General features: G+C 51.8%; 4 protein-coding genes across 9 annotated transcripts in view; all 4 read left to right on the top strand.

Annotated features, from left to right (window-relative positions):
* Positions 1–17,615, top strand: part of TBCEL (tubulin folding cofactor E like) — a 20,576-nt gene extending 2,961 nt beyond the window's left edge. The window contains exons 1-8 of one of the 2 annotated variants that reach the window (XM_068172209.1): positions 964–985; positions 1,235–1,384; positions 3,535–3,674; positions 5,612–5,793; positions 6,789–7,045; positions 8,627–8,753; positions 9,268–9,384; positions 13,448–17,615. In XM_068172209.1, coding sequence (XP_068028310.1) covers positions 1,252–1,384; positions 3,535–3,674; positions 5,612–5,793; positions 6,789–7,045; positions 8,627–8,753; positions 9,268–9,384; positions 13,448–13,766 — 1,275 coding nt within the window. In that variant the 5' untranslated portion in view covers positions 964–985; positions 1,235–1,251 and the 3' untranslated portion in view covers positions 13,767–17,615. Of the gene's footprint in view, positions 1–963; positions 986–1,234; positions 1,385–3,534; positions 3,675–5,611; positions 5,794–6,788; positions 7,046–8,626; positions 8,754–9,267; positions 9,385–13,447 lie in introns of those variants that run through there. The other variant, XM_068172210.1, reaches the window with a different exon arrangement.
* A 145-nt stretch (positions 17,616–17,760) lies between these two features.
* TECTA (tectorin alpha) lies at positions 17,761–43,509 on the top strand. 4 transcript variants are annotated; one of them, XM_068172206.1, is made up of 24 exons: positions 17,761–19,907; positions 21,176–21,240; positions 22,870–23,003; positions 24,262–24,549; positions 27,992–28,129; positions 28,718–28,883; positions 30,645–31,057; positions 31,325–31,895; positions 32,391–32,983; positions 33,369–33,942; positions 34,628–35,238; positions 35,537–36,098; positions 37,000–37,199; positions 37,995–38,378; positions 38,607–38,893; positions 38,991–39,271; positions 39,395–39,505; positions 39,842–40,044; positions 40,357–40,520; positions 40,635–40,883; positions 41,349–41,511; positions 41,805–41,892; positions 42,007–42,123; positions 42,698–43,509. In XM_068172206.1, the coding sequence occupies exons 2-24, from the start codon at positions 21,177–21,179 to the stop codon at positions 42,796–42,798; spliced, it is 6,462 nt and encodes a 2,153-aa protein (XP_068028307.1). In that variant the 5' UTR covers positions 17,761–19,907; position 21,176; the 3' UTR covers positions 42,799–43,509. The 4 variants fall into 4 exon arrangements, 3 of the variants coding, with proteins under 3 accessions (XP_068028307.1, XP_068028309.1, XP_068028308.1); XM_068172207.1 differs by lacking the exon at positions 17,761–19,907 and having other exon boundaries at positions 20,658–21,240; XR_010993600.1 differs by lacking the exons at positions 40,357–40,520; positions 40,635–40,883; positions 41,349–41,511; ... (1 more) ...; positions 42,007–42,123; positions 42,698–43,509 and having other exon boundaries at positions 39,398–39,505; positions 39,842–39,872.
* Positions 43,510–47,366: 3,857 nt separating this feature from the next.
* SC5D (sterol-C5-desaturase) lies at positions 47,367–50,401 on the top strand. Its single transcript, XM_068171891.1, has 5 exons — positions 47,367–47,480; positions 48,069–48,286; positions 48,880–49,012; positions 49,438–49,538; positions 49,790–50,401. Exons 2-5 carry the CDS (start codon positions 48,077–48,079, stop codon positions 50,252–50,254), a joined length of 909 nt encoding a protein of 302 aa, XP_068027992.1. The 5' UTR covers positions 47,367–47,480; positions 48,069–48,076; the 3' UTR covers positions 50,255–50,401.
* A 4,683-nt stretch (positions 50,402–55,084) lies between these two features.
* Positions 55,085–104,918, top strand: SORL1 (sortilin related receptor 1). Of its 2 annotated transcripts, none has more exons than XM_068172255.1 (48): positions 55,085–55,448; positions 64,214–64,330; positions 64,635–64,760; positions 65,025–65,186; positions 65,926–65,993; positions 66,263–66,443; positions 68,290–68,391; positions 69,110–69,279; positions 69,435–69,627; positions 69,850–69,967; positions 70,450–70,523; positions 72,093–72,181; positions 72,297–72,475; positions 73,440–73,626; positions 74,616–74,744; positions 74,972–75,057; positions 76,622–76,794; positions 76,967–77,098; positions 77,228–77,319; positions 77,948–78,194; positions 78,624–78,762; positions 79,784–79,957; positions 80,114–80,227; positions 81,686–81,808; positions 82,197–82,316; positions 84,523–84,645; positions 84,856–84,963; positions 85,386–85,517; positions 85,729–85,860; positions 86,494–86,628; positions 86,916–87,071; positions 88,718–88,867; positions 89,233–89,361; positions 90,814–90,940; positions 91,464–91,633; positions 92,037–92,149; positions 92,439–92,543; positions 93,918–93,990; positions 95,155–95,237; positions 95,488–95,584; positions 96,171–96,355; positions 97,180–97,299; positions 97,382–97,546; positions 98,321–98,495; positions 98,919–99,025; positions 99,904–100,096; positions 100,201–100,413; positions 101,178–104,918. In XM_068172255.1, the coding sequence occupies exons 1-48, from the start codon at positions 55,218–55,220 to the stop codon at positions 101,243–101,245; spliced, it is 6,585 nt and encodes a 2,194-aa protein (XP_068028356.1). In that variant the 5' UTR covers positions 55,085–55,217; the 3' UTR covers positions 101,246–104,918. The 2 variants fall into 2 exon arrangements, with proteins under 2 accessions (XP_068028356.1, XP_068028355.1); XM_068172254.1 differs by having other exon boundaries at positions 84,520–84,645.
* Positions 104,919–139,541: the final 34,623 nt, after the last annotated feature.

The following is a 139,541-nucleotide window of genomic DNA, read 5'->3' as shown; positions in this document are numbered from 1 at the left end:
TGGTTGGTGGGTTTTAGGTAGTCTGGTCATGAAGAAGCGAAGTGGAACTTGTTAAGCAGGTGATTCTCAGCAAAGGGAGCCTAAGTGAAATCACTTCTGTTTAGAATTTTATATCTAGCTCTATATATTCTTGTCTGTAACAAGTCTAAGGGAAAGAAACGGGCAGAAACTTTAATTCAAGATTAGCAACATGGTTTGCAATGGATGTGTGGCCCTAGTCTGTGGTTTAAAAATGTAATTTTGCAGTAATTAGTGGAAAAGCTGCCCTATGACTAATTGTGCACTGTAGGAAACCTGCACTGGTTCCTGCACGTTCAGGATTGTGATGCTGTGCCCATGATGGGTAGCAGGACCAGGAGACCTCTGGAAACAACAGTCTCTTCATTCATGAACCAAGCTCTGCTCCTGTGCTACAAACACATCAAATGCCAGGTTCAGAGCATGCACAGGAAAACAGGGCAGAGAGAGAGGCTGAGTCCCACCTGGGCAGGGCAGAGCCCCGGCCATGGAGGGGTCCTGCTGCCAAAACCACTCCCAGCTGGCTGTCAGTATCTCTCCAGGCAGCTCAGCTGCCTGTGATGGGGCAAGGCCTCCTTCCTGTGCTGTTCTGTGCCATGCCCAGATATGAAGGGCACAGTTATTATCTCCCAGATACATTAGGCAGCTGCAGAATGGAGCTGGCAGAAATTGCCTTTCGGCGTGGCCAAACGGTGTTTGGTGACACAGCAGAAAGGGGAAGTTGGCAAACAGCTGTTGGAGCAATCTCCTGCTCACAAACAGCTCTTTGCTCCTTCCCCTCCTGGCTGCCCTGGAAATGTGTTTGAGAATAGCTGTGGATTTCTCACGGTCCTCGTGGGAGGGGCAGAAGTGACAAGTCCAGAAGTGACAAGTCCAGAAGTGACAAGTCCAGAAGTGACACGTCCAGAAGTGACAAGTGCAGAAGTCACCTTTTGCAGCCTGGAATTGTCCTGGAGGAGCACGTGGGGTAAGGAGGTCTTGAACTTGGCCTGTAATGCTGTGTCTGTACAGCACCAAACCCTCTGGCTTTGGGTTCTCTGCAAGTAATGTTTTACTTGAATCTTGAGTTTGAAATAGGACCCGTCGATGGTCTGGAGCTCAGAAATAAAACCTGTGACCCATCTGCTTGCTTTCCCTGTGTCCTCAAGCACCACTATTAGAAGTGAATATAACTTGCTGACTGCTCATATGCTCTATTTTTCTCTTCTTTAACCAGAAGTCCAAGAAGGGAGCATGGACCAGCCCAGTGGAAGGAGTTTCATGCAAGTTCTGTGTGAGAAATACAGCCCTGAGAACTTCCCCTACCGCCGTGGGCCTGGCATGGGGGTGCACGTCCCAGCAACTCCACAGGGCTCACCTATGAAAGGTAAATTCTGATCTTTCTGAGCACCTGGGAGGTGCTGGGAGGAATCAGCTGAAAGAGGAATCACCTTGAATTGCCCAGAAAAAGATCCATCACAACGTGGTGTTTTACTGGAGAGTTGAGAGGCTGGAATCCGACAAAGGTAGAAAGTGACTGGACTGGTTGCTGTAAAAATCCAAATTTCTCTACAGCATCCCAGAATCAGCAGAATAGAATAGAATAGAATAGAATAGAATAATTTGGGTTGGAAGGGACCTTCAAGATCACCAGGTGAGTGGAAGATGGACCTAAGGCCCTGTGCAGTCTGTGTTTTGAGGGTGCAGCAGTACTTGGAGCTTTCCTTCAGGCCACTGATTCTATTTTATTATTGGCTGCAGCAGCAGGTGTTTTGGTAGAGGTGGCTTAAAAATACATAAAATATCTAAATTTGAGGCTGGCTCCCATGCCACCAGCTTGCTTTGAAGCCTGTAGGGACAGGAGCTCAGTGTACACAGGAGGGGACATATTTCAGGCAGAGGGATGAGTTGTTGAATCTCTGCTTTTGTGACAAGTGCCTCAGTTGAACTTGCAGTGTGTTTTGTCTTCTCAAGGCACCAAATGCTTTGTGACCCAGTGGAGAATTCCCCTCTCCTGTGCTCCTGATCTTGCTGCCTTGAGGGAATTTAGCCAGATGTGTGTCTGAAGCTCTGTGCTGCTCGTGGATGTCCTTGAGCCTCCCAGACTGCAGAATCCGTGTCACCATCTCCTCTGAGTTAGATCCATGTGACACCTTTTAGTCTTCCCTCACGCTCTGACGTTGGCATTTAATTCTTGGTTTGTACGGGTGGGTCTGAGATTCACATGGATCCCATCAGAGCTGCCCTTTCTTTGTGTCACACATCCTGCCCATCATGATCTGTAGGAGTAATCCAAACTTCCATCAGGTCAATTCGTGTCATAACCAGCCCCAAAGGGGAGAATAGCCATGGAAATCAGCTGGATGAAGTTTCCAATAACTGGGTTTGACAGAGGAGAAAAAAGGGCCTGAGTTCAGCTGAGGATGCAAAATGAACAAGAACAGAAAATGGCCTGATGGAATGTTCAGTCAGTGCCCTGTCTGCAGGTAAATTTACCTCTCTCCTGCTCACCTGAGCTGAAAAGAGGCCACAACTTCAAACATGACTGAGACATGACTTACAAACACTGCATTAGTAATTCCCAAAGTGCCACACTATCCTTTAAAGAAACCAAACACTTCTGAGCCAGAAATCTTGGAAACCCAGATGACTCCAGGTAATTGTTTGCTGCTAGAATCCCTTTGTAGTTGTGCAGCTGTCAAGTGTTCAGGAGAAAAGGGGCCACCCATTTAGGAAAGAGCTTGTGGTTAGATTTTAATGGATTTTCCTGCTCCAGAGAGGTGGGAAAGCCATGTTGTACATGAAGGAGTGTAGGACTGATGGCTTGCCTTGCCTCAGCGTGGATTTCTTGTTGAGGAAATTGTTTCCTCTTACAAACCCCCAGCTTTTTGTCATGGTTTAGCCTTAGCACAGCAGGCTGTGATTGAGGTCCAAGTCCTTAGTTGTAGCTTTGAATACATTTACCTGTCTGAGGAGGGGCTGGAGCAAAACCACAACAGAAGTGGAAAGGCAGAGCAGTGACCTGAGTTTTTGAATGAATACTGAATGCTCTACACCAAAGCTTGGGAAGGGAAAGCTCAGAAAGGAAATGTTTAAATACCTCCTAAGAAATGTTTAAATACCTCCTGGCTGTTACTAGGCCCAAGTGTGCTCAGGGCAAGAGGATAAGGGAGTCTGACCGTGCAGCTGGCACCCCACTAGTCCTGTGTGCTATCTGCAGCAGCAGCTGCCTGGGGAAGAGCAGAAGTTGTGGCAAGCACTGATAGGAGACAGGCCATAAATGACAAAGGACAGGCCTGAAATACACAGAAATACACGGAAGAACTGAAGAGCACTGATAGGAGTGGTACTTCATGTTTACAACCAAGGCTTCAGGACGGTGTCAGTTACAAAATCCATGTTTAACCTGAAATCGGTGTAAATTCTGACATTACTGGTGCATTTCTCTTGCTGGCTGCAACATCCACGTTTGGGGCTGGGTTCTGTAACTCCAAGGCAGTGCTGAGCAGAGGCAGCTTCTCTTTTTCCCTGTGCCAGACCGCCTGAACCTGCCCAGTGTGCTGGTGCTCAACAGCTGTGGCATCACCTGTGCCGGGGACGAGAACGAGATCGCCGCCTTCTGCGCCCACGTCTTTGAGCTCGACCTCTCTGACAACAAACTGGAAGACTGGCACGAGGTAAAATGGTGATGGGCACCTCACTGGGTACCTTTCACAGCTGTTACTGACTGCAAATGCATTGCATCGATGAGAGTTCCATTTCTGTGGCTTCTTTCTCATCTCTGAAGGTGATGTTTATTTACTTTGACAGCAACTGAGCAATACATGTGATGAAATTAATCCAGTGTGGCACTTCACTCCTGTACCTTATGACTTACAGTCTTGGCCCGTGGGTGGAAAAATCTGTATTTTTATTTTATTTCATCATGCAAAGCGCTGAAACTGGCATTTGTAACACAAGAAGTTAACGAGCAGTTTAGTTTTTAACAGACTGGCAGTTGATTCCCAGCTTTGCCACTGTGATGGTAGGCAAGGTATTTATTCCCTCTCCACATTTGTTGCCTTATCTGCAGAACAGATTTAATAATATTTACCACAAAGAGTACTTCTGCAGCTTCATTAATTAATGCTGAATGCTATTGTAAAATCCTTTGAAGTGCTTGGGTGAAATAATGCTCAATAAATGCAATGTAACAGGAGCGAAACAATCTCAATCCATTCAAGTGTCATTAACTTCCTCACTGGATTATGCTGTCCTTTTATGTTAGTGTTTATTGTTGGAAATATATGGAAAAAACCAGGCTATCATGGGCTTTTGTGCCATCAGATTGTCATGTCTTTAAGCAGGGAGGGAATGCAGTGTTTGCAGTCTCCCAGCTCGGTGGGGCTGAGCTCATATCTGGTCATACACTGGTCACTCACAAGCTGCACATCTCACACCCTGCTCTGTGTTCAGTCTCTGCAGGCTGCCCTGGAACTGAAAGGCTTCTGTGTGTGCTGGCCCCTTCCTCTGAGACAGGATTAAGTTTTCACAGCCCATCCACACCAGATAAATATCTCCCCACCCCTAAAACCCGCCCGTGCTGGGGTTTCCAGATCCCTAGGTAGCCTGTTCCCATGCTTAGCTAATAACTTCATAGGCCAAACTGTGTAATTTAAGTCTCCTGTGCTGCAATTTCAGCCAATTTCTGCCTGCCCTGTTCTCAGCAGGCAGGAGGAGCATCATCACTGTTCCTTATACAACAGCTTTTTATACCCACTAAGAAGAACTTTAATGCCTCCTTTCCTTATTATAGTATAATACTGAAAAAAAATACCCTTCTTCCAGTCATCCATCATAAGCCATTTTTTTTTCCTAAATCCTATGTTTTTGGTGGACTGATGTCATCCAATTTGCCTACTTAATTCCTGAGATGCAGCTCCTAAACCATGACATGACCTGAGAGGAGGCGTGGAGCGAGGCAGACTCGTTACACGCTTGAGTCGATGAGACAATCCCCCTTTGCCAACAGCTGGGCCATTTCTTGACCTCCCTGTGCCATGGTCTGCCCATCTCTGCCCATCCCAAAGCTTTGTGCAGTGGAGCTCTCCAGCCAGCTGTTCTCTGACTCACAATTGTTTTCTGCATTGATGTCCGCTGGTGTTGGAAGCTGCTTCCCACTCAGTTCCCCAGTCAAGGAGGGAATTGGAGATTGGCTGAGCTCTGTGGGGAGCAGTGGGAAGCTGCACAAGTGCTCAGTGTTGGCCATGGAGGCAGGAGAAGTGGCCAAGGCCCCCTGTGAGTGAGGGCTCCCTGGAACGTGCAGCTGCTCAGCCTTGGGGTTGAGGTGGATTTATGACCTCTCTCAAGGGACTGCCTTTCTCTTATCAAGCTGCTCCTAGAATGTAATTAAATGAACTCTTGAGGAGAATGAGCAATTAACCAATCCATCTAGATCAGGAATGGCTGGAGTATGAATTACAGGCAGATATCCCTTTGTTTTTCCCCATATCATTGCTTTGTGATGATTCCACAGGGCCCCTTTTAGGAGGTGGAATATTATTGCCAGAGGTCTGATTACTGCCTGATACACATTTCTTTCTCTCTATTTTTTTTTTCTTACCTCCCCACTTAGGTCAGTAAAATTGTGTCCAACGTCCCCCACTTGGAGTTTCTAAACCTGAGTTCCAACCCTCTCAGTTTGTCCGTTTTAGAGAGAAGTTGCGCTGGGTCTTTCGCTGGCGTCCGCAAACTTGTGCTCAACAACAGCAAAGCTTCCTGGGAAACAGTGCACACCATCCTGCAGGAATTACCAGAGTAAGCCTGGCAATCTGGGGCTTTACTGCACTCAGGTCAAGGCTGGGTTATGGGCTCATGTGGTGAGGGGTGAGGGGGTTGTGAGGATGCAAACATCAGTAGAGAAGAAGGGATGTTTTCCTTCGGGAGTTTGGGAACTCCAGGTGAGTGCCTCACATTGTCCTAAAAACCAAACTTGGGTGGTGCTGCAAAGCCCAGGCCTTCTCCTCCTCCAAACCTAAATACCAGAGATGGATAATGACCCCAAAAATGTAGGAGGGTCACACTTCCCTCTGAGTCACTGTGCAGTGAATGGTGCAGGGCATACCTGTGAAATGGGAGGTACCTCTGAGGGTCTGGCCACTTGTCAAGGAATACTTCATCCTGCTTTTCTGTGCTAAGGTGTTGATTTCTGTGGTTTAGTCACGGGCCACCTTGGCATTCTGCTCCCATGGGTGTCCTCAGTGGCTTCCTTTGGATGACAGATCCCTCTTTGTGTGGCTTTGTAAGCAGAGATGATGACAACAGAATGTCCTGCATGGCCAACTTACACTTCTCTGGGGTTGTGAGAGTTGTCTGAAAACTTAGTGGGACCAGTTGTTTCTTTAATGGGATGTGTTCTTTCTTTATTGGAATCTCTTCTTTTTAATGGGAATCTTTGGCAGTGATGTGGGGGAAAAAATCATCATCAGTGTTGTATCAAAACCCCATTTTAAATTAAGCTGAGAGCACTGGGAGCAGGTCCCAGTCACTGTTGGAGCTGGGTTGGTGGCTTGTTGGGCACAGAAGCAGAAGACAACCCCAACCAATCTGTTACACAATACTTGGAGAGAGTCAGGGAACACTTAAAAGGTTTTTTTAATCTCTGAAAGTATGGATGGGAGCAGCGATGTAATTGAAACACTCTGTGTGGAGTGCTCAAAGGCCTTCTCTGCACCGAGGTTCTCAGAGCTGTTACAGAAAATTGTGTTAAAATGACATAAAATTGATGACATGATCCCTTCTGCCCTGTGCAGCTTGGAGGAACTCTTCCTGTGCCTTAACGACTATGAAACAGTGTCTTGTTCTCCAGTTTGCTGTCAGTCTCTCAAGCTACTCCACATAACTGACAATAATCTTCAAGACTGGACTGAAATTCGAAAGTTGGGAATTATGTTTCCATCACTGGACACACTTATCCTGGCTAACAACAACCTCACCACCATTGAAGAGTCAGAAGATTCCCTGGCAAGGCTCTTCCCCAACCTAAGATCCATCAACTTGCACAAGTCAGGTGAGAGCCTGGAAGCTGGGATGGGTTTTGTTGTTTGATCAGAGTCTCTCCTCTGTAGAGATGACAAGCAGTGAACTTGCCTATCTGTGGGATTTTCCTGCTGCTTTGGGTAGTCAGTCATATCAAAAGATGAGTCAGAGCAGTGTGGACCAGTTAATCAAAAATGAGCAGGAAAGGTTTTTTATGTTGGTAGTTTCCCTCTGTTTCCCATCCTGCCTCAGGTACCTCCTGGCTGGGGAAGGATAAATAAATGTCTGGCAGTGGAGGGGATGAAAGAATCCCATTTTCCCTTTTTTCCCTGTTTTATCTTGGGTAAAATGAGGCCATGGGCAGGTATGCAGCATGGATCAAGTATCCCCAGCAGAATCTGTGCTCAGTCATTACAGCCTCACAAGTGATGCTGGCTGCTGCTTTTACACTCCAGCCCCAGAAAATTTTCAGCCAACGCTCCAGAAAGAGAATGAGCAGTTGGAATATTGGGAAGAGCACCCTGTGCTGGGAGAGAAGGAGCTGCAGGGCAGCTCGTGGGGGCTGTGATGTGTTTGTGTATGACACATACACCAGAAACTCATCTGCAGGAGTGCTTCATGCACCAGCAGCTTTTGTTCTTTACAGCTTTATATGCTGTGCAAGTGCTGCTGAAGTGTCAGGCAGGTAGTAGGGACTTTATTAACATGCCCTACAATGTAAGCATCAAGGAATCCCTGTAATAAAAGCTTAACTAGAGGAGGAAAAGCCTGTTAAGCTGCATTTGAAAGCACTGTCTCACCGAGGAACAAGTGCTCCTCTGGTAAGTAGTTTTGCAGTTTTGATGCCAGGTGCTTAAGAACTCTGGGCTCTGTGTTGCATTTTGATGTTTTGGGAGCTGAAAGTCAAATAGGAATCCCAAGGAGCTTGTTAAAACTTTTTGGGGGTTTTAGAGAAAGCTGCTGCACTCTGAAGTTCTGGCAGGCGAGGACTCCAAGATGAGTTGTGTTGATCTCACCACAGAATCACGGCTCTGCTGTGCTCAATCCTCAGCTTTGTTTTATTTTGCCCTCCCTGCTTGCTTTGTTATCCCAAATGTCAGGTCTTGAGGGGGCTGAAAACGAGTTAAAACCTTTTTCATTAAATGGCTGGATGGCTTCTGGGACTGTTTCACCATTGGGTTGTGAGCAGAAATGGGACCCAAGGTGGTTGTGTATGTGAGGTAAAGCCATTTTATGGCCGTTTAGTGATGCCTGGAATGAAAGAAGTGCTGGTGGCTTTAACACTCTGAAGGCAGCATCCCTTTATAGACACAACATCACTGATGCTGGTCAGTCCCCAGCAGTGAGGCCAAAGGCTGAGTGGTCCATAAAAAAGCCATGGAGAGCATCCTTATACACTTGGAAACAGCACAAGAGAATTTCAGCTCCTCTGTCTTGTAAGCAAATGTTGATTTTTTTTTTTTTCAGCAGCACATTGTGAGCAAAAAGCCAACTTCTCAAAGGAGCAGCAGTGACACTTTCCTGTCACATATGTTCTTCGCCTGTGTCCGATTGTCTTGGATCCATGATGTGTTTTCTGTGTTTGTTAACACAAACCTTTCCTCCTGAGCAGGTCTGCATTGCTGGGAAGACATTGACAAGTTAAATTCTTTCCCGAAGCTTGAGGAAGTGAAATTGCTGGGAATTCCTCTGCTGCAGTCTTACACCACCGAGGAACGCAGGAAGCTGCTAATAGCCAGGTCTGTTGGTTTGTTCTGCTCAGCAGAAACATGACAAGGCAAGGAAGGGGTGGGAGCAGGTAATCAGAGGAAGAGGCTGGCAAGAGATGAAGTTCTGTGTGAATGCAGAAAGATTGGAGCCTGATTTGTTGGGTGGGAGCAGCTCATCAGAGGAAGAGGTTGGTAGGAGATGAAGTTCTGTGTGAACGCAAAAAGATTGGAGCTTCTTTTGTGGAAAAGTCAGAGAAGTGAAAATGTTAGATCTGACTGCTCTGTTTCTCAGGGGATTTTGTGAGGCTCCTACAAATCTGTGCACGTGTGGTGCATATGTGTGGTGAAATGAAAATGCCTGATTTTGGGTGTTCTTGACAAATCACATGGAACTTTCCTGCTCTCTCAAAGGGATTGAGGCCTGAGCTTCCTGGCAGGAATTCTCATGCTGTTAAAGCTGAGGCATTTGGATGTGACTGCCTTGTTGGTGAGCCTGTCTGGGCTCCCCTCCTGGCTGACTGTGGCTCTTGGTGTGTGCCTGCAGGTTGCCATCCATCACCAAGCTCAACGGCAGCATCGTGGCTGATGGCGAGCGGGAGGACTCGGAGCGCTTCTTCATCCGCTATTACATGGAGTTCCCCGAGGAGGAGGTCCCCTTCAGGTAGGAATTCTCTGTCCTGCAGTGGAGAGCAGGGACAGAAGGGTGCTGACTGGCCAGGTGATGGGAAATATGTGCCAGCTGTTCCATGAAAATGACATCCCTCACCTTCCTCCAGCCTTGGCTCCTTCAGTCTGTTTGGGCTGAAATTGTTGTGTTCTTGTTGTCTGATGACTTGTGGGGTCACTCCTGAGTCAGATTTGGTCTTAAAAGTGCCTGTGTCAAGTGCCATTAAACAACAGGACTGTTCAGTTCATGACCTTCATTGTTTCCTGGCCTCTCCCACAGCTCCCTTCATAATCCACCTGTGTTTGGGAGTGCCCAAAGCCAGGACACATCATGCTCTCCACTGCCAGGCCAGGGCATCTAATCCTCTGGACCATCTGGTGTGTGGAATGTGGCTGGCAATGGGAAGCTATCCCCTCACTTTCAGGCCTGCAAATCACAAGTCTGACGGGTTTTCTTTGCCAAAAATGTACATCCAATGATCCGTTCATCTTGGTAAACTAATGAACTTGGACAGATGCTGTTCAGTCTGTATCTTTTTTTGTGCCAGCATCCACTTACTGCTTTTAATGGACTGAGGAGGGATCATGGAGCATCAGGCCACTGCCTTTACCTGCCCTCTGCCCTAAACCCTCGCGTGCTTTTGGACAGCAAAGCTTTATTGTCCTTTTTTTTACAGAAAAGGGGTAGGACAGGAGTGTGTGTGTGACTCTGAGGGCACAGACAGAGGTGGGGACACACTGAAGGTCACAGGTGTGGCCTGGCATGGATGACAGAGGTGCAAATGGCACCTGCTCAGTGTTTTCCTCTGCTTAACTCTCAGCTGAATTGCCTCTTGTTTTTCTAAAGCACTGGATATGTGACTTTCCAATCCAGTAAGGGGGTGGGAAGGCTGGAATGGGAAATGAGGGCATGGCATTTTGTCTGACTATTAATAGGGTCGGTGATTACAATATTTGTTAAAAGCATGCTGGGGTCAGTTCAGAGGCAGAGGGCACTCATGCAGTCAGGGAGACAAGACAGCTGGTCCTTTTTCTGAGGACAAGTCCTGACTTATAATTTTAGAGGGCCTTGAAGCGTAAAAATTGAAGGAAATATTGGAAGGGATAACAGCAGGGACAGAGGATGCAGGAGAGAGGAAGGGGAAGGGGAGACTGGGACTGTAAGCTCATGGTGCTGCTCCCAAAAGGGATTAATTTCCATAACATTTCATATTTCTTGTGTTTGGTGGTGACGGAATGTCAGTGATCCATATATTGCTGGGAAGGACACAGTGGGGTACAGCTTTAGGCACTCAGGATGCTTAGGACATGGGTTTTGGGAGCAGGCTGTGTGTTAGACATCACCACACACCACTGGGATTGGTTTGCAGGTAGGATCTCATGTAAAAGTTTACTGACATCTCACCCATCCTAGAAAACCAGGCTAATTTCGACCAACATGCCAGCTTTCTGCTAGAAAACTACCTCCCCCTCAGATTTCTTAGCCTTTAAACACTGGTACTGCCTTTTTCATGGTCAATGGCCTCTTTGTCCAAATCCCTTCATCTGTGCAGCATTTCCAAGAGACTTCTGCAGCTACCAGAGAGGGTTGTTCTGTCCTGGAGGGGCTGGGTGCCACTGCAGACTCTTTTCTAGTGAGGCTGCAAATGGCTGAGAGTGTCCCCAGTGCTGGGTTTCAGTTCCTGGACCCACAATCAGCAGCCCTTGTCCGAAGGGAGAGCTGGCATTCCTTGCAGAGGGATTTTGTGTCTGTTTGTTGCTAAAGCTTCCCCTTCCTCGCTCCCAAATCTGGTGTGGTGGCTCCAGAAGTGGTTTGCAATTAGAAACTAATCAAGACACACATGTTGTGCCTGGGGTCTGACATCTGCATTGCAGTGCTGCCTCGAGCAGAGGGAGAACAACTTGAGCAGGGAAAACTTCCCAGTGGGAGCAGCCCCCCTCCAGACTGGCAAGGTGCAGCCTGTGATAAGCTCTGTCACCAGAGCCCCCCTGCTTGCTGCATTGCTGTCTGCAGCTGGAAGGGATCAGGCAGGCAGGGAAATGGAAGGAACAATTTATCTCTGTGGATGTCGTGGCTACAGGGAGCGCCGGGTGCACAATCCAATATTGGCTGTCTTGTGGAGTGACGTCCTCGTGTCTGGGGGGTTTTAATGAGCCCTCTGCTTGTCTGTTTATCTGCAGAGTATCACAGACACTTTCAGCCAGGCTCAGGTCTTCAGCAGCCTCAGTGTCTGCCAGGCTGCAAGGAGTGATTAGAAAATCTCCAGGGTTCCTATTATTGGGGTCCAAAACATCCATGTACCAGTCTGCCTTGGTCCTGATTGATTTGAGGGCAGCCAGTCATTCACACTCCCCACTTCCTTTGCAGCTCACATACAAAGGAGGAAGGTGCAAAGCTCATTCTGCCCTTCCTCAACACAAGACAATTTCAGACAGCATTGCTTGACCCACTGCATATTTACAGCACATATTTGGATAATCATGGCTCCCTCATGGTGGTTCTCTCTCTCAGCTTGTCTGAAATTTGTCCCCCTCTTCATCCTCTCCCCACCATCAGCCTGGTTCACTTAGTGCATGAATCATGACAGTAATTGTGGCTGGCCCAGAAGTTGTTGCTGGTGTGCAGCAGCAGAGATGCTGAGAGTCAAAGGGATGTCCCAAAGGGGGCTGAGGAGTTGGAGCAGCAGGAGGTGGGTTCCTCTCTCCCTCTTTCCCATCGGATGTTGCTGTTGGCAAATCCTTCCAGAGAAAGAGAAGCCCTCCCCAGTGCTGACACGTTGGCTGGCATTTGCTCTGCCTGAGGGTGGGTTCAACGTGGGGAGTGTTGTTTTCTCTCAGCACTAATGGCTTTCCCAGATAAATGGGGCTGCTCCCACCACCCCGGTGCCTGTGAGAGCAGGGCACCCTCCCACCTTTGGATGCTCTGGTGGTGTCCGTGGGACTGGGGAAATCCTAGTGCCTTGTGGCCCTTACCTCAGTGGCCAGCACACAGAGGGGCTGCTGTTCTGCAGGAACATTCCTGCCTCCAGCAGGACTCCCTGGGGTCACGCAGCCTGCCAGCTCCCATCGCTGCTCCGGGGGCTGTGACACCGCGCCCATCGCATTCAGCTCCGCCTGGCATCGGGAACACAAAGCCCTTTCTGTGCCGGGGCTCTGAAACGTTACCTGTCCTCGGCAGCTCTCAGCCTTTGTCATCCCAGCCCCATTGTGTTTTGTGCTGCCTTTCCTCCTCTTTCCCAGCCAGGCAGGGAGATCCAGCCTGGCCCGACGGGAGCGGTACCAGGGGGGCGGAGGTGACACAGACTTTCCATTGCAGGGACCTTGGGAAGAGCACTCAGAGAACTTGGCTGCAAGGACAAGGTGACAAGTGGAGTGTGTGCCTCTGCTAGTAAAACTCCCATCTTGTTTTAGAACAGGTGTGAAGGATCAGCTGGCAAGAAGTGCCCTGTTTGTTATCAGCTCTCAGACTGTGCAGCAGCTCACCTTGTTTTGGTGATCTTGATGATCCTGTGCTCAGTGGAGTGTGACATTTGGGACCTAGCTGGCCTTTTGGAAAAGAGCAGGAATGTCTGATGATCAGTTAAGTCGTGAGGCCACAGATACTGGGAATCTAAACTGAAGGCCGTGTCCTTTCTGTGAGCACTGCCTTGTTTCTGGCACTCTTCAGTGAAGTGTTTTCACTGCAGCAGGAGGCGTAGAGTTGTGAGCACAGCGTCCTCTCTTTCTTCCAAATCCCACTGCAGCCACGGCTGGGATTTCTGAAACCGTAGGATCCCAAACTGTGTTGTCTGGAAGCTGTTTTGAGACCACTCAGCTTGAATATCTCAGGCTGGTGGTGACTTCACCTTCCTCAGCAAGACACTTCTCCCTAGTGGGACACTGAGCTCACGTCAGTGCCACGCTGCAGCCTGGGGACTGTGGGACAAAGTACTGGAGTCCTTGGGCTTTCTGGGGCTTTCAGCTGGAGTCAGGGTCAATGTTGTCTCATGTGGGGAACACTCAGACCTGGGAGATGTGCACTGGCTGTACCATAACTCTGGACTTGTTGAATTTTCCAGGTATCACGAGCTGGTCACCAAGTACGGGAAGCTGGAGCCCTTGGCAGTGGTGGATCTGCGGCCTCAGAGCAGCGCCAAGGTGGAGGTTCACTTCCAGGACAAGGTGGAGGAGATGTCCATCCGCCTCGACCAGACTGTGGCAGAGCTGAAGAAGCACTTAAAAACTGTGGTGCAGCTGTCAACAAGCAACATGCTGCTCTTCTACTTGGACCAGGAAGCTCCTTTTGGTCCCGAGGAGATGAAATACAGCTCGCGGGCGCTGCATTCCTACGGCATCCGGGATGGGGATAAAATTTACGTGGAGCCCAGAATGAAATAGCCTTTTTGCCCACACCCACACGCCCCCACACACCCACACACATGCATTGAGGAGTTTTTTGCAAGGTTTTTATTTCGGTTGGTTGGTTGAGGTTTGGTTGTGTTTCTGTAGCAGGTAATTTCTTAGCCCGGAGGAAGTGTCCTGATCTGAGAACCATGCCCACCATCCACTGCAGGTGACCTTGAGGTGACAGTTGACTTCAGGACGTGTGTTTCAGTGTGGGCAATACCTTGATGTTTCCTTTGATGCTCCGGTATACTCGTGATTTGGCATGAATGGTCAGTTGTTCAAGCTAAACAATGCCAGGGTCCATAAGGGAGGAGACAGCTCGGTGCAGAATTTGACCTGTTTTTTTCTTTTCCTAAATTTTTTGGTGTTTTGCTCCACCAGATCTCCCTTTGGCCTAGCTATCCAACTGTGGCTCGAGCTTGCTGTAGTATTTTCTTGCAGCTTGGTGCTGTCTCAACCTTTTGTTGTGCTCGAGTTCACAGGAAAGATCTCCATCAGTATTCTGCTTGATTCAGAGCTCAGGTACTTTAGTGCATCCACTTCACTCCACTGGTTTGCTTTCTGTGAGTGCACAACATGGGGGAAAGAAAAAGAACTTCCCAGAAACAAACTTTCTTTTCAAAGTGCACGCTCTACATCCACCTGATTTTGGGGGAAAAAAAGAGGTTTTGGCTGCTGTACCCATTTCACACGGTGCCTGCAGCCTGTGGGGATAAAGGGTGTGTTGGAAAGTGAATTTTGGGAGGTGGTGGATGAGCGCTGCATTGGAAGGGCTTTTAGAACAACAGGTCAACAAGGGGTTGAAGAGCAGCTTCCCCTGTTGTCCGTCCTGATGCTGAAGAGATCCTCCGTGCACTTCACCTTGTACCAGTGGGTGCTGCAAGTGGAATGGCTAAAATTCCTCTCCTGGGAGAGAGGAAGAGTCAAGTTGAAGTTTGTTGTTTGTTGCTGTTGCACCAGTTCAAACCTAGCACTTTCCCCGGGGCCCCTGGCCGGGGGTCCCTGCGTAGGGTCCGAACTCGGAGGATGTGTTGGCTCGGATCAGCCTCTGGAAGTGGAGGAACAAAGCAGCTGGACTCACGTTGGGTGTTCAGAGGTTTCACCCTCTCTCTCTCGGCTTCCCCCACGCGCCCCTCGTAGGCATCGCGTGCTGCTGCTTCACGTAGGCCCTGTTTTCTACTGCAGAGCAGATTCCCCTGCCTGGTCAGTGAAACCCTCCTTCCTTTTTCTCTCTCTTGTTTCGCTTTCCTGTGTCTTCCCCGCTCCAAGTTCAAGACTTTCCCAATTTCCTGGTTACAAGTAGCTGCTCAGCAGTTTTTGGAGCTGTGCAGCGAGGGCTCTAGTTACACATGAACTCCTGACCTTCATTTTGAAATGCTCCCTTTATCCCCACGTGCACTTTCTTTCCCAGGATGCTTTTTCCCACATCACTGAGCTCCTTTGGTATTCTTGGAGTTGTGTATTTCTCTTCACATTTTACCTGGATTGTGGGGTGGGATCATTGGGGAGGGGACGAAGTATTATTATCTCATAGTCTTCAGGTTTAGGATTTGGGGATTGTTCAGAGGGGATTAGTTCCTTATCCAAAGCAAGGGTTAAAACGGGAGGATTTAAAACAAGTTACTAATTAGTGCCTCATCCCCCTGCCAAAAATAGCAATTTCTTGGGGCCCCGTTGAGATGAGCGATAGGGAAGGGAGTGAGATTTTCCATAGGTAGCATAGATTTTCCATAGATCCGTGGTACCTGTAAACTAAACAGCAGGGAGATAGTGGCAGTATAACATAAAATGATGCTTTTATAAGCTAGAGCTTTACTGAAGATGTATTTTCATTTGGGCAGGGAAAATAATTTGCTGCCTGAGAGCAGAACCCTTAAGCCAACACTTCTGTATGATATATACATACCTACCAATAGGAAAAGTTGTGGTTAATAAGATATTTTGTTATAAAGCAAAGTTTTATGAAGATATGGTTGTTTAATATTAGAAGCCTATTTCAGCCCTTGACCTCCAGTGTAAGTAGGTTTTCCCTGAGTGGCTGCAGAGTCTGAGGCAAGCGACCTATGGGAATGCAAAAGTATCTCTGACCCAATTCTCCAGAGCAGTAATTGCCTCTGTGGGTGTATTTATGGCATTGCACCTGCTATTAGTGAGATGCTGTAACTCTTGACCAACTTCCTCAGCACAATTAAGTGTCTGGGTTTCAGAGAAGGGAATAAACAAAGGCCATTAAAAAGTGGAATGGGATGATAAAGAAGGGCCAAGTACATGCTTTTAAGTTTGTTTGCCCACTAAAAATTGGGCTGTCCATGGAGGGATGGGTGCTGTCACCAGCTCAGAACTGGCAGTAAATCCTGCTTTCATTTGTGACAGACCTGGTGGGAACTGGAAGATGGAAAAAGAGAACACAGAAGGTTAACAGGTGCTGGGGATTTGGTGCTGACACCCAAACCTCCTCCCCTGGTCCATTCAGGGTATGAAATCACTGCCCTGCCACTTCTCCAGGGGAAGGTTTTTCTCAAGGCATTCATTCACCTTGTGTGCAGATAGTGGGGTAGAAACCAAAAGTCTTGGTTGGCTTCCCAAGGAGAAGGACTCACCCCCAAAAGCCAGAGAGAGTTTTTGTGTGCAGATGATCAGCTGTGGGAAGTGGGACCGAAGAGCACACAGGGATGTGACAAAATACCCCAAATCACAATACCTTGTGGGGAAGGGTCTTGTGTGTGTGCCACAAGGAGAGAGGAGAAGGTTCTGAGTGGGAGAGGAGGTTTGGGTGCAGATGTGGAAGGAGGTTTGATTGAAACCTTTGCCATGTCAGCTGGGGCCATGTCCAGGCATTGCCAGCATGTGCCCTCTTCAGCTAAAGGTCCCTGGGTCTGTCACATCCGCTGAGAAAACAAAATAGATGTGCAAGCTTCCCTGGCGTGTGTGTCCTTCTGTCTGAGGGCGCTTTTGTTGTGTTGTTCCTGCTAGTTCATGCATCAAAGTCTGCCACGGGCAGCCTGGGCAGAGCACCTGCTCCACGAGGACTTGGGTGACAGCTGTATACCAAAGTGTCACACGGCTCCGTGTGCCGAGTTCGACGCTGTGCTGTGTGTTTTTGGAGATGTTCCTGTTCAATATCCGTGTTTTTGGCCAGATGTTCCAGGCAGCTCGCTGTTATGAATATGCACAGGGTGCTGGCTGTCCTCTGCTCCCTGGCTGGGATTTGTAACCTTATTTTTTGAGAGCTGCAGGCATGCTGGTGGCAGGTGTGACCCGTGGTGGCTTGGAGGACGTGCTGCTGGGGACAGGCTCCCCCTGTGCCCGCTCCTCCTCGGGTCTGGAACCCAACGGAGGCGCCGCGGCGGCTCTGCCTCCTCGCTTGTCAGTGAGATTCTGTAGGTTCTGTTTGTGTGCAAGATTTGAGAATGCAAACGAGGTGCTTAAAGCAGCCCAGAGGCTAAAATATGTATTCCTGGCAGCTGTGCCTCCCTCGTTTGGATGTGGCACTTTTTAGGCAGCAGAGAGACGCCTTCCCCAGAGCAACGTTAGAGGGGCTTCAGCCCTCTCGGGCCTTTGCCTCTGTGATTGCTTTTCTGCAGTTCCTGGAAACTCCAACTATAATTTAAACATGAAGATCTATTCTTGCTCCCTGTTCATGTTGCATCCATATGTAATTTCGAAGAAGAACTGTAAGTCCATCTGGTTTTTTATTCTGGTTTCTCTCCCAGGGGATATACCTCCCGCTCCCACAATTTGCCTTTGGTTTGCTCGCAGACTTTAGTGGTGGAATTCAGGCCAAAATAGGTCATTGGTTTGGATCAGTTCAATAAACTTATGTAAGTTTTTACACTAAAACCCCCAGTGTCCTGAGCTTTGCACTTCTGTGTCCCCTGAAGCAAAAAATGTTCCCTGTTGTCACCCCAAAGGTGTAAGTGAAAACTGCTGGGATTTTTTTTTTGTCCTGCTGATGGTTTTGTTGTCTGTCCATGAGCTTGGGCACAGCCACCTCACCTCTGCAAGGAGAGGGGAAGTCACTTCCAGGAGAGCTGGAAGATCTGTTCCTCCTCTGGACTGTATTTCCCCATGACTGGGACTCATCCCCACTTCCAGGTGAGGAATAAAGCTCAAGCCCACTCTCTCTCCTCAGAGGGACTGGCCTTGGGGTTAAAAGAAATTTCACCCTCATGGCCTGCACCAAATGACCTGGGGGAGGCAGGAGGAGAGAGATGCTCCTCTGGATGGGAAAGAGCTCCTGGGCAAATCCATTGCCAGGGCATCTTCCATGGGCTGTGCCAGCTCCTTGAGATGGGAATGAGACAAGGCACTGCCTGTGGCTGCTGTGCCAAGGTCAAGCAGCCACAGAAGCCCTTGTGGCACCTTTGAATGCTTGTTTTTCCTTGAGGTACGGCATGGGAGGAAGTTTTCTGCTAGAATTATCAAGAGGTGTTTGGTTGTTCAGCTGGGATGTGTTCAGCGCTGCATGATGGGAACATCCCTGCCAAAAGAAGAGAGGCTGGAAGACAAAATCTTCCCCAAAGAGTCAGCGAGACCTAATCAAACTTCATCAGTGTTCACTTGCCCAGGACAAACAGGACCAGAATATTAAACTGACAAAGGAGCAGAGGGAAACCTATTTTCACCAGTTTTCTCTCTGTTACAAAACAGAATGAGGAGAATCAATTGATTTTCCTGGAGCTGGTTGTGTTTAAAATGTATGGGAGGGAAGGGAAGAGCTGGGATACAGGCTGGAAGTAATCTGCCCCTGGAATATCAGTCAGTGCTGATATCCCCCTGCCCTCCTAAAATAGCTGTTGGCTTAGAAAAAGGTAAAAATAAATTTAAAAATGAAAGATTCCTGCTAGCCAGGCCATGCTTGGAGGATGGAAGGAAAGCAAATTCTGGGATTTGCTGTGGAGGCAGTGAGCTGCCTGGTGCCCTGATGTGCTAGGAGAGACTGCTGAGGTAAGAGACAGCTTTTTGAAGGAAACTTGCTGAACACACTGCCAGGAGCACCCAGGGGAAAAAAGTCAGGGTTTCTTGTTGGGCTGCTGGCATTCCTGTCTCCTCTCTGTTCCTGACAAAGGGCGGGGAGGACAAGAGGAATTAAGACCTCCTAGCAGGGAAAATAGGGAATAAAAGGCCCCCACCCCAAATGTCAGAGGGGAAAATCAGCCAAGCTCAGGCTGTTTTCCCACTGCTGGGGTCGGAGCAGTGCCTGTCTGACCTGAGCCTTGCTGCAGGATGAAAAATCAGCTCTAATGTAGCTCTGCAGGTGGATCCTTCACCCCTTGGCTGCTGTTCCAGCTCTCCCTCCCATCCAACATGGATATGAACCAACTCAAAGCAGTTGAAATCTTTTCTGGGGTACAGATTGGACTCAAATGTAGAGCTGTGGCCAGCCCAGGTGCCGGAGGCAGGGAAAATCCCTGTGGAAACTGCAGCTGTATGAGTGAAAATGATAATAATGCTCACAGCAGTCCCCCAGTGAAGCTCCCCACCAGCACCAGAGAGGGTGGAAATGGGAACAGCAAGGAAACCTTCTGTGGGCTGGACTGGGTGAGTTTTTCCTTTTCCACCTGTAAAAAAGCAGGACTTGGATGGCAAAGCAACTCCATGGAAACTTCAGGGCAGTGCCTTTGAACGGCGCTTTAAGCCTAGCACTGTTTAATGCTAATCCTGTAACTTTATATAGATGGGTGCTTTTTTTTCCCCCCTTTACACAAAGGAGGAAGGGGCTCAGTTCTTCTGAGGGTTGGGTTTTCTGTTCCCTGAGCAGCAGAGCTGCGAGCCCAGCTCTGTCTCTCTGGCATTTCCATCTGAATCCACCTGAAGGGGGTGAGCTTTTGGGGAAGAAAGAGGCTTCTCTCCCTCTCCAGGCCAGAATTTGATCTCCAGATTAGCCTGCTGGTTATCAACAGAGGAACAACAGTTGTGATTGCAACTCAACACTGCTCCAGCCCTGGAAGAGCACTGAGGAAAACGGAGTTTTCAATTGGGAGAGCAAAGGACTGAGCCATCGTTTCAGTCATCAGCAATAATTGGCATGGCAGGACGGGCATGCATTCTCCCTTGACATAGGATTTCGCCCTGCTCTACCAAGACTGGTCTAAAATTTCAGACCTGATTGCTCCTCTAGCCTACAAACAGGTTGGTAATTTTTTCTTTTTCCATACCTAAAAAATTGTATTTTTGGATGGGATGTGTTCAGTAGCGTGTTCTTTGCTGTCTGTCCTGCTTTGCTCTTACCCTCGCACTGCCAGTCCCCACCGGTCACTCTCTGCTGGCCTCTGCTAATGAGACTCTGATTTACAATCTATACAAAATTCTGCCACTCTCCTTTCACCTTACCAAGACAGGGAGTGTGCTAAAACTTTTCCTTGGTGGAATGAATTTTCCCCATGAAGAATGTGCTCACGTTGATGTGAGCAAAGAACTTTCCTTCCACTGTGTTCCAAACTCTCCGAGTAATGGGAATGATGTGGGATAAATGAAGGGATGTTCCCCCTGTAATCCTGTGCTCTGTGGCATTAGAAGCAGTTGGATCTGTAGATCCACATTTTCCATAAAAACAGATCCATGGGGAGAACACACAGAGACGCTGAGTTTTTAGGGAGACTTTTGAGGCTGGCAGGGTGGGGAGGCTGCTGTTGGCACCCAGGCTGTGCACACAGCTGGTGTGGGAAGCTCCCACGTCCCTTCCCAGCACTCTGGGAGAATCCCAGACCTTCTTGGGAGCTCTCCCTGAGCCCTGCCCGTGCGGAACAAGCGCAATCGATGGGCGAAGAAATCGAAGCAGGTGTTTTAGCAATATTTTCTATTGGATTAATAACGAGTAACAAATTGCATTAGGCACAGAAGGAATTAGAGCTGGCTCAGGATTTCGCTTTCATTTTGGATCTGCACTCTTTCTGTCTCTCATTGATTGCTGTACAAGGAGCTGCCCAGCTTGTGTAAATGTTTGTGCTCCTTCCACGCTCATCCAGCCCCCTGAGTGATGGTTGTGGTGGCAGCCGGGGCAGAGGATTAGCTGAAGTTGAAGCCCCTGGACCATGAGAGCTCATCACAGCTCTGCTGCCTGGAGCACAGCTGCTCCTCCTGGGATCAGCCAGGAGTGGCCATCCCTGCTCTAAGTGGACCAGGAATTAATTGCTCAGAAGAATATGGAGCACACGGAGAGCTGTGGCTGTTCACAGCTCCCAAACATGAAATTAGCTCTTCCAGGTGTTTCTGGGCTTCCTTTGGCAGTGATTTGCTGTCATCACCAGGCGTTTCAGGGCTGCCTGGCAGGTGAGGGACCTCACCTGAAGCTCTGAAACGTCCACGTGTCAGCAGCAGTCAGGCAGCTTCGGGAATCCCCTCAAGGATGAGTTTTCCTACCAATGTGATGCATGGCTGGGTTTGTCTCCTTCCTGTAGGATGAACAAGAGATCATTTCTGGGAGCCTGGGTGGCCCTTTTGGTGATAACAGCACAGCAGCGAGGTGAGTATCTCCCAGCAGGAAAATATTGCCCTGCTGGGCTGTGGCCAGAGACCCCAGAGGGCTTGGGAACCACCCCAGAGGGCTTGGGAAACACCCCCAGCTCCTTGGCTGGAGCAAGGACAAGAACCAGAGTGACCTGAGTGTGTCCCATGAGGAGGAAGGGACTGAGAATCCTGAGGTTGCTTGTGTTTATAATTTGTATGGCTGTGTGTGCACCTGGAGCACTCCAGAGGAAGCAGGAGTTTGGAAAATTTCTGTGTTAGGGCTGCTGAGCAGGTATGGTAGTGTGGCACTAGTAGAGCTAAAGAAGAATTGAGGGATGTCTGCTGAGCCTCCTGTTTAAAAAAATAATAAAATCCATGTCCTGTAGCTGTGCCTTGGCTGTGATAACTCATCAGGTGTGTAACAGCTGGGAAATTATTTATTTTACTGCCTGGCAGGAGGAATTTTTCTGTGGCCCTTTAGGTATGTCTGTGAAAACAGGGCTATGACTTGGATTCCATCAATGCCACCTCCCCTATGCCCAACAGGGCACTCAGGGCACACCAGTGTCTTAGGAAATCAGGATGCCCGTGGGTTAGGCCAGATTTCCCCTTATCTCCCTTTTCCCAGGGAAATTTGGAGCCTGGGAAGGGTCAATCAGTGACTCCTTAATGCTCAGCATGGAGCATCCTCAGAGCTGGGCATCAAGGAGAGCCCCTTGTGAGTCCATGGGAATACAAAGCAGCCTGGAGGCCCCCCAAGAGCTCAGGGTCCTGGAAATGAAAGCATGTCCTGAATCCAGGTGAACAGAGCCGGGATTGTTCCAAGCCTGGGGGCTCTGTCATCCCAGATTGAATGTCATGAGGTTTTCCTGCATCAAAGAGGGGACAAGGGGGAGGCAAACCCAGAAAAATCCCCGTTTGCTCTGTGAGGAGCTGACTGGAGGAGCAGGGCATGAAATGACAGCAGAAATCTGGCTGGGACAAGAAGGGAAGTGTGACCTGGAGCCTGAAGTGGCTGCTTGTGCCTCAAGCTGATGGATTTTAGGCTGGTAAAAAAGCAGCAGGCTGAAATGTGTCAAAACCATCTTCTGAAGTACTTTTGGGAGAGACAATTATGTTCACTGGCAGTGCCTTTTAGGAGGAAACTGAATTTTGCTGGGAATGTCAGAGCAGCCGTGACCCCTCAGGCTTGTCAGCCGGGCCAGGAGCCCTGGCAGGGGAGGAGCAGGCAGGAGGAAGGTGGACACTGCCAGGAACGTGGCTCTGGGGGGTGGAATTGGTGCTGCTTGCTCCCCTGAGCACCTCACCGCGTGGAACAGCCAGTCCTGCCCATCCTGCAGCAGGGCATGGACCTGCTGTCCTCCTGTGAAGCCAAAACTTTAGGGGGTTTGACTTGGTCACAGTCCCAGGGGAGGAAAAACTGCAGCTGTGGTGCAGCTTGTGGGCACTGCTGTGCCTCGACTAACCTGGATGATGCTTTTCCCCCTGAGCCTGCCCTCAAGCCAGTGCCACAGCCAGCAGCTCTGCCCTGGCTTCAAGCATCCCTTGGCTGCTGATGTTGGGGTTTGGTGCTGGTTTTTGTGGCCTCTCTGAAATCAGGACTGTCCTGACCCTGCCCTCAGGACTCTTCTCCCTGTCCTTCCAGCTCACACCATGGCAAGCCTGTATCCATACTGGCAGAACGACACCAAAACCCCCAAAGTCGATGATGGCAGCTCCCCTGAAATCAAGATCTCTGTGCCATTCATCTTTTTTGGAGCCCCGTACAGAAGCATTTATGTAAGTGGAGAAAGCAGACCTTCCCTTCATCCTTTTCCTTGCCATTATTGGCTGCATTTTAAACACGCTCTGCCTGTTATCAGGAATTGGAAGATTTATTAGCAGCTACCTGACAAGTTCTTAGATTTCATGAACTGATAGGTTTTATGATTAAGAAAGTCAAAGGTATATTTAATGGGATAATGTTCATAGGAAAGGAATCTAAAAGGCAATAAATTTTCTTTGTGGGTGATTAAATGGCACAGCAAAGTGAAGGGCTTGACACAAGGGACATTATTCCTGCTCCATGACAAGAAACAAGAACATGCAGGACCTGCAGGGGGGAAAAGGGGCAGCAGTTTTGTTGGGGGCCCAGACAAGGACAGGCTGCTGCTGCTCCCAGGTGATGGCACAGCAAAAGCCTGGCTAAGGAGACACCAGGGCTGGGCTGAGAGCGGTCACCTGAGCTCACCTAAACCTTAGACAGGGCCTAAGTCAGCGTGACTGTGCCACATCCCAAGTTTTGTGGTCCCTGTGGGATCAGAAGAGAGGCAAAGACTCATCCATTCTCCAGGTGGTGTTTGTGCACAGCAGCTCTGGGAAAGCAGAATCCCATTCCAAGCCTTTGTGTGGGTGGGGGATTCCAGCATCCAGGGCAGCAGTGCCGTTTGTGGTCTGTTCTGTGTAAAAATGTTGTTTTGGGGAGCATCTTCAGCAGACTCTGGGGAGGCTGAGGTGGCGCCTCCCTGCTCTTGGGGAGCCCCAGGATCTGTCACAGGTGACAAAGCCATAGGCAGTTTTTTTCCTGTGTCACCATCATCCACATCCCCCAGTGCTGCAGAGCTGCTCTCCAAAAGCTCAGCAATCCCAGGAGCCGTGCCTCAGCAGATTTGGGTGCCATCCAGCTCTGATGGGTGCCTCCCCTGTACAACCCTATTTTGAAGAATTTTCAGGGTTTTCGGGCTTCCTGCACCAAGTCTTGGCCACCATGGGTAGGATGAAACTGAATCATGCTCAGGCTGCTCACCCTCTGTCTGTGCATAAACCCAAACCCTCTCTCCCCACATTTCCTGTCAGATTTTCAGGATTTTGGGGCTTCCTGCACCAAGTCTTGGCCATCATGGGTAGGATGAAGCTGAATCATGCTCAGGCTTCTCACCCTCGGTCTTTGTATAAACCCAACCCCCCTGTGCCCACATTTCCTGCCAAACCAGCCTCTCTGTGCTGACTTATTCTGCTAAACCACCTTTGCTCAGACACCGTGGGGGTCTCCACACAGGTCAACAACAACGGCGTGATCTCCTTCAACGCCCTGGTCAGCCAGTTCACGCCCGAGGCCTTCCCGCTGACTGACGGCCGCGCCTTCGTGGCGCCCTTCTGGGCCGACGTGCACAACGGCATCCGCGGGGAGATCTACTACCGGGAGAGCACGGAGCCAGAGCTGCTCCGCAGGGCCTCCAGGGACATCCGCAGGCACTTCAGGGACATGGCCTCCTTCTCTGCCCTCTGGGTCTTCATCGTCACCTGGGAGGAGGTGACGTTCTACGGGGGAAGCAGCACGACGCCCGTAAGTGGCTTCTCGTGGGTGTGTTTTATGTCTTGGTGTAATGCTCAGCGCTTGTTTTTAGGAAAATAACAATCTATTTCCTTTATATGCAGCAAACAACAAAGGGGAATTCGCAAACAGCGTTATTAGACGATCTTGTCGTTCACAGATGACAGATGGAAACAGATAAATGTTTCATTGGCTGAGCAGGAAAAAGAGCTGAATTGCAATACTAAGTTCAAATGAATTTTCTTTGTAAGAGAGTGTTTCTTTAACACCCTTTTAAGAGTTTAAACCTATGGAAAATCTTAGGAATGGCTATTAAATTCAAAATTAAAATAAATACTGGGTTTATTTCTGATCACATCAGTTGGCCTGCCACAGTAACATTCTTCCTGCCTGTCCAACTGATTTAAGAGTAACAAGAAGCTGTAGGCTCCTCCCTCCTCGGATGAATCCCAGTATTAAATGTGACACTTTCAGCAAATGTTTCACCTTTTAAGTACTGTCCACGTAGTCCTCGAAGGGAAGTGTGGATATGTTAGGTAGGCTTGGCTAGAAATGGTCGATAGCTGTTCTTGCAATGAACATTGTGCCTGACAGGAAATTCTGATGCGTTTGACACTGGTACCCATACAGGGCATTCTTTGTCTGCTGTCTCTGTACTAATTTCTTGCTATTTGCCACAATTGGACACAAACTGTAAAATGTCTGGGATCTGTAAAAAATCTTAAATGGACAATACTCTGTAAAGAGGGGAGTATTTTATTTTAAGTCTTGTCCCCTCCAAAGAGGGGGATTTTGGGGATTGATGGAAGTGTTCTTCATCGTCCGTGTGTAAAATTGAGTGAGACACTTTGTGTTCCTGCTCCCCAGTTCTCTTCTGGGCAGAGGAGCACCACGGTCCTTACATTCTCTCCCCTGGGAGCCTGTAGGAGCCTCGCTCCCTGCTTTCAGATCTCCAGGGAAAGCATCTCCTCCTCAGTGTTTGAAGGATCTAAGCAAGGCTCTGACACCAATTAGGACTTTTTGGCTTGATCATAATGCATTTCTTGCATACAAATTCAGATGTTTCTGATGGCAGCTCCCTGCCTGCATGGGAGATTGATCACGCTGCTCAGAGTCACACTAATGACTTGGCCATGTCACATGGCCTTAAATGTGTGAGCTGTAACTCACAGGAGAGGGATGGCGGTGGGATGTTTGTCAGGGCATGGACAGCTTTCAAATATCTGGTGAATTTGTGAGCTGTGACTGCAGCTGATGTCGGGAGGTCCGTGCTGGACTGCTGGTAGGGGCTGTGCTGGAGCTTGGGGTGAAGAATCAGAGTGGTTTGGGTTGGAAAAGATCACCCCGTTCCACCCCCTGCCATGGGCAGGGACACCTTCCTCTAGACCAGGCTGCCCCAGCCCCTTCTTGAATAGCAAGTGAGGGATCCCAGCTTTCGTCTGGGTTGTTCAGCCTGTGTGCTGTGAGTGCCAAAACCCAGCTTCTCCTGTCTCGAGGAGCTGGCTCTGATAAACAGCTCAGCTCTTTTCCATTTGTTAAAGAAGCTTGAGATTTGATGCATATTTTTTGCCAGTCCTGGCAGCACTTGCAGAAAAGCCCCCACACACACACATATATATATATTTATATATATATATTTTTTTCAGACAGCAAGCAATATAGAGATCCGTGTATTGCCTGAAGAATTACATTTGCAACACAATGCAATTTATTTTGCTCTAGAGCAGCCTTCCTGCTCAGCAGCAGCCAGGGCTCGGGGTTGGCACGAGGAATAGCACCATGCAACTTAAGCAGGAATTTCATCGCAGTGCAGAAAAGCTGCAGAATATTTGGGAATGTGGCCTCAGGGACGCTGCAGTTGCTGCCTGGAGATGTCACCTGAGCAAATAGGATCATTTTCTGAGATTTGGACAGAGAGAATGCTCCATGGCCAGGAGCTCCAAAGAGGGGAATTTTGGGGGTTGATGGAGGTGTTCTTCATGAGGAGAGCCAGGTGTAAGATTCACCTCTTGCCACCCTCCCAGAAGCTCCTGAGCATGGAAAAGCTGTTGCGGCACCCTCCAAGTGGCACTGCCTTTACGTGTGACATGTTTGTGACCTCCCAGCACGGCCAAGGGCTTGGCAAAGGTGAGCAAGAGGAAACCAGGAGTAGCAGAAAGAATGCCAGGGAAAGGATGAGGAGTGGAAGTGGCTCTGCTTTACTCCCTGCCCTGCCTGCCCTGGTGTGAACTGTGCCATTTGCAGCTGCTGAGAGGCAGCTCTGCCCACACCTCTCCCTCTCTCTCCTGACAGCTCCCAGAGCTGCTTTGCCTCCGTGTTCCAGAGTTCTCCTGGCAGGGGCCTCGTTTCCTTGGAAGTGACATCCCCTGTGGCATGCAGGCAGCCCTGGGCTCCCCTCCGAGGCATCCTTAGAGCCAGTGGGTTTGCTCCAAGGGGATGGAACGTGGTGCCAAGTGACCCCCAGCCCTCCTCTTCCTCCAGCAGCCACCCACTTCTTGCAGTGCTCAGGGCTCCTGGCAGTATAAGCCCTGATGCGTCCCAGTGGGAAATGGTTGGATCCATGGGCTTTCCCAACCACCTGGAAATTGTTTCTGTGGCTGTGGCTTCCTCCCCAGTGTGCACTGCCCAGGTAGCCAGGCTAGAAGGGTTGCTCTGCATTAGTTAAAAGAGAGGCAGCCCACACTTGGTGCCCTGCTAAAATCCTGCTTGCTCAGAGGCAGGAGGAGCTGCTCTCAGGGCATGGTCCCAGGGCAGGGATGGGAAGGACAGGAAAATGCAGGGAACTGAGGGAAGTGACTGACTGAGCTCCCAGTGCTGAGCTCTGCTGCTGGATCTGCAGGGATGGAGGGGATATCTCAAGGGAAGGAGCTACTTCTGTCTTTCTGCACAGCCCTAAAAGAGAAGATGGGCTCTTCCCACCTGAATCCTGGCTGGAATGTGGATGGAGTTTGTGGGGGGGGGGGGGGATGCAGAGTCATCTCAAGTGAAAGGAAGAACAAGAGCAGAGGATTTAGCAGGTAGGGAGGGGATTTGGCAGCCAGCAAAGTGCAGGGCATACATGGCTGGCTTGGATGTAATCCACCTCAGCAGCGTTGTAGGATATGAATGTGGAAGGGAACCGGGAAAGATAATGCAGGAAGAAAGCTAAGACAGGGTAATGGGAGATAACAGATCGCAACCACCAAACCCTGCCCGCTGCTCCTTCCCCGTCAGCTTATTCTCGTGCTGCCATCTATTGGCGTTCCCTTGGATCAGAGATGGTCTTCACATGCTCCCAGCTGGAGGAAGGAGCAGAATGGGAGCTGCTGGAGCTGTGGCAGCAAGAACAAACGTATTTTGGGTCTCATTCCACTTCTGCTCATCACTGTGAGGCTCACCCAGGCCAGACACCGATGTGGCAAAAGGGCAGGAGAAAAGCCGTTCCACCTGTGAATGTGCCCGTGGTTTTCCACAGGTGAACACGTTCCAGGCTGTCCTGATCACAGACGGGGTGTCATCCTTTGCCTTGTTTAACTACCACGAAATCAGCTGGACCACGGGCACAGCCAGCGGAGGGGACCCCCTCACTGGGCTCGGCGGGGTGATGGCTCAGGTGAGGCTCTTGTCCCCGTATCACCATCCCTGATGAGCTCTTGGATGACTGCCTATGGCTTTTCCAAAGTATCCATGCTTGCTCACGCCACTGAGTCCCTTAGCATACCCAACTGCTTGCACTCAACTGCTGGGCACGGTGGCATAAGCACTCCAAAATTTGGTGCTGGCAGCAGTGCCACAGCCAGTCCCTCTGCCTGAGGAGGGGGACATTGCTGCATAAGGAATGCAGGAATCCGGCACCCCGACATTGCTTGCTCACTTTATCTCTCCCTACATTGCTCCCCCACTTTATTTATTTTGGCCACTCGGTTCACACACCCTTAGATCTAGATGTACATACATATGTATCTATACAAACATAAATCTCTGAATACACATCCCTTCTGCTTGTAGTGCCTGTTTAGCTTTTCATTCACATCCAGACTACCTGAAAACAGAAATTTAGACTACCTGAAAACAGAAATATTCAGAAAGAGCTGTTAAAACTAAAGAACATGTACTCAGAGGGAGCAGAGAAGTGAGGGAATGCAGCATGGCTTTCTCATTGCCAAGATGGGTGATGGAATTTGCTCTCTCTCTGGTTTAGGCTGGCTTCAATGGTGGAAATCTCACCAACTTTTTCAGCATCCCAGGCTCCAGAAGCCCAGACATTGTCAATATTGAGGAAACAACCAACGTAAATGTCCCTGGGCGCTGGGCTTTCAAAATAGATGGCAGAGAAATAGACCCGGCCAACGGCTGCAGCCTGAGAGGTAAGGGAGAAATGGCATTGCTTGTCCCCAAATTTTGGGGTGCAGTGTAGCAAAAGGTGATGCTGTTGGGGTGCTACATGATCTGTGCTTTTGCCAGGGCGTCCCCATGTGCTGCAGCTGCAGGGACAGAAGCACAAGAGAGGGTTCAGTCCTTGCACATCTCTGAGTTCCTGCAATAATTGGTGGCAACAGGAAAGACCCAGGGACAGCAATTTCCTCCTGCCCATAAATTAGGGAAGCTGATCTTGTGGTGCCATTTCCCTTGTTTGTACAGGAGGAACAGCAGGTTTTGCAGGCAGGACAAATGCCTTGTGTCTGCAGCAGTTACAGAGTCTGTGCCTGTCACTGACAGCACGGGGCCATAAAGGGATTCATCGATGCACACACAGGCTGCACAGGGGCTCTGCTGCTGAGAGATTATTGCATTTCCATTTGACAAATAAAACTGTCAGGAGCATCCACTGTGCTCCAGGAGTCTTTCCAGCTAGAGGGGATTGTCATTTGCTGACAGACACTGGAGACACGTGGCTTCTTTATGTCCTAGTTTAGGACCTCTCAAGGTCCATGAGATTCCATGGCTCTTGCAGCTCCAGCAGAGTTTTGGGTCCAGCTGCTCCAGCATTTTCCAGCTGCTGACCCCAGGAAGAAAAGCTGAACTTTGCAGAGAAGCTGGAAAGCAGTCTCAGCTCTGCAGGTGACAAGAGGAGTGCGAGTAGATCCTGCCACTGGATTTACATTTCATGGTGAATGGCTGATTGCCCTCCACGAGAGGAGGTGCAGCACGAGGTGTTGGATCCGAATGACATCCCTTTCCCAAATTCCCCACACCAGGGTGGTTGGAGCGTGGGCCTTGCCAAGAGGAGACATTTGTTGTGGGGAAGCAGAAAATAGCTTTTTTTTTTTTTTTTCTTTTTTTTTTTTGGTAGAAGGCAGGGAAGAGAACAAAAAGTTTAGGAGAGGTAAACTCAGGCAGAAGCCACGCGCCGGAGGAGTGTGAAAAATGGCCAGATGGAGGGGAGAGAAACTCTCAAGGGGACTTGCCACCCTTGTTCTCCAGCCTTCTTCCTGCCTCTCCTGTCTCTCACCAGCCAAACCCGCTCCCTCTCTGGGGCTGTGAGATCACTCAGCACCCTGCTGGGGCTCCTGTGTGGGGTGGAAGTTGCTTATCAACAGCTCTTTGGTGTAGTAACTACTACGAGCTCTTCCTGAATGGGAGTAAATTGCTCCTGGGGCTGCTGATGACAGAGTGACTTTTTGACCAGCAGAGTTATGTGAACAGGGGAACTGTGGAAGTGACAGCAAAGCTGGAGGATGGTGCAAGTGCAGCAAAAGTGCTGGAAACTGCCTCAAAATGGGGCTTTTCCTTTGGAAAACAGCACAAATGCCTCTTGTGCCCTGCAATACTGAAGAAGAACCAGCGTGGTGGGTGTCCAAAATGTGTGGAATAACCTTCAATTTTTCCAGCCTGCGTGTTGCAGCACTGACCCTGGATTTGTGATGGCACTCGCAGCATTCCAGGGACTCGTGGCGTGGGCAGGACTCAAAGAGGATGCACCACACATCAGAAATGAAACTTGGGGTTTGCTGAGCGGCTCTTGCTGGGAGTTTGCACAAAGAAAGCAGCCGAGAAGCCCGGCAGCAGGACACGGTGGTGGTGGTCTCCATCACAGGACCAGCAGACCCCCCCCAAGGGTGAACTCAGAGCGTGTTTCTGTTTCAAGAAGTGATGTAGCGTGGGTTTTTCCCTTTCTGTCTTTCTAGGACAGTTTCTCCGTCAAGGGGAGATCTTTTGGGACAACGCCAACTGCACCACCAAGTGCCGCTGCCTGGACTTCAACAATGAGATCCTCTGCCAGGACATGGCTTGTGGCCCCTTCGAGGCGTGTGAGACGAAGAACAAATTCTTCCAGTGCGTGCCGGTGGAGAGCAGCACCTGCGTGGTGTTCGGAGATCCACATTACCACACCTTCGACGGCTTCCTCTTTCACTTCCAGGGTTCCTGCTCCTACCTCCTCGCCAGGCAGTGCTGGCCAGGCTCCCAGCTGCCCTACTTCAACGTGGAGGCCAAGAATGAGAACCGAGGCGGCTCCTCCGTCTCCTGGCTGAGGGATATTTATGTGGAGGTCTACTCACACAAGATTGTTCTCCCCAAGGGCGGCTTTGGGAAGGCAAAGGTAAGAGCTCTGCTGGAAGGGGAGAACTTGCCAGGTCAGCTCCTCTGAGGTGGCAGCAGCCTGGAGAGTGTGGGATGGCACTTCTGGGCCGTGTGTGTCCTGGGGAATGGGCACGGGTGACACAAAGTGCCTGTAGCTTACCAATGGCTGTCCCTCTGCGCATGTCCCTCCCCCAAGACCCTACAACAGGGCTGTCCTGTCTGCGCCCCAGCACGAGGGCTCTGCTGTTCCACGCGCTGGCTCAGCCGCCGGGTGTTGTCCCCACAGGTGGATGACCTGGTGGTGTCCCTGCCCATCTCCTTGGAACTGGGTGCAATCAAGGTCTACCAAAGCGGGCTGTCCACTGCCCTGGAGACTGACTTTGGCCTGCTGGTGACCTACGACGGACAGCACTATGCCTCCGTGTCCGTGCCGGGCTCGTACATCAACGCCACGTGCGGGCTGTGTGGCAATTACAACAAAGACCCCGAGGATGACGTCCTGCGCTCGGACGGGAGGGTGGCCACATCCGTGCCGGACCTGGGCGAGAGCTGGCAGGTGCCACATCCCGAGCGCAGGTGCTCCACGGGCTGCCTGGAGAACTGCAGCCTCTGCGACCCTGCCACCGAGGCTCTGTATTTCACTCCCGAGTACTGCGGCTTCATCAACAAGAGCGGGGGGCCCCTCTGGGAGTGTGGCTCTGTCGTGGATCCCACTGCCTTCATCCACAGCTGTGTCTACGACCTCTGCAGCGCCAAGGACAATGGCACTGGGCTGTGCCAGGCCATCCAGGCATATGCCACCGTGTGCCAGGCCCTGGGCATCTCGGTGGGAGAGTGGAGGAGCCAGACGGGATGCGGTGAGTGTTTGGGAGGAGGGCAGCAATGCCAGGGGTTTGCCTGTGTGCCCAGGAGTGCGTGACAGGAGGGGATTGCCTGAAGTGGAGGGAGTTGGGAGAGAACTGATGGGTCCCTCCTCTCCATGGCATCACACCCTTGCTCCGGCAAAAGCGTGGCACAAGTCAGGCATGAGGTGGGAGCTCTGTGTTGCTCTGGACGTCATCAGCTGCCATGAGGAGAGTTGGAGGTTGGACTGGAATGGGGACTGGTCGGTCAGTCCACCATCCTTGTGGCCTTAAATAGCTGTGGGCAACTCAGTGGTTCTTGGGGCTATTTTGGAGAAGCCCAGGACGGGCCAGGGAGGCCTGTGTGGGAAATGGAGGGGCCAATCCTACCACTGAGGGGTTCATGGATCACACTGTGTTGTCTCTGCTGTGGTCAGTGAGAAGGTGGCAGCTGACCCCAAACTGCGCTGTAACATGGCCCTTCTGTTTGTCACCCCTGTGCGCCCACAGCGGCGGCCGTGCAGTGCCCGGAGCTCAGCCAGTACTCGGTGTGTGCCAGCAGCTGCCCTGCCACCTGCTCAGACCTCACGGCCCCGCTGGCCTGCGCCTCCCCCTGCACCGAGAGCTGCGAGTGCCCCGAGGGCCACGTCCTCAGCGCCGACCGCTGCGTCCCCGTGCAGGGCTGCGGCTGTGACGTGAACGGCCGCTACTACACCATCGGGGAGTCCTTCTGGGCGTCACCAGACTGCACTGTGCAGTGCCACTGCGAGGCTGGTGGGGAGGCCAGGTGCTTCAACACCACCTGCCCCGAGGGAGAGATCTGCACCATCGAGAACGGCTACCGGGGGTGCTACCCAAAGCGGGAGACCGTGTGTTTGGTGGGGCAGGACCAGGTGCTGCAGACCTTTGATGGCATCACCTTCCCCTACCCGCTGGAACAGTCCTACACGCTGCTCAAGACCTGCCCAGAGAGGCCAGACTTCATTGAGGTGGACATCAACCAGAAGAAGGTCGGCTCCGCTCCCAATGGGCCGCGCGTCATGCGAGTCCAGGCGGCCGGCCAAGAGGTGAAGATTGGAGGCACCAGGCTGTCAGACATTAAGGTAAAGGTGCTGACCAGGGACAGGTGGGAGGTGGTGGCTTGTGGTGTGATGCAATGGAGATTATGGGTCTGTGGCTGTGGATACCACAGAGACACTTGAACCTCATGTGGAGGCCCTTTGGGTGTCTGTGAAGTTGTTGCCACAGCACTGCTCCTTCTGTTTGCTGAGGAAGCTTTCCTGCCTCCTTCTCCTGAACTTGCTTTTTCTCTGGAAGAAAAATTGCTTTTTGTGGGGCAAAACCAAAAGGTACAGCTGTATGCCCTCACTCGGAGGAGGCTCTGGGCCTTGGAGGGAGGGTCTGGGTCAGAAAGTGTTTAATGTGCACAGTGTGGTTGGACAAAGCCACGTCACCCTCCCTGAAGCCTCTCCACCTTGTTCCTTGTAGGTGAATGGTTATGACGTGGAGCTGCCTTATTTCCACCCCTCTGGGCGCCTGGAAATCTACCGGACTGGCAACAGCACCGAGATGGAGTCCGAGGGGCTCCTGGCCATCAGCTACTACGACTCTGGCCTCCTGGAGATCCGCCTCTCCACCTCCTACTTCAACTGCACCGGGGGCCTCTGCGGCCTCTTCAATGACAACGCCACCGACGAGTTCTGCCTGCCCAAGGGCAAGTTCACGGACAACCTGGAGCTCTTCCTGGAGAGCTGGACCACCTTCGACGAGATCTGCAACGGCGAGTGCGGGGACCTGCTCATGGCTTGCAACAACGACTCGGAGCTGCTCAAGTCCTACAGGAGCCGCTCCAGCTGCGGCATCATCAACGACCCCACCAACAGCTCCTTCCTGGAGTGTCACAGCGTGGTCAATGTCTCAGCCTACTACAGGACGTGCCTCTTCCGCCTGTGCCAGAGCGGGGGCAACGTGTCGGAGCTCTGTGACTCGGTGGCACGCTACGCCAGCGCCTGCAAGAACGCCGACGTGGACATTGGCCAGTGGAGGAGCCACAGCTTCTGCCGTGAGTCCACCAAAGCTCTTCATCACCCAGAATGGGGAGAAGGGAGTTTGGAACCCACCAAACCTGGGCAGAGTCTTTTTGGTGGGGATCTGTGGGCGTGCAGAGGCGGAACAGCTTTTTGTGTGGGGTGCTGGAATCACAGGCAGTGCTTTCTGGTGCCAGCAGAGAGAGATTTCCCAGGGAAGCGCTTTCAGGGTGGCATTTCAGGAGGCAGCAGAAGTTTTATGGGGCACTGTAGGAGCGTTCCGGAGCCGCAGATGGTGTCTGGCGGTGCCGTACGCCACCACCAGAGGATAATTTGAATAACGCTGGTTTTTAGCTGTCGCTGTAAACTTGCCGTGGATGGGAAAACATTCATAATTCAGAAGCAAATGTGAAAAATCCCGTTGTGGAAGTAGATGGTGGGGAGGCTGTGCCTGTCTCTGCCTCAGAGGTTTCAGGGAGGTGTTTGGGAAATAACAGGAGGAGGTGATGTTTGGCACATGGCAGGACAGGGCTGAGGTGTGAGGGAGGTGATGGCTGAGGGGAGAAGGGGTTGCAAAGGGGATGGGATGAGCCAGTGGCCAGAAGGTGCTGGGACTGTTTGCCCTTTTCCCCTGAATCCATCACCACCCACTTTTTGCCTGTTCCTCACCCCGTGCTGTCGGAGCTGGGGGTTCAGGCTCTGTGTTTGCCAACCCTGCAGCTCTCTCCTGCCCGGAGAACAGCCACTTTGAGGAGTGCATGAGCTGCGTGGAGACCTGCGAGAGCCTGGCCTCGGGCCCCGTGTGCAGGGACACCTGCTCGGAGGGCTGCCAGTGCGACGAGGGCTTCGCCCTGCGCGGCACCCGCTGCATCCCCCGCCGCGAGTGCGGCTGCAACTTCGAGGGCCGGCAGCTGGCCACCAACCAGACCTTCTGGATGGACATCTCCTGCCACTTCCTGTGCTACTGCAACGGCTCGGACAACAGCGTGTACTGCGAGAATGTGTCCTGCAAGGACGACGAGTATTGCCTGGAGGAGAACGGCCTCTACTACTGCCACACCCGCACCGATGCCTCCTGCATCATCTCAGGCTATGGGCACTACCTGACTTTTGATGGCTACTCCTTCGACTTCCAGAGCAGCTGTGAGCTGGTGCTGTGCACCACCATCTCCCGGCCCAGGGTGGAGCGCTCGGACACGTTCCCGGCGTTCACTGTCACGGCCAAGAACGAGGATCGGGACACCTCTCTGGCCCTGTGGGTGAAGCAGGTGGAAGTGGAGGTCTTTAATTACAAGATTGTCATCCACCGTGCCTACAAATACACTGTGCTGGTGAGTGCAGGGCCATGAGGGCTGTGATTATTTCTGCAGGTGTGACTCCCAAACTGTGGAGCAAAACCCTAGACAGGAGGCCTTATGGCTTGCAAGGTTTTCTGGGGGTCAGGTCATGCTTGGGCTCATCCTAGGGTGCTGCCAGGCAAAACTTTAGGAGAGGATTTCTGTTTTGGCTGCGGAGGCGAGGTCAGCAGGGACCTTTCTCTGAGAATGCCAAGCCACCCTCATTTGTGTCCTTCTGTGGAAGCTCCCACCGTCATTCTCCCTCACAGCGTGCTTTGTTTCCTCCCTGCAGATCAACGACGAGCGTCTCTACCTGCCCCTGAAGCTGGGCCAGGGCAAAGTGAACATCTTCGCCTTCGGTTTCCACATCGTGGTGGAGACAGACTTCGGGCTGAAGGTGGTGTACGACTGGAAGACCTTCCTGTCTGTCACCATCCCACGGGGCTTCCAGAACCTCACCTACGGCCTCTGCGGCCGCTACAACGGCAACCCCGAGGACGACCTGGTGGCCGCAGGGGGCACACCGGCCACCAGCATCAGTGACTTTGTGCAGAGCTGGGCCAAGCGGGACGCGTTCTGCCGCGTGGGCTGCGGCGACCGCTGCCCGGCCTGCGGCAAGGTGGAAGGATTCTGGAAGCCCCAGCAGCTCTGCAGCCTCATCCCCAGCCAAAGTGGTGTCTTTGCCAAGTGCCACAGCAAGATCAGTCCCGGTTTCTTCTACAAGAACTGCCTCTTTGACACCTGTGTGGATGGGGGGGCCATGCAGACAGCCTGCAGCTGGCTGCAGAACTATGCCAGCACGTGCCAGACTCAGGGCATTGCCATCACTGGCTGGAGGAACTTCACCTCGTGCTGTAAGTGCCACCCTGCCTCCAGGTCCTTCTTTTCCTGGGGTGCCAGGGACGGGGAGGCCAATGGCCTGGCAGCCAATCCCTCCCACGCTTGCTGGGTGAAGTGGGTGAAGTCTGGGACACCGTATTCTCCTGGAGTTGTCGCAAGCTGCATGTGGTACAGCAGGAGCAGGGATGGAAAAGGGGAAGTCTCAAAGTCAGAAGGTACAGGGATGGAAAAGGGTAAGCCTCAGGTTCAGAAGGGACATGGATGGAAAGGGGAAGCCTCAACCTTAGAAAGTATAGGGATGGAAAATGGAAAGCCCCAAGCTCAGAAGGGACAGGGATGGAAAATGGAAGGCCTCAAGCTCAGAAAGGACAGGGATGGAAAATGGAAAGCCTCAAGCTCAGAAAGGACAGGGATGGAAAATGGAAGACCTCAAGCTCAGAAGGGACAGGGATGGAAAATGGAAGGCCTCAAGCTCAGAAGGGACAGGGATGGAAAATGGAAGGCCTCAAGCTCAGAAGGCATCAGCCATCCCCCACTGTTAACCAGGGATTATGCCAGTCAGCCTCAATGCCAGCAGAGCGTGTTTGTTCTAATGAAGCTGCAGCCCCTTGTCAATAAGATGACGATGTGCTGTTCAATCAGGCTCCTGAGGATGGGCACCGCATGCATCCCTGGCAGCCAATCTGTCTGGCAAATCAGATGGGAAGTAATTGTCCTTGCTAACGAGACTGAAAATTAAATTTGTGTCGTTTTTCCCTTCTAACAAGCAAGCTCATGGCTCAGGGGCCCTGCTCTCACAGGGTGGTGAGGCCACAGACTGGCACCACGCATGACAGGTCTGAATCAGTCCCTGGTGGGGAGCCAGGTTGGTGGTGTCCATGGAGCTAATCTGTGTCTGTTTTGTCCCCTGCTCAGCTGTCAGCTGTCCCCCCAACAGTCACTACGAGAGCTGCGTGTCCCTGTGCCAGCCCCGATGTGCTGCCATCCGGCTGAAGAGCGACTGCAGCCACTACTGCGTGGAGGGCTGCCAGTGTGACCCTGGCTATGTCCTCAATGGCAAGAGCTGCATCCTGCCCCACAACTGTGGCTGCTACTCTGACGGCAAATACTACGAGGTACACAGCTCTTGGGGAGTGCTTCCTCCCTCTGGATGATATTTCTGGGCAGAGTTTGAGTGGGGATGACAGGCTGGGCTGGTAGAAAGTCTAGAGAGGACAGGGATGTCCTTCCATGGTGTGCTGCATAGGGAGCCTTTCTATCCAAAAAAAAACCCATCATGCAGTTGTTGGGTGAAGGTGACCTGGGTGTCAAGCACAGGAGGGAGCTGGTGGAGCTGCAATGGAGAGAAGGTGGTGACTGGGAAGACTCTTTGATGAGTGCCAAAGTCCAGTTTGTATGATCATATTGTGCTATGTATTCACACATTGTAGATTTACTGTTTCACATGAAATTTCCTTTTTTGTAGCTACTGGATGTCACTGAGGAGTTAGAAGCAGCAGAGTCCTGTTGCTGATAGCATTGGTCATATCATAGTGGCTTGTATTTTATGGCAGTGAGACTGTTCTGTGTCAGGTGCCTTTGCTGCGTGAGGAGCCAGTTTCGGGGTACTGTCATATGGGCTTCCTTGCAGATGGGTTGGTGGCTGGCAGAATGCAAAAAAGAGCCAAGGAGGTATCAAGCACTGTGGCTTTGTGTGTGCACAAGAGGTGAGGGAGGTTGTGGTGGCAGTGCACTCTTGAGTGTGGCTAGCAGAGATGTTGCAAGGTAGGTGCAAGCTGCCAGCGTGTTCTTTGCACCCTTTCCTCTGCCCTTGTTTCCTGCTCATGCTTGTCATGTGACGGAGGGGTGTAAGCCTTGTCCCAGACATCCTCCCGGCTGATGGGGCAGCTGGTGATGGGTCCTTCTTTCAGCCCAAGCAGCTCTTCTGGAGTGGGGACTGCACCCGACGGTGCCGCTGCTTCCGGCGCAACCTGATCCAGTGCGACCCCCGGCACTGCAAGTCGGACGAGGAGTGCGCGCTGCGCAACGGCGTCCGCGGCTGCTTCAGCACCCGCAGCTCCTTCTGCCTGGCGGCCGGCGGTGGCGTCTTCCGCACCTTCGACGGCGCCTTCCTCCGCTTCCCCGCCAACTGCGCCTTCGTCCTCTCCACCATCTGCCAGAAGCTTCCTGACTTCTCCTTCCAGCTCATCATCAACTTCGACAAGTGGTCCTCACCCAACCTCACTATCATCTCCCCCGTGTACTTCTACATCAATGAGGAGCAGATCCTCATCAGTGACAGGAACACTGTCAAGGTGAGGTCTCGTCAGGGGTGTCCAGCCTCTCCAGAGTGGGGCTGGGAGGGGATGGTGGGTGGCAGTCCAGGCTGCACAGTGGTCTCCACAAGGGCCCCAGACTACTATCAATGTTTTCACAGCTGGGATAGTGGGAAGCAGACGAATCTTTTATGAGAGGCTCACACCCACATCCGTAGGCAGAGGATATGGGAGGGACATCAGCTTCGTGTCCTTCTCTTGTGCTAGGTGAACGGAAGCCTCGTGAGCATCCCCTTCGTCACAGGGCTGTCCACCAAGATCTTCAGCCAGGAGGGCTTTCTGGTCATTGACTCCAGCCCTGACATCCAGATCCGCTACAACGGCTTCAATGTCATCAAAATCACCATCGGGGAGCGGCTGCAGAACAAGGTGTGTGGCCTCTGCGGCAACTTCAACGGCGACCGCACCGACGACTATGCCACGCTGCGGGGCAAGCCGGCCGTCAGCAGTGTGGTGCTGGCACAGAGCTGGAAAACCAACGGCATGCAGAAGAGGTGAGTGGACAGCCAGCCCTTTCTCACCAGGTGGGAGCGGGAATGGGAGCAGGGCTGGCCATGAAAGGAGCCCCCATGACATGTCTGGTGCCCACAGCTGCAACGAGCTGCAGTACTCGCAATACGCCGCCTCCTGCGACAACGTCCAGATCCAGGAGCTGCAGAGTGACAGCTACTGCCTGAAGCTGACTGACATGAAAGGCTTCTTCCAGCCCTGCTACGGCCTCCTGGACCCGCTGCCTTTTTACGAGTCCTGCTTTTTGGATGGCTGCTACAACCACAAGAAGGTCCAGCTGTGCGGCTCGCTGGCTGCCTACGGAGAGGCCTGCAGGACCTTCGGCATCCTGGGCACCGAGTGGATCGAGAAGGAGAATTGCTGTAAGAGAACTGAGGCTGTTCAGATCAAGGGGAGCCATGTCCCACTGGGGAGAGGTGCTAGAGATGGCTGCCCCACAGACTGAGGGTAAAGGTTGTGTTTTTGCTGTGTCTTGTGCTGTTTAGCAGGAGTGGTGGAAGATCCCTGCGTGGGCGCCGACTGCCCCAACCGCACCTGCGAGCTGGACAACGGCGGGGAGCTGTGCGGCTGCATCGAGCCCCCGCCCTATGGGAACAGTGAGTCCTCTGCTCCTGGCTGTGGGGTCAGTGCCGAGCTCTACCTTGGGCCGTTATGCCACAGGGGCTTTGGGAAGGGACGTGCTGAGGGCTGTGACCTCTGCCAAGATGGGTTTTCCTGACCATGCACAGTTCAGGTGGGGAGCAGAGAGCAGGGAACAGCTTTTCTGGGGTGCACATTATGGGCATCTCTGGTTTGGGAGCATTTTGGAGCAGCAGGAGTGTAGGATGGGCAGGGCACACCACAGGAGATGATCCCAGCCCATTTCTGGTGGTGGAAAGTAGTGCCAAGGGGTCATTTGTGGTGATCTGAAGTTGTGTCATCTTCTCCTCCAGCCACCCACGACATCATTGATGCGGAGGTGACCTGCAAGGCCGCCCAAATGGAGGTGTCCATTTCGAAGTGCAAGTTGTTCCAGCTGGGCTTTGAGCGTGAGGGTGTGCGGGTCAACGACCGCCACTGCCCTGGCATTGAAGGGGAAGACTTCATCTCCTTCCAGATCAACAACACCAAAGGCAACTGTGGCAACTTGGTGCAGGTGAGCTGGGACATGGGGCACACAGGGCTGGGAGTGTGGGACAGTCCACTGCAGTCCAGCTCAACTCCAGGGTTGGGGCAGGTCAGTGCAAGTGATACTTGGGAGGTGCTTTAATGGGATGGGGGTCAAGGAGAACACAGGGAGGTTTTGTAGAGTAAGGATGTAACTCCAAGCCCCACCATTCCATACCCTTTGTGGCCAGAGGTGGAGGAGCAGCAGGTCCTTTGTCACCCAGCTCATTTAGAGGTGCTCATTAGGAGCAGGGAAGCAGGGACAACTGGAATTAAGCAGTGCCCTGTGCTCCCTCTGCAGTCCAACAGCACTCACATAGTGTACAAGAACACGGTGTGGATCGAGAGTGCCAACAACACGGGCAACATCATCACCCGGGACAGGACCATCAATGTGGAGTTTTCCTGTGCCTATGAGCTGGACATCAAGATCTCCCTGGATTCAGTCGTGCGGCCGATGCTCAGGTAGGAGCAGGGCCTGTTACAGTGAGTGAGGCAGTGCTGGTTCTGAAGAAAGGCAACAATTTGAGGGTTCAAAACCTTTCCACTGACTGAGTCAGTGTTTTTTATCATCGTTAGCGTGATTAACCTGACGGTGCCGACACAGGAAGGGAGCTTCACCACCAAGATGGCCCTGTACAAGAACTCGTCCTACAAGCACCCGTACCGGCAGGGCGAGGTGGTGCTCACCACCCGGGATGTGCTCTACGTGGGGGTCTTTGTGGTGGGGGCTGACTCCAACCACTTGATCCTGATGCTGAACAAGTGCTACGCCACCCCCTCACGGGACAGCAACGACAAACTGCGCTACTTCATCATCGAGGGAGGGTGAGCTACCATGAGCCCTGTTGATTTTCATGATGTCTGTTGGTGCTGGAAGGGTGGTGGCATCATCTGGGACAAGGACCTTTAGGCCAGTGGGATGGTGGATCAAAATCTGGAAAGGGTGAGGAGCAGTGTTGTTAGAGCAGGAGTTAATTTGCTTGGCGTGGACAGCCAGAAGCCCTGCGTGTGACAGAGTACCAGCTGCAGAGAGAAGCATTTTCCTTCTGTCAGTGATGCTGTGGACAATACCTAACTGCAGGAGACAGGGGGATATGGATCATGCACAGGCCTTTTGGGAAGTTGGGAATGCCAGAGAGAGGTGGCAGAGGCAGGGAATGACACCCTTGTCCAGACAAGCCATGGCAGGGTCTAAACACCCCACTGTGGGAGCTGGGGTGAGGGGCTTTATGGGGACAGGGAGGGTCCCAGTCACAGGAGGGTGGTGCTGAGCATCAGTGCTTTGCACAGGTGCCAAAACATGAAGGACAACACCATTGGCATAGAGGAGAACGGGGTGTCCCTGACGTGTCGCTTCCACGTCACCGTCTTCAAGTTCATCGGGGACTACGACGAGGTTCACCTGCACTGCGCCGTCTCCCTCTGCGACTCCGAGAAATACTCCTGCAAAATCGTGAGTGGGGCGAGTGCAGAGGGAGGGGATGCTTGATTTGAAGGGCTCTTCCAGAGTGCACTGAGCCCTGGATGATGTGGCATCGGACAGGTGACCAGAGATGTAGCCCTAGGGGTGAGATGGGAGGGTTGTGTGTCCCTCTAGGCATGGGGAGGAGATGCCCTGTCACGGCAGGTCACCTTGGGACCTGTGCTCTCTGATCCTGCTCGCAGGGAGCTGGGACAGGTGGAGGGGCACAGAGGAGGCCTGGGCAGAGGCTGAGGGTGACAGAGGTGGTGTTTATCCCCAAACAGAACTGCCCTCAGCACACGAGGATGGCCAGCGCCTTCGCCGAGGAGTCCAAGGAGCAGATCCTCTCAGTGGGGCCTATCCGGAGGAAGCGTGAGTGTGGGACCCTAGGGAAGGCTGGGGGGTTTGTCTGCCATCCCAGCCTCGGGCAGCCAAGGACCCTGTGGGAGCACGGCTCAGGTGTCCCCCTTTGCTGTTTGTGTCCAGGATCAGACTGGTGTGAGGACAACGGAGGCTGTGAGCAGATCTGCACGAGCCGGGCGGACGGGCCTTTGTGCAGCTGTGTGACAGGGACACTGCAAGGGGACGGCAAGAGCTGCAGGGGCAAGTATCGGGGTCGGGGTGGGCACAGCAGGGGACTGACACCCCCAAACCGAGGGGCTGTGGGCACACGATCAGACTGGTGTGAGGACAACGGAGGCTGTGAGCAGATCTGCACGAGCCGGGCGGACGGGCCTTTGTGTAGCTGTGTGACAGGGACACTGCAAGGGGACGGCAAGAGCTGCAGGGGCAAGTATCGGGGTCGGGGTGGGCACAGCAGGGGACTGACACCCCCAAACCGAGCGGCTGTGGGGCGAGCAGCATGGGGAAGGTGGCTGGGACGTGTGGTGTGTCGCAGACAGAAGGGGTGTGGAGGGCAGGGAGCCAGATGTGCCCTGTCCCTGTCACCTGAGCGCTGTGAGGGCACTGCTGGCAGCTTCTGAAGGGCTGGCAGGCAGCTGCAAGGGAGGTGATGGTACCTGCGTGGTACAGGGCAGGCTAGAGTAAATGCAGCGGGCCTGGGAGCCCAGCAATGAGGTCGGGTATTTGGGTGGGCACCAGCCTGGCATGGTTTGAGGGGCAGCGGGGAGGGAGGCACACAGAGCCCCAGCTCACGTGGGTCTTGTTGTGTTGGCAGCCTCCAGCTCTTCAGGGGAGCACCGTGCCCGAGTGACCCTCCTGCTGGCGGCCCAGCTGTGGCTGTGGCTGCGCTCAGCTCCACGGCACCTGACCTCGTAGGCGCGGCCCCGCCGCCCAGCCAAAAACTGTTCTCGCGTCAGCCTGAGTCTTTGTAGGGTAGGAGACAGCCCCCCCGCCGTGGCCACGCTGCTGCCCACCCGGCCATGCTGCGAGGAGGCAGAAGGACGTGACCTGGAGAGAGGTGGGACGCGGACCCGACGGTGACGTGCAGCCGGCACAGCGGCAGCAACGGCGAGATTGAGCAGGATGTCTGCCAGCAGCGATGCGGGACTGGGGTTTGGGGTTTTTTTACAGCTTTCCATCATTGATGTGGACTCAAGGAGGGGTTTTGCAGCTTTTCCCCAGGCTCTCCCTTGTGGGGTGCACTGTAGGTGGCCCACACCACTGTTGGTAGGGTGGGACAGGGTGGAGCACGTGCTGTCCCCTCACATGGACAGCTGCAGGTCTCCATTGTCCTTGGGAGCTGCCACCAGGGTCTTACAAGCTCACAGACTCAACCAGAGGTAGGTGTTGGGGCACAGGTCATGGCCAGAGCAGTGCATTGCCATCTCTGGATGTTGTGACACCTTGGGACCGTGTCACCCTCTGACTGTCTGGAGCAGAGGTGGTGCTGAGGTTTGGTTCAGAGAGCCAAACTCATCCGTGGGGGTCTGGAAATCTTGGCATTGTGCTGTGGTGGTGACAAGCTGGTGCCTATAATTGGAAAGAGGTGCTTTCTGGTGGGCAGGAACAAGAGTCAGAGGAAGGAGGGGTGAAATTCCCTGCCGCGTTCGCGTGGTGTGCAAGGGTTGAGGGTCAGAGCAGGGTTGGGGTCTGTGGGCACAGGGCAGCATTGGGGTGCCGGGTGAAAGAGTGGGGAGCAGCCTTGGGGTGCTGGTGGGTGTGGGGGGCTGTGTTGGTGTCTTGTCTTGTGTTTGTACTCTGTGAAACGGCTGCGTGGGAATAAAAAGTGTTGTAATCCTTCGTAAGCACCGGGTCCTGTGTGATGGGAGCGAGGACGGCGAGCAGCAGCAGGGCTTGATCGGACACCAAGGCTGCAAAGAGTCCCTGAGAGGGATGGGCAGGGAGTTTTGGGGTGCCAGGCAGGGGCACACCAGAGCTGAGGGCACGGGTTGTGGCTGAGTGTGGGTCTGGCAGGTTTGCCGTGGGGTGGGCTGGGATGTAGGGCAGAAGGAGCAGAGGAGATTTTGGTTCTGGGGCAGGAGGACAGCTGCTTCCCTTGCCTCAAGACAAGAGGCGCTAACAGGATGTCATGGACTCTGCTCTGCTTGTTCTCTGCCTCTCAGCTCCCTCTCTGTGCCTCCGTGCCCTCTGTGTGTGTTAGCTCTGAATTCTCTTTCACCCCTCTGTGCTGCCTGTGACTGCCTCTCTGCTGCCTCATTCCCCCATCTCTGTTCCTCTTCGCTCTCCTGTCTCTGCTCTCTCCATCCTCACTCTGTGCCCTGTCTGTGCTTCTTTGCCATCCCTCTCCTGTCCCTGCTGTCTGCTCCCTCTCAGTGTCACTCTCAGCTGCCTCCAGTGTCTCTCTGTTTGCTCTTTGTGTCTCTTTGCCCTCTCTCTCCCCATATTTGCTCTCTGCCCTCTCTCCTTCTGTGCCCTCTGCACTTCCCTCTTTGCTCTCCAGGTCTCCCATCTCCTTCCCCAGCCTCTCTTTGCCCCGGGCCGTGTCTCACCCTCATCTCAGCGTTAATTAATGAGCTGCTGAAGGATGGCAGCAGTGTGGCTGTGCTGCACCCGAGGGAGCTGCCCGAGGGCTGTGGGGGTGCTGTGGCTGCAGGGGGACCCCCGAGGATGGAGGGGATCTCTGGGGGGCACTGGAGGGGCTGGCCGGCTGGCCCTCGGTGGGTGAGCAGGTGGGTAAATGTCGATTTCTTTTGGGGTTCTGAAGGTCTGGGTGACCCCAAGAGATCATAAAGAGTCTTTGCTTCCCTAGCCTGAAGAAGCTAAAGAAGAGGTCTGGAATGTGTGAAGTCGAGTTTTCAAGGTTGTTTATTTCTTCTTATCTATAACATTCTTTCTCTGACCTGCCGAGCTCTGGCTAGCAAGGAGGCCGTGGCCATCTGCCCTGAGCCTTGGGAGGCTCTTATATTATATACTCAAAACTCCATGTGCCATGTTTACAGTTCCTGTACCAATACTTAAGATTTATGTTGGACAGTGTGTCTCTACCGTAAACTAAGAGAAAAGTGCCACTATCACAGTAAGACATGGAGGGCAAGAAGAAGGAAAAGAAGGCTAGGACACACCTAAATTCTTCTATCTTGTACCTTTTTGAACCCCATTCTAAAAATCTAAAAATTCTACTTTTCTACCTTGTGTTAGTTCAAATATCTCACTACTAAAACTTTTGTGGCTTGTAATTCCTCATACAAAAATGACAGGTTTTTCCACAGGCTAAAATTGAAGCTACAGATGTTTTTGACTTCATGCCAGGGTCTCCGAGCCCGCTGCCAGGGTCTGGAGACAGCCAGGGCAGCCAGAGGGATGTCCTGGACTCCGACAGGTAAACAACTCCCTGGTAACACAGCGGGGTGCTGGGCAGCACTGCAAGGGCTTTGTGGGGATGTCCATGATTTTCTTTGGCTCCTTAAAGGGTTTGACAGGTTGTCCAAAAAGTGATAGAGGAGAGCCTGATTGTGGGGATCACACTGACCACAACACTGACCACAGCATTGACTACAGAACTGACCACAGCACTGACCACAGCCCTGACTACAGCACTGACCACAGCTTCATGGGGTTAATTATCATGGAATCACCACAGTTTGGGTTGGAAGAGGAAGAGATCTAAAAGCTCCTCTCATTCCACCCCCTGCCATGGCAGGGACACCTTCCTCTGTCCCAAGCCCTATCCAACCTGGCCTTGGACACTGCCAAGGATCCAGATCTTCTCTGGGCACCCTGTGCCACCCTCACAGGGAACAACTCCTTCCCAAAATCCCATCTAACTCTGCCAGCTTTACCCTGAAGCAGAGATGGATTTTGCTACTTGAAATCCAGATTAGTCTGTAAAAACTGGTCCTGGGATGTCAAACTCTCTTTGCTCTTAAGCTCTTCAGGTTGTAATTTAATGTTTCAAAATCAACCTGATCATATGGAGAAGAAAAATTAGCAGCTGTCAGATGGTCTAGGGTAAATCTAACCATGGGGGCTCAATTGGGATGATGGAAACATGACTTCAAGGTTTTCAAATGCTACAACTATGTTTAAAAAGAAAAAAAAAAAAGATAAAAACTCCTTAAACCCACTATTCCTACTTCATATGTTTTCTTTTGCAGGCTTCTGTCTGATTTAGCCCAAATTTATTAAAGAGTGATTACTTACCTGTGTATTAATGATGATTAAAGCCAAACCCTGGGTACTGTGTGCTGTTAATGCTGTCAGTCCAATAAATATGGTTTAAAGTTTCAAACGCTGTTGGTGTCTTTTACATCCATCCAAGATCTACAGCTTCAGAGGGTGAAGGTGGAAAACGACTTTGGGTCAAGATAAAACTTTTTTATTCAGCTGCCTTGCCAAAAAGCCCTGCTGGAAACTGTTTTCCCCTTTCTCTCTGTCCTACACTTGTCTGTCTGTATTTATGACACCAGAAGCCTGTAAGTAACAAATGGGACTCGAGCTTCCTCATAGATCAGTGCTTCTGTCAAAGAATTCCAGTTTTAATGCCTATAACTTCAACAAAATGCAATTTTCTGGACTGACTTTTATATTCTGAAGATTCCCTTAAGTTCTACTGGGAGAACAATCAAGAGAATTGACTGTATCTTGATAAAAATAAGCTTGGGGGGTACAATTTCCGCTCCTGTTGGGAAAAGTTCTGTGATTGTTGGTGGCTGAAGCAATGTCAGAAACACAGTTTTGTGAATCCCTCCCAGATTTGTTAAAATAGAACTTCACAAGAGAACACAGTAATAGAATGAAAAACAATAATTAAATAATAGAATAAAAACATATAACAATATAAACCAAAAAACATAAAACAATAATGAAATTAATAGAATAAAAACCAATAATTAAATTAAATAATAGAATAAAAATACATAACAAAATATAAAAATATAAAACAAATTATTAGAATATAATAAAAACAAAAATTAAGTAATAGAATAAAAATATATAACAAAATATAAAAAACAAAGTATAAAAACATAAAACAATTATTTAAATTAATAAAATAAAAACCAATTAAATAATAAAAATATATGACAAAATATATATAATACAAAAATATAAAACAATAATTTAAATTAATAGACTAAAACCCAACAGTCAAATTAAATAACAGAATAAAAATATATACCAATATATATAAGACAAAATATAAAAATATAAACCAATAATTTAAATTAAATTAATAGAATGAAGAACAATAATAAAAAGGAAAAAGGTTGCAAGGGGACCGAGGGGACAGCAGGGAAGGAGCCCGGAGCGGGAAGAATTCCCCAAAATTCCCTCTCCGGCAGCGCTCGGAGGGACCGAGGGGCGACCGCGTCGCTCCGCACGCCCCGCCCCGACCACGCCCAATCTTAGGCCACGCCCAAGACCACGCCCCGATTCACGCCCCAGCCAATGGTCACTCCCCATCCAATGACTCCGCCTCTTTCTACACGCTGACGTCACCGCCCGAGGTGGCGCGAGCTCTTCCGCCGGTGACGTCACGTGGCGCTACCGCGCGGCCCCGCCCCCGCCCCCGCCCCGCGCCGCTCCGGGACCCCGGGCAGGTAACGGGATGGGGCTGCGGGGTACCGGGCTGCGGGGTACCGGGCTGCGGGCTCACCGAGGGGGGGACACCGCCGGCAGGGCCCCCGCGGGCCGCTGCGCCCCCCGCCAGCGCCGCCCTCCGCGTTTCTTGCGTCCCCGCCGCTGGCTGTGCCACCTGCGGCTCCCGGGCACGGTGACCCCCGCTTGGCACCCACCCTGCCCGGGGAATTGCCCCGCAGGGCACGGAACGGAGCCCGGCGCCCCGTGTGCCGCCCCAAAAGGGGTTTTGCACCCCAGAGCCACATCCCGCTGTCGCCCGTGCCGCTGCCACCCACGGCCCGCTGTCCCCTGCCATAAGTGCCCCCTCCCGCAGGAACAGGGCACAGAATTAGGCGAGTCCCCCACTTCTGCGTCTTCCATGCTTTACAGCCACAACCTGCGTGTCCCAGATTTGCTTCCCAGTCCCAGCTAAGGCGATCCAGCCAGACGGACCACATGCCAACCCTGCCAACCCCTGCCCACAACCTGGCGGGCTCCCGGTTTCCGGTGCCCCTAGGGCGCTAGGCAGGGACATCTTCGAGCAGTCACAGCAACTCGTTCTCCTGCAGGAGCCACCATGGATCTGGTCCTGGAAGCCGCGGACCGGCACCTCCTGACGCCCTACGTGTACCCGGCAGGGTGGCCCGAGGGCGAGCCCTGCCGCCAGCTCCTCAGCCTTTTTGTCATCACCAACCTGGGCGCCCTCGCCCTCTACCTGCTCTTCGGCACCCTCAGCTACTACTTCATCTTCGACCACGAGCTCAAGAAGCATCCCCAGTTCCTGGAGGTGGGTGCACCTTGCTGACTCTTCACCCAGGCCCTGCGTGGCACTGTCCCCCTCGCCATCCCCCTGTCCATTCCAAATGTCCCCTGCCAGTGTTGTGGCACGGGCTGTCCCCCCGCTGTCACACCCACCCCTCTCCGCCTGCTGTTGCCCTCCATCATCCCTGACCGAAGCAAGTGCCACCACCCACAAACCCCAACACCAGCCCCGAGCACAACTGTCCCCCTGTGAGCAGCACCCTGTGTCCCACACCATGGCCCAGATGCCATGACAAAGGGGTGGCCAAGACGCCAGCCCTCCCAGCCTTATGAGGGACACCGGGGGTCTCAGATGTCCCCTGTGCCCCTGACCCCTCTTGCCACACCCAAGGTGACCTGGGAAATGTCCCCTGTGCCCCTGACCCCTGTTGCCACACCCCGCAGACCAGGTGAGCCGGGAGATGTCCCCTGTGCCCCTGACCCCTGTTGCCACACCCCACAGACCAGGTGAGCCGGGAGATGTCCCCTGTGCCCCTGACCCCTGTTGCCACACCCCACAGACCAGGTGAGCCGGGAGATGTCCCCTGTGCCCCTGACCCCTGTTGCCACACCCCACAGAACCAGGTGAGCCGGGAGATTGCCTACGCCCTGCGCTCCCTGCCCTGGATCAGTGTCCCCACTGTCGCCCTGTTCTTCGCTGAGGTGCGGGGCTACAGCAAACTCTACGACAACATCGAGGACTCCCCGTATGGTGAGTGACCTCCCTGCCACCAGCGGTGTCCTCTCCCCACCTGGGTCACCTCCCTCAGCCCCCATTTCTCCTGATGACAACCCTGAGAAATCCTCCTGGGTACCTCCTGTCCCAGCCTGTCAGCCAAAAGCCCAAGTTGTCATTAGGGGAGGCGCCCAGATGCCCTCACTTGGGGTTGTGTCCCCCTGCTTGACACACTCCACCCTCCACAAAAGAGATCCTTCCCTTCCCTGGGCACAGCTCCCAGTGAAACAGCACCTGACTCACCTGCCCTGAGTCACAGGGGACAGCCTGATGCTGTCACCTCAGTGGGGAAGACCCTGACATGACTCAGATGTGTGTCCCACCACGAGGACTATTGTGGAGACCCTCACAGCCTCCTGATGCCCACGTGTGCCACCTCTAACAACTCTGTCCACACCCAGGCTGGTCTGGTGTCTTCTTCAGCATGCTGTCCTTCCTCTTCTTCACTGACATGGGCATCTACTGGATACACCGTGGTCTCCACCACAAGCTGTTCTATAAGGTATGGGACAGGACAGGGGGCTCTGGACAAGAGTCCTTGTCCTGCTCTGGTGACATTTCCAAGCTGCATGCTCGGGTGGGAATGGCTGAACCAGGCGTCACCATGTGATGGGAGCTGAGAGCCCTTCAGGGCATGTGTCCCCCTCTGAGTTTGGGTGGTGGTGGCCCAAACAGCATCCCCTGGGGCCATGAATCTGGCTGGGGGACCGTCTAAAAGGGCCCACCCCAACTGACAGCCCCCTGTCCCCGCAGCGCTTCCACAAGCCCCACCACCTGTGGAAGATCGCCACGCCCTTCGCCAGCCACGCCTTCCACCCCGTGGATGGCTTCATGCAGAGCCTGCCCTACCACATCTACCCCTTCCTGTTCCCCCTGCACAAAGTCACCTACCTGGGCCTCTACATCTTCGTCAACGTCTGGACCATCTCCATCCACGACGGCGACTACCGCGTGCCGCGGCTGCTGCGGCACATCATCAACGGCTCTGCCCACCACACCGACCACCACCTGTACTTCGACTACAACTACGGGCAGTATTTCACCCTCTGGGACAAGATTGGTGGTTCTTACAAGAGCCCCACGTCCTTTGAGGGCAAAGGCCCCCACGATTACTTACGCAAGCTCCGAGAGAAAGACCCGGCAGCGTCCAACGGCATCGTGGCCTCCAAGAAAGACCCAGGAGCATCCAATGGCATCGTGGCCTCCAAGACTGAGTAGGCTTCCTCCAAGTGTGTCCCTTCTCTGGCTGGATCTTGTCCCATTCCTCACCAGCCACCCAAGACTGTTTCCCACGGACAAAGATCCCCTGTCCCTGATGACGTGACCAGCGTGGGGTGATTTTTGGTGAGCGTCCGACCTGCCCCGATCCCAAAAACGGCGGTGCCCGGCCTTGCTCAGCACCACAGATCTGCCCTGTTTTTCCTACTGCTTCCCCTCCCAGCTCCCTTTGGATCTCTGCTAAGGTCCCTGCGCTGCTTTAGTGCTGTGCTGATGCTCTACAAGAAGAATAACATGGCACAAATAGAACAGTAACGTGGCACAAATTAACGTGACTTGTGGCAGGGTCTTTGTTCCACTGCTGCGCCCCTTTGTTGATGATTCATTGTTCCCATCATCGTGTGCATTGGGACAAGCTGTATTTTGGGAAAAAAACCCTACCTTTTGGAGGTGGTGCGGCTTCTTCTGATGGCTCCCTTGATGGGACTTCTTGCACTCAACCTCCCTCTTCTTGCCTGGGGATGTCCCATGGAAACATCATGCCTGTAGGACAGAGGCAGGCTTTGAGTCTTGTGGGTCTCTCAAGCTCCCTGAGAACACTGAGGGGGAAGGGAGGAGGACCAGGCGCCCAGATGTGAGGGGCAGGGGCTTCTCCTCACTCAAGGGTTCGTGGCCGGCTTCCCCCCTTAAAGGCCTGCGTGTTTCCTGCTGAAATCTGGTCACCCCACCTTTGGGGTGACCCATGTTCAATAAATCTCAATTGCCAACTTGCCTACTGTTTGGTCCCTTCTCTCTGGCTCATGCAAAGTCTCCTGGGGCAGCCCTGCAGCACCCCTGAGGGGCTTGGCACAGACCCGTGGGGTGCTGGCAGCAAATTTGGGCCAAAACAGCAGAAGATGGGCAAAACACAGTCCGAGTGGCCAGAGCCACATCCAGTGCCCCAAACCCCTTTAGGTGTAACCAGGTCCCTGCACAGTGACACCTGTGCTTTCCCACTCCCTGCTCCCCCAGTTTCACCAGTCCCTGCTGCCCTTACTGGGGATGGAGACCCTTCTGTGAGTCTCTTGCTGTGGTGACAGCCCCTCTGCTCCTCATCCAGCCTCAGCTGTCCCCAGGCAGGGCAGGGCATGGCCCGAGGCCCCACCACCACACCCCTGCCACCTGGCGAGCACAAGGGACACCTGTCCCATGTCCTGCCAGCACGGTCACGCTCTGCCTTCACCTTTTCACCAGCCCATCCCAACTTGCTCTCCCCACGTGGACAGCACCCCTGACCTCTGTTTGCTCATTAACCTGGGGCCTGGAGCAGTGCCTGGGGTCAAGGCACAGCCCAGATCAAACACGGTGACAACATCACAGACCTTGGCCACCCTGATTCCCAATCCACTTTTGGGGAAAGGCCCCAGACTTCTCATCACCCCATCCTTCCACCTTAGCTGACCCTAATACCTGGGTACCCCATCCTGGCAGCTTCAGGACAGACAGTGACCCTCGTCAGCTGGGTCCTTGCAGGGCACTAAAGTCCTAGGATGAAATTGCATCACTCCTGGTGCCCAGTGCACCCCCCACAGCCCTTCCGCCAAACACCTGGCATTCCCCTCGGGATGGATCTGCATCACCCCAGCTCCAGGGCACAGGGAGATCGTGTCCTGCCGGTCACACACCCCCCGTGCCAAGGCTGCCGGCACAGGGAGATTGTGTCCTGCCTGTCACACACCCCCCGTGCCAAGGCTGCCGGCACAGGCAGATTGTGTCCTGCCGGTCACACACCCCCCGTGCCAAGGCTGCCGGCACAGGCAGATTGTGTCCTGCCTGTCACACACCCCCCGTGCCAAGGCTGCCGGCACAGGACGCGTCCCCCGCGGTGGCCTTGGGGCACTGTGGCACGGAGAGCAGCAGTTCTGGCTCTGGTCCCCTGATGCTGCTGTTGCCACAAGATGGGGATGTTGCTCATGACAGCTATCGCTGGAGCTGCACCTGCGTGGATGCCCTTCCTCCTCCTCCTCCTCATTCCCCCAACGTGGGGCAGGAGCGGCTCTCTTAGAGGACACACACGGGGTGTCCCTGCTCCAGTTCCATGACCCCATTCCTCACGCTTTTCCTGGCATCAGAGCTTTTTCTGCTGATTTGTCTGCAATAGCCTCCCTGTCCCACCCCACACAGAGCATTTCCTTCCCTCCCTTCACCCCCCACACTGCTCTGTCCCATACCAGGGCAGTGCATGTTTGTGCCACACACTGAACATCCCCCTCAGAGAGACCCCAGCACACAAAGTGACCAGTGGTGTGTGAATGCAACAACTGGGTGCCTCTGACACAGCCCTGAGCCCTGCAGGAAACCCTACAACCATCATCATCCTCTGAGGAAGGCTCTGAGGCCAGTGCCATGGGTAGCGTGCTGTCTTTGGCTCCTGGCATCCCTATTTTGCTCCCTGATTCAACTCCAATGGTTCAGCAAGCAATGGTTCCTTTAAGCAGCTTTGCTCTCTCAGTGAGGCTTTGTGGGGAATGGCTGTTCCAGCCCCTCAGTCCCCCAAACCCTCTGGGACCTCTAAAGCTGAGACAGGGAAAGGTCTCAAGGAAGAGGGGAAGGAAAACCAGGGGGCCAGGGGCTCCTCACCTTGCTCTTGGAGTTCACAGCTTTTGCTGCTGATGAAATCCAGATGGACCTTAAAATAAACTCTGCACTGTTCCCCTCTCCCCTTTACGTCTCTTCAAGAAACAAAAAATACCTTGGCAAGGGAAACGTGTGTTTCCCTGCACAAAGAAAGAGCCATTCATCTGTGAGCATTTACCAGGGCAGGGCTCACCCGAGAGCTCCTGGCTAAAGCTCTCTCCATGTGCCCACCACAGGGAGCTCACAGGGGGACAGGGACCCTTCTTGCACTCTGCAAGAAGTGTGAAACAAGGGCTGGAAAAGAGAAAACAAACCCCCCAAACACCATTTTCCTCCATTTAGCACCTCAGCAAAGGCAGTTCCTCATTTCCTCCTATTTCTTATTCTATTCCTCATCTCCAGGTCCTTTTTGAGTCCTTCTCATCTGAGAAGAGCATCTCCTCCCAGAGAGAACTGGCTGCAGGGATTCCTACACAACAAAACTCCCTCACTGCCTCTGCCAGAGCCACGGTGACCTCCTGTCCTCCAGGGGGACATCACTCTGAGTCAAGACCTCTAAAAGCCTTATTAGGAGGGCTTCTAATTGTATTGACCTGATAATTGAAATACACTAACTGGGTTTCTAGGTGAAAGCACCTCGGGGAAAGCTCTGGACATCATTCCTGCTATTAAGACAAGTGGAAAAAAGGGGAGCAAGACTGCCTCGGGGTTTTCCATGGGATTTACAGGCTCCCATTCCTTCACTGCTCAGCCACATCCTTTTTTTTTTTTTTTTTGGTTGTTGTTGTGGTTGGAAATGCTGGAATGGTGCACGTGAGGCAGAGGGGTTGAAAGCCATCAGTGTGTTCTCAGTATCTCAGAGACACAAGAGGCCTGAGCCATTTCTTAGCAGCAAGATCATGCCTAAAAACCACCTCCTCTGCAGGAGGTGATGCTTGGTTGGTTATGCAGGGACAGCACAGGACTGATGCCAGTAGCCACAACTCTGATTTATTGGGGCAGCTCAAAGTGCTGGACTCCAGGCGTGGGATTCCCCTGGTGCTGCTCCCCTGGTCACTGTGCATCCCTTTCAGAAAGCAACTTAGAGAGACAAGCTGGGGCTGAGCAACAGGCACAGCTCACCTTTCCCATCATCTCCCAGTGTCATTTTGTCATCTCTCAGTGTCATTTGAATCTCCTGCCCCAAATCCTTGCTCCCCCTTCCCGCCCTGCTCTGTAACACCCAGGACACACACGAGCCCCAGGCAGGTATGGGATACATTTCTTTCTGAAAGGGATGCACAGTGGCCAGGAGAGCAGCACCAGGGGAATCCCACGCCTGGGAGTCCAGCACTTTGAGCTGCCCCAATAAATCAGAGTTGTGGCCACTGGCATCAGTCCTGCGCTGTCCCTGCATAACCAACCAAGCATCACCTCCTGCACTTTGGAGAGTTATGGGCATCTTACCTATGCCAAGTGTTCTGTGGGAAGCACACGGGCACTGGCACAGCTCAAACACACCTGCCATGGGTGGGAGAGGTGGCAGAAAGCCCTGGAGAGACCCTGAGGGTCTCTGGCTTCCTACTCCCACCATGTCTTGCTCACCTTCTCAACTCTGCCCAGATAAAAAGATGGTAGAAATGGAGACACTTTCCACTCTCTCAGGTTGCTCCAAGGCCCATCCAACCCAGCCTTGGACAAGTCCAGGGATGGGGCAGCCACAGCTTCTCTGGGCACTCTGTGGCAGAGTCTCACCACCCTCACAGGGAGGAATTTCTTCCTAACATCAAATCTAACCCTACTCTTTACCAGTTTGAAGCCTTTCCTCTTTGCTCTGTCACTCCACACCCTCCTAAAAAGCTTCTTTACTTCAACACAGTTTCCTTCCATTCAGCTCCCTTCAACTTGATTTCCGGCTGCTTCATTTCTTTTTCTCCGTTTCACAGAGATTAACTTGAATTCATTATTTCACTCCATCTCGACGGGCACCTCCAGAGAGGGAGAGGGAGAAAAAGAAGAAGAGGAGAAAGAGCAGAGGAAAGGAGAGGGAGGTGCGGGGGGGGGCGAGGTATAGTCCATTTCACAGAAATTAACCAGAACTTATTTCACTCCATCTCGTCGGGGAGCCGAGCATCCTCCGGAGAGGGCGAAAAAGACGGAGAGGGAGGAAAAGAGGAGAAGAGGAAAGAAAAGAGCGAGAAGCAGACGAGAGGCGGGGAGGGGGCCCGAGCATCCGTGCCCGCGGGGAGCGGCGGGGGGGGCTCGCAGCGGCAGCGCTGCCCATGCACATTCTCTCCGGGCGGCGGCGCGGCTGCCGCTCCTCCCGGCCCCGCTCCGCTCCGCTCCGCCCGGCCCCGGCGGCACGAACATGGCGACACGGAGCTCTGGCGGGGCCGGCCGTGCCGCCCCGCTCCCCCGCCGGCTGCTGCCGCTCCTGCCGCTGCTGCTGCTGCTGCCGCCGCCGCCGCCGGTGGCCGCGGGCGCCCGCTCGCCGCTGCTGCTGCTCCGCGCCCCGCCGGCCCCCGCCGCCCCCGCCGAGCCCCCGCGGGGCCGCCGCGCCGCGCCGCGCCCGCCCGAGCCCATCCAGGTGTACGGACAGGTGAGCCCGCACCGCGGATGGCGAGGGGGGCACCGGCGCGGCTCGCCCCCCGGAGAACGCCGCGCTCCATCCATCACCGCCCTCTCCCCATCCTTCCCCGGGGTCGCGGCGCGTCCCGCCCGGGGAAGGGTCGGTGCGTGGGTTCGCGGCTCTGTTGAGAGCAGCGCGTATTTAGGCGCTGCTGGCGCCTGCCCTCGGCTCTCCCCGCACCCCCGGCTCCCCCGGAGCCGGCTGGCCGCGGTCACGTTCGCGGTGGTACTGGCGATGGGGCTCGTCCCCGGCGAGATGCGCTCCCAGAGGGAGCAGCCAAGGGCACGCGGCGGGGATTGGGGCCGGGCATCCCCGCCGCCGGGAGCCGGCAAGGGACAGCGATTCATCCAGGGATGCTCGCCGTGAGCATCGCCGCGCTCGGGAGCCGGGCAGGGGGAGGTGACGCCGGGGGAAGACATGGCTATTTGTGAGGCACCGTGTCCTTCCCCGCGAGAAGGGCTCTGTGCGTGTCCAAGCCATCCTCCACCGATCCTTGGAAAAGAAGGGGAGCAGAGTTGCTCATGGCAGGAAAACACAGAAACTGCTATTTCTGAAAGTATCCCTGCTTGGGCTCGATTCACTGGCAAGTTTTGTTGCCAGGACCATGAAGGCCCCCCCCCCGACCCTCACCCCTTCTTTTCCATCTCTTTTGGGTGGTGATGACAAATTACACTTGGACTTTTGGCTGGGGAAAGCTTCAGCTTTCTAAAGGTTCTGCTTTATTTTTGATGTACCCACATGCTGTCTACACTTTGCTGCCCTACTTGATCCTCCTTGCTGACACGGCCTGTGTCCCCATCACGTGCCCAAAATGCTGATGGGGGGGACCAGCCCACGGAGGGACACGGCACACTGAGGAGAGGCTTTGAGCCTTTGGTGACATCTACCTTTGCCTCCTTGGGTAGTGCTTTCACCCTGAGTGCTGTCTAATTTCCCCTTTTTACTACTTGTAGGATCAGAAGGAGCCAGTCACGAGGCAGGGCCAGCCCTGGAGCTGCTGGAGGGGCACACGCAGTGCTGGTGCTGCTCCTAAAGCCCTTCTGTTCCCTTGTTTAGGGAAAAGCTGTTCCTCCTCCCCTTGAAAATCTGCTTCGCCTCCTCTACCTCCTCAGCGTTTGGCTGTTTTTAGCATAACACAGCTACCCCATTTTAGAAGAAAACATGACACTTGTCTCTCATCCACGGCAAGACACTGGTGGCACTTTCCCTTCTGTCTCCCCGTGCCTTTCATCCTGCCAGGTAGAGAGCTGCTCTGGCAGGGATGTCCCTGTCACCTGCACACGGAGCTGCAGATCCAGGAGGGTGCAGTAACCCTGTCACTATCCAGAACAGGACTAATAGGAAGCAGTGGGAGTTCAACAGTTTGCCACTGTTTGGGCTTTTCTCATTGCCTCAAGCTTCCAGAGGGGATTTGCCTGGGGAGTGGAGTTGCTCTCACTGGCAGCAGAGCACACAGCACCCATTCCTTCCTCTTCTGTGGGGCAGGACACACAGATTTTACAGCCCAGGTGTGTCACCAGGAAGTGTTGCTTGGCACTAGACAACATTTCTGAGTTCTCCCAAGTGCTACAGGGCTTCAAATCAGGGATTTGGCTTAATAAAAGGGACAAGAGGGAGCCTGCATGTCCTAGGCTGCGTTACAGATCTGACCACACAAGTCACTAATTCCTGGGAAGCCGGAAAAGCTGTGCAGCACCGTGCTCAGGGGTCTCGTGCCTGGTCACAAGCACCCAGCAATCCCCGTGACCCCCCTCCCCCAGCTCTCTGGCACTCCAATGCCAGCAGAAAATCGTGCAGTCAAAGCCCTCCTCTCTCGGGGCCATCAGCATAAGGGGCAGTGCTTGGAGCGAGCATCCTTGTGCCGTGTCACTGCAGTCCCTTATCTGGGACACATCCCGCTCCCGTGCCTTTGGCAGGTCACTTGGCCATATGCTACGCACTGGCTCGTGCCCCAAAACTCCCTTCCCTGCCTCTCCGCTGTGGTCCTACAACAGGCTGGTGGGACAGCTGAGAGCCCAGGCTCAGCTCAGGGGCTGGGGAAAGCAGGGTTTGCTGCTGGTGTGGGTGATGTCATCGGGGGAGCAGAGGGAGGGATGCATCGCTCTGTCTGGAGCCGAGCAAGGAAGAATATCCAAAGCCTTTGTAGCTCCTCAGGAGCCAAACACAGCTTACTCAGCACCGTCAGGAATAGGCTCACAGCCCTCTTGCCTTGGACACCAAAGCATAAGCACAGGATGCTACTTGGATTTTTTATCTGGACCCTCACTGCTGATCACATCCTTGCTGGGGATGCTGCAGCAAAATTTCCCAGGAAGATCACCAAATAACAGGACCAGCAGCCTAACTCCCTTTGTGGCTTCTCCTTGTTTTTTCTGACTCTGAAGCAGCAGCAATGAGGAGACCAAATGCCCGACTCGAGTCTGTCAGCTTCGAGACAGAGCAGGTTTTGTTCCCTTGCACAGCCCTCACCTCTGTGGGATTGTTGGTGAGGGTTACAATGGACAGACTGTTTGAAGCAGGCACTGACACGAGACAGGACTTTTCTAGGATGCCACTGACAGCAGAGAAGCATCCCCAGGGCAAGAAAACTTCACCCTTGGGGCCAGCAGGGCTCCCTGAACCCCTTCCACAAGCATGGCACCTCACCCTGCCCTCCTGCTCCTGGCACGAGCCCCTGGCCACCAGCACAGTGGCTGGTCTGCCACCCACCCTCCTGTCCTCTCACAACCTTTGTGCTCCTGCCTACAGATCCCTGCTCAGACCTGGAAGTGGGGCCTGGCTCCAGGATTTGCCATTTCCATGGAACCTCCCCACCACACCCGATAAATCCCGGCTGCTGGGTGCGAACCAGCCCCGAGCCACATGGACTGCCACAACCAAGGGAGAGAGCAGCAGCCACTCTGGCTGCCTGTGTGTGTGCTGGGCTCAAGGGTGACCGTGGGGATGGCTGTGGAGAGAGTGTTTGTCATGGCTGTGGCACACAGAGAGGAAAAATGCTGGGGCAGGAGCCCAGCTTGGTTCTGCTGGTCCCGAGGGGAGTTCTGAGAGCATTCACACTGCTAAAACATATCTAACCTTGACCTGCAGACATCCCTTCCCCTTCTTTGGAAAAGGTTTATCTAAAGCCACCCCCCAAAGCACACAGCTCACAAGAAATCTTTGCCTTAAACCATGCTAGGACAAAAGATATCTTCTCTGAGTGCTGGTGGTTCCTGTGGCAGCCACTTCCCCTCTCTGCTGTCACTGCAAGGCTTGAGCCTCTCCCTGTGCTCATAACCTGCACGTGTCTGTCACCTCTGTGCCTTCCTGTCCCCCAAACCAGTGTTAGTGCCTGCCCTAACATCATCAGTCTCTTCCCCTTCTGGGAGGAACTATTTCATTGCTCCCAACCTTCGTGTTTCCTGACGATAACCCATCCTTCCTTTGAGGAAAACCACCGAGTTTTCATCATTTCCAGGCCATTTACTACGACCTGACCTCTTATCAGCCCACCACTCGACCTTGACCCTGCCCACCCCTCTGCGCTGCTGGAGACCTCAGATAATCTCCTCTCAAAGGTGCAGAGCTGGCAGAGAGCCTTGCTGCTTCCAGGGGAGACAGAGATTGCTCTGCAGGGTGGGCACGGTCCAGCCCCGGGAGCGCAGGCATCAGTCACGCCGCATCGCAATTGAACCGTACTTAATCTTGACCTACTTTGCCAGCCTGGCAGAGCCTTCCCAGATCAGACTTTAACCTTCTGGAGGTGTCCTGGGTGGTGACACGTCCCAGCTGCGTCCTTTTCCTCCTTCTTTGTGTTAGCAGGTCTTCCTCCCCATTGCTGGGTCTTTCACAGCCACCCTGAGAAGGTTTCCCTGCTCCTGGCATTTGCTTTTTGCCAGAGCTTGATCGCTGGAAGCCACACAGTTCCTGCTTCTGGCACCATGGTGTCTGGGAGAGGTATTTGTGGTTTTATTCATTGTTTTTCCCCTCCAGCAGATTCCTCACAGATCCCGTGAGTGCTGTGGGGTCCCAAGGGCACTGCTCAAGCCTTCTAGAACTGCAATGACAAGCTCATGGCACACTTTGGACCTCTTCTGCAGCCTCCTTCTTTCGTTATGGGGGAGTGAATTTCATCAGCGCTTGCCAAATCTGCTGGGGATCCCTCCATTCCCATCACATCCTCTATCAATTTAGGAGAACCCAGGTTGTTTCTGGGGTTGTTTCTGGATTCCTGCCCTGACCCCAATCTTCCCACTCCCCTCCCTTTTCCATTCTCCTGGAAACAACAGCTCAGGGAGAGCTCTCTTGGTGGTGGCAGAGAGAAAACAGCCCTGCAAGCAGATGATTTCAGTATTAACTAAATTAACACGGGGCCTGGCACTCTCTGAAATGAGTCACCCGTGTTTCATATCAATGATTTCAGACCCTGGCATTTTCAGTCCAAGCCACAAGCAGCGCCACGGCAGGCACAGGCTGTATTTTAAAATCTCATGGCAGGGCTGGAAGCAGATGCTCGGGAGCAGAGCAGAAGGTGCAGTAATGAAGCTTTAGCGGGGAACGCGGCGTGCCGGGAGCAGGAGCCACCCATGGCACTCCGGGGCCGGGCTCTTGCGTAAGCCCTGCCGGGGGGAGGACTGGCAATGGGGACCAAAGGCCTGGCACAGTCCTCTGCAGCTTCCAGAGAGCTGGAATGAGGAGGGCCATGGTCAGAGCACCTTTTCCTGTTCTGCCCTGTGCTACCCAGGCAGCAGCTTTGCTTCTGACTCTTTCTTCAACCCCATCCTCCTTCCACCAGCTACTGGGATCCAAATATTTCACCCATTCCCCTTCTCCACACCGTGAAACTCCCCTTCTCCAGCCCTGAAACTGATCTGAGCTGATGGCGACACTTGGATGGTTTCAGCAGCCGCTCACAGCCGCAGAGGACCCTTGCTCTGCCAGCCTCGCTTATCAAACAGCAGGAATAACTTATTAACTATCCAGAAATTCCCTGGGAACTGCATTTGTTTGTAGGTCACTTTGAGGATGGGAAAACACCCCAGTGATCCCTAGGAATCCTTGTTCTGCACTCAGTTTTACAGCACTGAGCCTCAGCCCTGAGCTGTCACAGTACATCACCTCCCGAGGAATCGCGAGAGCCCGGCTTGAGCTGCAGTGCCAGCCCTGGAGCTGGAGCATTAATCCTCAACAAAGCAAGCCCAGGGACATGCACAGTGAGCTCCCAAGCCTGCTGGACACCAAGAGTAACCCCTAATGCTGTCCTGTCACTTGTCACTGCTGTTACAAATCAGCCAGCACACAATATTTCTGCTGGCAGCTCACCACAGCCAGCGGTGGGATTTCTGCACGGGGAAGTCACGCTTCCCACACAGAGCAGGTGCTCCAAGGCTGGGATTTAGAGGGAAGGGCTTAAGAGCAGCTCCAGAGAGCTGTCCCTGCCAGTCACTCATCCCCTGGCCAGCCTGCACCATGCTGGAGCTTTCACATTTGTCACATGCCAGGGGTGAGCCACCTCCACAACCAAAATCCTTCTCCAAACTCCAAATCTGGGCATAGGCAACTAAGAGAGATGTGACAGGAAGGGAAGCTGGAAGTTTAGGTGCCAAAGAACAGGGATCAGGGCTCTTCTCCCAGCCCTGGGCACTCGAGGAGTCAGCACTGCACTCATCCAGGTCTCCTCAATTCCTGACATCCATCTCTTCTCCAGGCTCAGCAGGGCAACGCTTCCATCTCAGCTCCCAGACATTCCCTCTGCCAGCCCAGCCTGGAGCTCTCAGGCTCCAGCTGCAGCCCAGAAGCTCATACATGCTCTCAGATGGCCCCTCTAGGGGCTGTCCTCTTCCCATCCCATTCCTGCAGGGCATTCATTTGTTGGGAGATGCTGTTGACAAAGAAATACATCCATAGCAAAGCTAGAAACATTGACTCCATCAACTGCAGCTACAAGCAGCCTCTGCTATGTCTTGGCTCCACTTTTCCCCTCCTGGACTTCATTTGGCACCTTACATATTAGGAGGACAAATTAGAATTTCATGCATATTTCATATATACTTAATCACTTGGCAGAGACCAAAACACTTCCCCATTAAGTGGAATTTATGCTAAATGCTGTTTCCATTAGGCACCAGTCACTGCCTGTTCAGGGGTTACACCAGTTCCCCAGGCAGCTGTCCCCTGCTAGGGGAGGTGGGGACGCTGTGACAGTGCCACAGCAGCAGGGCAGGGTCCCCAACAGCAGCCTTATTCCAAAGCTATTCCACAAAGCCCATCCTGGTTGATGGGACATCAGCTGCTGTCTCTGGGGTCCTGTTTGGTGCTCCCCTGAGCCACTTGGGTCCCCACAGAGCTCTGAAGGGCTGCAAGGCAGCAAAAACAAAAGTGGTTTTGTTCATGGCCTCAGCTCATGAACCTGAGCCACTGCTGTACAACCCCTTCCTGGGAGTCTTACAGCATCCTTGTGCTGCCTTCTCCTGCTTTACACCCTCTAGTAAGAGCTCCTCCAGCTGCTCCAAACCTTCCTGCTGAGCACTCCTCCCTCCTCCCAGGGAGCCAAACCTCAACTGCCTCCAGTTAGCCTTTATACAGGGACTACCATACTCAAACTGCCTGAGCTCACCCTGCTCCTCAAGGACTAAAAGAGCTCAGCTGGCTCCCCTGAACCCAGCTGTCCCTGGTTTTTGGGTTTGACTACACTTCCCAAGCCTCCAAAAAAGGGATCTTGCTGTCTGCTTTATCTTACAAGAAAAAAAGATATAGAGGTTTAATGTTAAGGTTAAATCAAGGTGCTCCTCTGGTTTTCCTGCTTTTGAAATTTCAAGTGTTGGATTTCTTGTGGGAAAAAAAAAAAAAAAAAAGAGAAAAGTGCCATTAAAATTGACACTGAGGTAGTAACAAACCCCTCTTGACTGAGAGGATCTAAAGCACCAAGTTCTGTGTTCCAACAGCGCCCAGCTCCAGCCTGGTGACCAGAAAAGCTGCACCCAAAATAACCAACAGAGATGTCAGAGATTTAAACGGGGTTATTCTGCTTCCAGAGCAGGGGAGGAGGACTGGGAGTGCAGAGCTCAGTTCCACACCCCAGGCCTGTCTGTCGGCAGCAATTCCTCCTCCTCCGGCCTGTTTCCCTGCATCCTCAAACAGCATCTCTTCCTTTTCATTTTTATTTTGTTTTCTTTTCCGGCGGGCACGCAGGGCTCCGTCTGCCTGGCTTTGTAGCTGCTGCTGCTGCCTGACCTAAATCTGCGCCGCGTTCGTAGCCGGGAGCTCCGGCGGGGTTTGCCCAGTGGGGGGGTCCCTGCCCGGGCAGCCGGGGGATGCTCCGGCCCAGGAGATGCTCGGGCTCCGGGGATGCTCGGGCCCCGGGGATGCTCCGACCCCAGGGGATGCTCCAGCCTTGGGGGATGCTCCGGCCCCGGGGGATGCTCCGGCCCCTGGGAATGCTCGGGCCCCGGGGGATGCTCCGGCCCCTGGGGATGCTCCAGCCTTGGGGGATGCTCCGGCCCCTGGGGATGCTCCGGCCCCTGGGGATGCTCCAGCCTTGGGGGATGCTCCGGCCCCTGGGGATGCTCCAGCCTTGGGGGATGCTCCGGCCCCGAGGATGCTCCGGCCCCTGGGGATGCTCGGGCCCCGGGGGATGCTCCCTGCCGGGTTTGGGGTCGGTTCTCTTTCCCCTCCTGTGAGCCTATTGCATAAGAGGGATTTGAGGGCTTCTACTTGGCTCTCCCCCCCGCCCATCTTCCAGAATAAAGATCTTGTTTTTCCAAGTGTTTGGCTTGCTGGAGGTTAAGGCAGCCTCTTCTTCCCGGCGGTGCTGCTCGCTGATCCCGGGGTCAGCGAGAGCTGCAGGGTATCAAGCCTAAGAAGGGCTTATCCCTGTATTTTTACAGCTTCCCAAGGCCCCAGCTCCGGGGTTAGAGCCCTGGGCTGAGCTGTGGCGTGCGAGGGCTCAGGCACGCACTCCTCTGCTGCAGGGAGCGGGGCACCCGTCCATGGCCGGGCTGAGCTGCTCTCCCGGCTCCCCCAGCACGCCTGGCTGTCCCTGCTGGCTGGTGACAGCCACTGAGGGTTTGTCCTGCGCTGTCAGCTCCCACTGTGCTGGTGCTGCGAGAGCTTCCCCATAGAAACCAGCCGTGTGCTGGCAGATACGGCGCACACGGGAATAACGGGATCGTGCACGGCTCCGTGTGCGCTGGAAACCAGCAGGGAGTCACAGAATATGCTGAGCTGGAAGGGTCCCAACCCCTGGCTCTGCACAGACACCCCAACAATCCCACCCTGTGCATCCCTGGCAGCGCTGTCCAAATGCTCCTGGAGCTCTTGGGGCTGTGCCCATTCCCTGGGGAGCCTGGGCAGTGCACAGCACCCTCTGGGGAAGAACCTGTCCCTGGTATCCAGCTAAACCTCCCCTGAAGCGGCTCGAGGCAGTCCCTTGAGTCCTGTCACTGGTCACCAGAGAGAAGGGATGGGTGCCTGCCCCTCTGCTTCCCTGTGGTCTCATCAGCCTGGATTTGAAAACACTTCTCAGTCCTTGGTTTGAGTTTTCATTCTCATCATCTCCTGAATCCTGCTTGTCTGAGGAGGAATAAAGGGAAAACTTACCCTTGTAGGCACCTTCTGCCAATGTGTTCAGGAGAGATGCTGCTTTGAATGAGTTTTCCCAGAGTCTGGTATTTCCAAGGAAGGGTGGCATGAGGGGATGTTAGCTGTCCCTGTGGGTGAGGCTGTGACTCAGGGTGTCCTTTTCCTTGGCACTGCAGGTCAGCCTCAACGATTCCCACAATCAGATGGTCGTTCACTGGGCAGGAGAGAAGAGCAACGTGATTGTGGCCTTGGCCAGGGACAGCCTGTCCTTGCTGGGTCCCAAAAACAGCGATGTAAGTAACACACCCTGGCCCTCTCCAGGTGCACCTTCTGCTTCTGGGCCAGGCAAGGTGATGGTGGCCGCTGAGCTACAGCCTGGCTTGCTCTTGTGTCCCAAGACACACAAAAAAAGGCCCACAAGTCTGGATTCAGAGGCACAAAAATATTAAATATCCTCTGTGCTGCCCCATGGGTTCAAGGCATGGTTGGGAAAATCTCAAATCTTTCCCTGCCTCGCAGCTCACTGAGTTTTCACCAAATCTGTCAGAAGGGAGCTCAGAACTTTGTGCTTCTCATTGTGGGGCTTCTCCTTTGCAGGTTTATGTGTCCTATGACTACGGGAAGAGTTTTAAGAAGATTTCAGAGAGGTTCAGCTTCGATGGGGGGAACAGCAGCGAGGTGGCCATCGCCCAGTTCTACCACAGCCCGGCTGACAACAAGAGGGTGAGGGGGATGTGGCAGCTGGGCCTTTGTCTCTGTTGTCACAGGGAGACTGGACACCCCTTGGGCTGTCCTTGGGGCAGAGGTAGCATATGCCAGGCCCTTCTTGTGCCTTGGTGACGGTCAGAGTGTGGTGGGAGAGGGGCAAATTCTTCTCCTCCAAAGTTTGCCCTCCCAGAGGCTCCCCTGGGATGTGCCCCTTCATTGCTGCCAGCCTGAGCTCTGCTCTGACCTCCTCTTCTCCCCTGTCTGTCCCTCCACTCCCAGTATATCTTTGTGGATGCCTTTGCCCCGTACCTCTGGATCACCACCGACTTCTGCAACACCATCCAAGGCTTCTCCATTCCCTTCAGAGCAGCAGACCTCCTCCTGCACAGCAGGAACCCCAACCTCCTCTTGGGCTTCGACAGGTCTCACCCTAAAAAACAGGTGAGCACTTTGCTCAGGTGGGCAACCAGCACCCTACCCCTGGCCTGCTGTGATGCTCCTGTGGCCTCTTTTGTCCCCCACAGCTGAGAGCCACTGTGCCTCGTGCCAGGGCCATGTGGCTTCATGCTTTGGCCATTCAGGGTGTCTGATCTCCCATGCAGAGCTGTCCAAATTGGCCAGGTCACCCCCTTGCCTACAGTCTGTCCTGTTCTTACCTCTGGAGAATGAGGATACAATACCTGCAGGCTGCCTGTCTTATTTCCCTTCCTTTTTCCTCCCTCCATGCTGCTCCCAACCACATCCATCACCCCAGCTACTGTGGTCATAACTCACCACAGAGCACTGGCAGCTGAGGCTGGATGACCTCTGCAGTGTTTCATGTGGGCCTGTGGTTTGGCTTTGGGTCCTGAACAACAAACTGCTGCTTGAATACAAACACTTTTTTTTTTTCCCTCTAGAGCTGTTGGGTAAATATTGAAAATAATTACAGCACCTTCAGATAGACACTGAGTAAAACCTGGAGGTGAAACAGTGGGAAATCCTTCTGGTAGAAGGCTAAAGGATGGGGGTTTTTTTGCTTTTTGAGTTATCTATTATTAACAGTGAAGTTGCTGTTGCTCCAGGAGCTGCTACATGAAAAGTCATAGGAGTAGCCATGGATGGACACATTGGGTCTCTTGAAGGACTGGGTCTGTTTGTGTCCCAGTCCTACTGGCATCTGTCACCTTTGTTGTTGCAGCTCTGGAAATCAGATGACTTTGGCCAGACCTGGATAATGATTCAGGAACACGTGAAGTCCTTTTCTTGGTATGTATTGCACCCGGCTCCTGTCTTCTCTCACTCCTCACTTCTTGCACTGTTTGCTGCCCTGAGAGAACCAAGAATCTGGGTCCCAGGCTGTGTTCCAGCCCTGCCCCCTGCTCCCCTCACCCTGCACTGTGGACACGTGGCACGGCAGGGTGACAAGCGACAGCCACCCACACTGGCACCCAAGGGTGTTTCCCGTTCCCCCTGCCCCATCTCCTTGCTCCTGCTGCCTTCTTCTCCAATCCCACCACGTCCCCTGTCCTCCCCAGGGGGGTTGAGCCCTACGACAGGCCCACCACCGTGTACATCGAGCGGCACGAGCCCTCGGGGGCCTCCACGGTCATCCGCAGCACAGACTTCTTCCAGAGCCGGGAGAACAAGGAGATAATCCTGGAAGATGTTGAAGACTTCCAGCTCAGGGACAAATACATGTTTGCAACCAAGTCCGTGGTGAGTGAGGCGCGAGGAATTCACTGCCGGGGGTTGATGTGGCGCAGAACCACAGCGGGCAAGAGCATCTGCCAGGGATGGTGCCGCTCTCTGCTGCACCTCACAGCCTTCAGACCTCAGTGGCTTGTCACAGGGGTGTCACCCAGCCTGCCAGCAGCTGCCACCCCCTGTGGGCTCACAGCAGTGGCTGCCCGTGCCGCTCTCCCAGTGGTGTTTCCATACCCCTGCCTCGGGCAGGCTGGGCAGAAGTAGGTCAGCCTGCAGAGGGCTGGGACCCGGGAAAAAGCACAGGATGGCAGGGTGGGGGTGACAGGGGAAGGGGGATGTGGCTCGGCAGCTCGGTGGTTAAAGGAGGCCGCTTGTCAGAGGAGATCACCATCAAACGTGGACCAGGTCCAAGCAGCCTAATGTGCTCCAGCCTGGAAAGAAAGCTGCATTTTCAGTCTGCTTGCCTAGGAAAAGAGGATGTGGGTGAGCAAAAGTGATCTTTTGGTCCCTCTGTAGCTGGGGCCTCTCTGTGCTTTTTACAGTTCTTGGCCAAATTCGAACAAACCTGAAAGAAAGCAAGAAAGTGTCTGTGCGTCCTCTGAGGGCCAGGCCTTTCTAGATCAGAAACAGCATCAGAGGGATAAAGTCCTGATCCTTCTAGAATGTAAGGGGCAGCTTTCTTTTCAGAAGATGCATTTCTGCCCTGCAGCTGCCATCGAGGGCTTTAAGAAGGAACCCTTTATTTAGGGGTGACTGCTGGCAGAACCAGGGAGGCTTTCCTAGGCAGTAAGTGACGGGTGTGCCACCTCCGGCCCCCTGAGCGGGCACAGCGGTGTCTGACAGAGTCAGGGAACATTTGCAGAGCAATTTCAGTTTCTCAGAAGTCTCTCTTGCAGGTAGTACAGCCTGTAACTCCCGGGGCCCGGCCCCTTGGCGCTATGCCTGCTCTGTGGTTTGCAGGAGATTTTATCGAGGGCTCAGTGCTGGTGTAGGGTGAAACACTGGGGGTGGTTTGTGTTTCTGCAGAGAAGCCACTGAGCTCAGGGACAGCGTCCTGAAAGCATGGGGAGGGTTTGGGCACCATTTGGGGGTGCTTTGGAGCTTTTACTGCTTCTGGAGCACTCAGGGGCCACCGGGCAGCACGCCCTGCTTCCTCCTGCAGCTGTAATGACTAAACATCAATAAAATCACCCGTATTCCACACCACGGCAAGCACTGCTGGGAAACACTGAGACAGAGGGAGGCTGGCTGCAAACCCCTCATTTAGGAATCACATCTCCAGGTCTGGAATGAGGCCTCCAAGCCTGCCTGCAGCAGGGGCAGTGCTGGGGAAAGGACAGGCTGGGTGGCACCCAGGGCTCTGACTTCTGCTCCTTTCCGTGGGAGGCACGGTTGCTTAGTGATACAGAGGCTGGGGAAAAAAAAAAAAAAAAAAAAAAAAAAAGCAGGCCGCTTATTTTTGGAGCCTAGATCTGGGTTTAGGTCCTCGCCATTGGCATCCCATATGAAATAGGTTGCCCCCAGCTTTTTTACTTTATTGGCTTCGCGCCAGTGCGTTTCGTTTTGCACAAATTGGTAAAAATAGGAAGGAAAGGTCAGTGTGAGGAGAAAGGAGGAATTAAACCCAGCCTCCTTACCCCCACCCAGCTGACCAGGAAGGAGAGTTTGTCTCCTTGCTGAGCCCTGGCTGTGGAAATTTAAACCCTGAGAGGGGATCACTGCTCCCAGCATCGGGCAGCTGCCACGCTTTGCCCACATGCAGGGAGGGGGAAGTCCCGGGCACTGGGTGATCCCAGTGGAGACGAGGGTGATTTTTTGGGGTGAGCCCCTCCTAACGTGTCCTTGTGCTCTTGCACAGCGTTTGCTCGGCAGCTCACAGCCCCCCTCGGTCCAGCTCTGGGTCTCCTTCAACCGCAAGCCCATGCGGGTGGCACAGTTCGTTACCAAGCATCCAATTAAGGTAAGTGGTGCTTCCCGATCAGCTTCCCAGCTCTCTGCCTTGCCAAGGACACCCCGCAGTGCCAGCAGCAGCTCCAGATGCTGCAGGAGAGGGAAAGGACCCTGCTAGGGGGTGGCAGAGCAAAGGCTCGAGTTGGGATGATCTTGTGGTTTACACGATGACACCTAGACAGTCACTGGGGATTGGGGCTGGCAGCAAAGCCCAGACACCAGAGAGGGGCTGATCCTACTGCTCTGACTCTGCTTTTGGGGGCTTTACCTCTTCCCATGGTGTGGGGTGCATTGGCATGACCCGGAGCATCCAATTCTTGCAGGCTGAAGAAGCCCAGGGCACCGCCAGGGCTTGCAAAGAGTCCCTGATGCATGAACCAGACATGCTGTGGTGTCCCCAGGCTGGTGGGGATGAAGGAGGGCACAAGAAGCAAGTTTTGGTGCTTGGCAGAGCACTGGGGTGCACTCCCAGCCTCAGGGGGGTCCAGAGGTCCAGCACACATGGGGCTTGGCAACCAGTGCTGCTTCCAGGGGGCTTTGCGGGGTGGAGGATGGGAATCACTGTGGGGGGAACACAACAGAAAAAAGAAAAGTGGAGATTTTCCACCTGCTGAGTGGAAAAGATACAAAAAGGTGAAAGCAAGCTAAGAGGAAATCCAAACCAGCCCATGTGTAAACCCTCCCTGTGTGCACACACACACATGAAGCCTGTTCTTTGTGTCCCAAAGGAATATTACATCGCTGATGCCTCGGAGGACCAGGTGTTTGTGTGTGTCAGCCACGACAACAACCGCACCAACCTCTACATCTCGGAGGCTGAGGGCCTGAAGTTCTCCCTGTCTCTAGAAAATGTGCTCTACTACAGCCCAGGGGGAGCTGGCAGCGACACCTTGGTCAGGTAGGACAGGACTCACCCCATCACAAATGAGAACATCGACCAAAATCCGCGATTTTTGGCTGTGCCGGATCAAGGCGTTACCTTTGCCTGCCAATCCCCCACTCCCCCAGACTGACGGGGGAAGGGGTTCAATTTCCATTCCGCCGACCCCGCAGGTACTTTGCCAACGAGCCCTTCGCGGATTTCCACCGCGTGGAAGGCGTGCGGGGCGTCTACATCGCCACGCTGATCAACGGCTCCTTCAGCGAGGAGAACATGCGCTCCGTCATCACCTTCGACAAGGGCGGCACCTGGGAGCTGCTCCAGCCCCCCACACAGACCCGTTACGCGGAGCACATCGACTGCCAGGTACCACGGCGGGGTGGGACAGGGAGAAGACCCCCAAAAGTGGCATTTGGGGATGTGGTTTATTAGTGATGGGCTTGGTGATCTTGGAGGTGTTTTCACTCTACAAAAAGAGGTTAGAGCAGCAATGCCACCATGAGGGAGTCCCTCCTGGCCTTTCAAGCAGAGAGGGCTGGACTAGACAGGATGAGGGATGGATGTTAATCCACTGTTCTGCTTTCCCAGTTGTCCCAGGGCTGTTCTCTCCACCTGGCCCAGCGCTTGAGCCAGCTGCTGAACTTCCAGCTGCGCAGGATGCCCATTCTCTCCAAGGAGTCAGCGCCAGGACTGATCATTGCCACTGGTACTGCTTTTCCCTTGCCTTGGGGGGTGTTGTTGCCAGGCAGTATTTGGTTTGTACAAGCAGGTTATAAAATGCAATTAAATGGTGCATTTTGCTGTCCTTTCTCTGCTGCAGTCCCCACACAGTAATTACAGAATGAACATTTCACTGCAGCACAGAGATGTGAGAAACCTGCTCTCTTCTGATCCTCTCTCCTGATCGTTGTGAAGGGCTTCTTGAAGATTCAGAAATTCCTGTTTGTCTCGCTCTGTTACTGAAGAACGCACACATTTTGTTTAATCATGTTTGTAGCCATGGGTTTTTCCCCCATCTGCTTTTAAAACTTGTAATAGTCCTTGAAATATTTGCTTTTGAAGGGATTAATTTATAGTGTGAAAAATCGTCTCCGCAATCACAGATAAAAATAGTTTGGAGGTGTCTGGCTTCCTTTTAAGCAATCACTTTGCATTCCTCAAGAAGGATGATTTCTCCCATTCTCCCAGGCTCTGTTGGCAAGAACATGGCAAGGAAAACCAATGTTTATGTCTCGAGCAGTGCTGGAGCAAGGTGGAGAGAGGTAAGGCTGCTCTTACACCTGCCAGATCAGCCATCGTGGTGGGGAAACAGGAAGAATTTTGGCAGCAGTTTAGATGAGCTACATTAAAGGTGATTTCATATGAATCCAAGAGCTGGAAGGTGCTCAATACCTTAAAACGCGGGAAAAAGGTTTTTAGATGTAGCACCAGGCGTGGGTTGGTTGGAGATGAACCTCTGGTGTAGATGGTGGATTCAGGAGAGCTCCCTCCTCTGTTTTTTCTTTACACCTGGCAGGATTTTCCTCAGCACGGGGCATTTGGTGTCTTTTAGATGGGACTGACAGCCAGGACTTTGTGTGTGAGAGTGTTTGGAGAGGCTCTGGCTTCTTCCAGAGAAGTGGGATGCTGCCCTCGGTTTATGGGGAGTTTGCTGCTGTTTACTGAGTGGATGTTCTGGTCTGTGGCAGTGTTTGTGGTGTGCCTGTGCACTCTGCAGCCAGTGTAATGTGGTATTCCAACATCTGCAAGCTATTTATTCCTGGGAACTGAGCAGCCTCCTTCTCCCCCTGCGAGTGCTGCGCGGTCAGGGTGAGGTCTGGGCAGCTGCAGTGGGGCTGGGGACATGCCACAGGTCTGGCTGATGCCAAAGGTGGTTCAGAGGCTGCTCCTGGCTCCAAAACCCAGCTGGAGAGCAGCCGTGGGGACCCTGCAGCCAGGCAGGAGCTGACAGATGGGGCAGGGTATCCAAAACCAGAGACTTTCAGGTGTCAAGCCCTACAGGTTTGCCTTGGAGTGCAGTTAAAACATTCTGAGCAAGTGTTGATCCAAAGCTACTGGTCTTTGTATCATGAGCAGAGGTGCAGAGTGACCCAGCAGTGGAGCTGAAAAGCAGTACCACAAACTCCTCCTGCTCAGCTTTGGCCAGCAGCAGGCTGGGAGGCTCGCTGCTCTGCAGAGCACTGGGGTAATTTCACAGCCCAGAGAAGAAAGGAACAATGCATTCAGTGCCCTGTGTAAGAACGTCCTGTGAGCAGGGTCTGGCATGGACATGCTCCCTGTTTTCATCCTGAGGTGCTCTGGGCTCCCTGGATGGGAAAACAAATCTGATTGTGTGCTGGAGGTGTAGGTGAGCATGAGATCCAAGCTTCTTGCCATGGATGAATTGTCTCCAGGGCTTGTTTCTGCATGCCCCACTTCTCTCAGAACATTTACAAGACCTTCCACAGCCTGAGGGCCAACTTCTCTTTAGTCCTGGAATGGCCACAAGGCACTGCTGGGTGTCAGGAAAGCCTCACAGAGGTGACAAATGAGAGGAGGAGTGATGGACTCTGGATTTGTGTCATGGCGCTTCTTCCACTGATTCTTTCCCTGCACAGAGCACAGGAGGAGCAGAGTCCAGGGCTCAGGGCAGCTTTTACACACATCTCTTAGGGGAAATGGGCTGACTGTTCCCATCTGCAGGTGGTGTCCCATAAAGGCTGGAATCTCTGGTGTCTCCAGATACTTGATTTGGCCAAGGCTGAAGCTTGGCTCAGGCAGAGTTTCTGACAAAGCCATTTCCCTTCATTCAGCACAGCTCTGATCACCCCTCAGCACTGTCTCTCTTCCAGGCACTGTCTGGACCCCACTACTACACCTGGGGTGACCACGGTGGAATTCTGGTGGCCATCGCCCAAGGCACCGAGACCGACCAGCTCAAGTGAGTGTCAGGGCACAGGGACTGCCTCTGCTGCTTGGGCTTGGGATGGCAGAGAGTGCCCTGCAGCAGGCAGGACGTGCCCCTGGCATCTCTCCCAATCTCCTTTTTTGTGCAGGTACAGCACAAACGAAGGGGAAACCTGGAAAGTGTTCACATTCTCCGAGAAGCCGGTGTTTGTGTATGGCCTCCTGACCGAGCCTGGCGAGAAGAGCACCATATTCACCATCTTTGGCTCCTACAAGGAGAATGGCCACAGCTGGCTGATCCTGCAGATCAACACCACTGACGTGCTGGGTAAGGGGATGGGTGGCAGAGCCATCTGTGGGGTGGCCCTGCAGGTAGGAGAGAGGGCATCTCTTCTCGTGCCCTGTCCCACGTGTCTCATGCCCACGTGGACACAGCTGCTGAAGGCACTCGTGTGCCCTGTGCTCTCCCTGTACTCCTTCCCTCCTCACTGAGGAATTTGTTGAAAAGGAAAGGGGAAAAAAAAAATTCCTTCTGAAGGCTTGTGCCTATGAATGTTTTATAACCCATTTCAGCTTTGATTGCGAGGCAGCATTTTAATCAAAGCACAGTTAAACCCAGCAGAGGAATTTGCTTGACTAAAATTTATCACCGATTCCCTTGACGTTTTGTTGGGAGCGGATCTGTTTGGTAACCAGAACGACTTCATTCAGATTCCCTGTCACTGCCACGGAGCTGCCTGTTCCCTCCTGTCACTGCGTGCCGCCGCACACTCCCAGAGGGAGTGCTCCTTGCCTGCCTTTCCCTGTGGGACAGGGCTGGGGCCTTGCACTTTGGGGGAAGTTTTGTGCCAGGGGAGGGTGGAGAGGGGAGGGAATCACAGAATCACAGAATGAACTAGGTTGGAAAAGACCTTTGGCTGGAAAAGACCCTCCATATCCTTACCACCTAAACCATGGCACTGAGTGCCACGTCCAGTCTTGTTTTAAACACCTCCAGGGATGGTGACTCCACCACCTCCCTGGGCTGGTAATTCCAGTGCCCAATCCCTCTTTCAGTGAAGAATTTTTCCCTGATGTCCAACCTAAACTTCCCCTGGCACACCTTTAAGGCTGTGTCCTTTCGTTCTTTCAATGGTTGCCTGGGACAGAGACATTCCTGTGGTGTGGGGCTGGATGCCAGCACGCCTGTCACTCCTGGGTACCCAGGGACATCAGCATCTCTCTCTGTCTTTAAACCTGGGGTGCTGCAAATGCTGCACCTTTCAGGACCCCAACCTTGCTTCTCCTCTCAGGAGTCCCTTGCACAGAGAACGACTACAAGCTGTGGTCACCCTCGGACGAGCGAGGCAATGAATGTTTGCTGGGGCATAAAACTGTTTTCAAAAGGAGGACTCCTCATGCGACCTGCTTCAATGGGGAAGATTTTGACAGGCCTGTCATGGTCTCCAACTGCTCTTGTACGAGGGAGGACTTTGAATGGTAAAATACCCATTAATTTCTTCTAGTCTGGATTGTAAATCCAAGATAAGTATCTGTGACCAATCGCTCCGAGTGAACAAACATCCAATTTACGTAGCTCGGAATGTCGCTGCTTCATTTTATAGCAGAGAGGAAACTAAACAGACTGAAAACATCCTTTCATTAATAACAGGGCCTGAGACTTAATTAATGTCTTTAGAGCCTTTTGGGAGCCTCTGAAAGGTTCCAAGGAAGAGGGAAGTATTGTTAATCCATCACCTTCTAAACGATAATGGGTAATTTCCCATCACAGACAGAGATCCACTAAAAATCCTTGTGATTCTGTAGCCACAGGGGTGCAGCTGGCCCTGCTATTGCCCTTTGACTGCAATTCCCACAATCCTGACACTGCTTTCAGGATCAGGAAACGCGCTCTGGCAACCTGATGCAAAGGTTTGGGGTTAGAAAGGAAACTGCTTTCCAGGGACTGGGCTTTCAGTGGAGCTCACACCAGGCTGCTCCTGTCTGATGCTGAGACCAAGCCTGGCTCACCACAAGCAGACTGAGTGCAGGGCTGCCTCAGAATTCAGCCCTGGGCTCCCTACAAAATCCCACTGACAAAACCTCTCTCTCCCACAGAGTTTTCCAAAGAACAGCCGCACTGTAACTCCCATTTTACCAGCAGGACCAGCCAAGAGACAGAGCAGTGACCCGAGCCAGCTAAGCAGCAGGACTGGGGCTTGCAGCCAGCTTTGCAGAGCACACTGGCTCAGCTCTGCTTCGCTGCCTCACCTTCCCCAGCCTGCCCAGCCACTGGCAAAGCTGATTTGCAAAGTGTTCTTGAAACATCCTGTCTGGCTCGGAGATGTTCTGTGCAGCTAAATACTGATAATGAATGAATGGTCACTTTGGGTTCTTAAAAATTCTGTGCAAAAATAGACTCATGGTATAGCATGGCTACATTTTTTGCTTTTTCCCTGTCCGTCCCTACGTCTTTCTTCTCCTTGCAGTGATTTTGGCTTCAAGCTGAGCGATGACTTATCCTTAGAAGTTTGTGTCCCTGACCCTGAGTTTGCTGGGAAACCCTATGACCCACCAGTCCCTTGCCCTGTTGGCTCAACCTACAGGAAGACTCGAGGGTATGTGCTGTGCTTGGGAGGGCAACCTGATATTCCAAGTGCTGGAACGTCTCTTACTGGTGATTAAAAAAGCCCCAAACAACGACAAAACCCACAAAAGTGGCAGCAAACAAACGGCATGTTAGGACATACATGGCAATTAAACACCACAGCTTATTCTGGCTGCACGGGGTGGTTTGTTCACAGTTTTTTCCATGGAATAAACTGCCTGTCTCTGTGTGTTGCAGCTACAGAAAGATCTCTGGGGACACTTGCACGGGTGGAGACATCGAGTCGCGGCTGGAGGGGGAGCTGGTGCCGTGCCCGCTGGCGGGTGAGTGTGTGCAGGATCTGCTCTGGGCACAAGGGCTCCATTCATAAAACCTTTGGCTGGTGCCTGAGGGACCAGGCACAGAGTCCCAGAGGGCTCTCAGACAAAACCTGTGACACAGGAGCCTGGGTGGGTTACAAATCGCCCTCTCCTGTCCTGTGGCCAGAGTTTCTGAGGGTCCTGCTCAGAAGCAGTGTCTGCCCACAGTGCAGAGCCCTCTGAAGCCCTCAGGGGCAGGCTGGAGGCAGGAATCCCTTCATCCTGGTCACGTCCTTGCTGTAGCTGGCTTGAACCCGACCAGAAAGCCAGGAATTACATCAAAGACACCCCCATCCTAGGGAAGGTCCCCTTGCGAAGGTTCCTCTCTGAGACAGCCACCACGTGCAGCTGAACGATGGCCCTTTGGGGCCAGACCAGGGCAGGCCTTCATCCCTCACACCTGTGCCTGCCAGAATTCACCCCCTCCATCCTTATTTTCTCCTGTGGAGCGTACAAGGCACTGTAGCAGCCCCATGTCCCTGTGCTGCCAGAGTTATTTGCATTCTGCTCATTAGAGCTTTAATTTAATCTGCCTTCATGAGCTGCGTGATCAGCATTGCTGCTTGCTGCAGCTCCAGAGCCTCAGGCAGGGAAGGAGCTCGTGGAAGGGCTGGGGAGCTGAGCAGAGCAGCCAGACCCACCAGCAGCAGGTTCCCCTGCACTGCCCTAAAATTTTTCAGCGCGCCAAAGATATTCCAGGTGCGGAACAGCACGGGGAGGCATCCCCTGCGCTGGGACTCCTGCCAGCTCTGCACTCAGCTTTACTCCTGACACGTTATTCACTCCTCTGAGTCCTCTTGAGCTATTTGGAGTGCTGTGTTGGGCATGCTGAGAAGGGCCCTGCTGATTGCAAAGTAAACCTGCTGTCCCCACCGGGCCGGCCTTTGAAGTGCCGTGTTCCCAGAGATCGTCTGGGATCCGTGCTGGCTCGCTCCATGGTAACACTTTCATGTACAGGATCTGTTTCATATCTCCCTATAATCTCATTAGGGATGCACAGCCAGAGTTACTGACATTAGCTCTATTCATTAATAGCATTATTGGACTTGACCGGTGCTGGGATAATGCCCGGGAGACTTTGTCCTGGACCAGGATCCCATTACCTGGATTCGGCTCCATTTGGAAACAAAACCCACTCTGGGATATTTCCTGGGGGCCAGTGTCCCTGAGGACTTGCAGAGTTGCATCACTCCCACTCTTTTTAAGGTTGGGGTTTTTTTGAGGAAGAGGAGATCAATATTTTGTTCCTCACTGGCAGCACTAAAGTGGGAAGAAAGGGGTCAGGGCAGGTTCTGAGCCTCCTCCACCTCCACCTCCTCCTCCTTCTCTTGGACCACACAATGCCCACAGTGTGTGCCCGGCCCCGTGTGAGGCTATTACCACATTCCCATTAACCTAATCCCACTGAGACAAAGGCTCTTTGCCTCCCCGAGGTGCTAAAACCACGGGTGAAAATCACCTGCTATTTTCTTTATTTTGCCCCTGGAGTAGCCAAAAACGGCCACTAAATAAGGCACTGTTATTGCAGAGGAGAACGAGTTCATTCTCTACGCCACCCGCTACTCCATCCACCGCTACGACCTCGCCTCGGGCGTCAGCGAGGAGCTGCCCCTGGCCGGGCTCAGGGGGGCTGTGGCTCTGGATTTTGACTACGAGCACAACTGCCTGTACTGGGCTGATGTCACTCTGGACATAATCCAGGTGAGCAGGGAGCTGGGAGGCATCACCTCCTTGCCACCCGGGTGTTGCATCCACACCCTGAAATGCAAATATTTGTCCTGGTACTCCTCCCCTCCGAGCTGTCTGTCACCTGGCCTTCAGGCTTCAGGCAGTTCCTCGTCTTTTATTCTGATTATTTTTATTTTTTTCCCAGCGTCTCTGTCTCAACGGCAGCTCTGGGCAGGAAATAATCATAAGCACTGGGCTGGAGACAGTGGAAGCTTTGGCTTTTGAACCTCTCAGCCAGCTGCTCTACTGGGTCAATGCTGGGATTCCCAAAATCGAGGTACAGCTCTGCTCACCAGTGGCAGTGGATATTTTATTAAGAAGCAATAATTGCCTGCCACAGATTTTGTGTCATTTCAAGCAGTGCCAGTAGCCAACACACCTGTCCTGCCTTTGGTTTTGGGTCTAGGTTGCCAATCCAGATGGAGACCTGAGACTCACCGTCCTCAACTCCTCGATACTGGAGCGACCCAGAGCCCTGGCTCTGGTTCCCCAAGATGGGTAAGAAAGGAAACATCACAAGTATTTCCCTGCTATTCCCAAGGAAACTGCTGCTCCTTCAGCACATCCTCCTCAGGGAGGACAGCTTGGTGAGGAGAAACTGGGGACAGGCGCAGCACAGTCCTGCCCTGTGGAGCCCACTGTCACCACTGCATCCCCAACTAAGGCACCAGCTCCCTCAGAGCACAGATCACCAACTGTTAATTCCTTCCTACCCATACATATCAATTAGTAAATAACTTTTCCTGCCTGTAAAACTGGTCTGGTCAGTGGGGAAAGCTGCAGTGATGCGTGAGAAACTGAGCTGTGCTCGAATTCAGGAGCCACATTCGAGTTATATCTTTCTGGGGTTTGGCCTCGGCTGCGAATGTAAGCTCTGACAAACCAAAGCAGTTCATGGCGAGGTAACCTGCAGCTGCACTCCCACCACAGAGCTTGCAGCTCAAAAGCCTCTGTGCTGCTCATAAATCTGCTGGTGGTGTTCATTAGAATTGCAGAGATCCCTGTTCAAAGGCATGTGGAGCAAGAGACGCGGAATGTGAAACATTCCAACCTCTGCCTCTCCTAACCTGGATCCTTTTGATGAGCTGCTGTGTGGATTTGGAGTAACCTCTCTGCCTGCTGCCAGGTTGATGTTCTGGACAGACTGGGGGGACTCCAGGGCTGGCATCTACAGAAGTGACATGGACGGGTCGCTGGCCGGGTGCATCGTCTCGGAGGGCGTGCGGTGGCCAAACGGCATTTCCGTGGATGACCACTGGATCTACTGGACTGAAGCCTACATGGACAGGATCGAGAGGGTGGATTTCAATGGGATGCAGAGATCTGTGATCCTGGACAGCCTCCCTCACCCCTATGCCATTGCTGTATTTAAGGTTTGTTTTCCACATTGTCATTTTTAGCGTGCAGGCTCTGAGGCTGGTGCTGGAGGAGCAGGGAGCACGCTGAATTTGAAGGATGGGGATGTGATTTGGAGCAGGCATGACACTTTGTCTCTCTGTCTGCTTCCCTGAAACATTCCCACAAATCCCTGCAACGAGCAGGCAAGTGCAGTCAAGTCCAGGACCAACATTCCCAAGCAGCTGCACTGCAATGTTTGCCCCTCAGCAGATCACTCTGTCACTCTCCTTCCTGCTCAAATCCCACCTCAGGCCTTCCTCTTCCTCTCCCCCTTGGACTGGGGACAGTCTTCACTCTCCATGTCCCCCCACATCCAGTATCTAGGGTGATTAGTGCAGGTAGCACTGATGAGCACGGCCCTGGTGGTGCCTCTCCTCACACTAAGAGCCAAGCCTGTGTTTCAGAATGAAATCTACTGGAACGACTGGTCACAGCTGAGTATTTTCAGAGCATCCAAAACCAGCGGCTCCAGGATGGAGATCTTGGTTGGACGACTGAATGGGATCATGGATATGAAAATCTTTTACAGAGGAAAGACAACAGGTAATCATGCAGATATCCTCCCTGGGATTTGGAAATTGTTCATCCCCCATTTCCAACAGGTTCCCAGCTCACAGGGCCATCCTGGCTTGCATTTCCTGCATATCTATTCCTGCAGGGCTTGAGGCTTTCAGGAATGAGTTTCATGAGGGGTATATTCTGCTTTTGGCTGCCAGGAAAGATGCTCCCCAGGGAGAGAGCTCGTAGGGCACTCGGCTGTGGTGGCATCTCACGGTTTATGTCACAGATCCTGGCTTTTCCATCTAAGTGTTGTATAGACCAAAAAACTGCAGGATTTCAGGGCTGCACCAACTTTGTCCTCCATTAATCATCTGTCTGCGTTGTGACAAGGCAGTGCTGACCCCCGTGGGCTGTTTATACCCATTTTCAGATGGGTATCAGACCACTGAGGGGCCCTACCAGTCTCTGCAGGAGACTGGAGGGACAAGAGGCACTCTGGGGGTGTGACTGAGATCCTTTGGTAGACCTCCAAAGCCACTCAGATGAGTTGTGTCCCTTAAAGGCCAATCTTTCCACCTTAAAGGCCCTCAAACTCCCTGCAGATGGCTGTGGCCATTCCTAGGGGTGACCTCAGCACTCAGCCCTGCAGAGCTGGCTCCTGAGGGGGTCTGAACCCAATGCAGGTGACACTGGACTCCTGTGCCTCTGTCCTGGGCTGGCAGGTGACACTGGACTCCTGTGCCTCTGTCCTGGGCTGGCAGGTGACACTGGGACTCCTGTGCCTCTGTTTTGGGGTAGCAGGTGACACTGGGATTCCTGTGCCTCTGTCCTGGGCTGGCAGGTGACACTGGGATTCCTGTGCCTCTGTCCCGGGCTGGCAGGTGACACTGGGATTCCTGTGCCTCTGTCCTGGGCTGGCAGGTGACACTGGGATTCCTGTGCCTCTGTCCTGGGCTGGCAGGTGACACTGGGATCCCTGTGCCTCTGTCCTGGGCTGGCAGGTGACACTGGGATTCCTGTGCCTCTGCCCTGACACTGTTCCCTTCCTCCTGCCCTGCTCCAGGGCAGAACGCCTGCATCACCAAGCCCTGCAGCCTGCTCTGCCTGCCCAGGTCCAACAACGGCCGCAGCTGCAAGTGTCCCGAGGGGGTGGCCAGCTCCGTGCTGCCCAGCGGGGAGCTCAGGTGTGACTGTCCCCGCGGCTACGCCATGAAGAACAACACCTGCAGAAAGGAAGGTAAGGTCCTGCCTGGCTCTTGCTGCTGCTCAGTGCTCAGGTGGCTTCTGCCGTCACAAGAGGTCGGCGTGACCTGTGCTCTGTTGGGGAGGAGAGCAGCCATTTCTGGAAGCAAAGCCTCATGCCAGCTTGTTTCTGTTGTCCCTCCTGCCCCAGAGAACACGTGCCTGCCCAACCAGTACAGGTGCTCCAATGGGAACTGCATCAACAGCATCTGGCAGTGTGACAACGACAACGACTGCGGGGACATGAGCGACGAGAGGAACTGCCGTGAGTGTCATGCCCTGGTGGCGCTGGCCAGGCCAGGTTCAGGTGTCTGCTGTGGTGGCACCTCAGCTGAGCTGATGCTCTATAGTGAAATGCAGAGAACCCCGGCTCAGGGAAGAAATGCTGATGTCTGGCTCCAGATCGGAAGGCTGAAGGATAGCTTCATTAAAACTATACTATATTCCATTAATATACTATTTAAAGAGATGCTATTTTATTCTTACTCTATATATTTATTTCTTACTTACCTAACTAACTCAAACTCGTGACTCTGCTGAGAGTCCCAGCCACAGCTGGGTCCCATTGGTCACTGACCCCAAACAACTTCACCAGGATCCAACCCAGCCATCACTGCAGGTGAACAATCTCCACACCACACTCCACATGGGCAAAACCAAGGAGCAGAGATAAAGATTGTTTTCTCCTCTTCTCTCTGTGCAATCCTGAGGGACAGAATGATGTCTGTCTGTCCAGAGAATGTGAATGTCACACTGCTCCACACTCCTTTTTCAGTCAGGAAGAGCAAGAGGCTCTCTGGGGGTGTAACTCAGCTCTTTGGTAAATTCCCAATGCAAATTGGATGGGTTTTGTCCCAGTCCCCTTGACCAGATGAAGTGTCAGTGTGTGAAGTTTGGTGAGGCTGATGCCAACTGTCTCACACTAATTGTCTTCTGAAGCTAATTGAGGGCACAGCCAATGAGGAAAAGAGAGCAGACAGTGCTGACACGGCCCTCTTGTTGAGATAATAAATCAAGTTCACACATTAAAGATGAAGGTCACCTTTTTGAGCAAAGTTAGGAGCTGCCAGTGTGTGCAGGAGGGGCAGATGTTCCACAGCTTTGCACAGCCTGAAGGGTTTGGATTAGTGCTCTGTGGAAAAAGGACAGGTTTGAAGTTAGGAATCACTGAAGGACCAGGAAAGAGGCTGTTGATGCACATTTTGTACCAGTGAGGAACTTATTTCCCTGACAAAGTTGAGGTACCAGTCAGCAGAGTCCAAGTTTGAGTTCAGTGGCTCCAGGTGTGGGAAAACCTCTCCATTCCTTGGAGAGAGGTCACCAGCTTGGCACAGAGATGCTGCCTTGGATAGCAACACTCATGGCCAGCTTCTCCCCTGCTTTGGCCGCCCTGTCTCATCCCAGCAGCTGAGGTTTCAGTCCCCTTTGTGGGAAGCAGACAGCTCTACAGCCTTGGCTTCTTGCTCCCTGCCTTGGGAGTGGACATCAGGAGTTTGAGTCCTGATCCCCAGACAGAAAACTGACCCCTGTGCACTCTGCTCTACGTGGAGTGCCTAAAAATGGCATTAAAATACAAGAGCAGGAATTCAGGTTGGACTGGCAGGATTCTGTCCCTGTCCCTCCACTTCCCTGCACTCAGTTCACACCCTCAGGCAGCAGAAACCATTTTCTATTCACCACCTTCTCCTCCTCCTCCTCCTCCTCTTCTTCCTCTCTCCATCAGCAACCACCGTGTGCGACACCGAGACCCAGTTCCGCTGCCAGGGCTCGGGGACCTGCATCCCCCTGTCCTACAAATGTGACCTGGAGGACGACTGTGGGGACAACAGCGACGAAAGTCACTGTGGTGAGTGCCCACACTCAGACCTCCTCCCCTGGGCACGGCTGGGCAGCTGCTCTCCAGCACTCTCTGTGCTGCTCAGAGCTGCTCCTCCTCTGCTCAGGGGTGATGTAGGGGAAGATCCCCCTGTTTACCCAGGCTGTCTCCTCCTCGTTTACTGGGGACTGGGAAATGGGGGGCAGGACCAGTATTTACAGGGGATTTGGGAATTAGGGGCAGGACTATCGTGTACTGGGAAGTGAGGGACAGGAGAAGAGAGTGAGGCCGTGTGCTGGTCCTTGCCCTCACCCTTGCCGTGTTCCAGCTGGGAGACTTCTGTGCCATTATTATCCAGCTTTCCTGCTCTGCTCCTCTGGGTATTCCTGTGACCTGAAGCCAAATATTTTGTTTGCAGAAGCTCACCAGTGCAGGAACGATGAGTTCAGCTGCAGCTCAGGGATGTGCATCCGTCTGTCCTGGATGTGTGACGGGGATAACGACTGCAGGGACTGGTCTGACGAAGCAAACTGCACTGGTGAGTGCTCTGCTGTTGGTCAAGAACCTCCTGCTGCTCCTACTTTTTACTTCCAGCCTGGGAGACGACAGCCAGTGTCTTGTGCCTCACTTTCCTTGCTTGTTAGAGCACCTTAGGGTGATGTGGTGCTCCAAATCCAAGGATTTGTTTCCCCCAGGTTCACTGGGAATTTGCTGGCAGCTCTGAGATGCTCACACAGTGACCCAGCTTTGCTTTTTACCTGCAAGACTGCACCCACAGGCAAAGCTCTGGGGAATGGGAAGTGGCTTTGTGGCTGCTGAGCAGCCAAAGGGCTCTCCTGCAAAAAGAGCTCCCGTGTTGCAGGGAGGCAGCAATCAGGCTGGTGGGCACTGGCAACATTTCACAGCTTTCACTCTTGTTTCCTTGCCATTAATTAGGTGCAGAAAACAGGCACGCTCTTTGCAGCTTCTCCAGAGTTAGTTGATCTGAAGAAGAGGCTGGTTTAGTTTGGGAAGTTTAGTTTGGCAGTTTTAGTCCTCCTCTGGCAGCCTCATTGCTCCATGGGCTCCAAAACCTAAAGAGGGTGACCTAAGCAGGGAGTCCCACATAGAAGACCCACTCTTGGTTTTACTTACAACTTGTATTAAAGTAGCCTGGCTGGCAGAAATAACCCAGTTCCTACTTTGTGCCTCTTGTGCAGCAAGTCCTGTGAGCCTCACTGTGTGTTTGGAGTGGAAAGTCACACCACTCCACCCTCCTCATCACCACGGTGATGTTCCTCAGCAGCCTCCTGAGGTTAACACCCACACAGAGCCTTTTTCTCATCAGAAAAAAACAGCAGATATCAGTGCATTGGCCTTTTCCACTAGAAACAATCAAGCAAAACTATCAACCAAACCAAAAACCTCAGTGTTTGCACGAGAAGAAACTTCTCAGGGTAGGCAGAGCACCAGTCCGTCAGTGAAAGACACAAGGTTGTATTTATCAAGCCATACATGGGATGTTTTAAGATAAAAGCAGTGTTTTCCATGGCATGGGGCAGAGATCCGTGGGAAACCTGCAGGGACCAGGACAGCCCTGGGAATGCTGGCTGCAGCCTGGAGCCTTTGGGACAGAGAGTGGCAGCAGCTGCTGTCCTGGGGCTCTGGCACAAGGATTTCACAGATCCTTTCAGGTCTTTGAGCTCCTCTTTGCTCACCCCCGTGGCATTTGCTGTGCCTGGAGCACCCAGGGCTGATCCTGGTCATTAGTATTCCATGAGTGTGGCTTTCTAAGGAGGTTTAATTTATATTGGTATCACTTATCTCTGAGTTTCTCCAGAGGGAATTACTACAGGAGAGGAACCTACTTCAAAAACGTGTCAGGTTTGTAAAGCCCCAAGTTGGAATTATCTAAGAGGATCACAATTATTTGAGGAACATTCCGTCTGACTTCACCGGGCTGCAATTATTGCTCTTATCTGAAATAATTACATTTCATGCTGAATATCTAATAGAATATTACTGCCGCCAGATTGTACTATTTAGAAATATCTGCAAGTGCATGTCACTCTCTAACCTAAAACTCAGGATCATGCCATTTAATTAAGTTGGACACTGCTTCTCTCAATAACTCTGAGTGCTCTCCTGCTTGAGGAGTAGGATTTGTCTCTAAAGTGACAACACAAACCAGGCTGCAACCCAGATACCCCACAGGCAGATATTTTCCTGACAGGAGCCTAAGGAAAACCCCCAGGGAGAATCGTATATCTTGTTTGCTTTGGCAACATAGAAGAGCCTTGTTTGCCTTAATTAAAAGCTCTCTCTGACTCTGTCCTGCCCTGCACGGGGGACTCTGCAGCTCTGCCAAGCCTCGCTTGATCTCGGTGACATTTCTCACCATCTCTGGCACAATGCCACTGCTGTCACCCTTGCCCACACACCCCAAGGACTGAGATCAAAGGGACAGAGGCTGCTGACTTTGGGGAGAGCTTTGGGGGATCTCTACCCTGCAAAAGCCATCCCTGAGGCACAGCAGGCTTGTGAGCAAGAATGGCACGGAGAGGGAAAGACCACAGAAAACCGGGACTCAAGGAATTCTCCTGCCTGGGCTCCATGGGGTGGTTGCTTGTGCTGGGACCTGCCCTGCTGGGAGATCCTGGGGCAGGGGAAGGAGCAGAGTGTGGTGGTGTGGCCTGATACTCTCAGCTCAGCAGGGACACGGTGACACCCCACACTCAGGTGTCCCCCTGCTTTGGTTTCAGCAGTTTATCACACCTGTGAGGCCTCCAGCTTCCAGTGCCACAATGGCCACTGCATCCCGCAGCGCTGGGCGTGTGACGGCGACGCCGACTGCCAGGACGGCTCTGACGAGGACCCTGCCAACTGTGGTAACGTGTCCTGTGTGTGTGTGGGGCTCTGCCACGGCTGGGAGGGATTTCTGCACACCCACTGAGCTAAACCAGCAGCAAACTCAGGGGGAGAGCCCCCACCCCCCCCAATAGCAATCACAGCAACCGTGGCTTTTTTTATCTGATTAAAACTTCAGCTTTAACAAAACCCTGAAAAACGCACGACATCCACCCAATTCTGCATTTCAGAGAAGAAGTGCAACGGCTTCCAGTGCCCCAATGGCACCTGCATCCCCACCAGCAAACACTGTGATGGCGTCAACGACTGCTCCGACGCCTCGGACGAGCAGCACTGTGGTGGGTACCGGGCTCAGGGGGAGCTCTTGGGCCCAGCTCTGAGGGCTGACAGCATTTCTGCTCTGCCCAAGCCAGAAATGGGAGAGTACTCCACTGGGAGTAAAGCCCTGTGAGATAATGGGAAAGCCTTAGTGTGGTCACGAGCCCCCTGTGAAACCAGCGGGTCAGCAAAAGGCACAGACTGGGAGGACACTGCCAGGGAGGTGACCAAACCCCTCCTGTGCCCGCCCTGAGGGGTGATTTGGTGAGGGCAGCCTGTGCAGGGACACGGCTCAAACCGTTTGTCTGGGGAACTCTCTGTAAATCCCTAAAATCCACCCACTGCGCTCAGGCCAGCGCGGATCCCGGCGGGTGACACTGCTGTTTGCAAGGACAGCAGAGGTGCCACCCCTGTCCTCCTGTCCTGCCCCCCATCCCTGCAGAGCCCCTGTGCACCCGCTACATGGATTTCGTGTGCAAGAACCGGCAGCAGTGCTTGTTCCACTCCATGGTGTGCGACGGCATCATCCAGTGCCGCGACGGCTCCGACGAAGATGCCAGCTATGCTGGGTGCTGTAAGTGTCACACTGGGCACCTCTGCCAAGGAAGGGGTGGGCACAGCATGAAGCCAGAGCCTTGGGGACAGCCAGGCTATCAGGAAGCTGCCAGATCTCCTAAGAGGTGGCTCTAGACCTGCTTGGAAGTCCCTGGTTGCCCCTGAGTGTGCTCCTTCCTGCTCAAGATTTCCTGAAGGCCTTGATCTTTACACCAAACCTCTTCCTGCAGCCCAGGACCCCGAGTTCCACCGGACCTGTGACCAGTTCAGCTTCCAGTGCCAGAATGGTGTGTGCATCAGCCTGGTGTGGAAATGTGACGGGATGGACGACTGCGGAGACTACTCTGACGAAGCAAACTGTGGTGAGCAGCACCCCCAGGGTCTCCTGCCACTGCTGCTCCAGCTTCCTGTGGATTTCAGGAGCACGGAGTAGTGTCTTCCTCATGTTCTCACTCGTGTGTATGTGTGAGTGTAGCAGATCACAGCCTGTCCTGCCTGGAGATCGGTGTCATTTCCCTCCTACTGCAGGCAGGTAAAGTGAAGCACGCAGAAAACCTGGCACATCTTGTGCTCGACTAACTCCTCTGTGACCATATTTACTGCACAGACTCCCAGCCCCGAGCAGACAGGCAGTTTGCAGCCAAACCCAATATTTACCACTGTTCCCTGGGTCGCTGTAGGAGCTGTACCCAGCCAGGCGAGGCAGCTGCAGCCTCATTTCGGAGTTGCAGGGTTTGCTCCTCCGTTTCTGCCATGCTCTGGTGGATTCTGCTCTGGTTCTGACATCAGGGGTGGTATCTGGCCACAAAGAACACAGACAAAGCAGTGCTGGTAACAGAGTGAGGGCTGGGAGGAATGGGAATGCTGGGGACGAAGAGGAAGAGACGTGCTTGTGCTGCTCAGGATGATGCTCTCTGAGGTGCTCCCACCTCTGAGCTGTGCTGAGGGATGCTGAGGTGACCCTGTGGCTCACGGGACTCTCCTCTCCTTGCCAGAAAACCCAACAGAAGCCCCGAACTGCTCCCGCTACTACCAGTTCCAGTGTGGGAACGGGCACTGCATCCCCAACCGCTGGAAGTGCGACGAGGAGAACGACTGCGGGGACTGGTCTGACGAGAAGGACTGCGAGGGTAAGGACACACTGCTGAGCCTGTGACATGGACATGACGGGGACTGGAGTGTGCTGAAGGATCACTCTGCCTTCCCACAGCCCCCGTGGCTCCAAAAATGCCCCACGAGTGGGCTGAGTGGGCACTTTCATGCATCTTTTTACTCGGTGTTTTTGGATATCTTGATTACAGACACAATGCAGACGAAAACACCGGGTTTGTGATGCCTCACCTGCTTCCCCTTGGGTCAGCAGGGAGCTTACACAGGAGTGGGGAGCTCAGGCCAGCTCTCCCTGGTGTATTTTTAGGATCTCCAGTTCATCCCATTACCACGCTGGTCCCCCTGACGTGCCTGCCCAACCATTTCCGCTGCAACAGCGGCGCCTGCATCATGAACAGCTGGGTCTGTGATGGCTACAAGGACTGCTCTGACGGCTCTGACGAAGAGGCCTGTCCCACCCTGAGTAAGCTCTCCTCTCCCTCGCCCCTTCCCTTTTCCCACATCGCATCTGCAAGGAATTCTGGCCTCTCAGAGCCTGGCCGGGTTACGGGGTTAATTTACGCCGTGGTGTAAAATGTCCTCTGGAGCTGGGGTCACCCTCCTGCCACCAGCTGGGACAGTGCTCCAGAGCAGGACAGTCCCTGCAGAGCAGAGGCTTTTCCAGCCCTCTGCAGTCAGGAGAGAGGATGGCTAAGGCGTCATCCCCTCCACCTGCTGGATGGAAGGAGATTGCCATCTAGTGGAGTCGGGACCTGGGCACAGCAGGGACCTGGGCACAGCAGAGACCCGGGGACAGCAGGGACCCAGGGACAGCAGAGACCCGGGGACAGCAGGGACCTGGGGACAGCAGGGACCTGGGCACAGCAGGGACCCGGAGACAGCAGGGACCTGGGCACAGCAGGGACCCGGGGTCATCAGGGACCCGGGGACAGCAGGGACCTGGGCACAGCAGAGACCCGGGGACAGCAGAGACACGGGGACAGCAGGGACCTGGGCACAGCAGGGACCCGGGCACAGCAGGGACCCGGAGACAGCAGGGACCTGGGCACAGCAGGGACCCGGGGTCATCAGGGACCCGGGGACAGCAGGGACCCGGGGACAGCAGGGACCCGGAGACAGCAGAGACCTGGGCACAGCAGGGACCCGGGCACAGCAGGGACCCGGGCACAGCAGAGACCCGGGGACAGCAGGGACCCGGGGTCATCAGGGACCCGGGCACAGCAGGGACCTGGGCACAGCAGGGACCCGGGCACAGCAGGGACCTGGGCACAGCAGGGGCCCGGGCATAGCAGGGACCTGGGCACAGCAGGGACCCGGGGACAGCAGGGACCCGGGGACAGCAGGGACCTGGGCACAGCAGGGACCCGGGGACAGCAGGGACCCGGGGACAGCAGGGACCTGGGCACAGCAGGGACCCGGGGACAGCAGGGACCCGGGGACAGCAGGGACATGGGCACAGCAGGGACCCGGGGACAGCAGAGACATGGGGACAGCAGGGACCCGGGCACAGCAGGGACGCGGGCACAGCAGGGACCTGGGGACGGCAGGGACCTGGGCACAGCAGGGACCCGGGCACAGCAGGGACCTGGGCACAGCAGGGACCCGGGGACATCAGGGACCTGGGCACAGCAGGGACCCGGGGACAGCAGGGACCCGGGGACATCAGGGACCTGGGCACAGCAGAGACCTGGGGACGGCAGGGACCCGGGCACAGCAGGGACCCGGAGACAGCAGAGACCCGAGGACAGCAGAGACCCGGGGACAGCAGGGACCTGGGCACAGCAGGGACCTGGGCACAGCAGGGACCCAGAGACAGCAGGGACCCGGGGTCATCAGGGACCCGGGGATATCAGGGACCCGGGGACATCAGGGACATGGGCACAGCAGGGACCCGGGGACGGCAGGGACCCGGGCACAGCACGGACCCGGGGTCATCAGGGACCCGGGGACAGCAGGGACCCGGGCACAGCAGAGACCTGGAGACAGCAGGGACCCGGAGACGGCAGGGACCCGGGGTCATCAGGGACCCGGGGACAGCAGCTGCTCCCTCCCGGTGGCGGTGCCAGCCCGGCCGTGCCTCGGTGCTTTCCTGCCTGTCTCTCTGTGCAGGACCCAACGTGACAGCCACCTCCCCGGCGCTCCCGGGGCGCTGCAGCCGCTTCGAGTTCGAGTGCCAGCAGCTGCACAAGTGCATTCCCAACTGGAAGCGGTGTGATGGAGTGAGGGACTGCCAGGACGGCACCGACGAGAGGAACTGCCGTGAGTGTGGGCAGGGACAGGGGCACACCTGGAGCCTTCCCCTGGGAAGCTCCTTGTGCGGGCAGGGAAGCCTCTCAGGAGGCTTTGATTGCTGGGGAAATCTCTGCAGGAAAAATTCTTTACAGAAAAGAGAAATCCTTTACAGAAAAAAATTTAAAAAATATAAAAAGTCCAAGCGGTGCTATTCCCATTAGAAATCCAGTTGTTGTTTTTCTTGGGATGAGCTCCAGGTGCAGCCAGGAGACACCCCAGTGTGTGACACATCAGCCTGAGCTCCATCCCTGACATGCAGCCACCTGCAAACATTCCAGTGCTGCCGAGGGAACTTCCCTGCCTCGAGTCCTGAACTGTTCTGCCTCTTTCAGCTACTCCGAGCAGCCTGTCGTGCCCCAGTGGTTTCAGGTGTGAGGATGGGGAGGCCTGCATCCTGCTGACAGAGCGCTGTGATGGGTACCTGGACTGCTCAGACAGCAGTGACGAGAGGAACTGCACAGGTGAGCAGCAGCCCTCTGCCATCCCTCACTCCCTGTCAGCACACAGCTCTCCTGGATATGTGACCTTTCCCTCCCAACATCCTTGATTTATCTGCCTCTGCTCAGTTGTCCAGGCTACCTCCTCACCTATTTATCACCAGCTGGGACAAACTTCCCAGCAGCTTCTGCACTGACAATTTGTCTTCCAGCAGCCTCAGACACAGGGGGGAAAAAAAACATTTTAGGATGGATAGGAGCAAAGTTGGCTATTTCACACAGCCCACAGGTGAAGCAAGAGTCTCCTGCTCTGCCCTCCTTTGCAAGGTGACCCTGGGGGACGTGGCACGTGCCCTGCTGCCATCCCTGGCTGTCCCACACTGGCCCTTGGTGGCCCTGTGGGGGCAGAGGGACAGAGCCCGCCCTGGGCTGGTAACAGGGATTGATCACTGCCTCCAGCCAGCCATGAGCTTCAGCTGCTCCCCCACCGAACTGCTGGGGGGGCTGGGCATCAATCAGGTTTAGTTCTTTAATTAAATATTGATTGGGAGAGGCTAGCAGGTTCAGGGGAGGGGGAAGGAGCTGCTGAGTTGCACAACTCAGCTGCTACACCAAGGGAAAGCCATCTCATTTCCCTTGGGAAAAATTGTCTTGCCATGCTGTCCATGGCCCCACGTGCCTGCTGGATTGAATTCCAGCTGTATAGGGAAAGCAGAACAGCAGCAATTTGCCTCTGCTCTGCTTGGTTTCTGTTCAGCACCAAAGCTGAGCACCCCAGCAGAGCCAAGCCACAACAGTGGGATTTGGGCTCCAACACGTAGGGGGAGAGAGAGAGCAGGGAATGGCCTGGTGGGACAAGGGCACAGATTTTGGCCATTTCAGATCAGCACCTCCCATCCCCAGCTCTGGCAGGGCTGGGTTCCACGGTGCTTTCAGCCCCTAAATGCCTCTGTGAAGGTCAGGCAGTGATTCAGCCACAGAGCTTGTGTCAAGGCAAGCCCCAAACTTGAATTACCAGCCTTTGCTTGGGTCCTGCTGCTGAACCCAAGATGTGATAAGGGAAAACACACAAAGAAAGGCCCTGGGTGGTGACAGGGACAGCACAGACTGATCACACCAGGAGAAGGGTGACACTGAGCAGTTTGCATTCACACACTTCCAAAATTCCCAGTATTTCATCAACAGCCACACTTTATCTCTCTTTAGGGGAAGGGGGATGCTTGCCTGGTGCAGCATAAAGACATTTTTGGGTAGAACTAAGGACCAGGGGTAAATCCCTGCTCTGGGCTGCCCTCTGTGAGCCCAGTCTTCTCCACTGACAAATCACACATCTCATTTAAATGGTGCAGACACCCCTTCAGTCAGTGCTGTTCCTACCCCCCCTGTTGTCGGTGTTACAAACAAAACTCCTGTTTCTCTCCTGGGCACGGGGTTTGTTTCCCTGCAGTAAATTCACTTTTCCCATTCTCTGCTCAGATGACACAATCGTGTACAAGGTCCAGAACCTGCAGTGGACAGCTGACTTCTCTGGTGATGTCACCCTGACATGGGCTCGGCCAAAAAGGATGTCCTCCACCTCCTGTGTCTACAACATCTACTACAGGTACATCATCCCTTCCCTGCTGTTGTGGCAGGTAAAGACGACAAGCATGAGCACAGGTGTGCCTGTATTTACTGCAGAGAACCACACAGATTCAGGCCTGAAACATTCAGAGCTCCTTAATCAAGCTCTGCTTGGAAAATCTAATATTTGGTAGCAAAAGAGACACAAAATTGGTACACCCAGAGGGCATTTGGGACAAACTGCATTGGTTTCCTCCTTGATTATGTACTCAGACAATAAAGTTGTTATATTCATATTTTTTTCCATTTGGGCCTTGTCTTTGTAGGACCATTAAGAGCAAGAACAAAGATAATAAATTTGAGCACAAGAGTTATAGAAAAGCCAAGTCACCAAGCCCTGGTTAGTTCAGGCTTCCCAGTGGCATCTTTTCAAGATTGGTGGTGTGGCTTTACCAAAATGAGCAGCAGCCTTTTAAAATGGTTCCATTTTTTGGGACAAACCTCTTATGTTCTGTGCTAAAAAAAGCCCATCCTGACTGGAGGTGTGTGGCTCTGTCACTTAGGATGGTTGGAGAGAGCATCTGGAAGATCCTGGAGACACACAGCAACAAAACCAACAGCGTTTTGAAAGTCCTCAAGCCTGACTGCACCTACCAGGTGAAGGTGCAGGTGCAGTGTCTGAGCCGGGTCTACAACACCAACGACTTCATCACGCTGCGGGCGCCCGAAGGATGTAAGCACAGCTGCTGCTCCCACCAAAGCCTGGCAGGTTTGGGCTAAAAAGTAGAGATATCCCTGCTATGAACAAAAAGGGTCTTTCCATGGGCTTGGGAATTCACAGAATTCACAGAATCACCAGGTTGGAAGAGAGCTTCAAGATCATCAAATCCATCCCAGCCCCAACACCTCAACTAAACCCTGGCACCCAGTGCCACATCCAGGCTTGTTTTAAACACACCCAGGGATGGTGACTCCACCACCTCCCTGGGCAGCCACTCCAGAACTAGAATTGTACTGGACTGGGAGAAAGGGCCATCCACCCCTTTGTCCCAATTTTTCAGGGAGATGCTGCTTTTCCCCACATGCTCTGGGCACACCACTGTGACTGGCAGTAATATTTCTCTTTCTCTCACTAGTACCAGATGCTCCCCTCAACCTCCAGCTGTCCCTGAAGAAAGAAGCTGAGGGTGTGGTGATGGGCTGGTGGAGTCCCCCCGTGAACGCCCATGGCCTCATCCGCGAATTCATCGTGAGTCCTGCTGCCCTTGGGGGCTGAGCCCAGCTCGGTGGCATGGGGACACCAGCACACAGCCAGCTGCAGGGGGGGTGGGCCTGGAATGGGATATTTTGGGGAGGAAATCAGCTGGGATCATCAGGCAAGTTGGGAGAAGAAATGCTGCAGGCAGCACCACAGCCTTCGAGTTCTTAATTTCTCCCTTTCTGAGATGTCGTGCTTCTTTCTGCTGACATTTTGTCTCAGAGGGAACTGCTGACCTGTGGTATTTTTGAGCCCTCACGCCTTGTTTTGGTGCTCCTAGGTGGAATACAGCAGCAGTGGATCCAAGGAGTGGTCATCCCTCAGAACCACCAAGAACTACACGGAGATCAAGAACTTGCAGGTCAACACTCTCTACACAGTCAGAGTGAGTATTTCCAAAGCTCTCTCTCAGAGTATTTCCAAAGCTCTCTCGGAGTGAGTATTTCCAAAGTTCCCCCTCAAGAATATTTCCAACGTTCTCTCCCAGAGTATTTCCAAAGCTCTCTCAGAGTGAGTATTTCCAAAGTTCCCTCTCAGAATGAGTATTTCCAAAGCTCCCTCTCAGAGTGAGTATTTCCAAAGTTCCCTCTCAGACTGAGTATTTCCAAAGCTCCCTCTCAGAGTGAGTATTTCCAAAGCTCTCTCAGAGTGAGTATTTCCAAAGTTCCCTCTCAGAATGAGTATTTCCAAAGCTCCCTCTCAGAGTGAGTATTTCCAAAGCTCTCTCAGAGTGAGTATTTCCAAAGTTCCCTCTTGGAATGAATATTTCCAAAGCTCCCTCTCACAGTGAGTATTTCCAAAGTTCCCTCTCAGACTGAGTATTTCCAAAGCTCTCTCAGAGTGATTATTTCCAAAGTTCCCTCTAAGTGAGCTCTCATTACTGAGTAGCCTAAGTCCTGCACAGCCAAAAACTTGCTAAAAAAATACCTTGTTAAAAAAGCATCTTGTTAAATCCCTGCCCTTTAATGCCAACCCACACCACCACTGCTAATGTCTATAGTTCCAAGGCCCTTGCTTTGCTCCTTTGTCCCAGAAGGTCAGGCTGGATTACAAAATCCTCCCTGCTAATTGCCCATTCCAATGTCACTGCAATTGCACTGGATGTGGGCCAGAGATAAATTTGGTCCTTGGTGTATCAGTGGGAAAAGAAGCAGCTCTGCCTGTGGGGAATGTCTGCACAGGGGAGAGGCTGGGTAATTATAGACAGAAGTAATAAGAATAGGAAATGAAAGTCTGCACAGTGAGCCCTGGGAAATGTGTGCTTTGCCATTGTCCACCCTCCTGAGTTCTTGGGGAAGTTCACTGTGAGGGGGGATGAATCCCCTCCTCCAAATCCATGTTATTCTCACAGCTGGTTGGAGGCTTTCCTCCCATGGTATTCCTTCCCAATATAATCCATGCCCACATAAATCTTTGGCAGTATTTCAGGGCTTGCATGTTCTTCCCTGGCGTGGTTCTCACCTACTGTATGGCCCGTGGAGTCCCCAGCTCCTTATCTCGATGGACTCCTCAAAGATCTCATCAGAGAGCAGTTATCTGCAGAGAGGATGCCCCTCCCTCCTCTTAGATTCCTTTAATTGACTTTAAGCAGTCGGCTTTATCTCTGCATTAAGCATTTTATTGCCAAGTAATTAAGCTATTGTTTGCTTCCAAGTCCTTTTCCCAGGAGCCCCGCCAGGTCTGTAACCTTGCTCTAACCTCCCTCTCTGTTTGCATTGTAAAATGTTGCTCATGTTCCCTCACCCTCTCGTTTCCAAAGGTAGCTGCAGTAACCAGCCGAGGGGTGGGAAACTGGAGTGAATCCAAGTCCATAACCACGGTCAAAGGCAAAGGTAAATGTTGTTGTTTGGGTCAGCTCAGAGAAGGTGACAAAAAGGCAGAGGATCAGCCTGAAGCATCAGCAGCAGCATCCAGAGCCACCTCCCTGGCCTTTATTCTCCCTGCTGAGCCTTTCGCACTGTTCAACAGCTTTGCTGTTAAATGTGACCTGTAAAAAATGACTTTTTCACTCATCCTGAGCTGCCTCAGAGTTCAGTGGCATGTCTGGAGGGGTCACTGCCTGTTCTCTGAGCTCTGTGGCACAGGGGATGGATGTGCTGCCCTGGAACTGAGCAAGAGCCTGTCCCCTCTCTCGAAGGCTGCAGACAGATTCCCTCAGACTTTTGTAGGCCAAATCCTGCCTCCAGATAGACAAGAAATTACCAACTCCATCATTCTCACTCTGAAAGGTTGCTGGCTCATCCTTCTCCCTCTTAGGTCACAATTATTGTGGCTCCTCCTGCAGACCACAAAAAACAACCACAGCTCCCAAGAACTATCACAACATCACAGTCTAACAACAGATAAATTCAAACAGCACAGTAAATAATTTCCTTCCCAACCTGTTTTTTTTTGTGGGTTTTTTTTTGTTTGTTTGTTTGTTTGTTTTTTTTTTTAAGAAAAGCCTTTTGAAGTCATTTGTATTCATGCCAAGTTTTTCATCCAAACTTATGTCCCTGCATCAGAATTGTCTGCTAATTTGCCAGATGAAAGAAGGGAAAGAAAACACCAGGCTAGTGCAGGATTCAGATAATGTGAATTACCTGATGGTTAGAAAAACAGAGGTAGAAAGAACAGAAACAGCTTTGACTTCAGGTTTTGCATGAGTGCTTGGCACCGATAGCTCCTGCCCTCCCTCAGCAGCTGCTCGGAAGGGCAGGAGCTGTCACCTGGGATAGGAGCTCACCCTACTGGGTTCAGAGGGAAATCCCTTTGCCCAGACCCCTCCCGTTCCAGCCTGCACTGAGCAAGGCACAGATAAAGCAGCTTTTAGGTGGTGGAGTTAAAAAATGATGTCAGTGTCTTCTCTGAGGGGGACATGTCTTAGGCAAGGTTGGGGCGTCCTGTTCTGGGAGCTGGGTGTTAACACAAGAAGCTGCAATTTATCTGTCCCTTCTCAGGAAATATTTTTATTTCTTTCTGCTGTACTAACAGCTCTTTTCTCTCTTTCCTCCCAGTCATTCCTCCCCCTGTCATCCACATTGAGAGCTACAGTGAGGACTCCGTAAGTTTCAGCCTAAAAATGACCACGAACATCAAGGTAAGAGCTTTTCCTCTTTCCATCTGAGCTGGGTAAATGCTGAATAGTGGCTGGGAGAAGCTGTCACCCTCTGAAGCGTTGCAATTACCAGTTATTTCATGCCAAATCATTTCTTACTGCTCCCAAACTGCCTCGGGGCTCTTAATTGGGATGGAAAATACAATGCAAGGACTGTCAGGGGTCTGACAGTAACCCTGGTTCCCTGTGTGCATCAGCTGAGCTGATGGCTCGGTGTCCTTGGGCATGACAGGTCAGTGGCTACGTGGTCAACATCTACTGGACATTTGATACCCACAGGCAGGAAAAAAGGACTCTGGTCATAGAAGGAGAAAAGTCCATCCAAAAAGGTAGGTAAATTCTGCTCAATAGAAAGCTTTGCCTTGGTCAACACCAAGCAGAAGGATTTATGAGAGGTTATAGGATTTTTTGTTTTGTTTTGTTTTGTTTTTTGCAACTAGTAGTTCTGTTTCAACAATTCTGTTTAAATCTGGACAGGACAAAGCAGCAAATTCTCTGTTTTGAGGACCTGGAGATTTCAAGTAGATTTGGGATTTACCCCCAGAGCTGCACTAGTCCTTTCTCATCATGTGGAGTTTTGCTTGTTGTCCCATTTTTAATCTGCCAAAAGGAGTAGAAACAGAACAAGGATTTGTGGGCTTGCATAGAGCACATGTCCTTATTAATCACATTTCTGGTTTGGGAAAATCTCAGTGTGGGTATGTGAAATCACCCAGACACAGAAAAGAAAGACTGGGTTGGGTTCCAGAGCCTCAGGTGCTTCTGTATAAAGGAAATTACTGCAGAGTCATGGAAGTACAGCCCAGGAGAGGCAGGCTCCTGTCTGTTTGTGATGCTGACCCTTCCCTCGTGCTCCCACCCCGCTCTTGCCGTGCTTTGCCTCACCTAATAGTGTCCCTTTCTCTTCTTGCTCAGTGGCCAATTTGACAGCACACACCCCCTATGAAATTTCTGCTTGGGCTAAGACGGAGCTGGGTGACAGCCCTCTGTCTTTTGTGCATGTGGTGACCAGTGGCACAAGACCTGTGTCCCCAAGCCTCAAGGCCAAGGCCATCAACCAGACAGCCGTGGAATGCAGCTGGACTGGCCCCAGGAATGTGGTAAGGCACCAACCCTTCCCTCACCAGCCACCCTGGGCTCCAGCTCAGAGCCTCAGAGCAGCACACAAAACCCCTGAAGTCAGGATAATTTGTTTGGATTGAATTCCAAGGCCCTGAAAATGTTGGGGATAATGAGAGAAATAACCTCCTGCCTTTTAAACAGAAGCAAAGCAAGGCTTCTTGTCTGTTTGTTGCAGTGAGAAGTGGCTTAAGCACAGCTCCAGCAGCCTTTGAATCAACTGCTGTTACCTGAGCCGAGCTCAGGAGTTTTGGGTTGGGAGTTCAAAGGCAAGTGGGCAGATTGAACTTGGGCAAGATAGAGGGAAAAGCAGGGAAAAGGGTCTGGAGGAAAAGGGTCTTTGTTTCATGCCCCTAAAAAGTGACAGCCTTTGGGAAATGGATTTGTAGAAAACTCTCAAAGTCTGACAGAAGTCTATTTCCTAATTACAATACATTATAAGCGTTTCTTAACCTATCAACTCTTATCACACCATACTGTAGATGCCTTAAAACCAATCATCTAAAATTACCCCTCGTAAATCCTACTACAGTACATCTTCCATAGTTCTATTTCTCCAAAGTATCCAGTCTTATTTATAAAACCATCCTTCAAAACTTGCTTCTAGTTCCATTTCTCTCTCAACAACATCCATCCTATCCCGTGACATTTCTAAGTCAGCATTTCTTATCTCAAAGTTTACATACAGATATTCACCATGTCAACCTTCTGTCAGGCTTTGAGAATTTTCTACTAATCCATTTCCCACAACAGCCAGTGGATGCTCCGGGCCGTGCCAATCCCTTGCTGTGCTCTCCCTCCTCAGGTTTATGGAATCTTCTACGCCACGTCCTTCCTGGAGCTGTACAGGAGCCCCCACAACAGCACCACCAGCGCCCACAACGCCACGGTGCTGGTGCAGCGCGACGAGCAGTACCTGTTCCTGGTGGGCTCCCCTCCTCCTCTGCCCTCTGCCTGCCCCCTGGCTCCACCAGGATGCTGCCCTGACCTCTGTGCCTCCCTCCCAGGTGCGGGTGGTGTCTCCCTACCAAGGGCCCCCCTCTGACTACGTGGTGGTGAAGATGATCCCGGATAACCGGCTGCCGCCACGGCACCTGCACGCCGTGCGCACCGGGAAGACGTTCGCCGTCATCAAGTGGGAATCGCCCTACGACTCGCCTGACCAGGATATGGTAACGCCTCACAGAGCCTTCTCCTGGCCCTGTGCACACAAAATCCTGCCTCAAACACAGATCCCCATGTTTCTTCTGCTGGAGAAAGCCTGAGGTCAGGTTTATGCTCCACATAAAATCATTGTCAAAGTGCTGACACCTCCAACATCTTCGTTTCTTCCCTACTGGCCATTAGCTCAGGAGTGTAACATTTAAAAAGAGCCAGGTCTGGGATATCTGTTGCTGACCAAGTCTTAAAACAGCCCTGGGCATGTACCAAAACACCTTTCTGGGCTTTGGCTCTGCCCAGGAGGGTAAGGCTGGGCTGGGGCTCTGCCTCCTGCCGCAACAAAGCCCAGTTCTGTTCTCTGCCACGCTGGAATACACTCAGGTCTCGCTCCATTGAAGGCCAGTCATTTTCTCAGCAAGCTTTCCCCTCCCATTCTGCTCCAGAGACTTTAACAGCAAAGGTTTGGAGGTATAAACCTTCCCAGCAGAGCTGGAAACTCTGACAGGGCAGGGGTTTGCATTGCATCCTTGTGATTCACTGAGAAATACAACCTGAGGTTTTCCTCCTGCTCTCATCTGTTCATATAACTGCATTTTCTGTATCAGTAAATGCTGATTTTGGGCAGAGAGGTAGAGAGAGTTGGAATTTTGCTCCCCAGGTTTTCTATAAATCTCAGCCTTGGTTTAAAGCAAATTTTACCCGTCCTGTCTAATGTCCTACCACTGTTCAGCTGAAATTCTGCAGGAAAATGAGATTTTTTTCCCATCCATTTCCTCCCCCTCCAGCTCTATGCTGTAGCAGTTAAAGATTTGGTGAGGAAAACAGATAAAATCTACAAAGTGAAAAGCCGGAACAGCACGGTGGAGTACGCCATAAAGAAGCTGGAGCCAGGAGGGAAATACCACGTGATTGTCCAACTGGGAAACATGAGCAAGGAATCCAGCATGAAGATCAACACAGGTGAGGGACACACCACCCATCCAAGGCTGCAGAAATGTTCCTGCAGCTCTTGGTCCTCTCCCACAGGCAAAGCCCAATTTTGGGAGGCCTCCCAGGGGAGGTGATTACACCCCCAAACAACAGCAGTGGAGAGGAAGCTTCTCAAATGATATCCAGTGTTTTTCTCCTGATAAATGGAGATGGGAAAGACACCAGTTTGGCTGTGTACATATCATCGAGTACCATTACAGCCCTACCACTGAAAATTCCCTCCCAGCTTCCACACCACAGCATCCTCTCCTCCAGCACATCCCTTTTCCAAGCAGAGTATTGTGCTGATCCCTAAAAAAAACCCACTAACTTTCGGAGTGTACTCCATTTGTGTAAGAGGAAAGTGCCACCAGTGCTACAACCTCACCTGCTGCCACTTTTTCCCACTTGCAGTCCCCCTGTCTGCACCGGACGCCTTAAAAATCATCACTGAAAACGACCATATTCTGCTTTTCTGGAAGAGTTTGGCACTGAAGGAAAGCAATTTCAATGAAAGCCGGGTAAGTTTTGCTGTGCCTCCTGTCCTACAAGAAATCCTGGAGCAGAGTCAGTGCGAGGCTCCTTTCACAGGCTCTGAAATCCATCCTGTCCTTGGTGAGCCCTCTAGAAGAGCTCACTAAAATTCATGTCATGGCTGAGGCTCTGAAGCTGATAGATCCAATCAGACACCTTTTAGGAACATAATTACCCTGCTAGAAAAGGACAGTTGTCCCATGAGTGAAAGGACTGGGAATGGAGCACTGCCCTGCCATGCCAGGAAGTCTGAAAGTTGTCATTATTCAGACTTGGATAGAAAATCTGTGCAATGTTGTCTGTCAGAGCATGGGCAGGTAGAAAACTGCACCAAAAAAGCCCTCACCCTCCTGGACTCTGTGCGTGGGTGGGCTGGGCTGGGTGCTAAGGACGAAGTGGACCAGACAAACCAAACCAGAGTCATTTAGGTTGGAAAAGACCTCCAAGATTGGCTCCAAGCTGTGCCCAGTCCCCACTTTGTCACCAGCCCAGAGCACTGAGTGCCACCTCCAGCTGTTTCTTGAACACCCCCAGGGATGGGGACTCCAAACCTCCCTGGGCAGCCCCTTCCAATGTTTAGCAACCCTTTTAGTGAAGAAATCCTTCCTGATGTCCAACCTGAGCCTCCCCTGGCACAGCTTGAGGCCGTGTCCTCTCATCCTGTCACTTGGCAGAAGAGAAATCTCTCCTCCCTGAACTGGCCAAGGGGTTCCTGGAGGAGGCTCCATCTTGCTCCCTCCCAGCTGACAGCCCAGCAGGGTTCACCAAAGCTAGATCCAGGAGGAAAACCAAATTTCCAAGCCCTTTTGGAAGAAGCAAACCCGCCCTCTGCAGCCGAGTGACTTGGGGTTTGTGTTTCCCTCAGGGCTACGAGATTCACATGTTTGACAGCCTGATGAACATCACAGCCTACCTGGGCAACACCACAGAGAACTTCTTCAAGGTGTCCAACCTGAAGATAGGCCACAACTACTCGTTCAGCGTGCAGGCCCGGTGCCTGTACGGGGGGCAGATGTGTGGGGAGCCGGCCACGCTTCTCTACGACGAGCTGGGAACGGGTGAGTCCCTATTTCCTCCTCATCCTCCTTAAAAAATACTCAGGGGAAGCCTCATCAATTCTTTAGGGATGGTACAAACAGCACGTGTGTCCCTCCCTCACCAGGTAAAGACTCCTCAGCCTCCAAATCGGGCCGGGCCACGGACGTGGCTGCCATCGTGGTGCCCGTGCTGTTCCTGCTGCTGGTGACCCTGGGCATCGGCTTTGTGGTGCTCTACATGAGGCACAGGAGGCTCCAGAACAGCTTCACTGCCTTCGCCAACAGCCACTACAGCTCCCGCCTGGGCTCGGCCATCTTCTCCTCGGGGGATGATCTGGGTACGTGGCGCCTGGTGGCGTTTGGGGACCGCGCTGGGGATGTGACATCGGGGCAAGAATTAAGTCTGTGTCATGATTTGGGCCACAATCTCTGTGGATTTGAGCTCAGAGTGCAAATCATAGAGTTACAGAGGCCTTAAACTTGGCTTCCAGATGATCTTCCAGATCATCAAGTCCAACTGCTGAAAGTTTTCCCAACCAAATGTTTTTATCAAATTGAACCTCTCCTTCTGATGCAAATCATTTAAAAACACGTTGAGGATGTGAAATCAGGGCAAGAATTAATTCTTTTATCATGGTTTGGGCCACTCTGGCATCACAGTTTCTATAGGTTTGATCTAAGAGTGCAAATCATAGAATTACAGAGTCATTAAATTTGGAAAAGATCTTCAAGATCATCGAGTCCAACTGCCGAAGGTTTTCCCAACCAAACATTTTTATCAAATTAAACCCCTCCTTCCAATGCAAATCACTTAAAAACACATTGAGGATGTGAAATCGGGGCAAGAATTAATTCTTCTATCACAGTTTGGGCCACTCTGGCATCACAATCTGTGTGGATTTGATCTCAGAGTACAAATCACAGAATTATGGGGCTGTTAAACTTGAAAAAGACCTTCAAGACCATCAAGTCCAACGGCCACAAGTTTTCCCAACCAATATTTTTATCAAATTGAACCCCTCTTTCCAATGCAAATCACTTAAAAACAGATTTTAAAGTGCTGAGGGCCCCCTGTCAGCTCTCTTTTGGGTTTGTTTTCTAGGAGATGAGGACGATGAAGCCCCAATGATAACTGGATTTTCAGATGACGTCCCCATGGTCATCGCCTGAAGCGCATTTCTGACTGTACAAAACCAAATGGTGTAAATATTTTATTTGATAAAAATAGTTGATTGTTTATTTTAAAAATGCACTTTGAGTTGCAATACGTTATTTTTATATGGGCCAAAAAAAGAAAAAAATAATAATAATTTTAAGAATACACTTTGTAGTAATCAACTGTGAATTGCAGACTAGGTTGGTTGAGTAACAAATTGCTTTGATTTAACATTAATTTAGTCTTACAAGGCTATGCTTGCTGGGCATGCTTTTAAGTCTGTGAGATATTTTCTGTTGACTAAATTGGCTACCCATTTTATTTTTCTAAGACAAGAATAAATTTATTTAAAAAATAAAAATTCAGGAGATTATATATGTAGAGAGAGATAATATAGTCCCTGAAGGTTTTGCTTTTACTTTAGGACGAAAAAAAAAAATCCTTTGGACTTTGTTTTATATGAAAGTATTTTTGTTGTGTTAATTTATTGGGAAATCTGCTGAGGAACAGATTTCCAGAGTCGTCAGACATTGTACACATTCTTGTGTAGAACATGTGCCACTTTATCTTGCAAGGCAGTCGTATCTTGGCATCCCCATCATTGTCCTTGCCATGATAATAAAACCCCTCATTTTCACAGTTTTTCTCCCTTTTAAAGACCCAATCTTTGAGTGATCTTAAAGCACAGCAGCACATTTTCTTTAGGGGTGACTTTTAGCTTCCTGCTGCTGTGGGAAGTCAAAAATATCCCCACACCAAGATGTGCTGCTCAAACCCCTCCTGCTGCTGCCCCTGCCCATCACACGGGGCTTAATTAATCTGGAGCTTACAACCACCACACCACTGGAACAAAAAATTGCCACTTGCACCTTAAAACTCATTTCCCAGGTATTTTTAGGATACCCCTCCTCCATGGAGCTTCCCTCAGGTGCCAGCACGGTGGTGGGATGGAAGGGGGAATCTCCAGTGTGTGCAAATCCAGATTTTCCACACTCACACGGAGCAATAATTACTGAAAATTTAAATTAATTTGGCTCACAGCAGGGATTTGATGCTCCCTCATCGGAATTTCCTAAAAGCAGCTGTAGTTTTACCTACAGCTTTAGAAACAATATAAATATACACACACACATACATGTTATTTTCTCATCTCACATTCCCAGCAGACACAATACTGGCTGCAGAGCCAAATGCAAAGAGTCTGCTTGCCACTGTTTGGAGCTTTGATTTTGTGACAGCAAAATGTGAATTTCACCAAAAAATGTGAACCTCACCACTACCTGCCAACCCAGGAGCACGACAGGAGAGGATGTTCAGGGCTCTCCCCTGGCTGTGCTTGATATATGCAAAACTTCTCACCAGGAAATGCAGCACACTGTCTTGTCACACTGTTTTTGTGAAAAACAAAGGTATTTTTGCTGTGTAAACTAAGTTATAATTGCAGTCTTCCTACAGATGAAACGAGAGAGGCCAACTATGTTTTGATACGTGACTGATCCGTTTAATTTCACAATAGAAAAATGTATAAAAAAAAGTTGAAGTCTGGATGGTTTGATACTCTAGATAAATACTGACTCTATTTTCAATTACTGGTGTTAGCATTCCCAGTGACAGACTTTTTCCTCCCCACCAAAGCTGGGACCAAACTAGAATCTGATTTTTATAAGGAGCAGCAAGCTCGCAGAGTTGCAATATTTTTACCTTGTCAGTGGATCCGGTGCTGTTCAGGAGTTGAACTTTTGAGTAAAATCACCCCAGTACACACAGCTCAATTTGCCTGGAGTTACAGCTACACAGAGAGACCAGACTCTGACCCAGAGGCTAAACCAACCTCAAAAACATAAATGAAAAGACTTCATGAAGGAGAGGAAGCCTAAAAACAGAGATAAGGAGTATTTAACCCCTTCTTTATAAAGAATTTTTTTTTAGCACAGGTAACTGAAAATTACAAGGTAGCATCCCAAAATCTGGTGCCTCTCTGGTAAGGGTTAGGAGTGGTTAAATTCTGATATTTTACTCCTCCAGGGTAAATCCCGCTGCAGTAAAATGAGCAGAATTTAGAGTCTAGCCCTTCTCTGTCTAGCCAGATGCCAAGGGGGACCCTTGTAACCACTTTATATCCTGCAGAAATCCCTTGGCTGGAGATTTCCAAGCATCACCTGGGGGACACGTCACTCCTGGCCACTCTGAAAGGCTCCTGGCTCGGGGACACTCGTGCAGAGCAAAGCATTTTGTACCCAAACCCCAACACTCTTGGTTAAATCTAACTCCCAAACACAGCGTGGGCAGAGCAGAGTCACCCCTGCATGCCCAGGGGTTTGGGGACACTGCAAAGCCCTTGTGGGGACAGCACTGTCCCTCAGAGCTGTCCCCAACCCTCCCAGCCCTTCCCCTTTCACTGCAAAAATCACCACTGTGCTCTCAGCAAAGCAACTTTCACAGGGCTAGTGTATTTTATATATAGAGATAGAGAAGTCTGGGCTCCAGGTGGGGAGTAACCGATGCAGCTCTGGGGTAAATTGTATATTTTTATGAACTTTTGAAGCACGGAATCTTGTTCATGGAGACACACAGGGGGTGGGAGGGTTCTGCTGTAAATATGGTACATGGATGTGGATGTGGATGTATATTTTGTTCTGGTTCTGTTGAAGTAGCCTTATGTGATGTGACATGACTTGCTACCCTAAATTTCGGGAGGTGATTTGAGTTTGCTTTATAGGAAGCCAGTAAAATGTTTGGATCCGTATGGAAAACAAAAAGAGGGTATGGAAGATACTCTGGTTAGGAGGAACTTCCACCAGTTAATTTATGTTTGCACCCATTTCAGATGCCCATGAGTACTCTCAAGTCCATTTGAACAAAAGATTAAGGTTGAACATGAAAATCTGTTGAGGTTTTGGACCACGAGGCTTCTTTTGCTTTGGCTCAGGCTTTTTGTGAGGTTTTCTTTTTTGTGTTGGGGGTTTGGTTTTTACAAGAAAGGACAAGGAGGTACCATTTCCCAGGCTGGAGACCTATTAAAGGTCAATAAAAAGCTCTTTTCAGTCTGAATAAAGCCCATCTGTGGCTTGCCAGCCCTGTAAAAGCTCCCTGCACCTAGCAAGAGCAGAGCCCACGCAGGAAGCAGCTGGAGCAGGAGTCAGCCCCTCAGGGGTTTGGCCGAGGGCCTGTACCCCAGGAAAACTCCAAGAGGATTTCAGAGAGGGGTGAAATTTGGGGAGAAAACCCCTGCCTGCAGGTATTTCATGTGCAGAAGAGTCGGCTCTCCCTGCCCTAACCTGCTCCAGGTGCTCCCACCTTGACACAGCGTTAGGAGATAGCTCAGCCCCGGGAAAAGCCTCTTTTCCTTGGACACAGATCACGTTACGGAGATGTTTGGGAGCTCAGAGCCAGCTGGGAAGGGGAGGGAGGAGCAGACAGGCAGAGCTGGCTGCCAGCATGCACAGGGAGCTCTGTGTTTGATGGTCACCTTGGTGGTCACCACGTTATTTCTCTCCTCCTGGTTCCAGAGTCTCCAAAACCCTCACATTATCCACCAGGGAACCCTTGGTGAGCCAAGGAAACTCTCCCTGAGCAGAATTCCCATTCCTGGCAGGGCAGAGCTCAGTGGGAGCATCCCCATGCTTGGAATCAGAGTATATTTAATGACAAACTTCACCTACTCGCTGATGGAAAAGTAAAATGACATTTTTTTCAGCAAAAAAACCCAACCCTTTTCTGAAACAGTTTTCAAGTCTCCTTCAAATGGACTTGAGAAGGGAAATGGTGCAATAACTCAGCTACTCTTGGACCCCAAGAGCATCTTCGTTCCTGGAAATAGCTGCAACATTATAATTAATCCTTACAAACCTGCATCAGTCCACAAGCAGCCAGCCTCTAATAGAGGTAGTGTCGCCTTTGAATCAGGTTCTTTAAGTGAAGTTTAATGTTATACTATTTGAATTGCTACTCTGTGTCCTTTATTTGTTTTGTTGGGTTGGTTTTTTTTTTTCATTCATTGATTTCTGCTATGTATTATTGCACAATTTTGAAGGAATTTTTGTCTGTCCATTTTTTTTCCCACTTAATGATAATAAAAAATGGATTGGGTAAACAAAGCAGTTTCTGATTTCTGAAGTTGTTGAAAGCCTCTGTGTGTCTAGTGCAGGAAAAAGGAGATTTTTTCTGAGCATAATTTTGTTTTACAAAACCTAACAGGATTATAGAATTACTGAATGGTTTGGGTTGGAAAGGACATTAAAGATCATCTAATTTCTACCCCTGCCATGGGCAGGGACACCTTCCACTATCCCAGGCTGCTCCAAGTTCCATCCAACCTGGCCTTGGGCACTTCCAGGGGACCAAGGGCAGCCACAGCTTCTCTGGGCACCTGTGCCAGGGCCTCCTCACCCTCATAGGGAGGAATTTCTCCCTGATATCCAAACTAACCCTGCCCTGTGTCAGTTTGAAGCTGTTCCCATCCTGATCAAAAGGCAGTGACAGGACAATGAGAATGAAGGGCGATGAGAATCAGGAAAATTGAGCTTCTTGCAGATCCTGAGAGGTGCCACCCTCATTCCTAACGCAGTCACGTCTGCCTATCCCTTCCCTCAAGGTCACCAACGCCCCCAAACACCAAATACCATTTCCAGCCTGTCCAAACTTCACCTCCACATTTGCACAGCACCACCTCAAGCGTTATTTTCCGTGCTTACAGCCCATTTCCACGACAATCCCGCGCTGCACGGGGTGTGTGCAGGAACACCCTGCACCTGAGCAGCCGGAATCCAGCAGGATTCCTGCTGGCAGGGAAGGTAATGAGCAGGCAGCAGCCTCCTCATTTCTCAGCCCAGATAATTGGAAAGGCAACAGTGTGATCTTGGTGGACATCGTTGAGGCGTGAGCATCCGAAGTGTTTCACTTCATTAACATTTAGCTTAAGGCAACGTTAACAAACAGTCGCCCCCTTGGTCGTGAATGAAGCTGATTTTTTTTTTCCTATTGCCGCTGGAATAGATTGTTCCCCCCGGGAGGCACAAGGAGTTTCACCTCATTCCCAGGCACCTAGTTTCTGCTGGAGGATCCGACGTGACTCTGAAGCCTCAGTGCTGTCACTGAGAAAACTTTAATGGAATAAAAGTTTGCCTCCTCTCCTAGCAAAACCTGCAGGTTTCTATGGGCAAGGAGGATTTCCACCCTAAGCCTTTACAGCCTTCACCACAGCAAGTTATAACGTTTTCCCCCACCATGATGAGAACCTATCAAAGAGGAAGATTGCAGTTCCTGGAGGAGCTTTGGATGGAGCACAAGGCAAAAACCCATCCAGGCCCCCCTCATTCTGCCTCTCCTGAAAATTCACCTCTTTACCCCAGATAATATCAGGGGCTGCTTCCTGCAACCACAGGGAGGGGAAGATGTGGATCCTGCCTGCAGGAGTGAGGAAACCAGGTGGAAATACACCAAAAAATCCCTTCCCACCATGGGTTAAGCTTTCCACAGAATCAATGGGCTCTGATGTTGAGAGAGAGCAGCTGAAGTTCTGGCTCACTGCTCCTCCTTTAGCAAGCACTCCCAGTGCTTGTGCCAGACTCCTGAACTGTTGTGTTTAGCCTTTCTCAGCTGGAAAGATGAAATAACTGAGGGTATTTCACAGCAGAACTCAAGCTGGATTTTGGGATGGAGGAGCCAAGAGCTCCCAGATAGCCCAGCCGAAGGAAGGAAGGAAGGAAGAGAAGGTCTGCGGGAAGGAAAGATTCATGCTAACCATCAACATCTTGGCTCCTACCACAAACCTCCCAACCTGCCAAGTGTGGGATGCAAGAAAAATGGCATCTTCCAGGATGTGAGGTTTATTTCTTTCCTGTAAATTCCAGGCATCCCAAAGCACACAACCTCAAACTCTCAGAGCTGGGCTGACGTCATGCCCAGAAGATTTTCCCTCCCCAGGCTCTGCAGACCTGTAGGGAGTAGACCTGACCTCTTATTTTTCAGAGCACCTGCGTAGGGTTGTGCTGGAAAGAGTCCCAGAGTGATGGAGGGTCCTAAAAAAGAAAATAGACAGCAGTTTGGGAAAGAAGGAAAGACACTCAGTGAGTAGGAGGTCATGAAATTCATCCAGGAGCTACAACCTGACACTGGCTGTACAGGAGGGGAATGTTTTAGAGTGGAGGACCTGAGGCAGAGGTGGACAAGAAGCAACATTCGCATCACCAAGCCTCTCATCTCCAGGCTGGCCTGGCCAAAAGACAAGGCTTATTTTCCCTGGATCTTTCTGTAGCCAGTGGAGGGAAGCAGACACCCTCCAAGGAGGAATTTGGAACCTGAATAGAAGTTTGGGGCTTGAGTGAGCCGTTCTCAATCGCTTTTGTACGCTGGGAGAATGGCTGCCTGTGCATTTTGCATCTCCCCAAGCACGAGAGAGATCCCAAAGGGTAACGAGAAGATGGAGAAGAGGTTGGAGGTTCCTCCTGGCCTGGGCTCTGTGTAACAGCAGGCAGGATTTATCCCTGCCCAAGCTGAGAGGGTCACTCCAGGCCTCATCTGCAGCCAAGATGAGGCACAGCAGTTCAGAGAGTGCTTCCCTCATCCTAAAATAGGTCAGACTCTCTTTGCTATAACGGGAACTCAACGGCGACTGCCTCATGCCGTGCCTTGGGACTGTAAGACACCACAGCCTACGTGAAACTAATCCCAAAGCCGAGTTCTGGGTGACAACATCCCCCCTGCAGCCAGGCAGCTCCTGAAGCACACACACTCTGCAGGCTGGAGAGGAGCCCTGGCCAAACATCTCCTCTTTGTTAGCACCCCTACCCCAGCTCCAGCAGAGAGCAGCACCGCAGCTCCTCTCCCAACCCCTTCCCCGCTCCCCCTTGGAGGCTGCTGGCCCCCTTTGGGGTTAGCCTGGCTCTGAAGTGACCCAGCTTTCCTTCCCCCCTGCCGGGGCTTTCTCAGGATTCCTTGGAAAGCCAGGAACAGAAGCCTGGAGGCCAAATCCCAGTTGTGTGTTCAGTCACGGGACCAGCTTGGTTTCCCGTCCAGCTCCACTTTGCAGTAGCTGTATGGAACCCACAGCCAGCCTGTCTCTGTACCCTGCAAATTACCATGGCAGACTTGGAGCTGGTGAAGACAATAGCGTGTTTGGCTCGTTCTTCTGCATCGACACCATTTCCAAATGTACTTTTCCCTCCTAAACTTATTTAACCTCACAACCAAGAGCCACAAGGATGGCGAGCTGTTTGTTCCAAGCCCAGATCTCCCGGGAGAGCAGGCACAAAGAATAGAAGGCAGCCTGGAGAGATGAGAAGAGGGAAAATCCAGAGAGGGATTCGAACGCACCGCCCTTGGAGACCGTGCCAGTGACCTGCTAAGGGTCCAGCCATCATAAATAAATAGGCTGCTTTTATTGTCTGGCCAAGCACGGTAATGCCTGAGCCGCTTCCAGCGGGTGGGGCCACGGCCGGCCCCGCTCCTCCGAGCTGAGACAAAACAGATGTCGCTCACCCCACGTCCGTGCTGCGGGTGATTCGTGCTGCAGCCCCTCCTCACCCGCCATGGATCGGGGAGCTGTTAACGTCACTCCCAAACCCCCACAACCGGAGCCAAAAACTTCCGCTGTGGTGGTGGTGAATCCTAAACGAGGGGTGACAGTGCCATGGGGTGACAAAGCCATGGGGTGACAGAGCCAAGGGGCAACAGTGCCACGGGGTGACAGTGCCAAGGGGTGACAATGCCATGGGGCGACAAAGTCATGAGGTGACAGAGCCATGGCGTGACAGAGCCATGTCGTGACAAAACCATGGGGTGACAATGCCGTGGGGTGACAATGCCAAGGGGTGACAGAGCCATGGAGCGACAAAGCCATGGGGTGACAATGCCATGGGGTGACAATGCCATGGGGTGACAATGCCAAGGGGTGACAGAGCCATGGAGCGACAAAGCCATGGGGTGACAATGCCGTGGGGTGACAATGCCAAGGGGCAACAGTGTCATGGGGTGACAGAGCCAAGGGGTGACAAAGCCAACGGCTGATAAAGCCATGGGGTGACAATGCCAAGGGGGGACAATGCCATGGGGTGACAAATTGAAGGGGCAATAAAGCCAAGGGGTGACAGTGCCAAAGGGCGCAGCCCAAAACCTGCGGCGATTAAAGCACCGCGTTCCTCTTCCTCTGCACAGCCCCAGCAGATGCTCTACACCGGTCCTAAAACCCCACAAGCCAGACCCCAGATACACTTATGGAAGGGTAGAGCTGAGAAGCAGTTCTGCCTGTACCAGAACCGATAATTCACTTTTTAACCTGTTTTTTTGGCCGGTTCAGTCCAAAGCGAGCAGCTCCCAGCTGGCCCTACTGCCACCCATGTGCAGTAGATGGCAGCAGAAGCTTTAGTCACTGGCCACCAAACTCTAAAGGATCCCTCCTCCTCCTCCTCCCCCCACCTTTCTTTTTTTTTTTTTTTTTTTTTTTTACTTTTTACTTTTGGTGGCCTCAAAAATTATTAGTTCCAGATGAGCTCCCGCCATTGTAATAGTCCATTTAACCCGATCCACTCTGGGCAGAGTCAGTGCAAGTTCAAATGCAGCATTTTCACGTGTAAACCACACATCAGAGACATTTTTTCCGCGCAGCTCTGGGCACTCCTCGTGCAGCAGAAAAGGGGAAATGCAGAAGGTTAAACCTCACACACACGGCCCCGGCCGTGGGCAACAATGGCACTTTGTCAAGGCAGCGCTGCCAGAGCAGGGCTGAACTTCTGAATTGAACCAGGAACCTCGGCACTGCTTCTCCCTTTGAAGATTAGCACTAATAAGCCAAACCAGTGGGTATTTTGTTTTATAAGGAAAGAGCATTTCAAGTCACGTACGCTGCTATTGTTGGACACAAAACATGTTCTGTCTCTGCCTGTGGTGACTCCAGCGACTGCTCCATGCTTGTCTTTTCCTGGGATTACCTTTATTTTTTATACTATATTAAATTTACCTCCCACCATCTCTCAGGCCTGTTAAAACTGACGGCGTAACCCAGGGCTAACTACACATACATAGTTAAAAACCCCATTTTATTACCATATTATTTTATTATCATATTCAAATTTTGCTTCTTTTTTGGATGAAGCATTGAGAAATAACAATTAAAACTACCAGATTTCCCTCCTACCGGAATAACAGGCGCATCTCATATAAACAAGAGTCCATGTAAGAGGTGCATTAAATGATTTGTTGCTGGTAAATGAAGACAGCTTTAGCACAACACATGGAAAATTTCATGTTGTTTGCTTTTGTAATTCACTGTACACACAGCCTTTAATCTGAGGATCTCCGAGCACTCTGCACAGTTTAATTAAGGCCCACAACTGCCATGTTGGGGAAGTACATTAAGCACTGTTATGCTGATTCTTTACAGATGGGCAGGCTCAAGGGCTGAGTTGTGCGCTCCAAATTTACTTCTCCCCACCCTGGATGGGTCCTTAAAACTTTTCCATGTGGCCTTCCCAACGACAATCAGAGAAAATAGCTGAACTTAAAACCCTAACCAAACAAGAAAACCTGCTTTCATCCAGGGCTGAGCCTTCCAATGACGTGTTGTACCTGCAAAGCATCTGACTGCGTTCCCACTCCCTCAGTTCTGGTGGAAAAAATGTGTTTCTGCCATGTGGATCAGAACAGGGCCTGGGTAATTCTGTGATTCTGCCTTAAATACCCCCCTCACCAGCCTGCCTGCAATGGGTTAAACCCCAAACCCATGTACCGACGTGACCCCAACATCGGGTCAGGAGCCAGACCCCGTCCCAAACTGAGACCTGCCGGGCCCCAGATCGTCTGTTTTGCTGCAGAGCTGGGAAGAACATCCCAGCATCTTGGCTCCCAAACCCCCATTTTTCCACGGTATTCTCTCCAGCAGGATCTGTATGGAAACCGCTCGCAGTGCCGAAGCCGCGGGACAAATGAATGGGAATTCACCCTGCCAGTGATATCCATCATGAGACACAAGGCTGCACAGGGGAGGGGCATGCTGAGCCCTAACCAGCTGCACATGTACAGTGTCTGCCTCGTCCAGCCCCTGGCCTCGGGCACTGAACAGTTGCTAAACCCTGGGAGAGGGATCGGGAGCAGCCGGGTCACCCCCTGCTCCCGGCTGGTGCCCTCACACCTCAGCCACTCCAGGCCACCACTTCCTTGCTGGCCTTGGGAATGGGCAAGCAACCAGCTTTGGCCAGGGAATGAATAGGTGCTGAAGTCATTCAGCTTTTCCCAACATTGTTCCAGCTTTGGCTGCAGAGCAGTTCTCCATCTCTCCCTTTTCCGTGTTCCTTCCCCCTCTCTTCTGCAAGCTCCTTTGTTCTCGTGTTTACAGCGGCATCGATTTGCTGTCAGAAAGCAACATGGCCTTGGAGTTTCTGTACACACCGCCCAAAGCCAGCCGCCTGGAACCTGCCCCTCTCACACCCCGACTCCCTCCACGGGCTGCATTCAGCGTTTCAGATGTCACTGCCCCTTCCTGCTCCTCTCAAACCCACGGGGGAGAGTGGGGGCACAAACCATGGCCCCACACAGAGCCCCAGAGAAACACCTGGGCAGGGCCAGCTCCTTCTGTTCCTCTTTCCCATCAGCTCACACATCTCAAAGGTTTCGGTCACGTTTTCCTCTTGTGATTTGAGAGAATCCCCTCCCTGCTGCCTGAACAAAAGTCTGGCTTGGTTGTGCAGAGTAAGCAGCCCCAGGACTGCTGTCCTCGCTGTGTTTGCAGAATAGATAGAAAACATGAAAGGACAGGGCATAAACCATCTCCCTCCTGCTCTACCAAGATGAAATCCAACTTCTGGGTCTCTCCTAAAGAGCTGAGGGATTGCTGCATGCCCTGCTAATGCTTTAAACCACAGGCTCCATCTCACCTCATGAGGGCACCTGGGGGATCATCTCCATGCTGGGTGCTGCACCGATTTCCATGACCTGCTAAGAATTCCCTGCCTCTCTCAGCTTCCAGCAAGTGTTGCTCCAGGTTTTAGAGGAGCAGCCCTCTGCTCAGCTCTATTTATTGCCACCTCACAACCCTCCAGCCAAACCTCTCATGGCCATTCCCCAGGCATGTGGTAAATCAAGTCCCTTCAGTGGCTTCTCAGAGGGCTGAAGCCCCCATTTTCACTTGGTTCCAGTTTCCAGATCCCCTCTCTTTTCCAAGCTCCATTGCTTTTACCTGCTTTTGTTCAGCTCTCCCATGAAAGGAGGGGTTGGAAGGGGTGACAGGTCTGTAAATATATCGGATTGTTTCTGGGAGAAAAAAGGTAGAGCAGAGAGAGTGATGGATACACTCTTCCCCTCCTTGCACTTGGGACAGATGAAGGAAGATGGCAGATAATTGCTCTTTATTGTGCCCCGGGTTCACCTTAAGATGAAGGAAGTGATAAGATTTCAATTAATGTCATTTAAGATTCCCTGCAAGCTGTCCTGCTCCTTTCTTGGCTTCTTTCCTCCTCTGAAATTGTGGTCCTCAATGCTGCTTTTGTAACCCCACGGGAGCTCCCTAAATGGGCCACATCCTCACCTGGTGAGCACTGTCAGGGCTCCACCGACAGCAGTGGAGCAATGCTAATTTAGACCAGATGCCAATCCCCCTGCAGCCCCGCTCTGGATTTATTGTAGGGCAGGATAGATAACATACTTCATTATACAAAGCAGGGATCGTTTTCCAGCTTGCCCAAGAATGAACCAAGGAGCTTTTCTAATCAGCTTAAACTGATCAAGATATCCAGGCACGGAAAGCCTGATATGATATCCAGGTTTCTGTGTAAGGCACCTAATGCTGAGCTTTCTTACTTTCCTGAGTAACTGCATCAAATTCCTTGGGATTGCTTCCCTGACAAAGGAGAATACAGGGAGCTGCAGCCCAGGGAGCTGGCACCCTGTTGAATAACACACACACCCACTGGGGCAGAGAGAAACCTTCACTAGATATTGGTTCTTTTAAAGGAAAAAAAAAAAGAGGAAGAAAATATACTGAAAGACATAAATGGGTGCACGAAGCTGCTGGTGAGATTTTGCATACCAGAAACATTTGAATTTTGATCTCATTTTACCGAAAGCCAGAAGAAAGCACTGAATAACCAAGGTATCCCAGGACAAGCCCCAACATCTTGAAAACGTTCACACTGATCCCTTCAGATTTTCAAAATGTCTCCTTACAAATATCTGCTGGCACGCAGTCACAACATCCTCCTTTCTGACTGTGCCGCTTCGGAATAAAGCAGAATTTCCATGTAAAGAATGACTCCCGGCTTCCACAGACTTCCTAATTCAAATAAATTATATGTATGCATTTATGGCTACAATGAGCAGTGAACCCCCCCCCCCACGACAAACATCCACCAAAGCGGCGCAAATAGCTGAAATTCTCTGCCCCCCCTGCAGACACGCTAATGTTTATTGTACCCAAGAGCATCCATTTTCGCTCCTCTTCTATATATACACGCATGACGTTTCCATATGTTCTGCAGCTCAGCTCCCTGGTAACATCCCAGCCTCCAGGGGAGGGGGAGAAGCCTGGAAGTAGGGGGGGAACTCAGCAAGAGACCCCGGGTCGGGCGGGAGCAGGGTGGGGAGGAAGAGTGGAGCTGAGATTTTGTGCTTCATCCTCCTCCTCCTCGAGCACCTGAACCCAGCCCGGTGCTGCCACGGCAGAGATGCCACAGCAAACATTGATTTCCCTGCCCGTGCCCTGAAGCAGAAAACCTTCCCCTGCTCCTTTTTTTTTTTTTTATTTTTTTTGTTTTTTTTTTTTTACAATAGCCATTCCCAAGGTGTGAAATCTGCGGGAGGGGGTGGGGGGCAGGTTGGGGAGGGGGTGCTGCGTCTGTGAATATGATTACAGGTTTAAAACGTGTGAAGTCTTTTCAGATTTAATGAACCAGAATGTGACTTTCATTTTGGCTGTGCATATTTTGAACCCTAATATATGTTTATTTAGTCTAATTAATTGCCTTTTTTTTTTTAATTTTTCCCCTCTGAAAGATACCTGCTCAGCTCTCCCAAGTATTTTGCAGCACCCACACACAACAAAGGCTGTTCCTCTGCAATACATGGGCTGAGACCTCCTCCTTCCTGGGCTCTGCACGGGAGGAGGAGGCTGATTTGAGAAGGAAACACTGTTTTCCAACAGATTAGAAAGTCATTTTTCCCCTCTTGGGTCAATACTGAGGCTCTGCATTTACCTGATGCGGTTTGAGCAGGTGCTGTGGCTGGAGATGGAAAAGCCAGACGGGGTTGAGGAGCTGTGCAGAGATGTGGGGTTAAGGAGAGGCAGGGACAGTGTGAACGCTGCACAAGTGACCTCCTCGGAGAAAGGCAGGGATTTATGTTTGTCCTCTGTGGTTTCAGTCCTCCAGCTCAAGGCAGGAAAATAATATGGCAAAATAAACCAGGAGGAGGAAGTCCTTGAATGGCAGCAACAGATATCAGCATGCAACAACCCGCTGAGCCACAAGTCTTTGAGGAGCAGGGAGCACAGGCTGGCAGCCTGGAGATGGAAAAGCTGGCACAGCCATGAGGGAAATCCTTCCTAGCAGCAAGACAAAGGGCAATGCCAGCCAGAGCCAGGGCGGGCGATGGGAATGCTCTGCCGAGGCATAAGGTGATTAAATAGGTGATGTTGTACAGAGTATCTATACAGTGCACATCTAGAGCCTTCCATCTGGTGACCTTCCTCTAACTGCCTTTGTCCTGCCACGTGATGACCTGCCCAAAACCCTTTCTTATTTATTTATCGTTTCCATCGTGCTATGAACATGATGTAGCAGACAAAACCTCAAGTCCTCAGCATGAATCCATCCTGCTCGCGTGATTGCCATTGATCACAGATAGAAAATCTGCCTGCACTGATGGACAGGATGATCCATAAACCGCCCCCCATCCAGGGGAAAGCTGCTGACCTGCAGCGAGTATTTGCGAGGCCACATCCCTCCTCTGCTCCCTACAGACCAGGGGCTCAAATCTGAAACCCTCATCGGGCAGTTTCTGATCACATTTTCCTGCCCTCGAAACCCTTCACCCCAAACATCAAACAGGATTTTTTTTTTTTTTTCCTCCCTCTACTACGAAAAGTTTTTCAGGACAGGAAAACGGTTTCCTGTCCAGACCAGACACCGGCTTCCTGCAAGCTCTCCAGCAGATCATGTAATCCTACGCTCCTATTTGTAAAATGAAGATGATCGATTGCCTTTGTCTCCTCTACTCTACTCAAGCGTCCAAGCTGTGGTCCTTAAAACATCCACGTGACCAGGCATAACTCTGCCCTGATCTCACACAGCACTGCAGTCACACTCATAAATAATGGCAGAGTTACAAAAGCAGGATTTACAGTAATGCGTCAGAGCTCAGGATGACAAAATCGCCTGGGTTTACTCTGAATGTACATGAGAATAAACAAGGCCAGACTTTTGCCCTCATTCCGCAGAAGGACCCCAGGTTGAGTGTCTGTGTTCCATCTCCTCACCCCCACAGCCTCATATGTGGAATTACATTTACTTTAACATGAGGAACTTGGAAATTGAAGTTTCCCCCAGCCACGCAGCTCCGTGGGCTCTGCCCAGAGGTGGCTGTGGGTGATGGATGGGGATGTGGGGAGGGTTTTGCTCCATGAATCAACCAGAGCGAGCTTTGGGCTGTCCCTACACCTCCACGTGCACCCCAACAGCAACAGAACACTCAGCACACCTCACCCTCTGGAGAAATCCATATAAACCCACCAAAACCAGCTCTGCCTTGGGAGGACAGAGAACTGAAAGGGTTAACTGGCTGCTTTAGGGATGAGCTCTGGTTACACAGAGAAAATTAAAAAAAAAAAAAAAATGTTGGACATGGGCCACGAATGGAAATGCTGAAAAGAGGAATTGGTGAGGTCAGACCTGGTGCTTCTGGGCTGGTAGGAACGAAATGGTGGAGCTAAGAGCCAACCTCCAGTGGAGGAAGGAGCTGTGCTGGGCAAGCTGGGGCAGGTTCCTTCCATCCCACAGACCTGACACCTCCTCAGCCACCTGAGGCTTCTAGCAGGAGCTGCTGCTGGCCCCCATGGCACCTGCTGCCTTTTCAGAGGGCGACTCCTGCACGTGGAGCTCCAAGGAGCTGCTCCAGACTCATGAGGAGAGCCAGGAGTCACCGCTCTGACCCTGCACCCCACAGGGATTCATGGAAGCCACCATCAACTTTCAGACCCCCAGAATCCCATAATTTGTTAATTGGACCTCTGACCCCCAGGACACACCCAGCTCTGACAAAGCACCCCAGTGGTGGCCACAGAAGGGGTCCACGAGCCACTGCAGAGCCACGGGAGGCAATCCACGTGTCCCCACGGTGGGCTGGGGCTCCTGGCTGAGCAGGGACAGGCTGGGATGACTCTTCAGGAAAAGCAATGAGTAGGAGGAGATGACAAGAAGAGGCAGCAGCTCCAGGAGGTTGGAGAGGGAGCTCCATCCCTCTTGGGGATGGGCTGCGGCTGCTGGTGAGCAGAGGGCTGGATTTGATGACCCTGGAGGTGCTTTTCTCCCGTGGGGAGGGGGATGGCTGGTCGGTTATGTAAGAAAACCATCTCTGCTGCAGCAGCACAGTGACAGCAGAGGGTTCAGGAGGAGAGGCAGGCAAATCTGCTGACTTGGCTGCTCCCGTGTCACTGCTGACAGCCCAAACAGGGACAGCTTCACAGCCAGGGCCTGGAACAACGGGGTCCTGCTCAGCTGTACTCCTAAAAATTGATGCTTTCTGCTCAAAGACCTCCGCACAGAGCGTGATCCTGGTGGATTTTCTCCAGGGCTGGGAACTGAGCTTTCCCACCAGCTGCTCTCCCATCTCCTCCCTCCTGCATGGAATGGTTGGGGTTGGAAAAGACCTTTAAACATAGAATGATTTGGGTTGGAAAGGACCTTAAACATGGAATGATTTGGGTCAGAAAGGACCTTAAACATGGAATGGTTGGGGTTGGAAAGGACCTTTAAACATAGAAGGATTTGGGTTGGAAAGAACCTTTAACATGGAATGATTTGGGTCAGAAAGGACCTTAAATATGGAATGATTTGGGTCAGAAAGGACCTTAAACATGGAATGGTTTGTTCAGAAAGGACCTTTAAACATGGAACGGTTCGGTAAGGACCTTAAACATGGAATGACTTGGGTTGGAACGGACCTTAGACACGGAATGGTTTGGGTCGGAAAGGACCTTAAACATGGAATGGTTTGGGTTGTGAAGGACCTTAAACATGGAATGGTTGGGGTTGTGAAGGACCTTAAACATCATTGTCCATCATGGAGTGGCCGCAGCACAGCAGAGCTTTCTTCCCTTCGCGGGGGAAAATTTAACGGAATTCATGGCAGCGATCAGAGACTCACAGAGCCACAGAATGGGATGGGGCAGGACCAGGGATACCCCAGCATTCCCAGCAATATGTCAAGATCCCGGGATAGCTCACGATTCCCGGGGATATCTATCGATTCCCAGGGATATCTCACAATTCCTGGGATGGGATATCTCTCAATTCCCAGGATATCTCAGCATTCCCAGGGATGTCTCTCGACTCCCAGGGACATCTCCCGATTCCCAGGGACATCTCCCGATTCCCAGGGACATCTCACGATTCCCGGGACATCTCTCGACTCCTGGGACATCTCAGCATATCCCGGGTCATCTCAGTATATCCCAGGACATCTCCCGATTCCAGGGACATCTCCCGATTCTCAGGGACATCTCCCAGTTCCCGGGACATCTCAGCATATCCCGGGATATCTCAGCATATCCCGGGACATCTCTCGATTCCCGGGACATCTCAGCATATCCCGGGACATCTCTCGATTCCCGGGACATCTCTTGATTCCCGGGACATCTCAGCATATCCCGGGACATCTCCCCATTCCCGGGACATCTCATCATATCCCGGGACATCTCAGCATATCCCGGGACATCTCAGCATATCCCGGGACTCTCATCATATCCCGGGACATCTCCTGATTCCCGGGACATCTCAGCATATCCCGGGACATCTCATCATATCCCGGGACATCTCAGCATATCCCGGGACATCTCAGCATATCCCGGGACTCTCATCATATCCTGGGACATCTCCTGATTCCCGGGACATCTCAGCATATCCCGGGACATCTCATCATATCCCGGGACACCTCCCGATTCCCGGAACATCTCATCATATCCCGGGACATCTCCTGGTTCCCGGGACATCTCAACATATCCCGGGACATCTCAGCATATCCCGGGACACCTCCCGATTCCTGGAACATCTCATCATATCCCGGGACATCTCCTGGTTCCCGGGACATCTCATCATATCCCGGGACATCTCATCATATCCCGGGATATCTCATCATATCCCGGGACATCTCATCATATCCCGGGACATCTCCTGGTTCCCGGGACATCTCAACATATCCCGGGACATCTCAGCATATCCCGGGACACCTCCCGATTCCTGGAACATCTCATCATATCCCGGGACATCTCATCATATCCCGGGACATCTCCTGGTTCCCGGGACATCTCATCATATCCCGGGACATCTCATCATATCCCGGGACATCTCATCATATCCCGGGACATCTCAGCATATCCCGGGACATCTCATCATATCCCGGGACATCTCAGCATATCCCGGGACATCTCAGCATATCCCGGGATATCTCATCATATCCCGGGATATCTCAGCATATCCCGGGATATCTCATCATATCCCGGGATATCTCAGCATATCCCGGGACATCTCATCTCAGCATATCCCGGGATATCTCATCATATCCCGGGATATCTCATCATATCCCGGGACATCTCATCATATCCCGGGATATCTGATCATATCCCGGGACATCTCAGCATATCCCGGGACATCTCATCTCATCTCATCATATCCCGGGACATCTCATCATATCCCGGGATATCTCATCATATCCCGGGACATCTCATCATATCCCGGGATATCTCATCATATCCCGGGACATCTCATCATATCCCGGGACATCTCATCATATCCCGGGATATCTCATCATATCCCGGTACATCTCATCTCATCTCATCATATCCCGGGACATCTCATCTCATCATATCCCGGGATATCTCATCATATCCCGGGATATCTCATCATATCCCGGGATATCTCATCATATCCCGGGATGTGGCCGGACCCGGGGCGCGCCTCTGGCGCGCGCCCCGCCCCGCCCCTCCCTCCTCCTTGCCCTCCCATTGGCCGGGGGGGGCGCGGCCTCAGCCAATCAGCGCGCGCCTTCCCCGCCACGCCCTGGCAACAGGGCCGGCCGCCCGCGGGTTCACCTGAGGCGCGGCGGCGGCCGCGGGAGCGGGCCCGGCCCCGAGCGCCCCTGCCCCGGCCCCGAGCGCCCCTGCCCCGGCCCCCATCGGCCCTGCCCCGCGGGCACGGCCGGCCGAGCCCCCAGAGCCCCTCCCGACCTCCCCCCGCCGCCGCTTGGGCTGCCCCGCTACGAGAAAGCCGCCCGCAGCATCGCCCGCCAAGCGCCCAAAGCGCCACGAGCTGTCTGGTGGCCGTGTCACATCCCTTTCCTGGGGTATTTAATGCTGGTGCATATTCGGTATATTTCTGTATTCAGTATAGTTCTGTATTTAATACACTTGTATATTCAATATACTTATATAATCAATATACTTATAGCTTGAGTATGCTTTTATATTGAGTATACATAATCATTGAATATACTTATATATTGAATATACTTAGATTCAGTATACTTATATATTGAGTATACATAATCATTGAATATACTTATATATTGAATATACTTAGATTGAGTATACTTATATATTGAGTATACATAAACGTTGAATATACTTATATATTGAATATACTTATAGATTGAGTATGCTTATATATTGAGCATACATTGAATATACTTATATATTGAATATACTTAGATTGAGTATACTTATATATTGAGTATACATATACATTGAATATACTTATACATTGAATATACTTATATATTGAGTATACATATACATTGAATATACTTATACATTGAATATACTTATATATTGAGTATACATAAACGTTGAATATACTTATATATTGAATATACTTAGATTGAGTATACTTATATATTGAGTATACATATACATTGATTATACTTATATATTGAATATACTTAGAATGAGTATACTTATATATTGAGTATACATTGAATATACTTATATATTGAATATACTTATAGATTGAGTATACTTATATATTGAGTATACATATACATTGAATATACTTATACATTGAATATACTTATATATTGAGTATACATATACATTGAATATACTTATATATTGAATATACTTATAGATTGAGTATACTTATATATTGAGTATACATATACATTCAATATACTTATACATTGAATATACTTATACATTGAATATACTTATATATTGAATGTACTTATATATCGAGTACACTTAAACACTGAATATACTGACATATTCGATACCATTATATGCTCAATATACTTACATATTTAATGCATTTATAGAATCAATATATAGGTATGTCGAATATATTTATGCATTCGGTATACCTATGTAATCAATATACGTATATATTGAATGTATTTATAAATTCAATATCTTTACATATTGAATATACCCCCAAAAAATAAAATTTTATATATATATATATATAAAATATAGAGATGCAGCCCGCTGAGGTTGCAGCACGAGAGAAGAGCTGAAATCAGTGGCCAAGAAGGTTTTAGGAGAGGTTACACGCTGCCTTTCCTGTGTAAAGATCAAACCCCTCTGCTCGCTCCCCTCCTCGCTATCATTTTTAATTAATGAAGGCAGCAATGCCTGCGGATACGGAACCGGGGAGAGAACGCCCTCCCCATCCCTCTGCTGTATTTCCTTTAAGGAAAAAAAAAATAAATAAAAATGGCAGGGAATGATAATAAAATCTTAATCTGCAAAGATTGTAATCGTGCAACAGCTCCAGGTGACTGAACACAACATTTTCGTGGGTTTTGCTGTGTGGACGGCGGGGACGAGGGGGTTACGGCTCGGGGCTGGTCCCTGTGATTTATGTAAAATATTTTAGCGCACCGGAAAATAGCGGAGAAAATCCAATTCCAGATGATTCAAAAGGCACAAAGACAATGGGAGAAAAGGACCGAGTTCAGCTCATTTAAACGCTGTTAATTGTTCATTCCCATAGTCGGACGGTTTCTTCTGCAAATGAGAGAACAAACCCTTTAACGCTGGGTTCGGTTTTTTTGGGTTTTTTTAATTATTATTTTATTAGCACCGTGCCAGGACTGAAGTGAACCCAAATAATCTTAATCACTGAATAGTCCTCGCTGTTTTATGGCTTTTTAAAGAAAGAGGGAGAAGGAAAAGAAGGAAAAGCCGCAGATAACTGGCACAAAGAGCCGGAGCGAGGTTGGAAGTCGCTGCAATCCGCGCCCAGACCTCTTGGAGGTCTCGAGCACCGCCAGAAACCCGCAAAGGAGGAGAAAAAAAAAAGAAAAACAAACCAAAAACCAAACCAAAAAACCAACCAAACCCTTCCGAGAGCGAACAAAGTTCCATTTACTGCTCACCGGTGAGGGCTGCAAGGCGCGGCTGCACCTCCAGCCACGCACTGGCGTTCTGCTGGAGATGCCCGCCACTTTATTTATCTTTATCCCGTGATTTATTCCTTTCCCAGGCTCGGGATGCAGCGGGTGCCGCACCAGAGCCGGTTTTTGGGGTTTTGGGCTCCCGACAGCGCTGGGCGCTGGCAAGGGGAGGTCGCCCCTCGAAGCCGTGGCTATAAAAGGTGAGAGGAGGGAGGGAAAAAAAAAAAGGGGCACGAGAAGGAGAAACGGCGCACGGATAAATGCAGCTCGTTCCGGGGAGGCACAAACGCAGCTAAAGCCGGCAGGGCTCACAGACCTGGCTCTGATCCCTCCCCAGCCCCTGGTGCCTCCCTCCCCCGGGGCTAAAAAACGCCGAGATGCTCGCAGGGATGCGGGCGAGGATTCTCCTCCTACCTCGGCAGCGGTGCCCTATGGCTGTCCCAGCTGCGGGCTTCAGATCCCCGCAAAAAGTGATTAAATTCCCTGCCTTTTGTGCCTCGGTTTAGCCTCCGCAGAGCAGGAGTGGCAGCGCTGGTGCAGGCAGCACTGCTCTTCCCCAGCGCCGGCAGCACAAAAATGCAAGCGAGGAAAAGCTGTTTTTCTGTGGAAAACAGAAAAAATCTGCATCCGTGGTTGGGAAATGTAGAGGAAAATCAACCCAGCTTGGTAATTCCTTGTCCTCACACCTCGTAGCTGGGCTCCCAGAGGAGTTCCTGGGCCCTGCTCTTGGACCAGCTGAGGGTGCAAGGAGTAAAGGATGAGGGTCCTGCCCGGACTGTCCCCAGGAAAGACCCCAAAACCACCAGCACTGTATTTTCCCTGCTCTTTTCCTAGTTCATGCTGCCCTTTGGTGTGGCACAAGCTCTTCCCTACCTGGACTAACAACAACCTGGCTGGAGTCACGCTGCATGTGCAAGGAAAGGGCGTTTCCCAAGCAGGAAGGGCAGTGCAAGTGAGGAGCATTATCCCAGCCCCATCCCCACTGCACTGCTGCCAGGATAAGCATCCCAGCATGTCCAGGCTATAGCAGAGGCCAAGTCTCCAGCTCTTCTCTAAGGACCTGGCCACTTCCTTTAATTTTCCATCCTTCAATTCCCACAAAATTGAAATACATTCAATATTTGCAAATCCCGGGCCTCTCCGAGGAATTGCTGTCGTTAAGGGCTCCACACATCACGGGGAAAACATTTGTTTTTGCCATTAGGAGAGCCAGTCCCCCTCAAACTGCAAGGCAACATCTCTGTTGTGTGTGCCTGACAGTGTTTCTGCCCTGCTCCAAAGCACGCCGAGGGAAAAACGGGAGCCTTTCACTCCGTTTCAATGGACTTTGGAACAGGCCCCTCATGCAATATGCATTCACTCATATAGTGCTGGCAGAAAAGGCTCCTGAATGAGACAAAATATCTAATCAGCTGCATTTACCCCATGCTTCAGTCCCCCACCTGCACCAGGATTATATTTGAGAGCGTGCAAACTGTACCAGGGTTTCCTCTATAGCATCAATCACCACATTATGCTGCCACATTTTGCATCGGTGAGGGAAAGCAATTTACAATTTGAGGCAGCTTCGAGTTAGGAAGCAACTGATTACAGCTCGAGAAGTTTGTGGCTCCCCGGAATATTCCAAACCCCACGGCTCCTGTGTGGGTTTAAACGGTGCAGCATTAAAATGGCTGCTCTGCCTCGCCCTGGAGGGAGGGAAATAATCCAGGGAGAGTTGTGGTGGATTTGGAGATCCTCATCAATGGAAATGTCATCTCCAGTATTTTTGCCCCATTTCTTGGGAGTGGAAATGTGCTTTTTAAAAATCCCCAAGTGGCTTTGGTCCTTTTGGGGGAGGTTTTTGTTTAAATTTTAAGGTGAGACACAGATCTGAACAGCAAAGCAGAGCCGGAAGAATTTGGGAGAGCTGCAAGCTTGGGGTTTTTCTAGGCAGAAATTGCATTCCCTCCATGCTGAAACCAGCACAATTTGAGGAAAATTTTGGTGTGGTGGGTGTCAAACTTAAGCAGGGTTTTGTGCTTCTGTTTCTAATCCATGATTTCCACGCTGACCTTGACAGAGAGTATGTTTATTAAATTTGTGGACAACACAGAGCTGGGAGAGCCCCGCCAGCATGGTAAGGTCAGAATTAGCCTTCAAAATTATCTGGATAAATTGAGAAATCATCTGAAATAACTGGCTGAAATCCAACAGGGATAAAAGTACGGGGTATTGGACAGAGGCAGGAATACTCCAAAGCATAAATAAGAGGCAGGGTGATGATGAGCTCGGCAGGAAGGGACCCAGCAGTGGGTGACGAGCTGAACAGGGTGGGTCAGGGCCTGGAGGATCCTGTTCTTTTCCTAAGTGAAGAGGATGGGGCTTGCAGGAAGGTGGGAAAGGGTTCTCACATCCTGGGATGGACAAGGGTGGCTGGATGTAACACAGTGCACAGTGGTAAATTCAAATTTAAGCAAAGACTTGGTGCCACCGTGCAGGCTGGGGAAATTCATCCTTCCCTCAACCCAATCTTGCCTGTCTTTGCTTGTTGGGTGCTTTTTTTTTTCCACACAAATGAGCCAAGAAAAGCCAAGACTGTGACAAACTACAGAGAAATTCCCTTTGCACGTCAAGACAGAGGGCTCCAGTAGCTTTGTCCTCACTGGGAATTCAGTGCCCTGAGTTTAGATCCCTGTGTGCCTCCTGAAATTCCTGTCTGCTGCTCCTGAGCTGATCCAGACTATTGCCAACCTCCTGCTGGAGAGCTGTGCAAAGGTATGGGGATCTCCTCCCTGCATGAGTCATTTCCCTCATGGAAATTGGGATAATTGCTATTTTACAGGCGCTGCATTGCTGCTCGAAAAAAAAAAAAAAGTTAAAAATTAAAAATATTCAACCACAAAGCTGCATTTGCTGGGGGTTAAAGCATCTTCTGGCACTTGGAGGGTTGATGATTATTTTTCCTACCATGTCACCAGCTCTGCAGATGATCTTGGGCTTCTCTCACACCACACTTCTATCAGCTCTCGAGGAGACACCACGCCACCAGCCCAGTCCCTGGTGAGAAAGGCACCCTGGGAGTGCAGGGTCTTATCCTTCCCCATCACTGATTCTCCTCATTTAATAGCAGATCACCTCAGCATTTCTGCTTCCTCCTCTGCAGGGTAAAACCCCCACTCATAAACACACACAAAGCTTTATTTTTCCCTGACAGGTTCAGACAGCATTTTAGGATTTTTAGGTAATCCTTCAGGGATGCCACTTTCAGGAGGGCAGAGAATGCTTCCCTCTGCCTTTATTTCTAAGGAAAACTTGTGCTGCCCCAACACAAAGCCTTTGTGGGCATTGGTACTGCAGAAATAAAGCACAAAAATGGCAAATTCCTGATAAATTCAACCAAGTGTCCAAGAGCTGCACTCCCACTTCCCTGCTCCACAAGGACTCTAATGGCTTTGGGGGCCAAATTAATGTGAAATCTGTTTTTTCTCAAGGCATCACCATCACCTCAGAAGTGAAATACCATGAGGAGATCATAAATGTGTCCTTGAGGTGTAAAAGAAAGGCAGTGAAAAATATGAGTGCAAATAAAACCACTGGCTCAGGCTGCACATTCTGAATATTGGTATATTTCTTTTCTTTTTTCCAAAATTGTGTCTTCCTTTCAGGCTGAAGGATATATTGCTTTATATATAACTGCTAACCTGACACTGACTGATAAAAGTGATCATAACTTGGGGGCTATTCTCTTCCACAGAACGTTAAAATAATAATAATAATAATAATAATAATAATAATAATAATAATAATAATAATAATAAATCACTGGCAGTTTTCCCAGGGGAAATCCTGCCACTTTGGCCAGGTAGGATTCACACCCAGCCTGGGCACCTGGATTTCCTGGGCATGCTGGGATCCAGCAGTTCTGGAATCAGTGGCCACCTCCACCCCACCTGTGGCAGCCACAGCTGAGCTGCAGCTCAGGTTCTCCAAGCCAAAAGTGACTCCAAGTCAATTTTGTGGGGACATTGGCATTTCCCAGCTTGGAGAATCCTTCTTCCCTCCCAGACCAAATCCCAAGCCAGAGGCTGGGCTCAGCAAAGCTGGAGTGTGATTGCTGGTGTCTCAGCTCTGCTCTGCTTGGAGCCAGGAGGGCTTAAATCACTTATCCAACAACTGAGAATCACAAAACAAACTGGACTGTCTTCCCCTCCTTTGCTGGGCTGTGGTGTTAGATCAGTTAAAAATTACAGAGATTTCCCCCCTTTTTAAAATCTGCCTTGCTTGGGGTTGCTTTTATTGTTATTTCTCACCCAGAACTTTGTTCAGAGCGCCTTGTTTGGGGTTGGAAGCCCAGCCTGGCAAAACCCAAACTGCCCCTGCCACTCCACTCCTGCCCCTTTGTGCCTGTGCAGGGTGGGACGAGGGGAAGGATCAGACAGCCTTAATGGCAAATTAATCATCATTATCATAATAGGCCCCGTCCATGGCGTGCACATTCCAAATGGTTCCGGGGGCTGATCTCCTCCTGAAGTCACTGCTCCTTGTTTTATGCATAAGCCCTGGCACGGGGAGAGCCAGGAGCACAAAAAGCACAAAATCCTCAAGATTAACTCCTGCAAACTCCACGTGGACAGAAGCATTGTCCACTCTGGGATTTCTCCTGGATGGAGGCAAAAGAGACCTGAAAATGCTGAATTCTGTGGCCAAATTTCCATCTGGGTGGGTGCAAACGGGGCGGGTGAGCACCGAGCTGGGCAGAGGCTGGGACAACTCTTCAAGGAAAAACTCAGGACTTTTTTTTTTTTTTTCCCTGCTTTTTCTCACAGAATGAAGGGGAAAAAAAAAAAAAAAAAAAAAAAAACAACAACAAACCAAACAACTGCCTGGCCTGGCTGCTGTGCCAGAGCCTGCCCTGAGTTTGTGTGTCCCCACTATTCATTAGTGATTACATGCCCCCCGAACACCTGCGAGAGCAGCTCATAAAGCACGCATTCATGGGCCCTGGCAGCACCAGCCTGGGAACTGCAGGCTACAGGGCCACAGTCATTGTATCTCCAGATAAAAAACATTCTCTCACCGAGCCCTCTGAAAATAGAAGCTGGCTGCCATTTCAGTTCGGCACCACAGGGTATTAAAAAAAAAAAAAAAAAAAGAAATAAAATAAAATAAAAAGAAGGGTTACTTCACCTCCGTCGCTTTTAAAGTCAGTTAAGTGCATGGCTGGGGTGCTGTTGGTGCAGCAGCAGCCTCTGCCACACAGCAGGGACAAATCACAGGGTTCCCAAGTGTTTCCTTGCTGGAGCATCTGGTGACGGTGCCATTCCATCCCTTGCACTTCCCATTAATTCCCCCTCCTGCCCACAGCAGCTCTGACAGGGGCTGCAGTGTCAGGGTGGCCAGCAGAGAAAGGCACTGCCTTCAGGGGTCCCGTTGGAAATATCAAAACACTCAAAGAAAATAAAAAGATCATTAAAAGAAAGGAAGAAAAAAAAAGCACCTAGAACACTTAAATAAAAAGGTAGGGATCCTGGCAGTGAAATGTTCGAGCACAATGGTGCCTCACATCGGGGCAGGGTGTGCTGGGAGGGGCTGCAGGGGCTGGGTGCTGCCAGGGACGGGCTCCAAACGTGTCCCCAGGTGTGGGCAGGGGGCCAAAATGCTGCCAGGACTTCCAGGTGCTCGCAGGCCCACATCCCAGGCACCCTCACTGCAAACACAAATCCTGTTGGGGACGCAGGGAATGTCACTGCCAGGGGAGGGGAGCCCTGGATTTCAAGCTTTAGCTGACATGCCACAAAGAAGCCCGATTTTGGGGAGCTTGTGGGTCCTCTCACAGAATCACAGAATCACAGAACGATGAGGTTGGAAGAGACCTCTAAGATCATCAAGTCCAACCCATGCCCTAACACCTCAACTAGACTATAGCACCAAGTGCCACGTCCAGCCTTTTTTTAAACACATCCAGAGATGGTGACTCCACCACCTCCCTGGGAAGACAATTCCAGTACTTTATTATTCTTTCGGTGAAATTTTTTTTCCTAATATCCAACCTGTACCTTCCCTGACGAGGCTGGAGGCTGTGTCCTCTTGTTCTGTCAGTGCTGCCCGGGGGAAGAGACCGACCCCACCTGTCCACAGCCTCCCTTCAGGGAGTTGTGGAGAGCCATGAGGTCACCTCTGAGCCTCCTCTTCTCCAGGCTAAACAACCCCAGCTCCTCCAAACGTTCCTCACAGGGTTTGTGTTCCCAGCCCCTCAGCAGCCTTGTAGCCCTTCTTCCAAAAGCAGCAAAAGGGAGCTGAAGTGGTTTCAGAAGTGGCACAGCACAGGGGCGGGGGGGGGCTGTGCTGAGATCTGGGCTAAATGCAGCACCCTGAGCACGGGGATGCGCCTCTGTTCCCAGCCCAGGAGAGGTTTGGTGGCTCTCCAGGGAGTTTGGTGGCTCTCCTGGGCACCTCGCAGGGATGGTGGCTGGGAGTGCAGCACAGAGGGGCTGAACACACTGTGCTGCACACAGGAGCAGCCCCGGAGCTCGGGCTCCGTGTTAAATATCCCTGCCCAACCTCCTGCCCTGGGCCTCTGAAGGAAAAGGAGGATGAGGAATTGTTCCCTGCAGCCTTTGCCTTCAGCCTCACCGAGCTGCTCACACAGGAACAGGGAGCAACTCTGCTGAAATGCCTTTATTTGCTGCTGACACCTCTGGGGTGAAGGAGAGGCTGCCAAAAGAGCTGTGACACTGCTCAAAGCTGCAAAAAGAGCAGAAGTGACAGCAAGGGACACCTGAATGTGCCAGTGGGACAGAGCTGGGGTCTTGCATCACTGCTTACAGCCAAGGAAGGTGATCCAGGACAGGTGACCACATCTTTTGGGTGGGAACACGCCTCTGCTGGCTTATCCAGCATCTCTGTCAGGTGTCAGGTCTTTCCAGATCATCCCCTGCTCAGGGTAAACCCTACAGCTGACAAAATGTTTACAGAATTACTGGGTTGGAAGAGACCTTAAAGATCATCGAGTCCAACCCGTGCCCCAACATCTCTAAAGCAGCACGTCCAGCACAAACCAGCAATCAGCACATCCTCATTTCTTCACTCAGATTCTCCCCTCCCACCACAAAAATGCCACCTGCCAAAAACCTGCAAGATCCAACTGAGAAGTGCCCCTGTGCTGAGTCCAGGCTGACAGGAGATGTTTTAACATTTATGATTCTCGAGGATATGTCGAAAACAACTGCATTTTTAAAAACCTGCTCAAAGATTCGCTTGACACAGATTTCCCAAGCAGCCAACCTGGGGTTCACCTCATGTAAATTTTATTGCCCTAAAAAATTAAATGTCTAGTCTGAAGCAGCTATTTAAACTCCCTCTCTAAGCAGTGGAGAAGCATCACTGCCTCCAGAGGGTTGCTTCTCCCATCCTAAATCCCCTAACCATAGGATTACAGCAGGAAGCACCAGTGGAAACACATCAGGAGCACTGCAGGTAAACCACAATTCAAGAGCAGCACCAGAGGGATTTTCATGGTTGCACAGAGGGCAGAAAAGCTCATTTTTCACCTCAAAAAGGAGAGGAAAAGCAAGGCAACGTCTTTCTGGAGCAGTGAGTAGTGGAGAGAAACCATCCCAGTTGATTCCCCTCAGCCTCTCCAGAAGGACTCGCTCCGAGCTGGGAGCTGCTGCTGGAGCCAGGGAGCTGCTGGAATGTCCCAGCCTCTGCTCACATGGCCTCTTCCCGAGCCACCCCAGAGCATCCCAGCCCTTCCAGGCTCCTCTGCACATTCCCCAGAGCCCCAGGCTGTGAGGGGACACTCCTGCCAGAGCCACCCTCCCAGGCTGGCAGGAAACACCAGCCTGTGGGATCACCTCTGGCTTCAGCCTTTGGGATCACCTCTGGATCCACAAGCAGCCTTTGGGATCACCTCTGGTTCCACACCAGCCTTTGGGATCACCTCTGGCTCCACACCAGCCTTTGGGATCACCTCTGGCTCCACACCCTGGATCCCCAAGGCTTGGCCTTTGGGATTGTCCCTGTGACTTTGAGGGTTTGGGAAAAGGTGCTGCGTGGCTGGGAAGCTGGAGGAGGATGCCAGGCACAGTGACCTGCATTTCAAAAGTTCTTTTGTAGGGTGGGGAGGAAGAACCCAGGAGCTCCAGTCACAGAGCTGGAGACTCCAAGATCAGTGCCTTACATCCTACATCCCGAGCTGCCTCAAAATCCCACCCTTTCCACTCTTTTGCTGTTCAAGAAAGTGAAGAAAATGCCATCTTCTTTCAAATAAGGAAAAAAAAAGGAAAGGAAAATATGCAGCAAACTCTCCCGTGTGTGTTTTTTGACTTAGTAATATCTGTAGCCAATTTTCCCAAGAGACACAAACAAACACATGCCGAACTGGAATATCAATGAGGGCTTTTTTAGAGCAGGCACATTAAAATGCAAAACAGGAGATAATGAGATAAAGCAGCAACTTGCAGGTTTCTTAATTCCAGATTTTTGAAGCCCGTGAAGTAGCTGGAGGAAGGGAACTGCGTTGGAGCTGGTGGAGGGCTTGGCTGGAGGGCAGCTCGTGGGGCTGAGGAGTGGCTGAGGGTAGGAAAGGGGAGCAGAGAGAGGAGAGGGGATCAGGGAGCTCATGAGAGGCAGGTGAGAGCATTTTATAGCTGTGAGGCTGAGCCCTCCTCCCGGGGATGCTGCTCTGCACCTGTGTGCCCTGGGTTTGGAGGGGCAGGAGCAGCACAGGGAGCTGGGAAGGGGGAGAAGGAGCTCAGAGAGTGAGGCACCCTCACACCCCACCATCTCCCCCAGGCTGGGCAGGGAATGTGTTCCAGTTGCTTTAGGGAGAGATGCCTGTGCCTGAATTGAGGCACAAATGGGACCCCATGATGGCAACGTCCAGATTTTATCGACATGGATTTTATTTAGCAAGAAATGTGAAAAAGAGATGTGGAAAGAAATAGGAAAGGGGTCTCAGAGAGGGAGAAAGAGAGCAGAAGAGAATCTGCTGGAACCAGATGATCTTTGAGGTCCTTCCCAAACGAAACAAGTCTGTCATGCTAGAGGATGTGCATTTTACCTTGATATTACTGTAATAATAATATTAATAATAGTAATTTGCTAGAATTACAATTTCCACTACATCTCCATGTAACGTGTCACCCCCAGACCATTGTTCCTCACAGTTCAACACGAGCTGCAGCACACAAAAATCCCTCAGGCACAGGAGGGGACCCCAAGAAGGGGGCAGAGCACCCTCCTGCACACACACTGTGGGCTGGTGGGTGAATTCGGGCTCTCGGACAAGCCCGAGCTCAGCTGACAATGTAGCAGCAGCCACCAAGGCTTTCCTGGACTCAATACAGCCATGCTGAGCAGCAGAAAGGTGGTTTTGTTCCTCCTTTCAGGGCTCCAGCCCCTCTGAATAACAGCTCCATGTTTTCCCACCCGTCTGCCTCGCCCGCGCTCCCGCAGCCCCGTAGGTGACACTGGAAAATTCGGGGTCACTTTGAGGAGGTGACATTTTGGATGTCGGTGCCAAAAAGATCATGAAAGGAAAATGAAAAGAAGAATGAATGAGAGGAAATGGAGAGAGGGGGAAAGTATAAGAAAGAGCCATTATTTAACCAGACCTGGCCAAGGGTAAAGGTTTTAATTCTTTCCAAGTGCCATATGTGGTTGCCTGTGGGGGAAAGGCAAAGCCATATTTATCTGACTGAACCAATAATTCATATCTGTTTCAGAAGCCGACTTTGGTGGATTGTAGATCTACAGCTGTTCCTAGTCTAGGTCCAGACTTTCCCGGTGGGAATCACTGTAGCAACACGTCTGACTTATAGGATTCATATGGAGGGGGATAGGAGACCCAGAACTGTAAATTCAAACCGTGTGTACATTACTTCTATGTATTCAATTCAAAAGCATTTAGGGCTTTTCAAAACAGTCCTTTCACTACAGGAAAACTCCCCCACACTCACAATTTAAAGGAAACAGATCTTTCATGTTTACCCTTCCTGTTTCTTGTAGGAGGTCTTGAAATAAAGGTAAGAATGCAAAGCCGTTTTATATTTTTCCAATAAAATTTGGAGCAGTTGCCCTGGTGGACGTGTGTGTGTGTGTGTGTGTGTGTGTGTGTGTGTGTGGAGGGGGATGGTGGATGGTGGATGTGTAACTGGGGAATAAATCACGGTGTCAGGATTAAACAAAGAAGGCTCAAGGAATACTTTGACTTTCCATTGCTTTGCTAAAGACTACTCAAGATTATGTCTCCCCTCAAATTTGTTTTTTGACACACACTCCCCTCACAGCTTGAGAACCATCAGAGAGTAATACAGGAGTGGTTTTTAGTTCATTTTCACAGCAGAAACTTTGGCATTTTCTTTTACCTGCTTGAGGAAGACCACCCCTTTTCTCCCTGGGGACACGGAGCTGGTGTCACTGCTCGTCACCTGGAGGTGGCCAGGTCTGCATCTCTTATTGCTTCCTGATGAACTGACCCAGAGCCAAACACAGAGACAGGGAAAGGAGATCCTCACCCAAACCTCATCCTGCTGGAAACATCAGGAAGGACCAGAGCAAATTTCCCTCAGGGATGTGCAGCTGAATCCATGGCAGAGCCCTGCAATCCCTAAGATATCCCCCTCTGGGCAAAATGGTTCTGCCAAAGGGCCAAAGCACAAGTCTGGCTTAAAACTGACTTTTCTAACAGGTTTTGTCTCTTTACAGCAGCAAACTGGGCCAAAGCACAAGTCTGGCTTAAAACTGATTTTACTAACAGGTTTTGTCTCTTCACAGCTGCTGCAGGAGTCTGAACTAGGCACAGAAACCCAGGCTGGTTTGGGTTGGAAAAGAACATTAAAGACCATCTCATTCCAACCCCCTTTCCATGGGCAGGGACACCTTCCACTATCCCAGGTGTCTCCAAGGCCTGTCCAACTTGGCCTTGGACCCTTCCAGGGATGGGAAGTCCACAACTCTCTGGCCAACATGTTCCAGGGCCTCTTCACCCTCAAAGGGAAAAATTTCCTTCCAATATCCCACTCATCCCTGCCCTCTTGCAGTGGAAGCCATTCCCCGTGTCCTGTCCCTACATCCCTTGTCCCCAGTCCCTCTCCAGAAATCCTGGAGCCCCTTTAGGCACTGGAAGGAGCTCTAAGATCTCTCCAAAACCTTCTCCTCTCCCAGGCTGGACACCCCCAGCATCCTGTCTTCCATTTCCCCCACTCCTCCCTGTAGATGGGTGCTGGGAGAGTGATGGACTTGGTTTTGTTTTCTGCCCCCTGCCTGGGGATCCTGAAGGGAAGGTGCAGAGAGGAGCTGCTCTCAGCCCCGTGAGCCCTGGGCTGCTGTGTTTCCTGGGCATTTGATCTCAGTTTTGTTTGCTTTCTGTCTCTCTGCCTGCGTCATGTATAATGTATGATTGCCATGTAAGCTCTCCTTGCTCACCACGCCAAGGAAAAGAAGGAGTTTGGAGCTCTGAGTTAATCTGTGCTCTGTGCCTTGGAAAAGAATCACTGCTGGACTCTTCATGGGGCCAGGACACAACAGGAACCTCTCCAAACCAGGGATTCTGTGTTCCTTTTACACCTGCAGCCCATCTTCTCTTCCCTCCTGCCCTTCCCTCGCTGAATCATCGCTGAGGGCTCAGTGTAACCCAAAGGAACGGGAGGTGAATAAGGATGGAGACACCTCCACAAATCCCACAGCTCAAACCCTCACCCAGACACCTCAGAGCAACACGGAGAAAATGTTTTTCTCCTTCTAACACATGAACTGGTGGGTGTTTTTTTTTCCTCCACTGCACTCTGGAGCACCAAGCCTGGCCAGAGGAAGGACAATTTAGCACCTGGGAGCACCCAGGGGACTGCCACGGCGAGGTTCACATCAGGGGAATTTTAAGCCCATTGCAGTTCTGATCCAGATGTCAAATCTCTGCTTCCTGTAACATCACTTGTGTGCAGTTTTCGGCCTGGAGAAACACGGGGTTTACTCAAAACCATATGAGAGTGCTGCTGTACTCCTGAAAGCAAATGCCTGAGGATGGAACATACTGGGGATGATAGCAATGCATTTAACAGGGGCATGGAACCCATAACTGCAGCATGCTCAGCCCAAATCTTCACTTATCTGAGCAGGATGAACTTCAGCAATTCAGGGAGCATCCAGCACTTGGAAGGATCTATAAAATTTTGGCTGCAACAGTCCTTGGCTATAGATTCAAATTTTCTGTATCTGATCTTAACATCTCCCCTTGCAAATGTCAGTGACGAGCTGCTGCTTAATGTTAATAACTTCTTCTTTGCATCTCAGCAAGGGCCTGCTCAGAGGCTCAGGATCAGATGAGTGCTGGGACACACCCCTAGGTGAGGGACAATATTTCAGGACCATCCCTTGACTCTCAAAAAGCCAAAATCTTGTGGTGCTCTTAACCCAGGGGGTGAATGGTGGTAGCAAAAGCAGGGGCAATACTTTTAACTGAGTGTTTTGGCCAAGAAAAAAAAAGTGCTGTTACACTTCCTAAAAGAGGTTTTCATGGAGAATGCAGTCATTTTAAGCCCTGCTCTCAAAGGCCTTATTGGTAAATTGGAGCTGGCAGAAAACTGCTTCTCTCTGAATTTCCCTGGCTGAGGTGTCACGTTGTGCTGGGTGATAGATGGGACAGACAGTGACAATTCACAGCCATTCCTGGCTGATTCCGAAGGCTTTCCTGCCTCTCCTTGGGAAGGCAGGAGGGAAAAACCCAACCAAGGCAGAGATGGGAACAGCAGCTCTCAGCATCCACACCAAGCTGCAGGTCCTGGACCACACACACAATTCCCAGGATCAAATCATCCATCTCTCATGGGATGCTGCAGAGAGGGACCAGAGGTGGGAGCTAAAGAGGCCAAACAACACCATGGGCCACTGAAAATCTGTTTTACACCAGTTTTGGAAGCATATTTGAGGATATTTTAAGAATAAGAAGCAATGCTGTGTGGTAAACCGCCTGCTCTGGGTGTGGCTTCCACCTCACCTGAGCCAAAAATGGGGAGCCCTCCCCCTCAACACTCTTCTCTCTGCATAGAAACTCTCAAAAGCTGCCAGCTCCCTCTTCCCACCTTTCCCTCTCGTTTCCTGCTCAGCAGCATCCTTGCTAAATTCATTCTAGCAATATTTTATTGGTTTTGGGGTCTAGAGTTTGGAGATCTCCATGGATCTCCTCCTCCTCCAGCAATTTTACAAACAAAATGCTGGCAGAGGGATGGAAAAATCACCTTTATGTTCTTGAGAGGAGAGGTTTCTATAGGGTAGGAATCAAATCACAGCAGCCAGCATCTGTCCCTTGTGTTGAACCTGGAGAGAGTCCCCCCAAAGTTCCCCGTGAAGGGTTTTTAAGTGGTTCCACTGGGCATACTGGACCCACAAGTGCAGCAGCCTGGCATCAACACCACCTCCTTCTTCATTTTTAGGGACCTCCTCACTTCTCCCAGGTCTGCTGCCCGACAAGCCCTCTGCAGAGGATCTGCCCCAGAGTGCCTACAGTCCTACAGGCTAAGGAACCATGCTGCAAAAAAAAGGGGGGGATTAAATGGTTTCCTTTCCCTCTCTGGGCTCAGCTACTCCCCACCCCCCTCCAAGGCTGGCCCTGGAAGGGGTTTTTGCCTTTTCTCAGGTGATGGGGGAGGGATCCAGTGCTGGACCCAGAGGCCCCAAACCCTGCTCTGACTTTGCTGCCTGAAGCACAGAGCTCTCAGAAAACACAGATGAAAGGGAAGCTGGGGGAGGGCTCCAGACTGGGAGAAACAACCCTCGTGGCAGGTCCTTTGGCAGGGGTCAGGCTGCAGGACACAGAGGAGATATATTAAAAGGGGAAGCTGAAGGAATCTAAATAATCAGGCTCCCCACTGGATAATGCCTTGACAAGAGGAGATGCTGCGGGAGCCAACGAAAACTGACTCGCACAGAGGGGCAGAAAAGTAAAAACTCCCTGCACAGAGGGGCTGGGGCTGGCCATGGAGACCTGGGAGGCACGGGGGAAGGGCTGAAAGCTGGAAGGAAATTAAATAATAGCCTGAAATTCCCAGGTGAAGAACAATGGAATTGGAAACAGAAAGGCCCCAAGAGATAAACAAACCAGGATGGAGAAGCCAAGTGTGGGGAGAGAGACCTGGGGGCTGAATTCTGCACCCTGTCCTGCCATCCCCCCTGGGCTGGAATGGGGTACAGCCCTGCCAGGCACCCCACAAGATACCAGGAGGTCCCAAATGCCTTCCCTGAAAGTTCTTACAACCTAAGCCAGCAAAGCCACACGAACAATATCAGTTATCCCTATTTATCTGAGGCACAGAGAGATTAAACCCAATTCCCGTGCCCTGAAAGGCTCTTTTACTCTCTGTTTTTCTAAAAAGACTTTTCAGAGGATAAAAATAATGTCCCTACTTTCACTGGGGAAGGGCAGCACAGCCCCATGGAGAGTTTGCTGCGAGACAAGGAATTAAATCCATGCTTGAGAATCCCAGGGAAGATCCCTGGATGTGCAAGGCATATTTCATGGAATATCCAGCAGGAAACAACCTGGGAGACAGAAATCCGTGGAACAGCTCTGAATAGGTGTTCTGACACAGGTGTTACAAACTGCTGGAGCCTTGCTGGCTGCGACAGATGTGTTTTGATTGAGGACATGGTCCTTGGAGGGTGGGAAATTATTGACTTGGAACCAAACAGCAGGGTTTTTTTATTTGTTTTGTTTTCTTTTTTGGCAATACTGTTGTGTTTTAAAAATTCATGGGCAAGCCCTGAAAGCACTTTACCAATAAGCATTAATATTCCCAGAGGAGAAACTGAGGCCTGGGGAGTGGGAGTTGCTGCACCACGATGCAAGAACAAGGCAAAGGAGCCAGACATCTTCCACTGGGTTTCCTTGTGCCCCCAGCATCCACACAGTATCCTGCTGGAATTTACCCACTGCATTCATACTGAACCTGCCTGCTCTGGTAAATTCCCTACAAGTGGAAAAAACATGGGAAGTAAAGAGGAAAATCTGAATTTTCAGCTCCAATTGAAAGCTGTTCCCTAATATCGAATCCCCTTTCACAGCCTGCATTCTCCCAGCACCAGCCCAGTTTGTGTTCAAAAGCCTTTTCTATTTCCTTTTCCAGTGCCACATGCTGCTGTGTCAACATAATACAGGGTCTTCCTAAACAAAGGAATGTGTGTCTAGAAACCGTCCACGGGGATGACGGCCAGAACCCCGCCAGCAGGGGAAAAAAAGAGGTCCCACACTCCTTTTTATGGCACAGCTTAGAAACTGGGAGTAGGCAGCACCGAACACCAGGTCTCTGATACAGGATGGGGGAGGTCTGACACTCTGGAGGTACAGGTTGGATATTAGGAAAAAAAATTTTCACTGAAAGAATAATAAAGTACTGGAATTGTCTTCCCAGGGAGGTGGTGGAGTCACCATCTCTGGATGTGTTTAAAAAAAGACTGGACGTGGCACTTGGTGCTATAGTCTAGTTGAGGTGTTAGGGCATGGGTTGGACTTGATGATCTTAGAGCTCTCTTCCAACCTCATTATTCTGTGATTCTGTGATTCAAGGATTATCCCTGCACAGGGGAGTTCATTTTTGTCCTTCTCTCTGCCCCCCAGGCAGGTTTGAGCAGCTGAAGGTGTGCAAGGATGGGTTTCAATTCCCCCTGTGCCCATCAACCACAGCCACAAAGAACCAGGAGAGTCAAGAGACCCCGCTCTGGTCCCAGCTCTGCTCCCAACTTGTCATTTCGTCTTGGCCAAGGCACTTCCTCTGCCTTGTTTTGACTCAAGCTGGTTCTGAGGCTGCAGCCAAAAAGGTTTTCATCAGAAAATATGGTTCAGAGGGGAACATATGACCTGCAGCTGAGCTCTGTTGGGGTGTGAGACCATTGGATTGCACAGTGGCATGCCAGACCTCCTCATTTCCATGTAGGATTGATTCAGAGCACTGCCAAGGATCTGCAGGAAGCATATGCATTTGTTTAACATGGTGGGAGCACTAGGAGGAAGCTCAGGAAACATCGAGCCTTGTTGCAAGAAATCCTGCCCCTGGAAGCTCAGGAGAACAGCCCAGGCCGAGCCAGGAGGGAATTTTTTGCCCAGGTACCCTGTGGGACATTGTAAGGGAGAAGTGAAGCCAAAATCAGCATCCCTGAAAAGAAGGTGACCCCACCTTTCCTGCCTTGCCTGTCACTGGAGATCCAAGCCGAGCAGAAGGGTGAGGATGTGCCTCCTACCCCGTCAGAGCCCTCTCCATCTGCATTTTTACTTTTCATAGTTCTCTTTCTTTACGTCCAGCATGGCTTTTAAATGGCACAGACGACCTCTGGCCTGGAATCTTGGTGCAATTTGCCTCTGTCAGGAGAGCAAGGGAAGCCTCTTTACCCTGCTCAGACCTGCCAGACTTCCCTCACGAGGACTTGGCCCCTTCATTTAGAAGAAATCCTAAATATTTGTTTTAATTGCAAAATGGATCCTCATAAACCAGCAGGCCTGTGTGCTATCAGGCTTTGGATTGCATCAAGCCTGGCATGTGGGCTCATGAGGCAGATGGTCAGGGAAAAGCACCTTGGCACAGCCTTCCCTGGCATCTCTCAGACAAAGGGCTGCACCAGGGACCACGATTTTAGCTTTCATCGCCCTTTTCCAAAGGCTGCATCCAGCAGGGTGCTAAGCTTCTGTCAGTCCCTGTCAGCCCTTCACTCCCAATGTCTTTCTCCCCACAGTCTGGCTGCTGGGGGAGTGAGGTCTCTTGGCAAAAGCCAAGCCTGGGTCTGTTTTCTGAGCCGCCTGCATGGCCGTGTCTCTGTCTCTGTCTGCACCCCCAGCCCCTTCCCAGCTCCCTTTCCTGCAGTTTTCACTGCTTCCATCCCAAGGGCACACCCCTCAAAACTCAGATTGCCGCAAGTGTTTAACCCTGGCTGACTCTGATCCCAAATTCAGTATTTTAGAACTCCCCAAAGGAACATTTCTCACTTGTTGTTGGGGACCGTGGTGGGGTTCAGCAGTGGGGCAGCTCTGCTCCTCCAGGGAAGGGGAATGCCCTACCCAAGAATTCCAGATGTTTTCCTCTCCCTCAAACTCCCAGAAATGAGCTGCTGCTGTTCCATACCTCCCATGGAGGCAGAAGAACCAGAGGAGGGTTGGTCTTGCAGCCTGGAGCAGGAACACTGCTGAGGATTTGAGGATTGGCTTCTTGTGAGCACAGGCTGGGCAACCTGGCCACGGCTCAGCACACGAAAATTTTGCCTCTATTTAAACTCCGTGAGGGACGAGTTGAGAAAAAAACCCAGATTCCTATGGGTGCAAGTGATATTCCTCCCTGTCCTCCCTAATAGCTGCTCAGATAAACTCCAATCTAAAACGACACCAGCAACCTTTTTATGCCTCCTTATGGCCAGCATGGCAAATTTAGCCCATTTTAGGAGATCCAGCATGGATGGCACAAACACAGGCTGGTAAAATTCTAGCATCTAAGAGTATTCATTTAGCCCGGCACATTAAGTCCACAAATCTTTCTGCCAATTATTTTGGATAATTGTAACTATCACCACAAACAGTTTGAGATGCACAGGATCTGCAATTACCTGTGTTTCCCCCCCACTGTAAATGAAAGGGATAAGGAGTAGAACCATCAGGGAACAACTTAAAGCTTCTATTTGCTGCTGGGAACATCTGAACCATTTCTCTGACACCTCCAAAAATTGATTAAGGGGAAAGGGGATGGATGAAGGGAGATTTATTTA

The sequence above is a fragment of the Anomalospiza imberbis genome, chromosome 24, assembly GCF_031753505.1.
Source record: "Anomalospiza imberbis isolate Cuckoo-Finch-1a 21T00152 chromosome 24, ASM3175350v1, whole genome shotgun sequence".
Classification (NCBI taxonomy): domain Eukaryota; kingdom Metazoa; phylum Chordata; class Aves; order Passeriformes; family Viduidae; genus Anomalospiza; species Anomalospiza imberbis.
This window is presented reverse-complemented; position numbering and strand designations above follow the sequence as displayed.

Coding starts and splice junctions, on each gene's coding strand:
- SORL1 (XM_068172254.1), top strand. CDS start 55,218: ATGGCGACACGGAGCTCTGGCGGGGCCGGCCGTGCCGCCCCGCTCCCC. Junction 64,331..64,634: donor TGGGTCCCAAAAACAGCGAT/GTAAGTAACACA, acceptor TCTCCTTTGCAG/GTTTATGTGTCCTATGACTA. Junction 80,228..81,685: donor GAGCGACGAGAGGAACTGCC/GTGAGTGTCATG, acceptor TCTCTCCATCAG/CAACCACCGTGTGCGACACC.
- SC5D (XM_068171891.1), top strand. CDS start 48,077: ATGGATCTGGTCCTGGAAGCCGCGGACCGGCACCTCCTGACGCCCTAC. Junction 48,287..48,879: donor AGCATCCCCAGTTCCTGGAG/GTGGGTGCACCT, acceptor CACACCCCACAG/AACCAGGTGAGCCGGGAGAT. Junction 49,013..49,437: donor CATCGAGGACTCCCCGTATG/GTGAGTGACCTC, acceptor GTCCACACCCAG/GCTGGTCTGGTGTCTTCTTC.
- TECTA (XM_068172206.1), top strand. CDS start 21,177: ATGAACAAGAGATCATTTCTGGGAGCCTGGGTGGCCCTTTTGGTGATA. Junction 23,004..24,261: donor CCCCGTACAGAAGCATTTAT/GTAAGTGGAGAA, acceptor GTCTCCACACAG/GTCAACAACAACGGCGTGAT. Junction 39,272..39,394: donor GATCGAGAAGGAGAATTGCT/GTAAGAGAACTG, acceptor TGTGCTGTTTAG/CAGGAGTGGTGGAAGATCCC.